The sequence below is a fragment of the Miniopterus natalensis genome, chromosome 19, assembly GCF_054644295.1.
Source record: "Miniopterus natalensis isolate mMinNat1 chromosome 19, mMinNat1.hap1, whole genome shotgun sequence".
Taxonomy (NCBI): domain Eukaryota; kingdom Metazoa; phylum Chordata; class Mammalia; order Chiroptera; family Miniopteridae; genus Miniopterus; species Miniopterus natalensis.
In genome coordinates, this window is record NC_142099.1 from 39,586,230 (window position 1) to 39,716,095 (window position 129,866).

Consider the following 129,866-nt stretch of genomic DNA (forward strand, 5'->3'; position numbering starts at 1 on the left):
ACTCATCTTTTTGCCCCTAGTCTCACACACAGCAGGTCCTAAGTCAGTACCTGTTGATTGAGTGAATTAGCGTGAATTCTAACAGAATCTCACTCAAGCAAAGATACCAACAGTGATACACATAAATAGGCTCACTACCTCGCGGGACCAGATCCAAGCCCCTGCACTCTGAAACTCAGCCTGTTTCAAATGCAGTAAGTTATGCATCGTTGGATGTGGTCTTTGAGAGATAGGGTTCTGCCTACTCATCCTCAAGACCTTTAAACTTAGTCTCTTCCCTCTCTCTTTCCCCCTCCCTCTTGCTCTCTCTCTCCCTCCCTCCCTCTTCCTCTCTCCCTCCTCCCTCTCTCTCCCTTTCCCTTTTTCTCTCTCTCCCTCTCCCTCCCTCTTTCCCCCTCCCTCTCCCTCTCTCTATGACTCTAGCCTGCACTTTGGTTTTTGACTCATCCGTAGGGCAAAACTACTTATAATTTAATTCTTAGCTGAGGAAACAGAAGGCACGACAGCTTATCTCCAGTGGGAGAAACTGCCGGTGCAGAAACAACAAACACCCAGGGACAAGAAGCTTTCACATTGAAAGACCGAGACTTGGGCTTTATCCAGTGAGTGTGGGATCACATTTAACCAACATACATCCAAATACTTTAGAAATTACTTTTTCTAGCCCTGGCTGGTGTGGCTCAGTTGGTTGGAGCGTCTCCTGTACACCAGAGAGTCATGGGCTCAATTCCCAGTCAGGGCACATACCTTGGTTGTGGGTTTGATCCCAGTTGGGGTATGTATATGAGGCAACTTATCAATGTTCTCTCACTCTTACGCTCACTCTCTCCCTTTCTAAAATCAATAAAATACATATATATGGAAGTCACTTTCTGTTCATAGATGTTGGGAGAGTATATACTTCTTGCACTTGCAAAAATATTCTTCAGTGTCAACAAAACATGAGACAACCCCAGTGAAGACACCTACTTCTGATTCTTTTTTCTTATATGTTATCTTTATTGATTTCAGAGAGAGGAAGAGATAGAGAGATAGAAACATCAATGATGAGAGAGTCATTGATTGGCTGCCTCCTGCACGCCCCCCCACTGGGGATCTAGCCCACAACCCAGGCATGTGCCATGACTGGGAATCAAACCAAGATCTCCTGGATCCTAGGCCGATGCTCAACCGCTGAGCCACGCCCGGCTAGGCTACTTCTGATTCTTAAGCTTATTAATTGGACAGGAACAGGTATGTAATTTGCAGGGCTCCGTGAAAAACAAAAATGCAGAGCCCCTTCTTCAAAAATCACTAAGAATTTCAAGACAGCAACATCAGAGCATTAAACTGAGCACAAGAGCCCTCTCAGAGCAGGGTTGTGACTGCACAGGTCATACACCCATGAAGTCTGCTCTGGCATGAGTCCCCAAGTCAATCCCACTGCCTCTAATTTATCAGCAACCATGCAAGTCTTTGGCCCTCCCTAGTTAGGAAGCAGGACCTCTCTAGCCCTGTGTGGGCTCTTAACTAGACTGCAGTCTCTAAGAGCCTTCCTTTAGGGAGTCTCATGCACTTGTTACACCTGTCCTTTTACTGTTGACATTCTGTATGTGAAAAGCTTGCTGTCTTTCCCTCTCTGCCCAGTGGGCCCAGGATCCACACAGAGGCTGCTGATCTAGCCTGAAGCTCAGCAGTAGGGAAAATCTTCGTGGTCTGGTTAGGAGCAATTTCCAATGACTCATGAGATCCCCACCCACCAGGGTCCCTCCCCATGTGCCAGCAACCAGTGCCATGGGCATGCTCAGAAAACCTCCCCCAGGCCTTTGCCCAGGGTCCAGAGTCTGTCCCCTACCTACACAGTCTCTGAGAACTGGAGCTCACACACAACAGAAGATCCTTGTTTTCCAGGTACCGAGGCCGTAACCCCTAACACGGGGAGCTCCTGAGATCAAGAGGAGAGGAGGGCGGAGTGGGAGTTTGGGGAGACACATCCCACACTAGATTTTGTGGCCTGCAGGTGGCATGCTGCCTAAGAGAGCAGGTAGGAAATCTGGGGGCCATAAACTAAAAACAATAAAATACCGGTAATGCAGGGGGTCAGGCCCAGGGTATGTCCAGGAAGGAGCTCTGCGGAAGAGGCTGTGACAGCCACCCCAACCCCAGAAGCCATGGCCAGTGGGGATGCTGAGCCGAGGAACTGTGTGGTCTGTGGGGACCGGGCCATGGGCTATCACTTCCATGCCCTGACTTATGAGGGCTGCAAGGGTTTCTTCAGGTGAGAGTCTTCTCCCAGTAGAAACAAGCCCCCACTTCCTTCCAGGCAGCTTCCAGCCTGCCCCGAGCTGGGAGTGTGCAGATGCCTCACTCCTGTGTCCTGGAGCCTAATGCCCTGAGGCTAGCTCGCTGCTCTCACCATGCTCCACACTATAGCTGGTGTAATAATGGAGGGGAGGGCAATGTTTGTCCCAGGGACACAACCCCTTAGTCAAGAGCACGTATTCTGCTCACTTACTGCAAAGCGCCAGGCTTCCCCAGGCGACCTTGGGCCTCCACGAAGATGCTAGGTGTGTTTGTGCCTGAGCTGCCCTCATGGCCCTGTGGGCACAGCTCGGAGTAGCCTGTGTCACCAGATGCTTTCAGGCCATGTCCTCTCCGCCCCTCACCTACCACCCGTTCACTGCCATCCCCAACCCTCACCTCTGTCTCTCACAGACGGACAGTTGGCAAAAGCACAGTCTCACCTACCTTTCCACTGGGAGCTGTAAGGTCAACAAGGCCCAGAGGCACCACTGCCTGGCCTGCAGGCTGCAGAAGTGCCTGGGTGCTGGCATGAGGAAGGACGGAGTCAGCCCTTCCCATCCCAGGAACCCACAGACCACCTCTCTCTGCTTGTCCCTGTTCCCACAGAGTGCTCCCCACCTAGCAGGCCGAGTAAGCTCTTTAAAAGTCAGATAATGTTGCTATTCTGCTCATCTCTCTTTAGGGCAGTTGATGTGCCTCTCTCATATCCGTGTTTCTCTCTCCCCCCCCCTTCTACTCTCCCTGAAAAGCAATGATCTCACAGTCTAGCTCCCCCATGCCACCTCTCATGACTCTGTACCCCTTGCTCAATTCATCCCAGCCACACTGGCTCTGGTGCCATCCTCAGATACACCTGGCACCCTCCTCGGGACCTCTGCACTGGCTCTGGCCATTCCCTCTCCAGGAATGCTCTTGTGAAATGGCCCTGGCTTGCTTTTCTCACCTATCTCAGGGATAGTTCCTGTCACTTAGTAGGTACTTGATCATTGTTGACTTAATTACATAATGCTCTTTCTGTGTGCCAGGTAATGAGGCTAGGTTCCAAACAGATAATGTAACTTGTGTTCACACAAGTCAGCTTGCCTAGGGTTCACTCAGTGTAAAAGCTGCAGCTGAGATTCAGACTCTCCTGTCTGACTCCCAATCCTTGCTGTTGCCATTATGTCTCATTGTGAGCCATGAAAACTGCAGAAGTCAAACAATCTTGATTTTAATTCAATCTACATCACTTAAGTATTTTGTGACCTTGGCCCTGTCAGTGGAATCTCAGCCTGTTTTACATTTCTGAAAAATATGGATAAAAATACCTATGGTCCTGGCCAGTGTTGCTCAGTGGTTAGAGCATCAACCTGTGCACCAAAGGGTCATGTTCGATTCCCAGTCAAGGGCACCTGCCTCTGTTGGGGGTTCATTCCCTGCCCCCAGTCACGTTTTCAGGAAGCAAGCAGTCAACGTGCCTCTCTCACATCCATGTTTCGCTCTCTCTCCCGCCCTCCCTTCTGCTCTTCGTTAAAAGCAATGGAAAAAATATCCTCAGGTGAGAATTAACAAAAAAATTAAAAACAAAACACCTATAGGTAACAAATCCTATGTTTCAGCCCGTCAGATTTTACCTCGGAGCTTTTCAAATTGTGCTGTATAGACATAGGCGATGTCTTAGGTATCCAGAGCCCTCCCTCAACATTCCTGCAGAAGTCAGACCTCCTCACACTGTCCCCACCACAGTGCCTTGCTCTCTGCTGTTGTCCCACAGGCTGGGGAATGTGGACAAGACCCCCACTGGAGCCTCTAGGACTTAAGCTGTACCCAAGGAGGCCTCCAGACTCCCTTCCCATAGCCTTCGCTGTGCAAGGTGGCCAGGGTCCCAGACCAGGGGCTGGCAGAGAGAGGTGCTCTTTACTGATGTCAACAGCTTTGTCGTGTCTCTTGCCTGGGCACAGTGATCATGTCTGCAGAAGCCCTGGCGTCATGGTGAGCAAAGCAGGCCCAGCACCAAGCACAGCAAGCACCTGAGCAGCTGAGCAAGAAACAGAGCTAGCCCAGCCGGGCGCTGCTCAGCGGTTGAGCGTCGACCTAGGATCCAGGCAATCGGGGTTCAATTCCCGGTCAGGGCACATGCCGGGGTTGCGGGCTCCATCAGTGACTCTCTCATCATTGATGTTTCTCTCTCTCTCTCTCTCCCTCTCCTTTCCTCTCTCTGAAATCAATAAAGATATATTGAAAAAAAAGAAACAGAGCTAGCTTGTCCAGACCATCCTGGGGCCCACGCCCGCCACGTGGGTACCATGTTCGACCAGTTTGTGCAGTTCAGGGTGAGCACTCACAGGACTTGGGCTGGAGGATGGCCTGAGGGAGGGCTGTGTGTCATGCACCTATTCAGAGGACGGGACTCCTCTGGAACCCCAGCGAGGCAGGCTTCTCAGACCCAGACCCTTCCAAGGCTGGAGAGACCAAAAGGAGAGCCCTGGGCCTGGGCCTCACTCAGGCTCTGACCTTTGCAGCCTCCAGCCCATCGTTCACCCACCACTGGTGCTTGCCCACCCTGGCCCCTGCTGCCTCTGCTCACACACTTGGCAGACATCAGCACATCCATGGTGCAGCAGATCATCAAGTTCACCAAGGACCTGCCCCTCTTCTGGTGGGTGACCTCCCCTTACCTCTCAGGAAGAAAACACTGCAGTAAATTATAACATCCCCCAAAAGAAACAGAACAAAACAAAAAGCCACTGACCAAACTAACCCACCCCTCAGCCTTTCCGAGCACCAGGTCTTGAATTCCCAACTCTGTTTTTGTGTCTCAGTCAGAAGTGGGAGTTCCTCTCTCTGCACTTCAGGCTCGAGTCTAAAGTGCCCTGTGTCCTGCTCTCCACAGGGCCCTAACCATGGAGGACCAGATCTCCCTTCTCAAGGGAGCAGCTATCAAAATCTGTCACATCACACTCAGCACCACTTTCTGTCTCCAAACACAGAGCTTCCTCTGTGGGCCTCTTTGCTACACAATAGAAGATGGAGCTCATGGTGAGATGGTGCTAGGACAGTACAGGGCATGTGTCCTTGTGCGGTGGGTGAGGCAAGGGGACCTGAAGGCTCCTAAGCCTAGTCTCTCCCACAGTGGGGCTCCACAAAGTTTTTAGAGCTGCTCTTTTGCTTCCATGGGACACTGAGGTGACTGCGGCTCCAGAAGTCTGAGTATATGCTCATGGCTGCCATGGCCCTCTTCTCTCTTGGTGAGCATCCCCCAAAGCCCAGAAGCTTTCTCCCAACACCTCTAACTCCCAGCTCCTTGAATCCATCCCTCCCAGGCCTGTTAGTCCTCCAACCTGCAGAACGTGTCTCCCCCAGCCTCCACCCCCTGGGGCGCTGTGCAGGCCCACCCCACCCCCACCTGTCCTTCCTGCTCCCTCTTACAGACTGGCCTAGGGTTACCCAGAGGGAGGAGATGGCACTGGCTCTGCAGAGCTACATCAAAGGCCAGCGGCCAGGGCCCCGGGATTGGTACGGGGACTGGGGCTTGGAGGCTGCATCAGGGAAGGAAGGCATTAAGGGGACCCTGAGCATGAATGCTTTTTACTGGCCTTGCCTTTGGGAACCCAGGTCCCTTGAGGGTCTGCTCCTTCCCTCCCTTCTCATATGTTCTAGCACCCAAAGCTCCTACCACTGTTTCATCTCAGTTTTTCCAGATGTTTTATTCAGAAGAGATGCAAAGAGGTTGCTCACAGACTCTGTATCACAGCATTCCTGAGACTGGTGACACCCACACCTCACCATCCAGCCTCTCCAGATGCGCAGCCTTCCATGAAGGCCACTCACTCTCCCACCTTTCCCTCTGCGCAGAGCCCGCCCTTCCATTTTTCATCCCCCTCGGAATCATGCTCATTCACAGCCTCACGGCCAACACGCCTGGCTCAGCAGTCCCCTCCCCAGACCCAAAGGTGCGCTCCCTTCCCTCCCGGCTGGAAGAGGGGTGCCTTAGGCCACAGCACACACCCCTGCTGGAACCACTCTGGAAGGCTGGATCTTCAGATTCCACACAGCTGAAGTTCTCACCAAGTCTGGGGCTTTCTTCATTAGGGACCCTCAGAGCTCTGGGTTCAAAATGGCATGGTGAGAAGACAGTGTCAGCCAAAGGCCCTTGGGGACCTCTGGAACCTCTACTAAGTCTGTCATGGTTTCCTCTGGTGTTCAGACCTAGCTTCACTGAGGGGCTGTTTGGGGAATCGGGCCTCAGGACAGGACTCGGCTGCTATATTTCCCTTCTTTCCCCAGTGACCCCACTACCTCCGCCTCCAAAGATTTCTGTATGCGAAGCTGCTAGGCCTGCTGGCTGAGCTCTGGAGCATTAACAATGCGTACGGACCCCAAATCCAGCACATCCAGGGGCTGTCTGCCATGATGCCTCTGCTCCAGGAGATCTGCAGCTGAGCCAGCGCGCCTGCCCCGGCCCCCCGGACACACTGGACTGGAAAGGGCAAGCGCTGGGACCAGAAGGGAGCCATGTGGTTTTAATGAAAGCCTAAAGCACTAACTGCCTCTTCATGCAGTCGTGGGGGAGCGGGGGTGGCCACGGTGGTAAAAGTGTTCTCTGGAAGCACAGAAGGTGGGGAAGAAGGAAGCTCCTTCTGGGAATGGGTGGCCCCACTTTCTGAGGTCGAGATTCTTTCCCAGCCTTGGAAGGCTCTGGGATGGAAAACAGGATGGGTGCTCGTTCCATGTAGACTTTCCTGCTCTGAAGAGGAACAGGTGAGGAGCTTTAATCCACAGGGAGGTGAAGGGGGGCCATGAGGGAGACAACTCAGCCAGGCAGACCCCTAACCCTTCTTCCTCAGTCCAGAGCCACAGCACAGACAGACGACGCGCTGGCGGCGGAGGTGGGCCCTCAAGCCACCGACTCATCAGCGCCCTGTGGCAGCTCCAGTTCTGAGGAGGGCGTGATCCTGTCCCCCACTCTGCTCCTCAGGCCCAGAGGTCACCCAGCAAGGTGGGTTCTGGAGAGGGGCCTAGTCTCTGGCCCTGGGCACCTGACTCAGAGCTTGCAGCTGCTGGAGGGGCTCCGGAACAACCTCAGCCCACAGTGATGCTGAAGCCACAGTGGAATCTGTTGCGCCAGTGGTTGAGGAAGGCCCCGAGGGCGAGGGTGACGGGCAGCGGGGGCACCTTCTTTTCCAGCACTGCACCCACACACCAGTTACTGTCCACCCAGCCTGTGGGGAGGAGAACAACTTGGTTACTTAGCTGGACTTGGAGAAAGGGGTCAGGAGAAGTACGGCGGAGCTTCCCACCCTCTTCCCATCCCCCAATCTCAATCATCCTCACCTCTAAACACCATGTTGGCCTGGGCCAGGGTCAGGTGGTAACCAAAGGAGAAGGTTGTGTCTTGTAGCCTCGTGTTTGCCTCAAACTCCACTCCAACCTGAACCTGAGGACCATGGGCAAGGATGAGAGAGGGGTCTGTCTCTGTGAAGACTGCAGGGGTCCTGACGGAGGTCAGCAGGATGAAGGCATGCATGAAATGTATGTGAAATGCGGGCAGGAAGAACAGTATGTCAGCAGTATGGAGCTCCAGGGTGGGCACAAGTTCAGGACTGACATGCTGGGTGGGGGATGGGATCAGTCATCTCACCTGTTCATTCGCTCTGTGATAATAACTTGCATGGGCCCCACCTGATCCCACATTCAACGTAGCTACCCAGTGTACAGCTGTGAAAATCAAGGGCAGGAGGACAGGAGCATCACAGGCCAGGAAACCCAGCCGAGCCCAGAATTTCCCCTCCCCATCATACCCCTCTCACCCCGTACCCGAATACTTCCCCGCCAGTGTCAAGATGGCCCCCTCTTCGCCTGGCCGCCGGTGATAAACCAACTCTCCTCCCAACACCAACCGATGAGTGAGGCTCTGCAGGAAGTGAGCGACCACGATCACTGGGAGTGGGAGACACAGAGTCAGGCCTGGAGACAACACTCAGGCCTGCCTCTTCCCCCTAGAAGCCCCACCCCAGCCTGCCTGCATGCTTTCTTCTCTTAATCCCTGAAATGTACAGATGATGAAAAGGCATAGCCAACATCAGCAGTAGGCAGCCAAGATAGAAAGAACCCTGTCCCAATTTCTCACCCGATTCCCCAATCAAGTCAGGATTTCCGAGGGTCAGAGTGGCTGTGTAGTCATCTCCCCGGTACTCGCCATCAAATTGCCATGTCAGGAACTTGGACTGCTGTGTCTGGGTAGTGAGAGAGGGAAATAAGAGCTCCCTCTCTCTCTGCCATCACCGTTCCCTCTGCTCCTCCCCCTGGAGCCTCCAGAGCAGGACATTCATGGAGGAAAGAAACCCTTGGATGGAGGCAGGAATCATGGGTCACCTGGAAGACGGCCTTGGCTCGGAGCCGTTCTGCCAAGAGGAGCAGGACCTGGGCGTTAAGGCTGCCACTGCTGTCCAAGTCCCCTACCACAGTGGGGAAAACCTGTTGAAGAGCTAGACAGTCAGACTAAGCTGGGCTAAGGTTCCACTCTGCATAAATCCAAACACCATGTGCTTTCTTTCACAGCACCCAGCGCCCCCTAGTGGAGCACAAAGAAAAACTCCAGCTCAATCACACAGAAAGTGTCGGTACCCTCCACCATTCAGAAGAAACCCAGAGAAGCTAGTAGGTGCCCTGCCCATTCTTCCCCATAACATACACATTTCCTCCTCCTATAGGTGGCTTTTCAGGGAGATGACCCAGGTGTGTGGAGCCCTCACCTCAGTGGGGCTAAGTTGCCAGTCCCCTGCGTAGGCTGCATGGAGGTGATAGCCGGGCAGGCCAAGAGCACTCATGTGCACGGTGTGAGCCACCTGAGGGAAGAGAAGCCAGTGGAGGAGAGCATTCTTGCTGCATCGATCCCCCATCTCACCCTGCATCCTCTCCCCATCCAGGCCTTTTAAGAATACCAAATATTCCAACATATACAGCGGGCCACCTGATTAAAGGCAACAAGTCCCACAAGCAAAGGAGTTAAGGAGCCCCGCTTCCTCCCTCCTCTATCACATGGGGCCTGGCCAAGGCAGGGGTACAAAGGACAGAAGAGAGAATGGGGGACAGGCAGGAGGAACAGTGAGGAGGGAATCAAGAAGTGGGAGCACCTGGAAATGGCTGCTCAGAACCTTGTTGACAACCAGCTTCACACCCTCCATCTGTCCTGGGAATACATCTGAAGGTGGGGAGGGGAGGGAAGGGAAGGAATAAGCAGACAAGGAACCCCTGCTCCAAGAAGTAGACCCCACCCGTCCCACAGAAAGCGCTTTGGAGGAAACGGCCTCCTTTCAGGTCCACTCCATTCGGGCACCTGGCTCTTCCTGAGGATGGAAGCCCCATCTGTGATCTCCCCTTTTGTGCTCGCACCTCTGCACACCCAGCATTCAAGACCACCCCCCTCCTCTAAACCTTCAGCCTGAGACACCCAAATGCCAAGTTCTCACCTTTGCACAGGCGGTGCAGCTCATCGAAGCTCCCGGGGTTGGGCAGAGGTTCCTCTCGACGGGGGCTCCGGCGGGGCAAAGCCCCCATCGGTGCCAGGCCCAACGTGTTCCCCATTTGAGTCCAGGAGGCGGGGAGGGGCCGGGGCTGGCCCAGGGAAGATGCTATTCCTCCCTCTACCCCCCACGGGCCGCACCCCCCATCAGCCGACTCCCCAGCCCCCGAAACTCCCACATGGTCCGACACTAGCCCTGGAACGAGAAGAGTGTGGGGAGAGGGCACCGATGGGGAGACTGAATCCCGGACGCAGCCCCATCCCGTCTTTGCTCCCCCACCCCACCTGTCACCCCGTCCCTTCCCCCGCTGTCTAACCCGAGCCCCATCACAGACCTCACCCAGCTTTCTAGTCTTCATGCTCCTCATCCCTAGGCCCCAAGCGAGGCGTGCAGCGCTGCAGTCGCCCTTACCGTCTCAGACCCTCATGCCGCCCCTTCCCCCCCGCACACCGCGGTCATCTTGATGGGGGCAGCCATCTTGAGTGATGGCAGAGCTGCGGCTTCACGCTGCTTTCTCTGCGTGGTCATGAGCGCCATCTTGGAACCGGGCAAAAAAAGCTTTTAAAGACCCGACCCTCCCTGGATTGGGCCCCGCCCAATCTATTAAAAATAGCGGCTTCGGTCTCCCAGGGGCCAATGGGAGAGGAGGAAGCGGCGGAGTGGCAGGCCCCGCGCGGAGACGGCCCGGGCGCGGCGGAGGCGGCGGGGCCGAGGGCGGTCCCGAGGCTGGTCGCGGGCCGGCCTCGGTCTGGGGCTCTCCGAGGTCGGCAGCCCGGGGGCGCGCAGGCTCCGGCGGGAGCCCCTTGGCGCTCGGGCCGCTGGAGCTCCCGCCGCCATACAGCTCGGAGACGCCTTTGGAGGAGAGCGGGGGGGGAGCGACGGGCTGACCTTCCGAGCCCGACTCCGCCCTCGGCGTCCCCCGGGAAGCCGCGCTCCCCCGGCCTCGCCCGCACGGCCGTCCCGGCGCCGCGCCCGCCCCGCGCCGCTGCCCCGCCGGAGCTCGGCCTCGCGGGAGGGGCCGGCGCGAGCGCTCGGGGCGGCGGCGCGGGGCTGCGCCCGCAGCTGACCCTCCGCCCTGCTCCCCGCGGAGCTGGCGTCGGAGCCCGGCGTGTGCGCCCCCGGCGCGCTCCGGGGCGGGGGGAGCCCGGCGTGTGCGCCCCCGGCGCGCTCCGGGGCGGGGGGAGCCCGGCGTGTGCGCCCCCGGCGCGCTCCGGGGCGGGGGGAGCCCGGCGTGTGCGCCCCCGGCGCGCTCCGGGGCGGGGGGAGCCCGGCGTGTGCGCCCCCGGCGCGCTCCGGGGCGGGGGGAGCGGGGAGGCCCCGCACGCGGCGCGCTGGGGAGAAAAGGCTGGAGGAAGTCGCGGGCTCCGGTCGCCTCCCTCACTAGCCTCGCGTCTCCGCCCCCGTCTCTCGGGAACGTCCTACTGGGAAAGATGCCAGTGCTTCTGATCTCCGTTCCGCTGACCCACCCAAATGCCTAGGGCTGGGGCATGAACCGCTGTGGCCCCTGTGGGCTCATATCGCCTGGCTACCGCCCAGAGCTGATAAGGGGATCCAGTGACCAGGACCCTCCACCTTTGTCCTTTAACCACCTCTTCCTACCGTAGCCTTCCGACGGGGTGGAGAGGGCAGAGGCTGCTTTCTGATTTTGTTTGGGGTTAGGGTGTGACGGTCAGCACACAGGAGGTCATTCTGGGCTCTCATGTTTTCAGCCTTGTCTCCTAATACATTAACTCAAAAAGGGACGGAATCCATCACCTGCCCTCTGACCCTCACCCCTGTCTCTATTTTCAACTCATCCTTTCTACTGTTTCCCAAAACCTCTGCCAAGTTGTAGTGAAGGGGGTAGGGTTGGGAGGTGAAATCCGCCCATAATGGGACAGAGTTATTGAGGGCTGAGGTTGATATGTCAGAATTTCCAGAGAAAGACTAGCACTCCTGCTTCCTGCAGCACCCAGAGCTAGGGGCTGCTGCCCCAGGCCCCAAAAGAATGAGCCTCCAGTGGGCCTAAAGGGAACCCCTTGGCCTCCACTAAGTCCTGCCTGCCTGCCTCCCACCCTCACTGTGCCCTACATGTACTTGCCCTCCCCCCCCATTTCTCCAACTTGTTTACTCCAACATGGCCCCTGTCCAAACACCCCTCCACAGTCCTTGTCGCCTGTCGGGGTGGGGAAGCAGGCAGGTATATGGCCCTTGCCTCTCCAGCCAGGCCAGGCACAGACTACAGGGACAGAGGCACTGACCAGGTAAGAGCAGCAGTTGTGGGAGCACCCAAAGAGGACCAGGTTTTAATTGTGGGGAGAGAAGGGACCAGGTTGGCGTGGGCACCTAGGGAGGGGTTGAAGCCGTTCAGCTTCAGTGTCCTCCCCCACATCCATCTGTTCCCAGGCCACCACCCCACTGTTACCACCATGAAGCTGCTTGTAGTGACGGTGCTGCTCCTCACCATCTGTAGACTCGAAGGTGGGTGGGATATGGAGTGGGGTCCCAAGGAGAAGGTGCCAGGGGTCCTGGCTGCCCGTCTGTCAGTTCTGTGCCCAGATCTGGCAACCACAGGGTTCAAAAAGAAGACTGTTCCCTCCCTAAAGCCCAGAAAGCCTGTCCAAAGGCCTGGAGTAGGAGACCTGTTTGGGGCTGGGTACTGGCAGTGGTGTAGTCGGAGGCCAGGACTCATTGTTGGGGACCAGCTGAGGATAGGTGTGTGTGTTTCCGTGTGTGTGCAGGAGCCTTGGTCCGGAGACAGAGGAGATAGATCTGCAGAGCCTGATCTCTCAGTTCTGGGAGACTGTGACTGATTATGGCAGCCACCTGGTGAAGGTCAAGGGCCCCGAGGTCTAGGCCCAGGCCAAGTAAGTTTCAACAAGGGGGGTTCAGGGCCCACAGAAAACTGAGCTTGGGGTGGGGAGAATGAATTTTGAATTGTAGAACAATTGCCTCATCCCCCTGTGCCCGTGTGGGCCACAGCAGCTGGGCTATGGATTTGTCTCCAGGGTGTATTACTCTGCCCAGCAGAGGGCTTGCCTCTCCTCCTACGAGGGGACTTGGGTCTCACCTCCCACCACCACCAAGGCCCTGCCAGTGCCTTTGGTCTCTCACACTGACCTTTAACCCTCATATGTCTTGGAGGAGACAAAGAAGCTGGTGAAGAAGGCTAGAAGTGATCTGATGAGCTTCTTCGATTACTCTGTGGTATTCCAATCACCGCCAGACGCCCATCCATTGCCAGCTGGCCCCTAGAACACCCTCTGGCCAGGCCTCTAACCCTTCTCCCTCCCCACTCCTTCATTCTACAATAAATAGTAAAGGAGTCCATGGTGAGCTTTTCTGAGGATGGGAGGAGAAAGAAGTCCAGCAGGAGGAGGCTTTGGGTGTGAAAAGGGTGGAGAAAGGGCCCAAGAGACAAATGTTGGAAATGACAGCATTGGGTGCCAAGGAGTCTTCTCCAGGCCTGGGACCAGCTCTGATGGAGAGGAGGAGCCTTTGCATGGACGCAGAACTGTGAAAAGGCACGAAATTGACTAACTGAATCCCTGCCCTGTGCAGGTCACAGGAAATGAGGGCTCCCTCAGGATGTCCTCTCAATCATTCTATGAAGACAAAGCCTCCAAAAACTGAACCCAGAGGCATCACCCAAGTCCCTCCCTTCCCTTCCGAGCCAGGGGAACATTGCTCACCCCCATTCCATGGTCTACGGTAAGAAGTGGGACGCACTTTCTCCAAACCACTCTCACCTGGACCCCTACCTAGAACACCTTTCCACACCCCTCCCCACTTTTATCTGGGTGCTGTCATAGCACTGGCCTGGTGGCCATCTGAGAGCCTGGAACCAGCCAACATGACAGCCAGTTCAAAGCCCTACAGGCCTCCAACTCGCTGGGCATGTGGGACTGGAGCTACTGGGAGCCACAATGCCTGGGTTCAATCAAAACAGAAAGGAAAGCGGGCTGGGTAGATGTGTGAGGCTCACGATCCCAAAATTAGGGCAAGGAAAACATTTTCCAGTAACTTATTCCCACTTTACTTCTAAAATAGTTGCCTCCCTTCCCTGACTCACTTCTCATATCCCATCTGAAATCGCCTTCAGACAAGACTGCAGTCTCCTGCATAATGAGTGACCTTGGGTCTGGCCTTCACGGCCCTCACCCCTCATGACCACCTTCCTCCCCTTCTTTCCCAGGATCTGTGGTTTTCTTGTGTGCTAAAGCATACAGGGACAGATCTCAGTCTGTTACTTGCAGAATGGTCTTGGACAGGTTAAACTTCAAAGAGCCCAAATCCTCACAGTGAGCAAATGGGACAAGGAGCTGGAAAAACATATTGACAAGTGTGAGTCACTGTGAGAGCAAAGTACTGCCCAGCATGGTGGCCGGGGGATGAACCGAGACCCATCTGAGAAGGCTTCTGAGTCCGATGCAGGACTGGCCACATCGGATGGGGGCCAAAGACTTCCAGCCCTGGCCAATGTGGCTCGGTTGGAGTGTAGTCCCATATGCCAGAAGGCAGAAGATTCAATTCCTAGTCAGGGCACATACCCAGGTCGCAGATTCTATCTCTGGGGTCAGGGCACATGCAAAAGGCATCCAATCGATGTTTCTCTTTCTCTCTCTAAAAAGAAAGAAAGAAGCCCTGGCCCGTGTTCTCAGTGGTTAGTGTCGGCCTGCACACTGAAGGGTTGCTGATTCAATTCCCAATGGAGGGCATGTACCTGGGTTGCAGGCTTGATTCCCGGGGTTGGGGCACATGTGGAAGGCAACTAATTGATGTTTCTCTTCCTCTCTCTCTCTAAAAAGCAAGCAAGCAAAAAAAAACTTCCAGGGAATCCCATCTCCTGCTGGAAATGACAGGTGCTGATGACTGGAGTTCCTTCTCTGCCCACCCATGTGCTCAAGGAGCTTGCCTCCCATCTGGACCTGACTTGTCCCCTGTGTCTTGCCCACATCCAATCCCTCCCTGGCCCGCTAAGGTCTGTCTGGTCCTGGGACCCACTGAAAACTCACTGTTCCCATACAGCCTTCCTTTAGGAGCGTCACAGGGGCCTTCATCACACTGTCCCTCCTGCATCCCTGACTTTTTGGCCAGGCTAATGCCCATGGACACTGAGCTGCCCCACACGACTCCCAGACTCCCACTGTGATAGATTGGAGGTTGGGCAGCCAGGTTTTCCCACAATCCAGAAGTCATTTCTCAGGTTCAAATGTCTCTGAATGTGCCCAGAGTCCCAACAGAAGTCCCTGCTCCAGGCCCATGCTAGAGACCCTGGGGAGTCAGGTCTCATCCATCCCCCTCACAGGTAGCATTCACCCCTCAACCAAGCAAAACAGCTTGCTGTTTGACACTGTGAGCTCTGTAGGTCAGGAATGGAAATCTGTCTTACTCCCAATGGCATCTTCAGTATCCAGTCTAGTGCCTTGCAGAGCTAAGGATGACGAAGGAATGAGTGAGTGAGCGGAGTCCAGTCTGTGGCGGCTTTATTGGTGCTACCCCCTTCCCATTTTTCAGTGAATGTTGGGAGTAGGGAGAAGGGTGCTGTCACGGGGAGACTAGAATACGAACATTAATGAGTAGGATCTGAGCATAAGCCTTTGGCAGGAAGGAGGAACCAGTGGGTCCATTCATGGGGGCACAGCATCATTACAGGCGTTGGTCTGTGGGCATTAATGGCAGGAGGCATATGTGGTGCCAACCACGGAACTGGGCAGGGAACCGGGAGCAGGAGGAGGGTGTGACCAAGGGCATCTGTCCTACGGTTACTCTGTTGGTTTCTGATGCTTCAAGGTCTCATAAGTCTCCTGGTTCCGGGGGCTCAGGCCCTGGAGGTGGAGGTCAGAAGACAGTGAGGAGCTTGAGGCCATCCCAGGGCTCCCATCCCCCCACACCCCCATAGACCCTGCCCTTCCAAAGGTCACTCAAAATCCACCCTCTTCTGCTGACTTCCTGGGATTGGGGGTGGGCGGGGCAGGCTCACTCACCGTATAAATGCCATCTGACTTCTGTGGAGGCAAAGGAGCAAGTTGTCAGAGACCCACACCTCCTTCAGGGCCTCCCAGCAACTTCTTTTGCACCCAGGGACATATCAGCCAGGAGTGGTGACTTGTCACCTGTGACTTGGCTGGGTGGCAGGGTGGGTAGGGTGAGGTGGAAAGCGGGTCTCTGAAGCTTATACAGGTCAGCACCTGAGCCTCATCCCCTCCCAGGGGCTGCAAACCTCAAGGCTATAGCCCCAGAAGGGCTGAGTCTACAAAATTCTTGACACCCAGGTGTGTGTGTAGGGGGTCCATACCTGATACGCTACAGCTGCCTTTCGCACCTGGATCTGGAGTAGAGGAGAGGTCACTAGTAAAAGCAAGGTTAGTGGTCCATCCCCCTTCTCTCCAAACTTCATGGGTTTCTCCTCAAAGCTACGCTGACACCACTGTTCCCCGTCCTCCCGCCTGCCCCTGCCCTCTTCCCTCCCCACACCTGCCCAGCCTCACCTTGAGTCGACAGTAGAGCAGGGTTAGGATAATCCCGTACAGAAACAGGATTGAATCCAGGATGTAGCAGATCTGAGGATCTCCCAGGGCCTCTGAGGGGAGAGAGGGTGCCCATGGGGACAGGGCGTCAGGGAAGGGGAGGGCCTCTGGGAGGTAGGACAGGCCTGAGGTGGCTCTCCGGGGAAGAAAGTTTACCTTTCTCTCTGATCCCATTCTCTCACCTCGCCCTTTCTCTCAGCCTCGCCTAGCTAGAGGCAGGACTGGGAGCTGCCAGTGGTGGGGTGCTGGAACTCAACGCACTAGCGTTGAGGACTCCCTCCTTCTAGCACTGTGGGTTCCTCAGGCTCCACTGAGCACTTCATAGCCCTCAAGGGACTCATCTGAGTTCACTGGGCAAAGACCAAAACCTCAGCCTGGAGGGTAGGGTGAGGGGAAGGCAGTGACAAATTTCAGTGAAGAAACCACAGGAGTGTCTCTGCTCAGTCCTGTGACCTGTGGCTGCGAGCTGGACAGGAAGGATGTGAGCTGGGGAAGGGAGGGAAGGCAATTACTCTATTATTGGTCATCTAGCCTCAGCGACATGGCATTCTGCCCCACTGGACACTTAAGATACGTAAAAACAAGGTGTCTGCTTTCCTGGGCCTTATGGGTGCCCAGGGCTCTGTACACAGGGCTCCAGGGAAGGATCACAGCTGTGCGATTCCACCTGGGGTCTCTGTGGTGTCTCTGTGGGACTCTACCCTGTTCCTCACACCCTGGGCCACTGAGAGGAAGTTTGTGCAATTAAACAAATTAAATAGTGTCTGAGCTCCTATCTGCGCCATCCGCCCTGGCCCCTATCACGTGGGCTCCAGGGCGAATGGCTTTTTATTCTGCGTCAGTCTTTCATACTTGATGTTGCATAAATCTCAAAACTACCCTGTGTGGGAAATGTCGCCGCCATCTTACGGATGACGAAAGGAGGCTCAAGGAAACTAAGTAACTCGTTCAGGGCCATGGAGTTAGGTGACAGCTGGAAGGCAGATCCAGGATTTCTGCCTTCGAAGTGTGTGCAGTGTGTGTGCTCTTTCTTCATGCCTCGGGCCGGCTCCCTCATCTCACGGCTGCTCTCTGATCCTTCCGCCTTCACAGCTGGGCTGGCGCAACCTCCCATCCATCTTTCAATTTCCCCAATTTCCCTTCAGTTTCACTCACCCCATCCTCCCCAAACCCCAGCTGCAACCATCCATCTTGTAAATATTCAGACAACCCTGAGAGCAAGAGGTGAGAGATCATAAACCAATTGCTGCAACCTTCCCATTTCTGCCTCAGTTTCCACAAAGATGTTCAGGTCTCTAGAACTGGGCAGTGCATGCTGCCCACCCTCCTGTCGGTGGCTGGCAGGAGGTGAATTTAATGACGATGTACAGAAGCAGCAATCACGTCTGCTTGACTGCCCTGCCTCACTCCCAAGCACAAGGACAGACCCCTGCCTACCTAAAGCAACTTTATAAATATCACTTAGCCAGCTAGAGGTCAGCTCCCAGTGGACAATGCCAAACGCACCCACAAGAAGCAGCCTTTCCCAGACCAGCTTATGTCACACACTCCCCTCCCTGCCAGCTGGAGCCTTGGGTACGTATCAATCCTAAAAAAGTAACACAGGGACAAGGAAGGAGGAAACTGACTCCTGTGCCCACACAGGCCCAGCCTCAGGGTCTCTGTGCCCAGCTGCCTGCTGCTGATATCCCCCCTAGGCCCATGCTCCCCCACCCACACATGCCCTTGACTCCCACCTGGAAGCCCAGCTCACTGTTCCTCACCAAGCCCTCTCACCTGCTTGTTCAACCAAAAGAAGTAAGAGCAGGACCACTGCTGGAATCATCTTGGGCAGGGCTGAGGGGCGGCAAGCGGGGATCGAAGCTCTGAGAGCAGGGCGGGCGTAGCTGTGCTGGGTGAGCAGCTCCCTGACCACAGAGTTCCCCCCTTCCTGCCACGCCTCCCCCAGCTCTGGCCCCTTCCCCTTCCTGCACTAGAGACCAGGCGGCTCCCGGAAGGGCCAACTAAGGGAGCTGAGCGGTCTGGGCCCTTCCGCCTCAGTCGTCCAGTGACCGAGGCTCTGCCACCACAGAAAGAGGGGACTCCCATGCTTGGGAAAGGCCATGTAACCCGCCTTCGCACACCAGCCCTGTTCAGAGACACATCGGTGATAAACTGCCCCGGGATTCCCTAGGACCCCATAAGAACCTTTTCCCTTCCACCTGGAACATCCCCCCGCTCTGATTTGAGAAGTGCACCAGTTTGTGTGGGCAGCAAGGTCTGGGTGGTGGGGACGCTGAGGGAAAAGAGGAAATGGGGAATGGAGAAGTGGAAAGGACAAGAGTCAGAGAAGGGGCGGAGAGGAACAGGAAAAACTGCTAAGAACTGAGTCTAACAGAGAAGTGCAGGGTTAACAAACACTCAAGTTTCCCATGAAAATGAAAGACAGTGAGATATTAAGAAAGATACCCCAGAGGCTTTGGCATGGGGGCTCAAAGGCAGCTAATTTATTATAATCTCTCCCTCTCTAGAACATGCACAGAAAGCCTGGCAGCTGAGTGTCACGTACACACACACACAGCCCCATTTCCAATGACGACAGGCTCCACACAGGAAGTCGAGAGGCAGGGAGATGAAATGTTGTCCTGCTCACCGGTCGACTTCTCCAAACACAATATCCTGGGTACCTAGGAGGCCGGGAAGGGGAAAAAAGTGCTGTCACCCAGGACCCAGAACTCTATGCCCAAGAGACTGAGGAACATGCCCAGAGTCTATGTGGAACAGGAAGTGTTCAGATTCTGTCCCCAAACAGAGTCCCAGCCCCCGTGTCTACACAACAGGCCTGTACCTATGATGGCAACAACATCCGCCAGCATGTGCCCCTTAGACATCTTGTCCAAACCCGCCTGCAGATGGAGAGCAACAGCGTCAGGTGAGGTTATCAGGGTAGGAGAGGGAGGTTTGCAGAAATCTCAACCAAGGTCAATCACTAGTGGATTCATTTACTGCAGTCAGACTCATCGGGACTGGTTCTTACCAGGTGGGCAAAACCAGGAGCCTTGATCTTGCATCGATAAGGGCGGCTGCTGCCATCAGACACCAGGTACACCCCAAACTCTCCCTGTCCGAGAAGGAAGGAAGACTGCTGCCATCAGCAGGAAGAAGCTTCCTCTCTGCCACCTGATCCTCTCATCACCCACGCCCCCCCCATCGACATCTGTCCCCAGCTGCCCACTCCACACTGTCGCTTCCTTCCCCTCCTCTCCTCACCTTAGGAGCCTCGATGGCCGTGTAGGTGGCCCCCGGAGGAACCTGGTAGCCCTCTGTATACAACTTAAAGTGATGGATCAGGGACTCCATAGACGTCTGGAGAAGGAAAGCGGAGCATCGACAAACCAGATCCATACCATCTCCCCCACCATCCCCAGCAGGAAATAGTCTCCCCTTAGGGAGACTAAGAAGTGAGCAGAGAAGACATGAAGAGAGGAGGCTACAGGAGCTGAAGACTCTCGGTGAGCTCTCTGCAAATGGACTGAATCCCAGGATCCTCCTCCCGGGCCGCTGCCCTTAGGAGACCTCCCCTCCCTGGCCCTGCAGCCACCTTCATCTCGGCTCGCTTGGGCGGGGACACTTTAGCATCATCCACCTTGACCTCCCCAGGAGGCATCTTGTTCAGACACTGTGAGATGATTCGAAGGGACTGGCGCATCTCCTCCACCCGGCACAGGTACCTGAGGGAGACAAGACAGGCTCGAGAGAGGCGCTGTCAGAGGGTCAGATGTGACGCCCTCGCCGACCTGAAAAACACTAAGAACTTCCCTCATTCATCTCCTGGCTGAGGACCTGGGTGTGGACTGGCTGCCCACAGAAAGCCTGCAATCTTGATTCTTGTATTGGGCCCGTCCCCAAGTCCTCTCCTAACTTTCTTAGACCCTGTCCTGTAGCACTTCCCTCAGTGATCATCCTCTTAAACACTTTCTGGAGTACGGAATGAGTAAGAGTCAAATAGACTCAAAAAGTAAACAACAAACCTCATTCAAAGTCAGTGAACAGGAAGGGGACCTGAAGCTGAGAATCCAGTGGAAAGAGCCTGGGTCAGGAGTCTAGTTTCAACTTTAATAAATAATCACAGACTAGTCTCTAACCTTTATGCCTCAGCTTCCTCAGCAGTAGAATGCAGCCCACACTAGTTCTAAGATATAAGGATACATGAAGGTAAAACAAGGTGTAACGTATATGAAAGTGCTTTGAAAAGCACCAGTTTAACACACAGGAAAGTAGCTGAGAGGAAAGTTGGGGGACACCAGCTGGACTGTGACCTAAGGGAGGATTTGGCCCTCACCTGTCATAGCAGTCCCCTCGGGAGCCAATCGGAACATCAAAGTCCACCTGGTCATAAACGTCATAGGGCTGGGTCTTCCGCAGGTCCCACTGGATGCCTGAGCCCCGGAGCATCACCCCACTGCAGAGACAAGATGGGAACACAGGTTGCTCTCCACAAACCAAGAAAGGCACCCTCCCTCCCTTAGTCTCCTCGACTCCTCCCCCTGCTCTGGGCGGGACACAAAGAGAGTGTGGCCAGGGAAGTCCAGGAAGCCCACCCCTAGGGAGAAGCCCACTCCTCCCACCTAAAACCGTAGTTAAGTGCATCTTCTGCAGTTACAACCCCAATGTCAACTGTCCGATTTCGCCAGATCCTATTGTTGGTCAGCATCTGTTGGTCAAGAAAACACCTTTCAAACTTAAAACACCTCTGTGTCTCTTTAGCACTGGGGACCAAAACCCCAAAAGTCATTCTTGGGGAGAAAAGAGGGATTTTTCCCACTGACTCCTATCTCACCTCCTCCACCTCATCAATCCGAAGAGAGAAGTTCTTCGAAAACTGATAAATGTCATCCATAAGCCCAAGGGGTAGGTCCTAGAAGCCAAACAGAGGGTGACAGTGAGCACAGCAGAACCTCCAGCCAGGGCCACAGGGTGGCTTTTCTATTAGCCAGCACTGCCCTCCAGTGGCCGCAAAGGACATGGCCCACTCACCTGGTGCACACCTCCAGGACGGACATAAGCAGCATGCATCCGAGCCCCAGACACTCGCTCATAGAACTCAAACATCTGGATAGGACACACAGGGAATTGGTGACCAAGTCCTGGGCCCCTAAGTCTGGCCACAGGGTGGTACACTCCCCTGATCTTAACAAAAGAGTACCTTAAAAACATACCCCAGGTTAGATAACCCTCCCCTCCTGCCAGTCTCATTTCTCTTCACACCTTCTCCACTTCCTCCCCCCTCCCCATTCCCACCCTTCCGTCCTTCGCAAACCTTCTCCCTTTCTTCAAACATCCAGAAGAAAGGGGTCATGGCCCCAATGTCCAGGGCATGTGTGGTCACAGCCATGATGTGGTTCAACAGCCGTGTGATTTCCCCAAACATCACTGCAGAAAGGGGAAGACAAGGAAGAGGCCAAGGATCCAGGCTGACAGTGGTCCTGGGCAGAGCCCAGGATCTGCACACTAGGCCTGGGCAGCGGGAGAGGGCCTGGCATACCTCGGATCCACTGTGCCCGTGGCGGAGGCTGGATGTTCAGCAGTTTCTCCACAGCCAGTGAGTAGGCCTGCTCATTACACATCATGGACACGTAGTCCAGCCGGTCGAAGTACGGCAGGGCCTGGGAAGAGGGAAGAACTAGGTCTCCCCTCAGGGCCAGGACCCCTTAGAGGGCAGGATGGATACCCAATCACCAGCAGTGTGTTGGGGAGGGGACCCTGAGTCCCCTTGGTGAAAACACTCTGACCGAGACAACTTTCAGCTCCCCTTGTCACATAACTGAACACAGCTCTGGGCAGCACAGCCATGGGCGGAGTTGGCAGCAGACACAGGAGCAAACACCCCAGAGCATGGCACCGAAAAACATGGTGAGTTCTGAGTACTTCTTACCTTGGTTTTTAACATAATGTAGTAAATCATGAACTAAGATAACTTAGTTTTTTTTATTAATAATGTGATTTTTAAAATTGATTTCAGAAAGATAGGAGGGGAGAGGGATAGAGAGATAGAAACATCGATGAGAAAGAATCATCAACCAGCTGCCTCCTGCGTGCCCCCTACCCAAGCATGTGCCCCTCCTGGGAACTGACTGGAATCCAGCAGGGGACCTCTTGGTTCATGGGTCGATGCTCAACCATGGAGCATCAGGCTATAATTTAATTTTAACAATGGCTGTTTTAACTACTAGCTCACAAAATTCCTGAAAATTTAACGATCTGTTCTGTGACCCAGGGTGACCTGGGTCTAGCACCCCACTGCCAACCATCCTGTAGATCGTAAGTCCTAGGGGTCCCTGTCCCTGGGAATGCGGACATAAGAGAGCTGGGATTTGCTTCTGGTAGGAATGGCTCATCCTCCAGAATGCCAGACAGGAAGTCGTGGTGGTAAGCTTCCAGGAAGGAGGCGGAGCTGAGATACCCCTCTTCAGGACAGCCAGTTCTTGTCCTGATGTCATTGTGACGTGGGATAATGCTACAGGGTTAACTCCATAGGCTCTGGGACCAGAAGCCAGCACAGCCTGGAATCTCTAGGGGAAACCACAAACAGTTGGCTATCTCCTATCCTAATCCATCATTCTCTATCAACACCTTTCTTCATGAAAGTAAGAAAAAACTTCAGGTTCCTACCCCAGATCCAAATTCCTTCAACTCTGACCCTCACCACTTGGGTCACACGGTTCTCCTAAAAATGGCAAACTCCGTCACAGACTCCCTCCCAGTCACTCTGACTCACTCAGTATTTTGAAAACAAACTTAAGAGAGCTGGAAGATACAAGAATGAGATGTGAATCCTGGGGAGCTGAAGTCTCTCTCCTCTGTCCCTGGCCCCAGGGACCCTGGCTTTGACATCTGAGTGTGATATAAGAGCAGAGAAACTGAGGCACTACAGGAAGGGCAAAGGGGCAGCCCGAGAAAACCTGGGAGTGCAGCTCTGGCTGCAAAGCCTTCCTGCCATGTGAATCAAGTCCAGATGGTCCAAGTCACGCATCCTCTGCCACAGCTCTCCCTCCTCCCAACCGAGGCTGTCCTCAGAACCTTAACAGGCTACTCTCCTCCGCCCCTGGAGTTTTGGGAGCAGCAAGCTGGCAACATCCCAGATCCCGTCCACAGGCCCCTGTGTGCCCACACCTGCAGGTAGGTCTTGTATTCAATGAGTTTCTCGGTGCCTCGGTGCAACAGCCCGATGTGAGGGTCGCACTTCCGCACCATCTCCCCGCTCAGCTCCATCACGAGGCGCAGCACACCGTGGGCTGCTGGGTGCTGGGGCCCAAAGTTCAGGGTCAGGTTCGACACCATTGTGTCCTTTGGAGGATCCACATCTGAGAAGTGGGAAAGAGTTCAGAGCCAAATGGCAATTCCCTTGAGAGCCCCCAAGAGGCAGCAAGGGTTAGCCTCCCCCTATACTCCATACCATGTGTGTTTCCTAATCCTCAGGAAACTACTGGGTGGGAAAAGCTTTCCGATGGAAGGGAACGTAAACCCAGTCTTCCCATGTCACCCAGAATACCTTTTTAATAATAATAATAGCTAACACCTATATGTACCTTATCATGTGCCCCACACTACTCTAAGCACCTTGCTTATTTTAATTAACTCTCACAACCACCACAGAGTATTAGGTACTATTGTTATCCCCATTTTATTGGTGAAACTGAAGCCAGAAAGGATAAGTGACTTCACACCGAGCTAGTGAGTGGCAGAGCCAGGACTGGACTCAGCCTGTTAGCTCCAGGGTCCACACTCTTAACCACCAGGATGCATTGCCCTCCAAATGCATCTGATGATGGCCACCAGGAAAGGGATAGTTCTTTTTTTTTTTTTTAAGTTTACTGATTTTAGAGAAAGAGGAAGAGAGAGGGAGAGAGAAACAATGATGTGAGAGCAAAACATTGATGGGCTGCCTCCTGTACACCTCCTACCAGGAATCCAGCCCACAACCCAGGCATGTGCCCTAACTGGGAATAGAACCAGCAACCTTTCAGTGCACAGAGGACACCCAGCCTACTGAGGCACACCAGCCAGGGCTGGATATTTAATTCTTACTACTATTAAATGACAAGGCTGACCCTCAAGATTACAATTTAATTTGGGAAATACATACATGTGAGAATCCAGTGACGCAGATCAAACTGACAAGCTACCAATTAAGTGGCTCAGCCATTAAGAGCTTAAAGGGAAGAAAGAACACTGTGAAGACTTGTAGGACCCAAGCTGGCTCTTAAATAGAAAATGATTCAGAGAGGCAGAGAGGAGACATCCCAGTTATGGAATCAACACAGGTCAAGTCTTACATACAAGGAAGTAAATACCTGGAACTCTTATGTGAGGCAGATTAGTGTTGGCAGGCAGTAGTATCAATAACAACACTTATGGAAGACCTGCCATGTGCCAATAACTACATTAAGTGGCTTATTATTACCTCATTAACTCCTAACAGTAATGCTATGAAGTAGGTACTTTATTAACTGGTAAATGGAGACTTGAGATTTGAAACCAGAGCCAAACTTTTCAACCACAACTCTTCATTGTGGGCTTTGGAGTCAGACAGACCTGAGTACAATTCCATCTGTGTGTCCTTGATCAAGTTTTAATGTCCCCGTACCATAATTTCCTCAAAACTGGGGTAATACTAGAATCAGTCTCAGAGAGTTGTTGTAAGGACTAAGTGAGATAATGCATATAAAACATGTAGTACATGGTAAGCACCAGCTATTTTTACTGTGAAGTTTGTGTTTGTTTTTTTAAAATATATCTTTATTGATTTTAGAGAGAGAAAGGGAGAGGGAGAAGGAGAGATAGAAACATCAATGATGAGAGAGTTGTCATTGATCAGCTGCCTCCTGCATTCCCCTGACTGGGGATGGAGCCCACAACCTGGGCATGTGCCCTGGCTGGGAATCAAACCAAAATCTCCTGGATCCTAGGCAGATGCTCAATGACTGAGCTGTGTCCAGCTGGGCAGTGTAGTTGTTTTTGTTAATTCTCACCCGAGTATATTTTTTCCATTGCTTTTCAGAGGGAGGGAGGGAGGGAGAGGGAAAGACAGGAGGAGAGAGAAATATTGATGGTTGCCTCCCATATGTGGCCCAACTGGGAAAGGGGAGAGAATTCACAACCAAGGTACATGCCTTTGACCAGGAACTGAACCCTCAAACTTTCAGTGTACAAGCCAACGCTCTAACCACTGAGCACACCAGCCAGGGCTACCTGAAGTTTTTGAAAAGTAACTGCAAGTGCCTTTGAAGGTTTCTGAGCATGAGAATGATTGACATGGTAAGCAACAGTATATAGGATTGCTGGCCGGGAAATAGGTCAGGGGCAGGAACCCAGTGAAGAGGCTCCTGGAACAATCAAGGTCTGATACAAGATAAATCTGAACGAGAGAGATGCCCAAATATAAAACATTATGAAAGAACTGCAGGGCTTCGTCACTCACTGGACACAGACATGGAAGGCAGGAGAGAACACGGAGCTAAAGCTGACTAAAAAGTGTCAATTCTGAAAGATTAGGAGAAAGGCAGTGCCACTGATCAGAATCAAAAAGTCAAAGTGAAAAACTGGTTTTGATGGGGAGAAAAAAATGTTCCTGTTCAGGAAGGTGTCATTTGTGTGACAAGGGAAAACCACCTTGTCCAGCCAGGGAGATGGAAGCACACTAACCTCTGGGAGAAACTGAAGCTGAAGATATAAATTCGGTAGGGACCTTCCAGGGTTGGCTGGGACCTACTCTTTCTTTTCTACTGCACACTCTTCCATTTCTTCTCTCCTTGACAATTACCTACTGTGATCACTATCATCAGGTTTGCTGAACACCCATGCAGGGTGAAAGAATCAAACACAAAGGGGGGGGCTACAACCTGCCTGAGACCGAGCTCAACAGCAAGTACAAATCAGGTTGACAGGGGCTCTGCGCACTCACCATTCCAAGGTGGAGGCTTCCAGTGGGCTGTTTCCTTGGTGGGGTACATGACCGCTCCCCCAAACTGCTCTGCCCATTGCACATCTGGCTGCCACTGCCGGGCACCTCTGAGGAGTTAAACACACAGGGCCGAACAGTGCTTGGTTCCTGTTCCCAGTCTCTCAGGGGTGCAGACCCAGGGAAGGTGTCCTGGATTCTTCACTGCCAAGTCCCCGACACGGGCTAGTACAGCTTTGGCAGAACCAGGTGCACCCCATCCCCCGGACAACTTATCCCCGAATCCCCCCATCCATCACCCCTGTGCACGGAGGCTGCGATCGGGCTCCTCCAGCGTCAGGCCTCACGCACTTTCCCGGCCTGATGAGTATGAACGCGAGGAAGCGGTTCATTCAAGGTCAGCCGGAGACTGACAGAGGGCGCCTGCTGGCTCCTTGGCTCGGCTCAGGTGTGACCAGAGCGACGCACCAGGCCAGCCCGGGGTCACCATTTGTGTTCCTCTTTTAATCTCCTCAAGCGTGTCACGAGTCGCACCCCACCCGTGACAGGGTTCAGGAGAAGCAGCAGAGATAAGGAGAAGGGGACACGATCTCCACGTCGAGGCGCAGGGTCTCCCCCCACTGATTTCACCGCTGGCCTAACAGCTCGAGACCCTCTTTCCTCGGCCAGGGCGGGCGCCGCGGCTCCTGGAGCCCAAGACACGGGCCTGGGCGAGGGGTCACAGGCCCGGGTCACCCTTTCCTAAGAGCCTCAGTGGCCGTGGAGTCCCCAGCCTTGGGGTCAGCACGTCGAGGGGCTGCCCTGGGTCTCACCTGCTGGGCTGCACCCGCAGCCGGCACCCAGCGCCGGGCCGCAGCACCAGGGCCGCAGCACCCCCGAAGCCGCGCAGAGCCCTCAGCGCCACCATCTTGCCCGCTGCGGCCGGCGGGGAAGGATTAAGCGGAAGTCCCGCCTGCGCACCTCCGGGCGGAAGTCCCGCCTGCACGCACCCGGGCGGCTTCGCGCTTATCGGCACAGCGCGGCCGCCATCTTGGGGGCTGGCGGGGTTGCAGACCCGAACCTGAAGAGATCCGGTTCTGCGCCTCGGCCGCGCTGTGGCTTGAATAACAGGGACTGAGGGCAGCCGTCCCCACGGCTCCAACCCGAGGGACCTTGCGCGCTCCCGCCTGCGCCGCCCCTGCCCTCCTGGGGTCGCCCCAGGCTTAGCCAGTTACCCCGCCCCGAAAGCCAGCTAGTTCTCGGATGGCGCCCGTGGCTTACGGAGAAGTGGCCCGAGTGGGGCTGGGCGCGCAGGGCGCCCGATGCCAAGGCCACCAGCACTGGCGCCCCGCGGGGGTGATGGAGGGGCGGTCCCCCAGAGTGGCCTCCTGTCGCCAGACCCAGCAAGGGCCCTCGGGATGCCCCACACCCACTGCCAGCCGGGGCCAGTCGCTGTCCCCTCGTGTCTTCCGGACACGAGGCTCAGTCCTGGCCAAAGCCACAGAAATGCGGTTACTGCCGGGCGTGCGGGCCCCGCTCTGTGTGGAGAAGAGGAGCCCGCAGCCCTGGCGGCGCTTCCGCTCGTCCCCGGCCCCCGGCGGCCCTGAGCCGCAGACAGGCCCCCCGGGGTGCTGCTCCCGGCCGGCGGCCGGGGACCGACGTCTAGCGGCGCAGAAACTCGGCCACGCGCGCTCAGCCTGGGAGTTGACCTACTGGGAACCGCACCAATGGGTGGGGTCACGTCCCTGACTGGGAGCGAGCGGGACCTGGCGGCCGGCAGCCCCGCGGAGCCGCCGCGCCCCGGGCTCCTCCGCCTCCGTGGCCCGCGCGGGTGCGGTGCGGCGGCGGGAGGCCCGCGCGCTTCGCCCTCAGCCAGCCTGGGAGAAGCGGGCCGGCGGCTGCTCGGCCTCGGGGACAGCTGGAGCTGGAGCTGGGGTCGGGGCTCCTGGGACACTGCGTCCTTTGTGCCTCCTCCCCGCGCGCCACCCCCACTGCTGCCGCGACTCTGACGCCCCTTTGTCTCTCGCTGCTTAGTCACCCCCGTCCTGTCTCGGATGGGGTGGGCAGGGGCAGTAGGAGCCGTCCGGCGATAGCGCCTCCAGCCCCTGCCCTTCTGGCCCCAGCCTTTGTCCGGCTCCTGCAGCCCCACCCCCTCCACTCAGGGTCACGGGTGGGCTCCGGGCAGGTGTTCCGGCCCTGAGCAGGAAGGGAGGGAAGGGGATGACGTGGGCACGCAGGAGCCGCGCCGAGCGAGCGGACGGGGCAGGTGGTCCCGGCGGCGCCTCCTTCCTGGGGATGTCCTGGGGAAGGGCGCGGCCGCAGCGAGGGCTGCGCAGGCGTTGCCCTACTTCCAGCCCCGTGCCCCGCGCCGGGAGAGCCCTCTCCCGAGACCGGTCTGCTGGGCTCCCCCAGTCCAGAACCGAGGGAGTGCTTTTGCTTCCTCTCCCCGATTCGCCTCTTCCTCCCCAGCCTCGGCGCTGGTTCCCGTGTCCGCTACCGCCCTCATTTCCCTGTGTGCAGTGCTGCCTCCACCCTGGCCCTGTCCCATGGGAACAAGAGAGAGAGGGCTAGATGTTCGAGGACCCACTGGGTGCTCAAGGCAAGGTGGGGCCAGGAGAGGGAGCCAGGTGGGGATTCCTTCAGAGGGGTGCCTAGGAGGGGTCTGTGCCGGGCGGCCCACGGGGCTGGGGCGGTTGAGGGCAGTTGGAGTGCGTAAGAGCAAGGCCCCAAGCCTGGGGAATCTGCTGGGAGCTGGGCCAGGGAATGGCGAGTCAGGAAGTGGGGAGAGGGAGCCTGGGGGGAATGGAGGCGGAATGACTGTTCCAGGCCTTGGAGGGGGTGGTAAGCCGTAACTCAGAAAGGGGGGAGCCTGAGGGAGAGGGGGGCATTAGAGGAGAGGGGGTGCCACCCTGGGTCCTCCTTCTGTAAAAGGAATAGTGGTAACCCTACTGCCTGGCCCTCTGCCCCTATGTGCCCATTCTAAGGCTCATCCTACCTTTGGGCCACAGATTCCCTGATCACTCTGTTCCCAAAGGCCCCACCTCCCGGCCTCCTGTACTCCCTCCAGCTGCTTGTCCTGTGCCTACAGCGTCAAGTCACCTCCTTCTTCCTTCGCCTCCCAATGCTTCCTTACCTCTTCCCCACCCTCTTTCCCGGCAGTTTACTCAGGGGCCTCCAGGGGCAGGGGGCAGCCAGGGGAGCCCTGAGAAAAGGAGTGACGCCAGCCTAGACAGTGGGAGTCAGGATCCTTCTGGGACCTTGGCCCTTTCTGTCTACCCGCCAGGCCCTTTCCCTGCCTCCCCAGCCCTCCTGGGGCTCTGTCCACCAAATAGGGAAAGATACAGCTGAGAGCTAGCTGTCGGGTTTGGGAAAAGGCGATGTCATCAGCTGGCCCAGTGCTGTGACCCATCCTCCATCCGGCTGCTAGGGATCCCCCTCCCCTGGGCAAGTCCCTTTTTTTTAAAAAAAAAAAAAAAGGAAAACAAAACCTAGGATTTTGGGGAAGGAATGAGACACCCTTCTGAGTCCTCCCAACAGAGCTGCTAGCTGAATGGCTTACAGCTCAGCCAATCGCAGAGGCTGGGGATGCTTAAAAGAGCTGGCGGGGAGAGAGTCTGGTAAGAACCCTCAGGGAGACCCACAGAGACAGGGACACTGGACAGAGACAAAGGCACAGAGGCAAGCCAGAGTCGGGGGTGGACAGAGAAAGGCCAGAGAAGCTGCGGAGACAGAGGCAGGGAGAGACAAAGACCCAGGAGAGGAGGGCTTGCCCGAGCGGGGGCACTAGGCACCTCTCCCTAGCCAAGAGGCAAGTTTTCTCCATCTGTCTGAAGGTCCCCAGCCCCTCCAAGACTCTGCCTCTGACCCCGGCCCTGGTCTAAGCCCCAGGCTGCAGAGAGGAGCTTTCCACAAAGCCAGGACGTGAAGGACTCAGGCCCCAACGGCCTCGGTCCCTCCCAGCTTCAGTACAGGGCTATGTCCTGGACGGACCCGCACTCCGGGAGGGGCTGGGCGGGCTGCTGGCTGTGGGGAGCCCAACCCTGTCTGCTGCTCCCCACGGTGCCCATCCCTAGGCTGGTGGGGCTGTTCCTGCTGCTGCTGGCCTCCCTCCAGCCCTCAGCCCGGCCGGCCAGCCCCCTCCCCCGGGAGGAGGAGATCGTGTTTCCAGAGAAGCTCAACGACAGCATCCTGCCTGGTTTGGGCACCCCTGCCAGGCTGTGGTACCGCTTGCCTGCCTTTGGGGAGACGCTGCTGTTAGAGCTGGAGCAAGACCCGGGTGTGAGGGTTGAAGGGCTGACGGTGCAATACCTGGGCCAGGCACCTGAGCTGCTGGACGAGGCAGAGCCGGGCACCTACCTCACTGGCACCATCAACGGAGATCCAGAATCGGTGGCATCTCTGCACTGGGACGAGGGAGCTCTGTTAGGGGTGCTGCAGTATCGGGGGACCGAACTCCACATCCAGCCCCTGGAGGGAGGCACCCCTAACTCTGCTGGAGGGGCTGCGGCTCATATCCTACGCCGGAAGAGTCCCACAAGCGGCCAGGGCCCCATGTGCAGCGTCAAGGTGCCTCCTGGGAACCCCAGGCCCAGGCCCCGAAGAGCCAAGGTAGGCTGCTCTGGAGTCCCTCCTGCAGTACCTCCACCATGCCTGTCCCACTGACCCGTGTCCCCTCTCTCCACCTATTTCCACTTCTGGTCATTGTGCTGCTTCCCTTGTTCGCCTGCTTTTTGTCTTTCCATGAGCCTTTCTTGGGAAGGTGCTGGCTTCTCCCTACCCTGATGCTTGTCCTGGCCAGACCCTGATCCCAAGTAGGGTTCCCAGAGGTGGGTGGGAGGCTCTGTGCTGGGAATGACCCTCCTCTCCCACCCAGCCCTGCCTGGCCTGCTGCTGCCACCGTCCCAGGTAGAAGGCTCTCCTCACAGTCCCTTGGCCTTGACTCTTTTCTGTGACCCAAATTTGATTTTCACCCCCCTGCCCCCACGAACATATAAGCTAAAGGAGTGAGATTTGAGGCCCAAGAGATTGGCTTCTGTCTTCTGATGCTCCCTTCAAAATTGTCCTGGCAAGCTACAGACTAGGGCAGGAGTGGATGGGAGGAAGGAAAGGGGTCCCCACCTCGTCCTGATCACTCCACACTGGCCTGACTGCAAGGCTGCCTGAGGCTCCATCCTGCCTCCCACTCCCGGTCTCCCCCCTCCCTCCCTACTTCCCTCTCTAGCTTTAATCCAGACCAGACTCTCCCTTCACACACGCCACGCTGAGATCTGGCCCCAACCCTAGCTGCTGACTGAACTGTTCCTCCAACCACACAAGGCAGACACGTTGCAGCCTAGCCCTCCAGCCCAGTCCTACAGGCCCAGCTGCTTTTCACCTCTGGGGACCAGGTGGCCCTGAGATGCAGACACCCCCCCCCCCCCAATCTCTGAACCAACAATTGATTTCTTAGAGTTAGCACAAAAGCTCTGGGATTTGGGGCTGGGGGAGGGACCAAGCGAGGCCTGCAGGAAGCTGGTGGGTGGGGGGCCCAGCCTGCTCTGCCCAGCTCCAGAGTCATGAAGCACTGGAGGGAAAGGGGTGGCATGTGGGAGGCTGTTTCAGGTCCCCCTCTCCTTCTCCCTAGCGCTTTGCTTCCCTGAGTAGATTTGTGGAGACCCTGGTGGTGGCAGATGACAAGATGGCAGCATTTCACGGCACAGGGCTGAAGCGCTACCTGCTCACAGTCATGGCAGCTGCGGCCAAAGCGTTTAAGCATCCGAGCATCCGCAACCCTGTCAGCTTGGTGGTGACTCGGCTGGTGATTCTGGGGCCCGGTGAGGAAGGGCCCAAGGTGGGGCCCAGTGCCTCCCAGACTCTGCACAGCTTCTGTACCTGGCAGCAAGGACTCAACACCCCCGAAGACTCAGACCCAGATCACTTTGACACAGCCATTCTGTTTACCCGGCAGGTGAGGCCCGGCCAGCACCACAGCCACGCAATGCAGACTTGAGGGGGATGTAAATGGCGCCTGCAGTTGTGTGAGGCGGTGCCTGTCTACATCCTAGTGCTACTGAGTCCCCACTAATCCGGGCCTTAGCCCATTGGACCCTGCTGCCTTGGTTCTTCAATCGTTTTCTGTGATCTCCTCCACAGGACCTGTGCGGGGTCTCTACCTGTGACACTCTGGGCATGGCCGACGTGGGCACTGTGTGTGACGCGGCTCGGAGCTGTGCTGTGGTCGAGGATGACGGACTCCAGTCGGCCTTCACTGCTGCTCATGAACTGGGTACAGTGAGGGGGGCCCTGTGACATCTGGGAGGAATGAGAGAGGTGTCAGAGGTGAGGCAAGGGGACAGTGAGCTCACTAGGGTGCAAATGGGTCTCAAGGTGTTTCTTCCTTCTCTCTGGGCTCAGGTCCAGGGCCATTGTCCTCTGTTCTGCGGGTAGACAAGCAGTTAGGTTTTCTAATAAGTGAGATAGTGTGTGGAAGCCCACTGCAACTCTGTGTGTGAGTGTGTGTGTGAGTGTGTGTGAATGTGTATAAGTGTGATGTTTGTATGTCTGTGTGTGTCTGTGTGGGATAGGATGGATGGGTGCTGGGTTGGAAATATTGGCTACAAGGGAAAGTGGGTGGGGAGAGGCCCTGAGTATAGTTTGCAGAAGGGGAGGCAGAGCTCTGGTGGAGCTGCACCCTGAGGAGCCCTCAGAGCACTAGAAGGGGGCTGAGGCAGGATGGGGCCATCCACAGCTGCAACCAGGTTTGGGATGGCCCTGCAGCTCCCTGAGGACACGGGGAGGGGACCCTCGGACTCCAGCAGGACCTCTGTTCTCACAGGCCACGTCTTCAACATGCTTCACGACAACTCCAAGCCATGCGTCGGTCTGAATGGTCCTGGAAGCACCTCCCGCCATGTCATGGCTCCTGTGATGGCTCATGTGGATCCCGAGGAGCCCTGGTCTCCCTGCAGTGCCCGCTTCGTCACGGACTTCCTGGACAATGGCTACGGTGGGCAGGCTCCCCTCCCTGGACAGGACGCGGTTCCTGCTCCATTGTACTCTCTCCTGCCTCCTTCTGCATGGGCCAAATGGACTCCCTCTGCAGAGGTGGGGGGAGGCTGCTGTCTTTGTGTGCTTCCCATTACCTCCCAGAATAAGTAGCTCAGCAAGGGGAGGCAAATTTTGGTTCAACAGAATTAGAACTGAGCTTCTAAGGGCCAGAGCTATCCAGTACTGGAATGGGCTGGCAGTGGAGGTGACTGCCTTGTCACTTGAGGTGTGTAAGCCAGCAGGGTGGCCATCCCCCGGGCAGGGCTGCTGGTGAGAAGCAAACTCAGCAGCTCTGCAGTTGGTTAGAGCAGGCAAGAAGCTGTGGTGCTTGATGGCTGTCCTGCTCCTGTTCTTGAGATGTGTGTGGCTGTGTGGCTGTGAGTTGCTTTGCCCCTGTGTCTGACCTATAACAGGCATGATGGTGGTAACTGCCTCTTAGGTGTTGGCTGTGATTCAATGAGACGGTGTTGGACAAGCAGCGAGCTGATGCCTGTCACTAGTAAGCATCCAGTAAATTGCAGCTGCTATTTAAAGCTTCTTGCAGGCCTAGGCTTTGGGTCCCAGGATCCATCAGGCCCCAGGAAGCCCAAGCTCTCCCAGAACAATCTTGAGTGGTGCCTTGTCCCACCTCTGACTCTAGCTTCTGCCTCCTCCCAGGGCACTGTCTCTTAGATGAGCCAAAGGCTCCCCTCCACCTGCCTGTGACTTTCCCTGGCAAAGACTATGATGCTGACCGCCAGTGCCAGCTGACCTTCGGGCCCGATTCACACCACTGTCCACAGCTGCCACCGCCCTGTGCTGCCCTCTGGTGCTCTGGCCACCTCAATGGTCACGCCATGTGCCAGACCAAGCATTCACCATGGGCCGATGGCACCCCGTGTGGGCCCTTACAGGCCTGCATGGGTGGCCGCTGTCTCCATGTGGACCAGCTCCAGGACTTCAAGGTGAAGTCCCAAGCAGGGGTGGGGCAGAGGGCCTGGGGGAGGAGGGGCTGGCCTGGAGCCCAGGAGAGAGTGTATTTACCGCCCTTCCGTTCTGTGCTGCTGCAGATCCCACAGGCTGGTGGCTGGGGCCCCTGGGGATCATGGGGCGACTGTTCTCGGAGCTGTGGGGGTGGTGTCCAGTTCTCCTCCCGGGACTGCACGCGGCCGGTTCCCCGGAATGGCGGCAAGTACTGTGAGGGCCGTCGCACCAGATTCCGCTCCTGCAGCACTCAGGACTGCCCAGCAGGCTCTGGTGAGGAATGGGAGGGACTAGAGCCCTGGGGGTGGTGAGTGCTTTGGGGACCAAGGAGGTGCTGTGTGTCCCTGCAGTGGAAGGCAGTGACTTTACCCTTCAGGATCCTCCCTGGCAGTCTGTGGGGAAGAGAGGTGCCAGTTGTAGGAGGTCTGAGGTACAAGGTGCAGGGGCTGGTGGGCAGTGTGAGGAGGGAGGGGCCCTGACTGTGCACATCACCCCTTACAGCACTGACCTTCCGGGAAGAGCAGTGTGCTGCCTACAACCACCGCACTGACCTCTTCAAGAGCTTCCCAGGGCCCATGGACTGGGTCCCCCGCTACACAGGCGTGGCCCCCCAAGACCAGTGCAAACTGACCTGCCAGGCCCGGGCACTGGGCTACTACTATGTGCTGGAGCCACGGGTAAGGGCCAGGATGCCTGGGCCTGTCTGTGCCCACACACTCCCAACAGTCCCTCTACTTTCTGAAAGCACAGTCCTCCACTGCTGGCTGTCCCACAGCCACTCCAGGCCAGCTCAAGGGTCCATGGGACCTATCTGTTTGCGGATGTTTGGAAAACAAACCCCATCGGGCAGTGCTAGCCTGTCCCTTCTTCCTCGGCTTCTCACTCCCCCACCCCCCTTCCCGTGCTTAGTGTTGTAAAAATGCAAGTATGTGGCCTTTGGCTCAAGTCTCTGACCCTGTTCCATGGGCTCCTCCACCAAATCACAAAAGTGCCTCAGTCAGCTCATGACCGACCGGTCCTCACTGGACAGGCCTCCTGGAGACAGTGATGCCCCTGGGCTCCTCTCTGTGGTAGGGCGACTGGTTGGAGGCTGCAGGAGAAAGAAAAGCCCCCCCAGTCCGCTCCCTCTGCCTTGCACTGAGTAGAATGCCTACAGGTGGCTGCCCTCTAGTGTTTGTCTGGGGCAGTACCATCAAGGTTCCGGCTTGGTGCTGGGACTCCCCAGTCCTGCAACCAGCCCTGCTTTTCCCAGCTTGTTCTCTGCCTGCCAGACGCCTATGTAGCCTTTGGACAATTTCCTAATCTTTTCGAACCTCAGTATCCCAGCTCTAGAACCCTCCAGCTGTGGTTGTGAGAATTATATATAAATGTTTGTAAAGCACTTGGCCTGGTGCCTGACTCCGAGGTGCTCGGACGGCGGTGGCTTTTGTTGTTGGCCTCGTGCTGGGCTCCTCCCCACTCCATCCACAGTCCCTCCCTCGTGGGATATGTGTCTTGTCTGGTTATCAGCCCCTTGGGCATGGGAAGAACCCTTCGAATGCCTCCTTCTCTTCTCCTCAGGTAGTAGATGGGACACCCTGTTCCCCGGACAGCTCCTCGGTCTGTGTCCAGGGCCGCTGCATCCATGCTGGCTGTGACCGCGTCATTGGCTCCAAAAAGAAGTTTGACAAATGCATGGTGTGTGGTGGAGATGGTTCTGGCTGCAGCAAGCAGTCTGGCTCCTTCAGAAAGTTCAGGTTCATCCACTATTTATTTCCTCCTCCTACCTTCCTGGACACTATTCTGGGCCTGGGGGGATAAGAGGTGAACTCAACACTGTCTCTCCTCTGATAGGCTAGTGGAGGAGACAGAAAGCAAGCCGTCAGCAGGTACAGCAGTAACCTACCTGTTCAACAGTCCCCAGGAGGTGGCCTCCCTCCTGGAGGGACAGTAGGAATTGGACAGGCACCAAGGAGGTTGGGCTTAGAAGGGTAGGCACCTCCGTGAAGGCAGAGCAGGTGTAAAGTCCAGAGGTCACAGGGTGAAGGCACATTTGCAGGTAGCTGAGACACCTCATAGACATCTGGAAAGATAGCCCTCTACCACATGCACACACACTCATGTACACTCACACACATGCACACTCACACATGTACACTCATGCACACATGCACTCACATATACACTCACACTCATATACATACACACACAGAGCTCAGAAGGCTGAGGGGATTCAGAAAGATGCTGAGTTCACCTTTATTCCTTTCACACAGGTACGGATACAACAATGTGGTCACTATACCAGCGGGGGCTACCCACATCCTGGTGCGGCATCAGGGGACCCCTGGTGTCAGGAGCCTCTACCTGGCCCTGAAGCTCCCAGATGGCTCCTATGCCCTCAATGGTGGATACACACTGGCACCCTCCTCCACCGACGTGGTGCTGCCTGGGGCAGTCAGCCTGCGCTACAGTGGGGCCACGGCAGCCTCTGAGACACTGGCGGGTCACGGGCCACTGGCCCAGCCCTTAACGCTGCAGGTCCTGGTGGCTGGCAGTGCCCAGAATGCGCGCATCCGGTACAGCTTCTTCGTGCCCCTGCCCGCCCCTCCGCCGCCACGCCCCGCTGCCCAGGACTGGCTGCACCGCAAGGCACAGATTCTGGAGGTCCTCCGGCGGCGCCCCTGGGCCGGCAGGAAGTAGCCTCACCATCCCGGCCCTCACATGCCCTTTCTGGCACTGGCCCAGACTTAGCTGGGAGAAAAGGGCTTTGCAGGAGCCTCACGCTGGACACACTGGGGAGAGCTAGCCCCCATAACAACGATGTACAGGCCGGCCCTGCCTGGTTCCTGCCCTGGAGGCAGCAACCGTGGATGGAAGGGGCTGGGAGACAGTCCCCTGTCTAAACTGCCCCTTTGCCCTGCTGGTCACAGGAGGGAGGGGAAGGCAGGATGGCCCTGTTGTATTTATTTAGTATTTATTCACCTTTATTTAGCACTGGGGAAGGGGTTCTGGGGAAACTGACCCCTGCTCCTCATGGCCCTCACCCTGGCTAGGAAACCCAGGGAGGTGGGTGAAAAGCCTACGTGGCCTGTGTGTGTCTGTGTAAGAAAATGTGGGTGCATTTGTGTGTGAGGTGCAGCCTGCCCTGCTTTCTTCTCCCTAAGATCTGTTTTCTGGGAAAGGAAGACTCAGGGTAGGGCAGGTCTTCAGGGAGTAAGGGATTATCATATTCTTAAATATAAATGGAATTCTGCTATTTATGTGCCCCTTTCAGAGTCGGACAGACATGGGCTGAATCCTGGCCCCACATTGCTGACCATCAGTTTCCTCAATTGGCAATAATAATACCTCCTTTAGAGATTTGTCTTGGAGATTAAAGTAATGTAAATAAACAACTAGAAACAACTAGCTAGCAGCATGCCCAGTGAATGGGAGCTGCCACTAGTGACTGTCATCACCTTTCTGTCTCTGCCGTGCTCACAGGGGTCGCACTGCACTTGAAGGTGGCCAACAGCCATGCCAGCAGAGCCTGCCCTGACCTGGCCCTGTTCCTCTGGTTGGCAGATCCCTGTCCTGAACTCTGAGGGACTGTCAGGGAAAGGATGCCCTTCCCTGATCTCTGGAGGCTCCCACCACAGGATATTGCGGTGCTGTGGTAGAAAGTGCTTTGGAGCAGGAGTTGGGGTCTGGCTTTGAGTTGGGGTTCACCTCTCTAGAGTTGGGGAACTCACTCATGATGCTGAGCCCGGGCTGTTCACATGTACAGCAGTTAGTAATACCAGTTCCCACAGGTGTTCTGGAAACAAATGCCAGAGGTGACCTTTATGGCGACGGAGTGGCAGGGTCCCCACAGTCAAGCAGTACAAGCACGGCCGGCTTCTCTGAAGATAGAAGGTGGGAGTGGATTTTAACGGGAACAGAATGTGGTTTGGGGGAGACAGGAGGGCAAAAAGAATAGTGTGGTGAAGGCCCTTGAGGTGGGGGAGCCAGGGGTCAGTGGTGGCAGGACACCAAGGGCAGTCGGGTACTAGAAAGAGCTCTGGGCAGGTGGCTTTGCTTAAGAGAGCGCTCGAGCAGCCCTGTGTGTGCCGTGGAGGGGACGGGGAGGTGGCAGGTGGGCCCTGCGAGAATTTGGAGTCTCGTGTGGCAGTGGCTGGACTGCTGGGGCGGGGGAAGGGACTGGAAGTGGAGGGGTGGGGTGGCCAGGGGAGGACGGCGAGGGTGGCCTCGCCTGGCTCTAGCAGCCCGGGGCGGGGGCGCCCACCTGCCTGCGGGCGCCCGGCAGCGCTGCCTCCTGCCCGCCGCCGCCGCGGGCCGAGCGGGGGTGGGACCTCGGCCGGGCGGTCTGGGGCGGGGGCCGGAGGAGGAGGAGCCCGGCCGCGGGATCGGACGGCGGGGCCGAGCGGGGGTGGGACCTCGGCCGGGCGGTCTGGGGCGGGGGCCGGAGGAGGAGGAGCCCGGCCGCCGAGGCCGTGGGCGCCCCGGGAGGGGCTCGGGCCGAGTCCGGAACCTCCTGGGCAGGCGAGAGTGCGCGTGAGGCGGCCGCGTCCTTGGCTCTTTCTCCCCGAGACGCTCGGCCCGCGGTCGGTCGGAGCGGGGCCTGCGCGTCCGTCCGGCCGCCTCCGCGCGGGGCGGCGCCGGCTCGGGGGCCGCGGCGTCGGCCTCTCGTTTTCTACGCCGCCAGGTTGACGGGAAGTGACAGGACCAGCGTCTCATTGGCCAGCGCTGGGGGGCGGGGAGGCAGAATTCAACATATTAAGGCCTCATTGGTTAAGAGGATGCTCCTGAACCAATCAAATACGTTTCCGATGGACTGTTGCTGGGGGGAAGCAAAGCCGCTGGCCGCGGGCCTCGCAGCCGGGAAACCCACCAGCTCCACGGGCAGCTTCCCTGCGCAGGGCCCTGCAGGGCGCAGGCTGGGAGGACTTCAGGAGCCTCGGGGAGGAAGGGCGGGGCAGGAAGTGGATTTAGGGCGTCCCGCAGTTTGGATGACCAGCCACAGGCCCCCGCAAACTGAAATACAAGCGCACACAACACACATGTCCAACTACACAGAGAGGCAATGCCACATTCTCTTGATAATGTAGATGCAAATAAGGATTGAGAGGCAGGAAATATGAGCATTTTAGCCTGAAAATGGGTCTGAGGAAAATATATTCATGACCTAATTTCCTAATTAGAATTGACTGTTTATCCCATTTATTTGTTCAACAAATAAGCCATTGGGTTACAAACTGGCATCAAATCACACGTACAGAGTCTGGGGAGCACGCAGATTTTTGGAGTCAAACCTAATTCAAGCTTTGATGTGATCTTAAATTAATCTCTGAGAGCTTCAGTTTCTTTATCTATAAAATGGGTATGTTGCCTGCCTATGGAGAGGTCAGAAGTTACAAATGATGTGAATGCTTGGCACTGTCTGGCTTCTAGTAAGTGTCCTACCTGCTGATTCCCTTCCCCTCAAATCTCTTCTTATGCCTGTCCCCTCCCACTCCTGCATGAGCATGAGAAAATTATACCAACAAACCGTCCAGGTCAGATCTAAGATGGGATATTTTGTAGAATGTGTGTCCAGAGGTCTGGGTTCCACTCAGGGGGTGATAAGAGGGAAGACACGACCCGTCCTCAGAGAGTTCGCAGCATGGCCACTGAGACGGTCAGGTGAGTGCCGTGATAGAGGAGGGGCACCTAGCACAGCGAGGGGACACAGCAGTGCTTTTGGGGGGGTCCCCTCCACTTCTAGAGTAGGCAGCACGCTGCAGGGGTTACTTGGAGAGCAGCCTCGGCAGGAGGAAGAGACCATTTCTGCTGACTCAGCTCTAGGGCTGTTATGCAAAACCAAAGTAAAGGTTGAGCGTCCTCTGTCCTGTGCACCAGAAGGTTGCCAGTTAGGTTCCTGGTCAGGGCACATACCTGGGTTGCTTGCTTGGCTCAATCTCCAGTGGGGCACGTGCAGGAGGCAGCTAATGGATGCTCCTCTCTCACATTGATGTTTCGCTATCTCTTCCTCTGTTCCTTCCCCTCCCTCTAAAGTCAATAGAAACATTAAAAACACAATAAAAAACAACCAAGTGGCATAAAGAGAACAGACTTGAAGCTGGAAGGTCGCACTGTGAGGAGCTGAGCAGGGCCAGAAGGGGTGGTTTGGGGAGAAGCCACCGTCTAGGCGGGAAATGTTGAATGGGAGAGAAAGAATTTTAAAGGCATTTAAACGTGCATCGACACATGCCCTTTCTCCATTCCCCCCTCCCTCACCTCTGATGTTTCCTTGAGAAACTAAATAGATATTTAAATTATTTTAAATTAGTTTTTTTATTTCAAGGCTGGGTTTCTTCTACTGTGTTGGCGTCTGTCATGACTGGGCCACTAGGGGCACAGGATTTATTCAGAATATGGAAAGGCAGGAGGCTGTGGTGGAAACCAGCATATCGGAATATACATTTTCAGAAATGTAACTGTTCTAGGCAATGATGAAGTCCTGGGTGTGGCCAGGGTGGAGTGGGGGCGGATGTTCTTAGAAACAGGATGTAGGGCAGTTGTTGGAAGGTGGCAGGCAGAGAGGGGGGATCGAAGGTGAAAGTCAGTTTTACAGGAACCAAACACCATGGAGGAACAATTATCTGTCTAAATCCACCCTCCCTACCACAGAGAGCTCCTTAAAATCCAGGGCTTTTACTCGGCTCCTACATGGTGCTGAAAATTTAATTGTATTGAATATCTGCTGTCTGCCTGCACTTTTCTTTAGTTCTCACTAATTATTACAAACCCCTTAAGATGAGGCTCGTCTGTCAGGTGACGAGCCTGTTGCTCAGCATCACGCCAGCCCCGCTTCAGTGCTGGCCTTGCTGTTGAGCCCAGGGTCTTCTCATTTTGAGCCTCCACAGGAGCCTCAGTTTCACTGCGTCTAAACTTTAACTTGTCATCTCTACTGTTTTCCCCAAATGTGCCTATTCTAAGTTTTGTTTTTCATTAAATGGCACCACCACCCACCCAGTGATGCACACTAGGAATCCAGGTCATCTCGATGTCCTCTAACTTCTCGACTTGGCACAGCTGGTCAATCGCGGAGTCTTGTTTGCCTCCTAGAGTTCTTAACGGTATCCTATGTTGAGCAACCTCAAAAACAGTCAGGAGGCTTTGGCCAGAAATAAATGATAAAGATTTATTTAAGGGTATTAGGGTTTGCAAACTAGAAACACAACTAGGCAATACCCAGAATGTTCCAAAGAAGAAAGAAAAGCTCAGTGTTCTTATAGTAAAAAGTACACTTTCAAGAATCGTCCTGCATTCTTAGGCCCTGGACTGGTCCAAGACGGTGACCCTGTACATGACCAGTGGTCTGAGTGATGGTGCCTGGAAGCTTGGAGAAGGGAACGTTCTTGTTTTGTCCTTCAGGGAGGTTTGATGTATGTTTGGGCATCGATGCAGGACTGGAATTTCAGACACAGGCTGCTTAGAACAAGAACAGAATCATATCCACATGCCTCAATCTACCTGACTTTAGTAATTTAGCACATCTTTCCTCAGGTCTCACTAATATTATCTTATGTGCATGAGTTTTCATCTCACTTCTTAATTTTCTACAGTAACCTTTTAAATGGTGCCCCTGCTTCCAATTAATGCTTGACCAGAGTAAACTTCCTAAAGTTCTGACCTTAGGACTGTCTGATCACAGCACTTTAATGCCTTCCTCTTGCCCTCAGGATAAAACCCAACTCTTTTAATGTGGTTTATGGAGTCTTTCATTATCTGGCATCTATTTACTCTCCAGTCCCATATCTCAACATTCCTTCACCCTATTGTCCAGCTTTACTGATCCTTTTTTTTTTTTTTTTTTAAATGTCTTTATTGATTTTAGATAGAGGAAGAAGAGAGAGAGAGAGAGGAGAGAGAGAAACATCACTGATGGGACAGTCATTGATCAGCTGCCTCCTGCACTCCCTCTGCTGGGGATCGAGCCTGCAACCTGAGAATGTGCCCTGACTGGAAATCGAACCTCCATCTCCTGGATCCTAGGTGGATGCTCAACCACTGAGCCGTGCTGGCCAGGCACTGATCCATTTTTAATTTCCCAAGTTCTTTAATTTCTTCCTCATTTCCAGGCTTTTGCATTTATGGTTTCCTTGGAACACTATTCATCTGTTAGAAGGTAATTTTCAGAAAAAGGTAAAATTATGACTCACACACTATTAAAGAAAAAATTATTCTGACACTTGTTAAAATGGTAAAGAAGACTTTGTTCAGCATTATTGCAATAGGTGTCAAGGCTATCCCAATCTGAGAGAGATTGGGCTCAACTCTGAATACAGTGTGGACAAGTGGAAATATTTTTTTCTTTTTTTAAAATTCTCATCTGAGGATATTTTTTCCATTGCTTTTCAGAGAGAGTGGAAGGGAGGGAGAGAGAGAAGAGAGAGAAACACCAATGTGAGAGAGACACATTGATTGGTTGCCTCCTGCACGTGTCCCAACCCAAGCCGGGGATCAAGCCTGCAACCAAGGTATGTGCCCTTGGCCTAAATTGAACCCAAGACCTTTCAGTCCTTGGGCCAACGCAACACTCTAATCACTGAGCCAAACTGGCTAGGGCTGGACAAGTGGACATTAATAGCCAATGAGCAGAAGGAGAGGGTCAGTGGATGGAAAATTACATGAGGGTAGGGAGAGTCTTGCTAAACAGACATAACAAGATTTTTGCTAAAGGCAGGCCAGGGTGATCAGATATTAAGATTGGCAGGATTCTTAGGAAAGTAGCTAGTTGCCCAAGAATGAGCCTGTTTGAAAAGAAGGCTCAGGCAAGTGGGGGACCCAAGCCTGTCTAAAGTTTGGTCAAGGTTTTGTCAGTACACATATAAAAATGAACATGTTAAAGGTTTTAATTACTCATGAAGGAGTAGGAAGATGATACAACTGGTTCAAAAGGAAATCTAAGGAACAGACATATTTATAGTCAGGAAAACAGAAATGAATATGAAAATGGAGACAAAAACTGCTTTTTTCTACAATGTGTGTAGTACTGGGTTATTTGAACCTCCATCAGAGACGACAGGATTTGCTGTTGATCAGTGACCTGCCAGAGTTGTAGTTTCATGGGAACAGTCTTATAAAGCAGATGGATGTGCTGTGGACAAGTCCTCCAGGTTCCCCGCTAGCTATCACTTCTGGGAAGCCTTTCTGCAATCTCCACCGTGAAGGAGCTGCAATTTTTCCGACCGTGAACTTTTTTGAGGTAGAAACTGAGTTATTCAAGTGTCGTCGGTGTAAACATCTGCTCCTGAGAAACACAACATGCCAAGTGAGTAGTGGAGGCCACCAAACATACTGTGTATTAATGGAGCATCCATTTTACCCTAATATCTGGGGAAACATTTTTACATTAACCCAGTCGCAGGCAGCCCTTTTCCCACACTCAGTTTCCTTCTTTTATCAACAGTTTCTATTCCGAGGCCTGCGGGATCCAGGTGGATACAAAGTGCGACAGAGCAGTCAGCAACATTGTACCCGGAGCAAGGTTCAATATTGCTACTAAGTGGCACCAGGTTGCGGGGCGCCACGGATACACCAAGCAAGGGCTCAGCCTCTGGGTGGGTCGGGCCGGAGCAGGGCCAGCGCGGCCCGGCCGCTGCCCTCCGCGGCCGGGGGCGCCGCGGAACCCCGCGCGGCACCCTCGCCCGGGGACCCACCCGAGGCCCCGCCTGGAACGCGGCTCCGCGGGTGACGCGCGGCCCCGCCCGCCGGCCCGCATCCAAGATGGCTGCGGAGGCGCCTGCCCGGCTGTCAGGCCGGCGGTGATGGCCGGAAGCCGCAGACCCGGTACGAGGTCCGGGGATGGCGGGTGAGGGGCCCGGGCGAACGCGCGGGCCGTCGGGAGGACGGGAAGTTTGGAGCGAAGGCTGCAGAGCGCAGCGGGTCCGGGTGGAGAGCGGACCGAGGCGGGTGGGCCCCCAGCGGGCGGGGCGAGCGCGGGAGGAGGGGGTCGCGCGCGGGGCGCGCCCGAAGCCGCGGGGGTCCCCCGCCGCCGAGCGCGCCCCACCCTCCGGGCGCGCCGGCCGGTCCCGACAGGTGCCCCCCGGGGCTGGGGCAGGTGGGAGGGCGCCGCGCCGGGTGTGCCCGCGGCTCCCAGGTGGTCGCGCTCCCTGCGCCTGCGGAGCTCGCTCCAGGCGCGCGGGAGGCGTGGAAACGAGCCCGCTTCCCCCGCCGCGCTGGCTCTCCTGAGACCAGTCCGCAGGCCTGTCCGGACTGCCCCTCCCGTGGCCCAAACACTGTCTCCATTAGCTGCCCTGTCCCCAGCCCCCAGACAGGTTGGTCCTGCTGGGGGGGGGGTAGGTATGGAGTTAACCTGACACGCCAGGGTCGCCAGGGGGAGAGGCCAGGGACCTAGCGTGTCCCGCTCGTCCCCTTTTCTGTTTCCAGCACCTCCCCTCACTTCCCCCCTGGGAAGCCCGCTTCCCGGCCCTTCTGCGCCCCTCTGCGGGTGGTCAGTTGATCCCGGCCCACTTTCGTTCCAGCTGGTCCCAGGAGCTCCGCTGGAGTGCTGGGTGGAGGCGTTCTGTCCTCTGTGACATTTCCGATTTTAGATAATGCCTGCTACCCCGGGACCCCCTAGAGCCCCCATGATCTGGAAGAAGACAGCGTGAACCTAGGTGAGTCTCTCCCCCTCTAAATTGGAAGGGAGGTTCTCCAGAGGCTCCTCTGATGGATGAGGGGTTCTTCTGACTTGGGGGTGAGGACTGTGTACATGGCTGGAGTGTGTTGGGGAGGGTGGAGGAGAGGGAGGCTTGGACTGGAAGTGGCCGGTGGTGGGGCTGCTGGTGGTTCCTGCCTCTCTCCCCGGCTTGGGCACACCTGTGTGTTCCCTTCTGTGAGCCCGCCTTCCCTCTTCACCCCTGGCACCACCGTCGTCCCTACACGATGTCCTGCGCTGGCTCGGCTCCGCCTGCCTGCCCTCAGACCTCACACCAGGATGCTGCGGAGGCTGCTGGAGCGGCCCTGCACTCTGGCCCTGCTTGTGGGCTCCCAGCTGGCTGTCATGATGTACCTGTCACTGGGGGGCTTCCGAAGCCTCAGCGCCCTGTTTGGCCGAGAGCAGGGGCCCACATTTGACTATTCTCATCCCCACGACGTCTACAGTAACCTCAGCCACCTGTCTGGGGCCCCTGCTGTTGCCCCAGGCAGCCCTCTGGCTCCTCAAGGTCTGCCTTACTGTCCAGAACGGTCTCCTTTCTTAGGTGAGTGCAGAAGGTAGGTGAAGGTGAAGAAAAGGCCAGGAGGGTTGGGGGGCAGGAGTGGGCTCAGGACCGGAGGCTGATGTAACTGAAGGTGGGCAGAGGCTGAGGCTGAGTGGACTCTGAATTTGGAGTTTAAGTTGGGTCTGGGGTGGACCCTTCACAGGCTGCTTCCTGCCCAGGCTAGGAACTGCCTCCTCTGTGGGCGAGTCTTGGTTCAGTTCGTTAGCTGGAAGTCCATCTGCTCTCTCCATCCCCTAACTGTAGCTTCCAACCCTATAAAGCAGAAGACTTACGAAACATGAAGTACGCAGGTAGGCTAGGTAAGCGGTCCACACCTCTCAGACTCTGCAAAGCTGTCCCAGTGATGGGGACTCAAGGCCTGTGAGAGTCTGGAGTGAGCCCTTGGGGGCTGCTGAGCCACAAACCAGGAGTGCCAGGGCAGAGGTGGTCCCAGTCCCTGGTGGTCCTGTGCTCCTTGACCCTCTAATCCCCAACTTGCCATTCCCTCCAACAGTGGGTCCTGTGTCCGTGTCCTTTAGCCCAGTGCCATCGCTGGCAGAGATTGTGGAGAGGAATCCCCGGGTGGAAGCGGGGGGCCGGTACCGCCCTGCAGGGTGCGAGCCCCGCTCCCGGACGGCAGTCATTGTGCCACATCGAGCCCGGGAGCACCATCTGCGCCTACTGCTGTACCACCTGCACCCCTTCCTGCAGCGCCAGCAGCTCGCTTACGGCATCTATGTTGTCCACCAGGTACCTGCCCCCGCTCTCTTGTCAGGAAGTCTCCAGCAAATGCCACTCCTCCCTCGCAGGCGGTCCCTGGACTGATTTTAAGATGGTCCGGCTGTTGAATGTGGGGAAACCCTGGCTCGGCTGTGCCAACACTTCCCCTCATTCGAAACAGGGCACTCCCTCTGTCCAGCGAGCTTCCAAGTTTTTCCTTTGTTGAATTTTGAATTGTGTGAATATGAAATTGGACAGACTTGGGCTAAAATTGTAGTTCTGCTAATTGTCCCATGTGTGACCTTAAGCAAGATACTTGACCCCTACAATGAGGCAGGGTCCTGGCCGATACACACCTATTCATGTGGTTGGTTGTCAGGATTTCATGCTGAACGGCAGCATGGAAGTACCAGCCCCTGCTGCTGTGCAGAACGTCCTGGTGGATGAAGACGGTCAGGACAGCGCTCTTCGCTCTCCTTGCCCCCGCCTCCGTCTCACTTTGCTTTCCTCTTTCGCTCTTGCCCTCAGCCCCCTTCTCCATCCACCCACAGTGTCTGGTCCTCTGTTATCTTTCAGGCTGGAAATGGAACTTTTAACAGGGCAAAGCTGCTGAACGTCGGGGTCCGGGAGGCCCTGCGTGATGAGGAGTGGGACTGCCTCTTCCTGCACGACGTGGACCTCCTGCCGGAGAACGACCACAACCTGTATGTGTGTGACCCCCGGGGGCCCCGGCACGTGGCTGTCGCCATGAACAAGTTTGGATACAGGTAAAAGGCTTGCGAGGACGCTGGCGGCAGGGAGGAGGCCGGCTGAGGGGATTGTGGGTAGGGACGTATCCCAGACCTGTGGACCCAAGGGCCTCTCTCTCCCTAGCCTCCCATACCCCCAGTACTTTGGAGGGGTCTCGGCGCTCACTCCCGACCAGTACCTGAAGATGAATGGCTTTCCCAATGAATACTGGGGCTGGGGCGGCGAGGACGATGACATTGCTGCCAGGTCAGACTTCCTCCCCCCCCTCCGCCCCCCAGCCTGCAGCCCTGTCTTCCGAGGCCCCCGGCCATGCTCCTTTCGCACTCTCAGCTGCAGGTCCTGCACTTGCCATCCCTCCGCCTCAGTCCTTTCAGTCTACCCGGGTCAGGCTCTGCACACTGCTCCTCTTCCCCGTCACCCTTTGGTGCCTTAGGTCAACTGGGAGAGTATCACGGGACCCGAGCTGGAAAGGGGCCCACAGATGGTTTGGTGCTGCTTCTGCTGGGTATATCCTATGGGGCTAGAGGAGGAGGCACTCATAGAGCCCAGAATCACTTTTTTCCAAAGCCTCTGCCATTGGCATGATGCCAACTCATTTTTAGCATGTGTAACCTTTGACCTTCAGCCTTAGCTGACTCAATTTCCTATCTGTGGTTTGAATATTTGGGCTCAACATACTGGATCCATTGCCTCCTCTCCCCTTGTGTCCTCTGGGATGTTGCCTCTGAATTCTTGTCCTGAGTGTACCCTTCCCAGGCCGTCTTCACCTCTTGCTCCTGTGTCAGTTAGGGGCTGGTTCCTGTCTAGGACCCACCCTTCACATTGGATCGGGTGGTACAGGGCAAAGGAGGTGGGGCAGCTCAGCCACTCTGCTAAACAACAATGGCTGAGCTTGAGTCTGCAACTCCGACTTGTCAATGTGTCCTGCCTTTTGACAAAAAGGCTCCTCTCCCAGTCCTTCCCAGACTGCTAGGGTAGCTCCTGGGACCATTCAGGGAACGAAGGTGGGAGGTGCAGACACACCTCTGCCAATTGCTTCAAGGCCCCCAGCTTTCCTGTTCTCTTTGGCTGTTTCCTTCTTTCCATTTGCCCTTTCTCCCCTCCCAACATTTGGCACTAACTAGGAAAAGTTAACTTTTCTTCCTAACTGGTAGCAGTTCTCAGTGTAGAGAATCGTGCAGTCCCATCCTGGCTGGCCTCAGCTCTTCTTGTGCACCTGTCAGCAGCTTTCCTCTAGTCTGATCCTTCAAGGTTCCCCCACTTTTCCCACAGGGTACGGCTGGCTGGCATGAAGATCTCTCGCCCCCCCGCATCTGTGGGGCACTATAAGATGGTGAAGCACCGAGGAGACAAGGGCAACGAGGAAAATCCGCACAGGTAGGCAGGGAGGACTGCCTGGGTAGTGTGACTGGATCCTCGGGGTTCTGCATTCCAGCCAGAAAACTCCTACAGATCCCTAGATTCCTGGCTGTTCCTAGATCTTAGTCTCTAACCTCTAACCCTCAGATTTGACCTCCTGGTCCGTACTCAGAATTCCTGGACACAAGATGGAATGAACTCACTGACATACCGATTGCTGGCTCGAGAGTTGGGCCCTCTCTATACCAACATCACAGTAGACATCGGAACTGACCCCCGGGGTCCCCGGATTCCCTCTGGTCCCCGTTATCCACCTGGCTCCTCCCAGGCCTTCCGCCAAGAGATGCTGCAGCGCCGGCCCCCAGCCAGGCCTGGCCCTCTGCCTACTGCCAACCAGACAGCCCCACAAGGTTCACACTGACTCCTTCCTGCCTACTTTAATCATGAAACTGAATCAGAGGGGTTGTGTTCTCCCACCCTCAGCTCCTCGCTGCTCTTAGAGGGATGTGGGGCAACCACTAGTGCTGTGCTGGGGGCAGGGGCTTCTCCTCACTGCTGGACTGGAGCTGGGCTCCTCTAGACCTGGTGGTCTTTGTTTATAGGGGCATTTGCCAGGGCTTATGACTGTGAATCCTTGACGTCATGATTTTATGTGATGACTCCTGGGAGTTCCCTGCCCCTGGAGCAGGAGCAGGGCTGGACCCCAAGTCCCTTCCTCTTCCACGGAGAGGAGAGTGATCTGGCCTCTCCCGGGACCTCTGTGAATATTTATTCTATTTATGGTTCCCAGGATGTGTATTGGTGAAGTAAGCCTCTCCCTGGGTACTTTCTGCCAGTACCAGACCTGGCTCATGGGCCTGGGATTTTGATATATTTTCTAATAAAGGACTCTGTCGCACCTTTGCTCCTGCTTTTGCACCCCTTCCTCCCCAATGCCAGTGATAGGACAGCCAGATCAAGCCAATCCAGAGCAACTTTTATTTTCACGGTGAGAGTCCTGGCCAGCAGGGGGAGCAAGAGGTGGGTATGGACATCAGCTGTCACGTTCTGAGCCCAGGACCCGGGCTGCTGCCTTGCGCCCGCTCTCTATACAGTCATTGACAGCAACCCCCTCGTAGGAGGCTCCAGCCAGAGTCAGGGGAAGCCTGCCAGTGGCCAGGAAATGGGTAGCTGACTCTGGAGAAGACAAAGGAAGCCACAGCTGGGGTCTGATTTCCTTGGTTCTCCTCAGCCCAGCTGCTTTCCCAACTTACCCAGTTTTTTCCAGTGGCCTAGTGTGTACTGGGGGATGCAGTTCTGAAGAGAGAAGAGATAAAAGGAAAAGTTTATACTAATGTCACAGGCGTTGGTGGACAATAACAAAAATACCAGTCCCTGCCTTCAAGGCCTACAGTGGGGAGCTGAGGTCATTCATCCCAGCTGACCCTGTGTAGATGGACCAAGCAGTGACTTGGTGGCTCCTTTAGTCCTAACTGTGTGGCAGCTGCTTCCTGTGCCCGCTGTTGGAACAGTTCCTGAGATAAGACACAGCCTCTGGCTTCCAGCGTCTGTAACCAGGAACCTCCTAGCATCACCTAGGGAAAGAAGATGGCACTGACCTACACTGGGCACACAGGAGCCCTTTGGAAACCCCCATTAAGCAAAGCTGCCCCCTCTCACAGTCACTCTGAGGCCAGGGGGGCTCCCATCCTGCTCAGGGAAAGCAACTGAGTCGTACACGATTCCCAGGATGCCTGGGTCTTCTGAAGATGGCACCAAATGTCCAAATCCCTGAGAGTAAGAGAGGACAGTCAAGGAGGAAGGATTCCATTTGGGCCCTTGTCTCCCCTTCCTGTGTCACACCTGGACAGGCAGACGGGCTCCTTGGTACTGCAGATTCACCACAGCCACAGACACAGCAGTGATGGTGCTCAAGACACGAGCCAGAGGTGCAGCCTCAGCAGGGAGCAGCTTGCTGAGCACTGGAGGGAGCAGGCAGAGGCCTTCTTAGGAGGCAATCCCACTACAACTTCATCTACCCTTCTTGGGATTAGCCTTCCATCGAATGAACAATCCAGGGGCATGGTATGGTCCTCCTGGCCCAGAAACCTATAACTTGCCTCACCCTGGTTGGGGAAGGGGAGGGCGGCTACCCCGTTACCTGAAGCTGGAAGAGCACTAATAACATGGTCAGCCTCCAAGCAGCTGTCCCCTAGAGACACCTGAGAGATGAAAACATTTGAAACATACAGAGGGAGTTTTGCCTCAGCTTCTGGGGCACCCAGGTGACAGGAGAGCCTGGTAGTGAGCATGAAAATTACCCATTACTCCAGTTAAGTGGGTCAGACAGGCTAGGGTGTCCTCTGAGCTGTTTAGTGGACCTGGGTTGTTCCTGCCCCGACCTCTCAGCCACTTAAACACACTCTATGCACAGACTTGGGTCAAGTGGGTCTTGGAGGAAGGTCCACAAATAAGGCTCATATTTAAATAGCTTCTAGGCCAGGAAAACAATAAGCAACTCCAGTTGGGCCAGCCCTGGCCTGGTTAAAACATTGGGCACTCCTGGCCGGGTTGCTCAGTTGTCAGAGCATCGTCCCCATATGTCAAAGTTGTGGGTTTGACCCAGGTCACGGCACATATAAGACTTAACCAATGAATGCAAGAATAAGGGGAATAATAAATCGATATTTCCCTCTCTCTCTACAGTCAATAAAAATAATTAAAAAAAAACAAACAGGCAAAAGACGGAAACTCTTAACACAGGTTCATTACACTCCAGGGGGTTCTCCTACCTTCCAGCGTCCTGCCTGGAGGCTGAGCCCACAGACCGGCTGGCCTCTGAGAACAGTGACCTCCCTACTGGTCAGGTGAGTGTTAAGCGCCTGGGGCAACATCTCCAGGCCTCCTCGGAGTGACCACTGACTCCAGCGTTCAGCTCGGGCCTGCCGAATGAGAGCTGAGTCTGGCCATGAGGTCCGCCCTGCAGAGGAGGAATACAGAAGAATCCAAGTAGCTCTCAGGCCTCCAGTCTCGCCCTGGCAGTCCCTAATGTCTTGACCCCTGAACCATGTTCCCCTCACCTGCCCCCAGGAGCAGCCCCAGTAATATGGAACGATGGGTTTGCTCAGCTTGAAAGAGACTGGGAAAGCAGGACCGTACACTGAGCTCACGGCTGTTGCCTGCAAACACTCCACGGCAGAGGCTGTCCATGGCTAGAGACGCCACCTTAGGGGCGAGATGGGGACTAAGAGGCCAAGAACTGTCACCGCCCTGCTGGTGGGGGTGAGGAGAAGTTGAGCAGGTAGGGTCTGGGTTGGGAAGCAGCCCCAGTCTTACAGAGGGAGGAGAAGGGAGAGAGGCATTTGCCCTCCGACACCGAGTTTTGGGAACTACTGAGTATGAAAAGAGAGGGGACACTCCCAAGTGACACAGAAGAGCTCCAGGTGGCCAGTGTGAGTGGGGGCTCTATGGCTGATTTAGGAGGAGAAGGATTTGGGGACTCTGGGCAGTGTCACCTCAGGTCCAAGGCGGCGCTCGGCAAAACTGTGCACAGTCTCGTCAGTGTCTTTGCCCTGGGGTGTGGTCAGGTCCCTCAGCCCAGCCCAAAACAGAGGTCTGGAGAAGGGAGGCGAAGGACGGAGTAGCCCGCTGCATGGAGGAGGGCGCAGTGAGGAGGGAGCTGATTCCATCCCAGCTCCAGGCTCACTTCCATTCATTTGGCCCCTTTGGCTTGGGAGGACAGACAGACTGGGCAGTGAGGACACGGCAGGGATGCGAGGATGGGGCAAAGCAGAAGGAGGTGCTGTAAGGAGGTGGTAGTGTCACCTGATGCCAGAGGGCAGGGCATGCAGGGCACCGTCTACATACAGGAACCTGTTCTGGGCAGCTGGATGGTCTCCGCGGACAGGTAACACTTCTGAGTCCAAGCCAAGTTCAGAAACCTGCTCCCCAAACGTCCCCGGGAAGGGGAGACACTAAGTAAAGAATTATATACTTCCTTTCCCCAGTCTGTCCTCTAACGAACCCCAACCTTCGGGGCGGTCCCCAGCCTCTCACCATGAGCAGGGTCCGGGCTCCCAGCGCTCCCGCAGGCCGAATTCCTCGAGGCCCAAGTTCGAAGACGGCACCACCAGGCCCCCGCACAGAGCGGATCCAGCCTCCCAGGCGCTCGCTGCCCTCCACCAGGACCACCTGGGGCAAGGGGGGTGGACGCTGCAGCCCGGCCTCGCGCGCCGCGCCGGGCGGAGGGTCCGGAGCGGCGGCGACACCCTCGGGCCGGCGGCGGGGTCAGAGCGTAAAGGAGGCTCCCTGCCGCCCGCGGCACTCACCTTGGGAGGGCTGGGGGCCCGGCTCAGGTGGTAACTGGCGGCCAAGCCGCTGATGCCTCCGCCCAGCACGACCACGGTCCGGCCCATGGGGAGTCCGAGGGAGGGGGCGGCGCGGGCAGGGCCGGGCACCCTCCCTGCAGAGCCCGCGGGCCCGCGCTCCCCCGCCACTCGCGCTTTCCGGGGCTAAGGCCGAGCGCGAGGCCCCCGCTCGGGGCGCAGGACTCACCCACGAGCGCGAGAAGAGAAAGGGAGGGGGAGCAGGTGCAGGTCCTCCTGCTCCCCGCCCACGCTCCGCGGGAAGATAAGCGCCACACCCGCGCTATCTGCGCGCGCGGCGCGGGGCGCACCCGGCGCCGCCCCTAAGCCTCAGCCTAGCGCCCCCGCGGCCCGCGCCGGCGCAGCGCTCCTTGCTTCTGATTGGTGGGCCCAGAATGTCCCGGCTGACGCTCGCCAATGAAAACACCGGGCGGGCTGCGCACGCGGGCGGACGGACGCGGGCGGTGGGAGGTGGTTCGCGGAGCGGGCGGTTAAGCAGCGCGGCGCCGGGGGCGGCGCCCGGCGCTGGCTCCAGGCCCAGCCAGGCGAGAGCCCAGGAGGACGGCTCCGCGCGCCGGGGCCCCGGAGGCTGGCCCGCGGGGACGCGGCTCCGTAAACAGCTCCTGGTGTTGGCAACAGCCTGGCTGCGGGAGCGAGGGCCGCCCGGCCGCGCGCGCCCGTCCGCAGGGCCCCGGGGTGCCCGCCCTCGAGAGCCAGCCCCCTTCGCCTCGAGTTTGCCTGCCCTCCTTCCGCTCGACGGGTCGGGGAAGATCCAATTCTTCCCACCCCGCCCCAAGCATAAGTACAAACAAGGACCAGTTTTTCTTAATAAATTTATTCACAAAAAGTGAGATTGTAGAGTCCGGGGGCTGTACACGGGCAGGGCCTGGGGAGCTTTGTACATGGGGCCGGGAGACAAGGGGACCTCCAGGTGGAAGGGTACTTTTTAATAAAAAAAATAATGGGAGCTACAATCACCCCACCCCCTCCCCAATGAAAAAGACACAAAAATAGACGTCTCTGAGGTAAATGGGGAGCCTGGGGCTTAAGGGTGTTGAAAGGGTTTCACGGTCCGGGGTGTGGGGGCGTCACAGGCCCCGGGGCGGCTCCTGCGTCAGCTGGTAGAACAGCACGTAGCCCTCGCTGGAGGCCACCTGGTTCTCACTGACCGGGGAGACCCTGGGGAGAAGGGGCGGGAGGGTGACGCTCCGGCCGGTCCCTCCCCGGCCGGCGCGCAGCGGGGTCAGGAGGCCCCGCCTCACCAGGCTCTGCCCTCCGGGGCTTCGCCTCGGGGCGGCGGGAGCCGGCGGGAGCCGGCGGGAGGCTGTTCTCACCGAGAGTCGTTGTAGACGTGCCAGCCGGTCTGGCACCGGCACAGGGCTGTGTAGTGGCCGTAGTGGACGCTGCCCGAGTGGTTGCAGAGGGCGTACAGCTGGTAGACCGGGCTTCCTGCGGAGCGGAGGCGCGGGTTCCAGCGGCGGTGCCCACGCCCTCCCCCCGGGCGCTCCGGGCTCCCGGCAGACTCACCGGCCTTGTCACTGGCAAAGTCCCCTAGGCTCAGTCGCTGCAGCGGGAAGTCTACACCTACGGAACTTTTCTTGATGGAGCCTCGGGATGCGGAAAACCGATTAAGATCTAAGCCCTGGTTAAGGAGCATAGAGAAGAGGCGGCGGCCTCGAGGGCCCGCGCCCTCCCGCGTGCGCTCCGCCCGGTGGACGGCAGGGGGAGCTGGAGCTTCCCTGAGGAAGTCACTTCCCAGAGGCCCAGCCCCGCAAACGCGGGGAATGAGAAGAATCGACAGGAGAGGCGGAATTTGGAGATCAGGATACGGAGCACGAGGATTCGGGGGAATCTCTGTACTGTCAACTTTTTGGTACTTCGTGTTTTCTGCCGACAGCGGTCACATACCTGAATAAATGTCACTTAATGTTAGGTTACTGTGCTCCTCATGTTGAATGGCTTTTCCGACACCCTGACACATACAAACTTCCCATGCTTCTCATTACTTCTGTATCCTCTGGGCCCCCTTTGCCCTACTAGTGCTAGGACTTACCGGAGACTCCAACACAAACCCCCACATAAAAGTATTCCCCATAGTAAGGCATCATGCAACCCCTTTTACGCATATGAAGCCCCCCAGGCTTGAGCCCCACGTACTGGGGCGTTTTCCGACTCGAGCTCTTCCTCCTTGGTGAAAAGGCTGAAACAGTCCCGCAGAGACACTTTGCCCCCAGCAAATCCTTTCTGGAGGGAAAGGGGAATGAAGATCAGCGTCTTCTGAATTTCCTTTTCCAACTCTTCTTAATCCAGGTTTCAATTCTCCAGAGACCCAAAGGGTTCCCTCCCACACCCTGGGGGTGGGTAGGGCTGGGTCACTGAACCCATGTCCCATCCACCCCTGGAATCCTCTGGAATCCCACCTTGGGGATGGGCAGGGACAGGTCACAAAAAACCTCGAAGGTCGTGGAGCGATACCCACAGGCCTGGCACTTGAGACAACTTTTCAACTGGCCCACAAATAGGTCTAGATAAAAGCAAAGAGCAGGAGAAAGTCACTGTGGGACGCTGAGACGTTTGTTCTGATTCCGTCTCTTCCCACACCCTTGCCTGACCTCCATCCCCACCACCAACACTCCTAACAAGCCTGTTCCACGTTTTCATCACCCGCCCTCTTCCCACACCTCTTGACAGTGTCATTTTCTCCCTCCCAAGCCTGAACCTCCACCCCCCACCCCCCACCCCCCTACCCCCCCACCCCAAGCTGATTTCCCCCATTGCTGTGCTCATTCCATACCCACAATCTTGCTGTCCTCTCGCTCCAGGTACCGCTTCCACATTAGGTTGGCCCGGTCATCATCACTACCACAGATGAAGGGACATGGGAGCACCCATGAGACAGCAGGAAAACTGGGCACACGAACACCACTGAAATGATTCACAGAGCCCTGTACCCCACCCATACCTCAGCTCCTTCTCTAAATTTCAAGGAAGAGTCAAAGGAGTAATGCTTCAGAGGGCTTTCTGGGGAAAGCCAAGGTAAGAGGAAAAGGAAGGGATGCAGACAAGAGGCGCATGCTCTCTTCCTCCCTCGGGCTTCAAGCCCTCTATGTACCTTGTTGTAATTAATTATCCCCTCCTCCTTCCACATGGCGACAACCCCAGCACTGCCTTCTGCTCCATCTGCCTCAGCCCTCCCATTCTGCACGGCTTCTCAGACCATTCTCTAGGCCATGCATTTCCTGGACCCTATACCCTCAGTCTTGACTAACTCTGCTCTGGGAAGGAAAATGTTACTGGTAAAGTGCTGGGAGAAGAGGGAGGGAGAGTAGCTTTACCTTAAGTCAGGTTCTTCCAGCAGAGCCCCTCCACAGCGGGGTGGACAGGGGGCTGGACTACTGGCCAGGATTGGCGGAGCCCGGCGGCCTCGTCGGTTGATTTCAAGGTGTAGCCGCTCCATGAGGAGCTTCAGGAACTCCTGGGCATCCTGCTGGCTACAGCCAAAGAGTATGGGCAACTGATCCCCCTAGTCCACAGACATAATCCCCTGCCAGACACTGGTCCCCACTTCCTGGATTAAGGATATCCCAAGGCTCAAAACAATGCTGCCAGGGCCCCTGCTTGGCCCTATCCCCAGATATGGCGAGAGAGAAATTCCATACCCTCCAGCTCTCCCACCTGTATCCAGAGAAGGAGGGAACGTATTTCTGGAAGACAGCTCGGAATCGAGTAGGATTCACAGCCTCACAGGAGTCAGGGTGCCACAGGGCACCAATCACATCTGCAAAGGCTATTAAGGTGGGAGCGAGAAAGGGAAACAAAGGTTAGTGACTAGAAGAGGCAAGCAAGAGGAGACTGAGGTGGAAAACAACCTTTACAAAGTAGGCGCCAGGAAAAAGATACAAATGCCAGATTTGAGGGCTGGGGCTGCCAACACTGGCAGTTGGACCTGCTAGGGGTTGGGGAGAAGAGGACTTGGGGGGGCAGGAGTTGTTGCCCCACCTTCAGTGAGCTCTTGGGCTCGGCCCCCTCCAGGCACCTCTTGCCGGAAGTCCCTTCGCAGACAGAAGTCCCGGAGAGGCCGAGTGCTGCTCAAACACTGTAGCACGGCATTCAGGAAGCACTGGGGAGCAGCAGAGACACTGCTGTTATCTCTCCAGACCAGGCCTAAGGAGCCTAGCAGAGCTTCAGAGCTCTCCTTCCCCAAGCCAGCAGGTTCCCAACCCCAGCACAGGTTCACATTCCTGTTAGACAGGAAGGACAGGAGAATGACTCTTACCGTGTTTCCCAGATTTCGGAGACCAACATGACCAGAGCCCAGAAGCAGCGTGTGATGAGCCTGGAAGGTCAGAGTGCAGTCAGCAGGTTCCCATATATCATGTGGCATTTTAACCTTTCAACAGCATGCTGCCCATTGCTTTGCCCACCCAATACTTCAACCCAAACTTTATCCTTTCTCTCACTGGGTATTGGGGTCTCCCTACCTCATTGGCCATGAGTAGTAAGCCCATCACAGCTGAATGTACCACGGATTCAGCCATGGCAGTCCCACCTGTTCCCCACTTACTCCTCTGCCCAGCTAGCCGGCAATGCAGCTCCTGGGGCAACTCCCCAAGCACTGGCATGGTTGCCCAGCTGCTCCCCACTCCCACCTTGCTGCTTCCAAGTCCCCCTCCTGCCCCCGTGGCTCCTTCCTGCCCCCTCTCCTGATAGCTCCAAATGCAACCAGCCTAGTTCATTTGGCTTGAGAAATGGGCAAGCACACTAGCTCACATTTTCTGAGCCCGCCCCTCCTCAGCTCCAGAGATTAATTAGGCCTAGGTAGTGTCCTAGGAGAGAAGGCTCTGCAAGGGAAAGTAAGGGCCTGGGGGACCCAAAAGAGAATTCCAAATGGTTGGGTTAATTTCCTAGGAACTGAAGTGGCGCAGCATGCTAGGGAGTGACAGACAACCTCAAAAGAGTACTTAAGTAAGGGAGAGAAGAGTCCAAATGCTGTAATGAGGGGCTAAAAAAGGAACTTGAGCCAGGCCGTGTGGATCCATGGCTGAACATCCACTGGAACCTGGAGGTCAGTTTCATCCCTGGTCAGAGTACATGCCTGGGTTGTGGGCTCAATCTCTAGCAGGGATTGTGCAGGAGGCAGCCAATCGATGATTCCCTTTCATCACTGATGTTTCTCTCTCTCTCCCCCTCTCCCTTCCTCTCTCTGAAATCAATAAAAAATAAAAAATAAAAAAAAAGGAACTTGGGAAAAGGGGCAAGGAAAGCCATACTATGGCAAGAAAGCTGGAGGAACATGAGAACGGAAGGCCACGTGTGCTGTAAGTCCTCACCGTCTTGTCATCAGAGTAGAAAGGCTCCGAGGGCCGGGCAGATAACACATGGAAAGTACCATGGGAAGCAGGGGGCTCCATCCGTATGCTGAGCAAGGTGGGGGGCCCAGGAAAGCCCCCGAGGCGGCGGAGGGAGGTGCTCCGTCTCAGAGTGGGTGGTTCCGGCCTGAGCGCCAGGCGGCTCAGCGCAGCCCCCAGCTCTCCAGCGCCTCGGTGCCCTCCCATTGGACGCAGGTCCCCACTGCTCACAGACTTGGATCGGGCTAGGTTGGTCCTGGATGGGAGAGGCAGAGCCACAGCTGGGGGTGGTGAGCCAGGCAGGGGAACTCCATGATCTGCCCGAAGGGGACCTCTGGTACGAGGGCCTGAGGTCCGTGCCCGTCCTAGCTCCAGTTTCTTGAGCCGTTCCTCAGGCGGACCTGGCCGGGGAGGCAGAGGCCGTAACATGGGGTTTGGCCCAGGGGCTGGGTTTCGGCGCTCCTTGCTGCGGGCCCGGGGGGCAAACGGTAGTTTGGATCCCACTCGAGGCTGGACATTAACAGGGGGCTCTCTGGTCCGGCCCAGGCGGTGCTCGGAGGCCTGGGGCATTGTGGACACCACAGGCTGGACCTGGGAGAAGAGGAGAGGTCGGCATGTGAGTATGCACGCAGGGGAAACCTAAGCCACCATACTAGCACCTGCATGCCCTGACGGCAGGAACCATGTTACCATATCAGTCACCGCACCCCCGGCACCTAGCACAATGTTCCACACCACGTAAATACTTAGTATCTGTTGAGTACAAATGAGTGAGCGCCAGCGGCCCACTGCTTGGACTCCTATATTCCTCACTACCTCCCTGCAGAAAACAGCTTTACCGAGAAGCCAATGATAGCCCCCATCTCAGCTGTCTTTACCATCTAAACGCTCGTGACAAGGGCCCCCATACCTGGGAAGTCAAGTGGGATGTACCCAGACTCCCTTAGGCCCCCTGGTCAATGGGGGTGTGGGTGCAAGGACGACAGCCCAGAAGACAGCATCCCACCCTCAACCCCTGGCCCTCCGGGCTGCAAAGGAAGCCGACCAAATGGGTGACTTGCGACTCCCTCCCCCACCCTGGACCTCCAACGCGGTGCTGGGGCTCAGGCCTCGGCGGGAGGGCGGGCACTCCCTGACCCCCACCTCTGCACCTCCCGCACCGCGGCAGGGCCTCGGCGGGTCCGCCCCCCTCGAGGGCAGAAAGGCCGAGACCGCTGATTGGCTCCGGAGCCCGGCGCTGTATTCCCCGCGGCCCCTGCAGCCCAGTTCCCCCGGGCCCGCCCGCCCCTGGCCTCGGCCTCGGGGGACCGCGTCCTCCCGGGTTCGGGGCATTCCCCCCCGCCGCCGGTAGTAACGCCGCGGCCCGTACCTGTCCCCTGGGGAGCGGCAGGGAAGCCCAGCCAGGGCCAGGCCCCAAGCTCAGGGCCGCCCCCCACTGCCCCCGTGCAGCATCCCCACGGGCCGGGCTGCAGCTTCAGCGGCAGCTGTCGCCCTGGTCGCTCCCGCCGCCGGGGCCGCCGCCATCTTTGTTGGTCCCGCCCGCCACCATCCGCCGGCTTCAGCGTCTCTTACAGCGCCTGCGCAACCGCGCTCGGACCGGCGGGCTTGCTTCCCTGGCGCTTGCGCGACCCCGCCCCTCGACTCCCCGGGCGACACCATGGAAACGCAGCCAACTTAAGAACCACCAGTTCTCAGACTTGCCCAGAATTGCAGCAAACGAAGACCCTGAGGTATAGGGTCCCGTCACCTCACTCTGTGGCCCAAAGGATGTGATCTGACCACTGGAGCGTGGCCCCCGGGCTTGCAGCGCAGGTCCTTCCGAGGGAGCTGCGGCCGTGGGTTCAGCAGCAGGGACAGGACTATCCCCGTGGTATGCTGGGAAAGCCGGCCTTGCAAAGCCTTTCCTCAAGCACCTTGCACCTGAGGCTCCCCTCGAAAAGGCAAAGGAAGACCTCAGCAGCAGGGAGAGCAGTCAAGCCTTTTCCATTCACTCCCCAGCTCCTGACCAGAGCATCCTCCATCTTCCCCTCTCCCAAACGACTGCAGTTGTACATGTGTCTTGGCCTCCTCATCCACTGTTAACAGCCGCCAATGAGAACCACGGGCCACCAGAGGAAGCAGCTTTTATTGATGAGTTATCTCCAGAAACCAAAAGGACTATGTACCCACTTTCCATCACCCCTGTCCCTCCAGGACCTCACACTGCTCCACCCCGGGAAGGAATATAAATGGCCTTTTGGTTTTCCAAAGCCCCAGGTTTTCCCCTCCTGGTGTAGCCTTAGAGATTCAGTAGCAACACTGTTTGTTGTTGTTCCAACAACCCCTGCTGCAGCTACTTAGTAACAATTGTGGGTGAAGGAGAGTGAGGGAAGCCATTAGATGAGTAAGGGACACACAGGAAAACGGAACATAGCCTATCAAAGGTTATCCAGCCTCAGTGTCTTGATCCTTCAGTTGCATTTCTCTTTATGCTGAATAACACCTTTCTGAATCAGATCGGGGATTTCCACTGCCAGCCACGGACCCAGCTGCAATACAAGAGAGATCCTGTAAGATTACTACCACCTAGGCAATGCATTTTGTTCCATCAGAAGCTCCTTCCTAGAGAGATTCTAGGGGAACACTTACCCAAGGGACAACACTGTTATTTCTTGTTTATTCTCAGTTACTTTTCTTTTTTATACTTACTGATTTTGGGGGGTGGTGGAGGAGGAAGGGAGAAGGACAGAGAAGCATCGATGTAAGAGTGGATCAGTTACTTTTTTTATAGTTCTCAGGGTCTAACCCTTTCCCCCTCTTATATACAAAATACCCCAAACTTACCCCCAGAGCCATGAGATGAGCTAGTCCAAACTTGGGCACATTCCTGGCCCACAAAGGCTTAAAGTGATCAGTCAGACAAATTTTGCCACCCCTGAAAGAGACAAGAGGGAAGAGGTGTTGACATGCAAGGTTTACCATGAAACACAGCATCCTCTTGGGAGCACAAGACTGTTAGTGATCCAAACTGAGAACAAGTCAGCTAAGTACACTGCCCAGGCTTGACAGAAGGAGGCCTGGGGCCCCTCTAGGTCAGCAGACTCTGGGAAAACTCCTGCCTCCCAGGGGTCTTCCCTAAGCCCTTTTTTGACCATTCCCATCTCCTATTCAGTCCTACCTGTACATCTTGGCTGTTTTTCCATCCAGTTCAGGGACTGCAATTTCTGGGGCAGTGGTAGGATATGTGATAGGAATCTGGAGGAATTATAAAACCTTAATAAAAGAGAATCAGGACAGAAAGGAACTAATGTGCCCAGCTGGTGTGGCTCAGCTGGTTCAGTGTCATGCCATGCACCAAGAGGTCACCGGTTCGATTCCCAGTCAGGGCACATGCCCAGGTTGCAGGCTTGATCCCCAGTAGTGGGTGGGCAAGAGGCAGCTGATCGATGTCTCTCTCTCATCAATGTTTCTATCCCTCTCTCACCCTTCCTCTCTCTCTAAAATCAAAAACATATTAAAAAAAAAAGGAAATAATGTAATTAGACCCACATTTCTTGGTTGAACTGAAATGTTTGGCAAATTCCATAAGCAGCATGTGCACACCATGATTCTGGACTTGGTAATCAGTAACTGTAACCTATGCTTGCTTCAAACCTCAGCTTTTACCTCCCATTTGAAAAGTTTTCTTTAGTCCTTTCAAGAAATCTTAGCTTGTTAACCTCCGTATTTCCCACTTTATCATACTCACATCAAACTCGATGTCAAACTCATATTTGAGGAGATCATGGATATACCAGCATTTTCCAAACCACCTAAAATAAAGACCAAACCTCAGTCCAATTTAACCACTCTGCTCATACTCAAATGACATCTTCTTGGCTTAAGTGACCAGCCTGGTAGACTCATGGGATTGGAACTGGGAAACACTGGAGCTGTGGGAGTGGACACAGCCAATATGAGGCAGGGATGACCTGGTAGTGAGCTTTGAGACACTAAATGCTAAAGCCATGTAAGATTCCCACCCCAATACCCCCAGAGGGTCTGCCTACCGAGTCCCTTCCTTGTTAGACTCCAGTCGGAACCAATCGGTGTCTGCGATCTTGTTGCTCTCCACATACTAAAAGCAGAGGATCCAGTCTTTGAAGGGGAAGCTGGAACCAAGGGCAGTCCCCCTCCCCTCAAAAGAAAATTATGTGATTACTTTCTCTCTTAGTATTTTTACCAAACTTTTCAGACTTAAGCAAAATTAAAAACAAAGTTACACTGGTAAGCAGAGGACTAGCAACTTGCCCAGAACAGAGAATAGATTGCTGATGACTTCCAAATCTTTATCTTTAATCCAGATGTTTTCTCAGAGCTTTAGCCTCCAGTATCCAACTATATATAGAAATTTCTATCTTTGTTTCACAGGTATCTCAAACTCAGCATTTCCCTCTGTTCCTTCAGACCTATTTCTCCAATGCATCAATCTCAGATTACCACTCAGATTACCACACCAGAAACCTGGAATCATTCTTGACCTTCCCTCTCCTTTACTCTAATCCATCAACCGTAACGATGTCCTGCTGATTTTACCTTCTGAATATTCTTGAAACCTACCTTTCCTCTCAGTTCTCACTATAACTAACTGCAGAGGTTAGATCACCTTTCTTTTGCTGGATTAATGGCAGCCTCCTAACTTGTTTCCTACTTTCAATCTTATCCCTGTCAATTCTATTTTCCTCTCTACTGCCACTGTGAATGATCTAAACCCAAATCTGACCATGTTATTCCTGAGTTAAAATCTTTAAAAGTACCCCAAAGCCTCCAAGATAAAATTCGAGTGCTCCAACCTACCTATCAAACCTTGCTCACCACCCCCTGCCACACATTTGATGCTGTAGCAACTCTTAATTATGTTTCTTCATACACATCACGGTGTTTCTATCATCTATGCCTTTGTTCATTCTGTCCCTTTTGCCATGAATGTCCTTCCTTTACCTTCATGTTTTATCTGGCTGGCTTATGTTTACAGGATAAGTCTCAGCTCAAGCACTGCCTCTTCCAGGAAGCCTTCCCTGACCAGACCCAAACTGGATTAGGCATCTCATCCCCTGCTTCAAAACATCCGAGCAGTTTCTCAGCCTCCCTGTCTCCACTTAAACAATGTGTTTTAATGATCGTTTCTGTACCTCAGTAGGCTCTACCTTATTCGGCTTTGGATCCCCTTCCTAGGTACTAGGTGTATAATAAAGATTATCTTTAGTGAATGTCAGCACGTGGCAGGAAACAAGAGACCACTGACCAAACTTTTTTCTTACAGAGAAGGGAGATTAACTGAGAGCATGGCTCCTTCGTGACGGCGAGCTCAGCTCCGCGATTCTGCAACTACCACCTGCTTGAGTTTTCGGCCCTAACGCGTGTTCCTCCCCCAGGAGTGAAGGGGGGCAGAGAGACCACCTCCTCACGTCCGGGGGAGCAAGCGCCCGAGCCAGCGGGACACGTCACCTTCCCAGGGGCGCATCCCTAAAGTCAGTGCTGCTTTCAGACAGAAAGCCTGGTCCGACTGTGGCTCCCCACGCGAGTCTCTTCTGCGCTCCCCACCCCCACCCCCGCATTTCTACAGTTTCTATGAATTTGGGAGTTCAACTTTAAGAGCGGAAAGGGCTTCCACACGGAGCCTATTCCTAAGCACACATTACCGGTAACGCTTTTGCGACGCGAAAGGTCGCAGTAGCACAACTGACCCGGATAAGAGACTGATACTCCTCCTTGAGGCGCTGCACCCACAACTCCCGATCTCGAGGTCCGGCGTTAGTCTTCAGCACCGGAATCTCCGACACTACACGCCGGGTGGCCTCGTCCGCCATCTTGGGTGAGGGCGCAGGAGAAACGCGGAAGTGGTTTTGCCTGTCGTTTACATTCTGGGCGCAGCCATCTTTACTACGGGAAAATGGAAAGTTGGGCTGCCTTAAGACTTCCTCCAATGTGACCTTTATTTTCTAGTAGCGAAGACAAATTTGTCACCTGTTCGCAGGTACAACGGGAAGAACAGAATGGAAACGGACCGCCCTGTCCTGAATATGGCGCTTATCAGTACCGCCCCCCTCCCAAACCAACCACCCACCGGGCCGACTGCTCAAAGCGTGGCTTCCGCTCATGCTCAGAGAGGTAATCCCCGAAACGCTTCCGGACACCTCCCCACACTCCGAGAGTTGTTAGAATTCCAGGCCTTTCTAGGCTCCGTTCCAGGCATTGTCTTCCTAAAACGCGCAATTCACGTTTTCGCGTCAAACGGCTTCCTTACTTTCCGAGTACTTACTCGGCCTGAGGGTCCAGGGCCAATGAAGTCATTCAAGAGGAAGGTATTGAACTCCTGGTAATTATTGCAAACCTTGGAGACTCAAAGTACAGTATGCGATCTGGGCCCCGAAGAATTAACACAGTTGAATTAGGGAATTATATTAACAAGTGCCAAGGAGCTGAGAGATCACAGGAAGTCTTGGTCCAGCGTAGACATTTTTTTGGGTCTGGAATTAGTCCACCTAGGAAGGAATCATGCCTCCATCTCTAGTGCATGGCACACAGTAGATATTCAGCAATTCTTTTGCATAATTTTGTAACTTCTAGTTGGTTTTTAAACCTAAATGTATTCATTTGGGTTTTAATTTACATCTCGTTTATGCTGTTAATCGTTCCAGCCTGTTGCAATAATTTTGGGTCATATCCTATTGATCATAACATTCTGTAGCCAATCTACAAATGTGATAAGCATACTATGTATTAATTTCTAATGGCTGAAACCTCCAGTACAATGTTGAATAGAGAGCAGACATCCTTGTCTTGTTCTGATTTTAGGGGGCAAGCGTTGCCTTTCTTCATTAAATATGTTAGCTATAGGCTTTTCCTAGATGCCCTTTATCAAGTTAAGGAAGTTCCCTTTTATTCCTAGTGGTGAAGGTTTTAACCATGGACTTTTTCCAAATGCTTTTTGTGTTCATTGAGATTATGTGTTTTTTGTCTTTTATAGTATGCTATACAGTTTTTTCTTTAACATATGGGATATTGGATAAGGGTAAGACAAAGCTTTTTAGTATCTCACTGGAGCTCTCTCCAGGGGAAATAAAGATCAATTTCCTCCTGGGTGTAGGCACTGTGGTGTGGTACAAAGTGCAGAAATTTGGAATAAGGCTTTGGAGATGGGGGAGGGGAAAATGGTGACATGTAGGTCAAACTTTGTTATAAGAATAAATTCTGAGGATCTAATATAAAGCATGGTGACTGCAGTTAATTTATTGTACATCTTAAAGTTGCCAAGAATATCTGTCATGGAATGAGAGGTATGTTAAACCTTGTGTTATGACTACAAATGTCTATTTTTTCTTGTACGTGTTATTAAATGCATACAAATTTAGAACTTCCTGGTAAATTGAACTTTTTGATATAGAGTGCTCTTATTTATTCCTCGTAATGCTTTTTGCCTTCAAGTCTACTATATGTTGTTATATGTTCATTTGGTTTATGTTTGCATATATATTTTACTCTTCTTTTACTTTCCACCTCTTTGTACCCTTATGTTTTAGGTGGCTCCCAGTGTCTTATATTAGTTATGAGTGGCTACTAAAACCCGTAAGGAATTAAAAAAATGTTTTTCATTTATTAGAGAGAAAAGGAAAGAAACATCGATTTGTTATTCCACTTGTTTATGCATTCATTGTTGCTTCTTGTATGGTTCCTGACTGGAGATCAAGCCCTGCAACCTTGGCTTATCAGAACGATGCTCTCATCAACTGAGCCACCTGGTGAGGGCCATAGGAATTGATTTTGGTGAAGAGTATGATGTAGGGGTCCAATATTCTTTCCCATTCAGTGTCCCAACAACATTTATTATATAATGCTATTTCCCCACTCATCTAAAGAGAGGTTTTTATCATACAAAATTTCCATATGAATTTGGGTCTATCACTGGACCTTCTATTCCGTTCCATCAATTTGTCTATTCACAGGGCATCATTCCACTGTTTTAATTATTGTAGCGTCATAATACAATGCATTTTTATATCTGGTTGGGTTAGCTTGCTCTGCTTTTTCAAAACTTTCAATTCTTATTTTAACACTTGAACTTTAAAATAAGCTTTATTTTTTAAAATCTTGCTGATATCTTAATCTAGATTATATTAAATTTATAGACAAATTTGGGAAATTGACATCCTTGTTTTCTCTATCCAAGAATACAATGTTACTTTTCATTTGTTCAACTTTCTTTTATGTGGGTAGCATTTTAAAATTTCATTCATACATATTGTGTACATTCTTGTTAAGGTTATTCCTAGTCATTTTATCTGTTTTGTTGCTGTTGGGTCTTTTCTTTGGTTATATCTTTAACTTACTGTTTGCATATATAAAGAAAAGTTATTTCTGCATGTTATCCCTCCATTGTAATAAATTCTATTATTTGTAATACATATTTTTAAATGTTTTTATTGCTTTCAGAGAGGAAGAGAGAGGGAGAAATAGAAACATCAGTGATGAGAATCTATCAGCTACCTCCTGCATGCCCCTGTTGGGGGATCCAGCCCACAACCCAGGCATACGCCTCGACCGGGAATCAAATTGTGACCTCCTGGTCTATGGGTCCACGCTCAACCACTGAGCAACACCAGCTGGGCAATTTGTAATATTTAGGTTGCTTCTTGAGTTATTTAGGTAAACAAACTGTTACACAATATTATTATTTTAGCTATATAAAAACACGTATGAATAGCTAAAACTTTGAAGAAACATGAAGAAATATGGTAATGTGAGGAGTTAAGTTCTTTTTGTTATTTATAAGTTCATTAAGTAAAATTTAATAGGATTCTTAGCATTTTAAACGAGTTCAGGTCCTAGATACATGGTGTTCTAGAAGTCAGAAGTATTTTGTGAGTGATAGTGTGTCCCCTGTAGGTAATCTGAGGAATTCACAATATGGCACATGTCCACATTTTCAAAGAGGGAAATTTTAGATGAAAACCTGGAAACTGAATGACTAAGACTAGTGATTTTTAGTAACATTATAGAAGAGTTATTAAAGAGTGATTTATGAGCAATGAAAAAAAAAGCAATAAACCTCAGAAGCCTACAGTGGTTCATCACAGTGATTCAGATTCCCAAGGGGCCGTGTTCTTTGCCTGCTGACCTTTTGCAGGTGTCTTCTCAGCCCAGAACACTTCCCAATATCTACAAGATGCCTGGCTTTTTCCTGTTCTTTAGGTTGCAGCTTCCATGCTGCTGCTGCTTCAAAGAGGGGCTTTCCCTGTTCATTCGTGTTTTTCTGTCACAGCACTGTTCTTTTCCTTCACAGCACTTTAAAAAAAATTGATTTTAGAAAGAGAGGAAGGGGGGAGAGAGACAAACAGACATCAATTGGCTGCCTCCCATTCTCACCCCGACTGGGGGATGGAACACACAATCTGGGTACATGCCCTAGTCGGGAATCAAACCTGCAACCCTCCCTCCCGTGCACAGGACAATGCTCCAACTGAGCCACACTAGCCAGGGCTCACAACACTTATCTCAATTTAAAATGATGTATTTCTTTTCTTAGCACCTGTCTACTCATGTAAACAGCGAGCTTCATGAAGTCATGTCTGCTTTGTTCACCAATGTGTATCCTTATCATATATGCCTGTCCCAGTCCCTGACATTAGGAAGTGCTTAACATATATTAAGTGAATGACTGAATGACTTTCCTTGTGTCACTCAATTAACTAGAACATCATAGAGGCAGTATATCTTAATTTCAAGAAAAAAAATGTTTCCTGATAGGTTCTTTGAAAAAGAGAACGGGCTAGAATATAGGAGCATTTTTATTTGATTGAACCACCAACCAAAGATGTGTTTAACCCTGGTCACGTAGCTCAGTTGGTTAAAGCATCGCCTGATACACCAAGGTTGTGGGTTCGATTCCCCAGTCAGGGCCATAAAAGGATCAATGAGTGCATGAGTAAGTGGAACAACAAACTGATGTTTCTCTCTAAAAAAACTTAAAAAAAAAAAAAAAGACTTGGTTTTCTAATTAGCTGGTTGTGATGGTAAGACAGGGCTGTATTTTGTCCTGGACTGTAGGATTACCAATGACTTAAAAAAGTCATTCCCATGGGGGCAGCAGAGAGCAGTTATAAAGAACTCCCTGAATTTCTGAAATCTGGTAAAACTTATATATCAATATTAGGTAACACTTATTGAGCACTCTACAATGACTTATGAGGTAGCTATATTTGCCCCTTTTACAAAGTAAGCTCAGAGACGTTAAGGAACTTGTCCAAAGTCCTATCAGTGAAGGCCAGAGCTAGTGAATGAAGAAAACGAAACAGGTTAGGGAGCATTTTGGAAAGATTAGTTTTCAGTGACTGATTGTGGCCCCTACTCTTCTAACCAGAAATCAGGAGACACTGGAGTTCTAGGTTGAAGTTCAACTGAAATTAGGAGCCAGTATGAGACCTGGGTGAAAATGAGTAACTGGGGCAGCTTGCAGTTAATGGGATAACTAAGAACTAGAGAGGACAGTCCAGTCAGTAAGCAAGTCACTGTAGGATAAAGTTCAGGAGTAAAGCCCAGGCTGGGACACAGGGCTCAGTGGGCATGGAAGAGTTAAGAGGATACTTGTGACAACTGGTTGCTAAAAGGGTACAGACTGCTTTAAGGGAAGGTCTGGTTTGAAAATATCTTAATTCTCGTAGAGCAGGGAACAGCATGGACTGGGACAAGCAGACTTTATTCAGATCAGGAAAGATAAGAGATCTGCTATACTTTGAATTGGTATCACCATTCACTTGAAGAAAATATTTAATAGGGACATGGTAGCTATCTGAAGGGCTGACAATGGGCTATAACTCAGAGAGGGGAAAAATAGGACCAATAAGTGGAAGTAACAAAGAGGTAGACTTTTCTAAGTACAGAAGGACTTTCTAATCACTGAGAACTACAGCAGGTTGAGAACTATTTCAGAGGACATAGTGGAAATAGGAGATATGAAAAGTAGCTGAAGGGTACCAGCTTAGAGTCTAGTGAAGGAAGAGGTAATTGTGGGAATAGTGTGTTGAGAAGCAGGAAATGGATGGCAATGAGGGTCCAGGGAAAGGAACCAGTCTTTGAAAGCTGGAGGGATTTTTTTTCTCAGCTGAGGCTCCCAGGAAGAGATGGAACTGATGTAAAGGAAGTTTTTAGTTGAAGCAAGGAGAGGGTAGAAAAAGAACATAAGGCAAGAGATGAGGTTTTTGCTTGAACTATAGAGATGATGTAGTTTAGCCAGGGGTGAGCAGCTGTTCGGCTATGGCTAACCAAAGCTCTTTGTGTTTGAAGTATCCTCTCTACACAGTTGTCCTTGGCTTAGCAGTATTCGCTCCACTTCCCCTCTGGAAATCTGCTCAGCTCTGCTTACACTACGACCTCCTTAGCACCTGTTAAATCTCAAGGCCTTGGGTTGAAAGAGTGAACACCCAGCTCCCCTACCCCCCGAACAAAAAACATTCCTACAGATGCAGCCATGAATGGACAGACTAGCTTAGGAACACACAATTGTCCCAATGTCTGGACTTTGTAAAAAAATTCTAAGGTTTGGTCCCAGGCAAAAGAATTGAGTCCTTCAAGTCCTGTTAAAGGAAGGGGGAACCGTTTCCCCCTACAGGCTACCATGAGTGGAGTGGCTGTCACACTGTTAGAGAACGCAGTTTTCAGCAAGGACTCCCCTCTCCAGGCCTTTAAATGGGGTTGCATTAGGTTTGGAGAAGTGGGCTCATGAAAGGAATTACTACCATGATGCCAAGATTGCTAGGTGTGAAACCACCTCAGGACAGGAACACGGAGAGGGTATGAATCTAGGTTAACTACTGCCTGTGTCTGCCCTTTTTGTGGGCTTATGTAGGTGGGACACACCACCTTTCCATACATCACAGCTACTTCTGTCCTAATGACTCTGCCTCTGAGAAGAGCTGGGGAGCAACTGGTGAAAATGAAGATACAGGAAAGCTTATTTACAAAGGAACAGAGTTCCAGTGAGTATTGTGGAAAAAAATGAGTGGGGTAGAAATTGTTTTGTTTTTCTAATGAACATCTCTTCCCTTCAACCTTCTAAAGTAGGAATGGGTGGCAGGTGTCACCCTCCTCCTTGCTGTCCATTGTTGCTCTCAAACAAGTGCACACCCGTTTTCTTCCAAAAACTCTCCCCTTTGAAGCTCATGCCATTTGGCTCTAATACCCTCGAACCTTCATGCCTACAGAGGACTTCAGCACCTATTAAATAACTTCTCTCTGCTAACTCTTCCTATCATTGTGCTGTTTTTAGGAAAATTCATGCAATCCCTAGTTAGTTTTTGACCTTCTCAACTTCAACTTTCAATTCCTTAACTTCAGCAGTTCTGGCAACACAGGTTTTTCTTGATGGCAGCTTTAGGGATTAGAGGGTATCACTCTCAAGTGTGAAAACACTGGTGGTACCTGAGCTGGCTGGGGTCGACTTCGAGACCCACCATGGTGGAACAGCATGGATGTAGGATTCCATGAAACGTGGGGTACGGTTTTGACCTTTGTGCCAAGCTTCCAGAAAACCTGGGTCTGAGGCCAAAAGCACCTTTCCTGTTAGCTGCCTCTGGGGACATCTGAAAACTTTTTGGAACAACTCCCATCCTCTTGAAACACTCCCTTCCTTTTGATTGTGACAATTATCAACCAGTTTTTATTCTTCCCCATTGGCTGTTGCTTTTCAAAGATCCTCCAAGGCCTCCTCTTCTATTTGTGCTTTAAATGATGGAATTCCCTAGAGCACTCTTCTTAGTCCTCTGCTGTTCTCTGGGGAGCTTACCCAAGTCTATGGCTTCAGTAAGCCCTTAAATGTTCGTGATTCAGAAATTCTGGCCTATACATCACTGGAGTGTTTAAAAAGGAGTTTTCTATAAGAGGAATATTTATATAGTAAAACAAGTTCAAGCAGTAAAGATAGATCTAAAAAGTATGTTTCATCCCTCCCAGGCCCACTTTCATGGTGACTTTTTAAATGCCCATGTAAATGTGCCATATGGATTGTTCTGCACTTCCTTTTTCCCCATTTAATATACTGTTCTCCTAAAGCTAGATATGTATATTAAACTGACATTAGGACATCTCCATCTGGTTATCCCAGTCCCCTAAGATTCCTCTTTCTTTGGAATTCTCCCTCATGCTACCCCCTACTGCTGGTCTCTTTTTACAGTCAACACCATAAAAAGTCTTTATATCTACACTGTACATTGTGCCTTTCCAGTCATTCAATTTACTTCAGTCTGATTTCTAACCCACCATGTCTCTGAAACAGATTTCTCCAAAATTACTAAATTACTTCCTTGTTGCAAAATCCAGCAGACATATTTTGGTCCCACCTTACCTGATCTGTTGTTAACCCTTTGATCGGCTTCCTTGATACTTCCTGTCTTTGCCCCTAGTCAGTGGTCCTCTTTTCGGATTCCTTTTCTCATCTCATCCTGAAGGGCGGGTATTCCTCTCTCGGCCATCTTACTTCCATGGCTTCAACAACCATTTCTATTCACACACACACACACACACACACACACACACGCTCACCCACTAGACCTTTCCTCTGGGTTCCTAGCCTACACTATCTGATATTCCATTATCTAAGATAACCCACAGGCACCTAAAACTCATTCCCCCTCCTAAACAAAAAACGTCACCATTCCCCAACTGTCGAAGTCAGAACACTGGGCAATCGCTTTGAATTCCTCCCTCTGCTGCACACCTATTTCCAATCTCTCTTTCCCATCCGCACGCTCCTTTCTATAGGACTGACAAGAGCTTCCCAATTGTCCTCTCCAGTCCACGATCCCCACTGCACTAGTGGTCTTCCTAAAATGCAAACATAATTATGCACACCTCTGCTCAGACTCTTCAACGTCTATCTGTGCTCTCAGGGTAAAACCAACCAAGTCAGCCAACTTACAAGGCCTTGTGTAATCGGGTCCCCCAGTCTCACAGGCCACACCAGGCTGACCAGGCCCCTCGCCCCCACTTCCCAGGAGTGCAGGCCTCAGCTCGGGCGACCCATCCGGAGCAGGTGGTCAAAAAAGCAGAGTGAAATCCGAGAGCGTTTGAAGAGCGCGCGGCGCCGCGGGCCCGGGTGTCCCGCGCGTCCGGGTTAACAGGAAGTTCAGAGCAAAGGTCATGTCCAGACCTCGAACCTTCCGCTCAGTTCGCGACAACCCGACCCGTCCTATTCCGCCCTCATGAGCCATGGCCGCCTGCCCGTCCGCCAGAGGGTCTTCGAGTCGACACTCGCCGGCTCTGGCGCCACCGACGTTCCCACACGCACGAGCGCGGCCCTTTCCCCGCTCCCGTGGCCCCGCCGCCGCGTCGCTCAGCGAACACTCGCGCTGTCGGCTGCCCCAAAGCAAGATGGCCGCCAGCCCATTCCGGCCGCGCAGTGAAGCCGGGCCCGCCCCGCGCACGGCCGCCGCCAGGCTGCCCTCACCTGGCATGGCCACTCCGCTCCTGCCCGGCCGCGGTCCTGAAGCCGCCGCGGGCCGGCCCGCAGCCGGCCGGGTTCCGGAGGCGCCGCTCTGGACGCAGCCTCTCCCCGCCCCCGCCCGCCTCGCGCCTCCGCTCCCCTCCCCCGGCCCCACGCCCGCGGCGGCGGCGGCAGGGGCAGGAGCCCGGATGCGGCGCCGGGAGGCGGCGGGGGGAGCGGCGCGGATGGATCCAACATGGCGGCGCCGAGCCTGAGCTCGGGGTGAGGCGGCGGGGCGGCCGGGCGGCCGGCGTGGGGAGGGGGCGCGAACGGGCCGGGGCGGGGCCGGGCGGGCCGCGAAGGGCCGCGGGAAGGAAAGTGCGGGGAGGCGGTGGCGACGTCCTGCCCGGGGCCCTGGGAGGGAGGTGGCGGCCGCGGCCAGGTGGGGGAGGGGCGAGGCCGGGGGGCGTGCGGGAGGCCGGCGGGGCGGGGGCGGGGGCGAGGCGTCCGCGGGGCCGCGGGCGGGACGCGTGGGAGGCCGGGCGGAGCGGGGCTGCGGCCCCGCCGGGACGCGGGGTGGGGGCGGAGGGGCGGCCGGGGTGCGGAGGGAAGGGCTGTGGCGTGTGGTCGGAAGGAGGGCGGGTTCCTGGGAGGGGTGTTGTGAGACGTGGGAAAGGGAGGGTCGGACTTACGACGTTCGGGGGAGGGTTTGAAAGTGTTAAATTGGCTGTGGAGGGGGCAGGGCCTACGGCAGAATTTGGGTGGAATGGGAGAGAACGGAGGTTTGGGGAGTGGAGAGCCTGTTGGTGTGACGAGGTAATGGGGAAAGTTTGGGAGGGAGCGGAACGAGCTGGGGGACAGGACAGTGGGGCTGCGTGGTAATAAAGGTTTGGGGGTTACCTTCCCCTGCGGAAAGGAAGACGGAGCAGACTTTAGCAGCATCAGTTGCAGTCAGTTCTGATCGCCAGGCCTTCAGCTTTTAATAAAGTGAGAAGAGCGTAGGGAACGGTCAGGTGGGTTTGGAGAATTGGGGTTGGCTGAGGGTTAACTGGGTTTTATCTCAAAGGCTCCCTAGCTTACCTCTTGTTTTTCTGGTTTTGAAACGACGGGAAAAGGGGGAAGCTGGTGTGACGCGAGAGCAGTAGGAGTAAAGGAGTTTTCTAGTTTTTAGCAGCGCGAGAATAAGGAAATAGTCTAAGGAGATAGTCGTGCTGTGTGGGAGCCCTGTATCTAAAGTGGAGACTCTGGAAGTCTGAAAAAGGGAACAGGAAACACAGGATGGCATCTAGAAAGTCAAGCTTATTAAATGACTGCTTTAGTTTCCAGACCTTTCTTTTGCTGTTTGGGTGCTAGGAAGGCGGGGTCAATATTTACATTGAAAATGACCCTGGTGAAATGTAGATGTCTGAGTGGATGCTGCCCTAGTGGATATTTTGTTTTCACTGTGTGCTAGGTATAAGAGAGGGCTAAGATAGAATTTGGAGGGTAGTTCTGGTCTGATAAGTGAAGTAATTGATGGAAAGTTCCTCCTTTGGCTGTAACACTTTCCCCAGTTCTCCCTAAAGATGAAAGTTAACATTAATATTGTAACAAAGTTATGTGGATTTCATAAGAAATTGAGGATTCAGGTGAGAATGTGTCAGAGGATAATTGGTTTTCCCACAAGTTGTTGAATTTGGGACCTTTTTTTTTTTTTTGAAAAAAATGTTTTTATTGATTTCAGAGAGAGGAAGGGAGAGGGAGAGAAACCTCAATGCAATGGGAGTCATTGATCAGCTGCCTCCTGCATGCCCCCTACTGGGAATGGAGCCCACAACCCAGGCATGTGCCCTGAGGGAATGAAAGCATGATCTCCTGGTTCATAGGTTGATGCTCAACTACTGAGCCACTTGGGCGGGGCAAATTTGGGACCTTTCTTGCTATGAGCCATTGAGTCTGGAAGTTTTTGGAGTTATTTTTTGGTGTGAATTGGCTGGTGGAGAGTTAGTGAAGCATGGTGACTTTGTTGGGGGTGAGTTCTCTTACTTAACTTGGAGGGGATCATTTCCATAAAAATGGCTTTAGGCTTGTCTATGTATTTTTGTAACTAAGATTGACAAAGACTTTGGGCCTTTGAGGATTCCAAAAAAAGCTTAAAAATTGACTCCCCCCGTATTTGTTTTTGTTTTGTTTTGTTGATGGCTTCGAACCTTCTGCTAGGAAGAGACCTGGGAAATTAAGTTTCTGGCAGAGGTAAGTCTGGAACTTTTTTATTGTTTTCAAACAATGGAAAGGAATGGAAATGGCATGAGAAATGTATTGGGGTTGAGCTTGGTAATGGGGTAGATGGCAGGAAAAATGAGCTTTCACCTACCAAACTGAGTGCATATGGTTTGTTTCGGTAACTGGATATAAATAGGAGGGAAAGGAGAGCAGAAATTAGGTGTGTTGGGGTAAGTCCCCAGCTTTGTTTTGTTATATAGTCTTGTTGGTTAGCTCTAAGAGAAACATTTTTTAACGTGCGGAACATTGCACTAAGTACAGTGTCTACTAAATGTTGTCCTTGGAAGTTTGCTGATGCACTTTCCACGCTTACTTTTTTTTAATATGTTTTTATTGATTGAAGGGAGAGAGAGCGAAACATCAATGATGAGTCATTGATCAGCTGCCTTCTGCACTCCCCCTGCTGAGGAACGAGCCCACAACCCAGGAATGTGCCCTGACAGGAAATCGAACCTCGATCTCCTGGATCCTAGGTGGATGCTCAACTGCTGAGCCGTGCCCGCCTGGCTCACTCTTTCTTCTAGTTGTTTAGGGCATCACTTCATTTGTTCTTCCACATAAGGGCTTCTGGGAGAGTCACATACCTCTAGTTTTGTAAAAATAGGGATATCATTCCTTACTGGGATGAGGCTCGACTGCTTGGAAGTAGAAACCTAATAGAATGACCAGTCAAGTAAATCCAGTAGATACACAGACTGTCCGTCAGTTCTTGGCTGCTTTGACCTCCCTAAAGAGAACAAACAAACTACAACTCTTAAGAAATGCAGCAGTTCATCAGAATAAAGGATTATTTGGGGGAAACTATAGGGAGGACTCATGTTAGGATCTCAGTTGGACTCAAACCAGCCAGCAGGCTTAGGACTCGCATTTACGGGAATGTGTCTCATGGTATCTGACGTTATTTCAGACGCCAAGCAGTTCTTGTTCACCTTCTGTTTGTTCTCCTCACTCCTCTGGTACCTTCATCCAGGTTCTCTGTACAAGTTAAGCTAAGTTTCCTTGCTTCATCGCCACAGAAGGTGGAGTGTATTTTGGTTTAAGAGGAGGTTGTCCATTTTCTTTTCATGTTGAAGTTAGATTCTTGGAACTCCTGTCTGGATTGCTGAGTGAATGAACTCACCATCCTAGATGATACGTAAGTGGGGAGGGCTGCTTATTACCTAGCCTTCTGACATTTCTCCCAAGGACATGGCCTTGGGAAACTTAGGCCTCTTCTCCATTTTGCTTCATTGAATGAGTCTCATCAGCAGCTTAACAAGGAAAGGTTGGCTACTGGTCTAGTTTTAGGACTTTCAAGATGGCTGTGAGGGTTAATTGTGAGATCCTTTGTATCTGTCTTGCACAGGATGGCATTTCTCTTATCTTCACAGAGGTCCAGATTGAACTAGGTCAAATTAGACCTCCCAGGATGGGGCAGAGCAAGTGTTGCCCTGCCACCTGCTATTTACCTGAATGGCAACAGCAGGTGGTAGAGACCGAGGTTGGAGTGGGATGGAACTCTGTGTGCCAGTTGGACTGAGGAGTTAAGTGAGTCTGTGTGACTGGCTTTTCTTTTCTTTCGGAATACTGCTTGATGGGCTTGTGTTAGAGCGACCAAGTGGCTTTATTCTCCAATCTAAGGTGGAAAGTGACATGTTTTCTCTACTATGCTAGACCTTTATCATGCTCCATATAGAGTAGGGTCTCATTCTCAGCACTCTTGACATTTTGGGATGGATAATTCTTTGTTATGGGGGACTATCCTGTGCATTGTAGATGCTTAGTAGTGTCCCTGACCTCTATTCACTGCTTGCCAGTAACACCCTCCCTTATATCACCATATGACAGTCTAAAACGTCTCCATACATTTCTGAATGTCCCCATGGAGGGCAAAGTTGCCCCTGGTTTAGAACCACTGACCTTAAAGCTCTGATAATTTCAGGCACCTTAAATGATCCGGCCTGGGAATCTAGGACTGAAAAGTGGCTGTTTTTCCCCTCAAATGCAAGAAGTTAACCCTCAGAGAATTGAGGCCTGTTATAGAATTTTGTCCATTGATGAATAATTAGGACCACAGTGCTCTCTTGTATTTCTGTCCAATTCTCCAATGGCCTATTATATGGGGCAATATTTCATTTCTTGGGGTTTAAGTCAGGACACTTTGAATTAAGGAGCTCTGAAGCAACCTGGCTTTCTGATTGGTTGAATGTGAAACCTGTCAGTCTGCTTTTCTGGGATCCTCATAATCAACAGCTGGCCAAAGGGAACAGGTGGGATAGGAACAACACGTTGTAGGGGCTCTGAGGAGGCTTGGTTTTCCCATGTTGCCTGATATAAGCAAGAAGTTATTTTCCTTCTGTCTCCTGTACCTGGAAACTGCATTAGATGAAACAAGAGGAAGAGACATGAAAATCCAGTCTATAGTTGAATAGCTGTTTTCCCAGCTGTTTTGTGAGAGAGACATATTGGTTGCCTCCTGCACCTGCCCTGACCAGGGCTGGGTGTGGAGCCTGCAACCCAGGTACATACCCTTGACTGGGAATCAATCCCGAGACCCTTCAGTGAGTGGGCTGACGTGCTAACCACCGAGTACGCCGGCAAGGGCTAGGCTTTATTTTTAAATAAACACTTATTAAGCACTGCACTGCGCTAGGCATTGTGTTAGCACTGACAGGCTCACAGGTTCTTTTTGCATCCTTACAGTGTGGTGGGGATTGCAGCTGCTGAGCAGGGACTCTGGAAAGTATTGTGCACCTGAGCCCCCACCATGGCGGGCCTGAAGCGGCGGGTGAGCCATGTGTGGCCGGAAGAGCATGGGGAGCAGGAGCATGGACTGTATAGCCTGCATCGCATGTTTGACATCGTGGGCACCCACCTGACACACAGAGACGTGCGCGTTCTTTCCTTCCTCTTTGTTGACGTTATTGATGACCACGAGCGTGGCCTCATCCGAAATGGACGTGACTTCTTATTGGCGCTGGAGCGCCAGGGCCGCTGTGATGAGAGTAACTTCCGCCAGGTGCTGCAGCTGCTGCGCATCATTACTCGCCATGACCTGCTGCCCTATGTCACCCTCAAGAGGAGGCGGGCCGGTGAGGGGCACGGGGCTGGGGACTTGGGCATTGGGCTGGAGTCCCAGCGGGAGGTAGCACTGACCCTGGGGGGTACCAAGACTGTTATAAGGCCTGTTGGAGGGTTGGACCAGATGAGAGGGGTGCATTTTCCCGAATGACTCCCTCTCCCCCTACAGTGTGCCCTGATCTTGTAGACAAGTATCTGGAGGAGACATCAATTCGCTATGTGACCCCCAGAGCCCTCAGCGATCCAGAACCAAGGTCTCCTCAACCCCCTAAAACAGGTGAGAGGACATTAACACTCCTAATTTCCATCAAGAAAGAGGACGTGGAACCTGTCATAGTCCCACCTTAAATGAAAGGACCCTGCCCCCTACACGGCCCCCTAAAAATCAGTGACGCTCTATTGCGTCCCCTAGGTCCTGTGATTGTTGCCACCTTGTGTCCTCCTCCTAGGTCACATTGTGGATACTGCATTTCTAGCTACGTCTAAATGATTCCTTCCTCGTTCCAAGAGAAGTGTTTGAGCATTTACCCCACTGTCTTCTCCCCTGGTCAGTGCCTCCCCACTATCCTGTGGTGTGCTGCCCCACTTCGGGCTCTCAGATGTGTAGCAAGAGGTCAGCTCGAGGGAGAGCCACACTTGGGAGCCAGCGAAAACGCCGGAAGTCAGTGACACCGGATCCCAAGGAAAAACAGACATGTGGTAAGAAGTTCAACGGTCCCAAAGGGATGCTCATCAGTGTGAGGCCCGCTTTGAGTGCTGTTACAGAGTGAGGTTGAGTGGTGGTCTCTGGGGGTAGAATTCCTCTATCTTTGTGACAGACTACTTTTCAACTCTTTTTAGTTAACACTAGATTAGAGGGACGCCATCATGACATCCTTACCGTAGGATGAACCCATCACGGTGGAGTATGAAAACAACTGCCTGTTAACTAGGAAACTATCTCCCAGAAGCAAGGTGCTGCTTGAGTGATGGGCTAATATGACCTGGGCATGGCCTATTTAAGGGAACCTCCTGTATTCTGGGAGATTCAGAAATACCTAGAAAAGTAGTCCTGGGTAAGAGTAGGGGAGCTAACAGGTGTTGTCCAACGTTGCTGTGCTCTTTCAGCCTTTCTTGTACTCATCCCTCATGGCAACCTCTTCTGTCTCTTCTCTTTCCTGCAGACATCAGACTGCGGGTTCGGGCTGAATACTGCCAGCATGAGACTGCTCTGCAGGGCAACGTCTTCTCTAACAAGCAGGACCCACTTGAGCGCCAGTTTGAGCGCTTTAACCAGGCCAACACCATCCTCAAGTCCCGGGACCTGGGCTCCATCATCTGTGACATCAAGTTCTCTGAGCTCACCTACCTCGATGCATTCTGGCGCGACTACATCAATGGCTCGTTACTAGAGGCACTGAAAGGTGTCTTCATCACAGACTCCCTCAAGCAGGCTGTGGGCCATGAAGCCATCAAGCTGCTGGTGAATGTGGACGAGGAGGACTATGAGCTGGGCCGACAGAAACTCCTGAGGAACTTAATGCTGCAGGCCTTGCCCTGACCTTCCCTCATGGGACTGGACCCACCACTCACCTCTGGAGCATATGTACTGTTCTGGGGTTTGTTCTCTCCCCTTCCACCTGATCACACCCCTGCTTTTTTTTTTTTTTTTTTTTTTTTAAGGAAAAGACAAAGGAAAACGGAAGTGGTGTTTCCCACCCCTCCCTGCACCCATGTGCCTGGATTCCCGTTTCCCTTTCCACTCACCCCCTATGTGTCTGCAGCTACCTTACCACTGAGCCGCAAGACAGATGTATAGGGAGAAGCAAAGTTTGGAGGACAGACTGAAGTGAACACTGCATCTGGGTGCATTGAGGGGCTGTCGGTACTTCTGGCTTTAAGAGGGCTCTTACATTTTGTCTGAAAAACCAAAGGGCTGTGAGTAAGGGAGCTGTGTTGTGTGGGAGGTGAGACTCTGAAGTGTATTTTGGAAATTCACCACCACCCTCTCCCAAATTATAGAATTTTTAAAAAAGAAGCTGTGGCCCTTTCCACTCTCTCCTGGCCTCTGGTGGTGCTGCTCTGCCTTGTTTCTTCTGTTTACGGCTGAAACCTGCCTTGTGGGCTCCTCCTTTTCCTCTCATCCAGCCCTCTTCAAGGAAAAAGAGGTGCGAGGACTAGGTCAGTCTAGCCAGTCTTCCCAGCTGCAGTGTGCGTGCACATGCATGGGGTGGTGCAGAGATTAAAACACCCCCCAAAAAGGGGAGGAGGGAGTGTTCCACTTTCCTTCCATGTGCAAGTAAAAATAAATGAGGTACCCTGCAGCCCTTTCCCCTTTGCTTTTTTCTGGCTTGAGCAAAAGGCATTACAGGTGAAAGTGAAGTAATTCAGTATCAACTCCCTTCTTTTTCCTTCCCCATCCCCCCCGCCTGGGGCTGGGATGTGCACTGAGTGTTGCACTTTTATTTGGGTAGGAGTCACGTTAAATGAGCCAGGAGGCCTAGAACCAGAGCCGAGTCCAGCTGGTACACAACCACCTCCTCTTTCAGCTCCCAAAGGAGATGTCCAGACACACTTTATGATGATTATATTTTTTTCAATGCCAGTGCTGCTCAGTCCTCAGCATAATTTTAGTTTTCATGAAATAAGCAATGACTATATAAAATTCCACATTTTTGAAATCTGAGCTCAGGTGAGTTTCTTTTTTTCCAAGAAGCTGAGCCTGTGTTCCTTCAAGAGAGTCAAGATTCTCCAAGTGAGTGGAGGTGCACCTGGGTCCCGCTTCTAAGTAACAGCAACCCCAGCTCACAGTGGGGTCTCAACTCAGAGAAGTTGAAAGTCTTAAGACAGTGGGTGACCCAGATTACCATAGAGGTCAGGCCTGCGGTGCTGGAACACAGGCAGATGTTGGCGCAACTGTCGCAGGTAACTGAGGTCAATTCGAGCAAGGCAGAGGCCCGGACCCTCAGAGCAGCGGGCCACCACTGTTCCCCAAGGGTCTACCACCATGCTGTGGCCATAACTCGCTCTCTTCTCGTGGTGGCGTCCACACTGTGCTGCTGCCACTACATAGCACTGGGTTTCGATGGCACGTGCCCGCAGCAACACCTGGGGAGGAGATGTGTAGTAGCTGGCAGGGAAGTGATTGGCCAGCCTACCCATTCTGACCATTCTGTAATTACCTGAAAATGATTTAGGATGTTAACTATTCCTTAACACCCTGCTGACCAGCTATTTTGAGCCAGAACTTGCTCACGCAACTGGCTACTTTTCTGCTCTCTTAAAACTCTACATTTCTTTCAGACCTTAAAATTACTTAATGTAAGTGCAGACACGGGTTATCTTGTGACTAGTAAGCAAGGTGTTTTAACGTATGAGAATTAAGCAACAATCTGGGGAATGAGTTTTCCTACTAGGTGGGAAGGGGGAGAAAATCTAACCAGTAGGGCCGAGGCAAGAGAATGAGGTTAAGAGAAGGCCCTCATGTACTGAAGAGGTCCTCTTACCTCCCAGTGGGCTGGGCCTGTTACAGACCCAAAAGCTGAAGGATAGGTAAGTATTTCTGCTCCAGCCTGTGCCAGTGCCAGAGAAAGTTCAGGGAACCGCATGTCATAGCAGATAGCCAGACCAACCTGGAATGAAAACAGTGTCCTGTTTGTCACAGCATCTAGCCACGCCCCTTACCCTACTCCTTAGGGCTATCTACTACTGAATCTCAGTATTCCTTTCCCTCTCTCTTGTTCCCTCCCTCCCTCCCTCCTTTCACAACTCCCACCTTGCCTGCTGGTGTGCTGACAGGTGACTCCAGATTGGGCCCAGGCATGGTAGAGTTGCTTTCATGCATAGGCCCCTGCCCTGGAATCTCTACATCACACAGATGTGTCTTCCTGTAAGTGGCCACTACTGACCCTAGAGCAAGAGGGAGAAGGAATATTTGGTGCTGGCTCTCTAGAAGCCCACCTTAGCTCCTCTCCTCCCAAGAGGAGCCCTTGGCCAAGGAAACAGAGTTGAGAAGACACAATTCTGGAGAATCTTGGTTTAGGTAGAAGAACCTGGGAACAGGCAGGCTAAAGAGTTGTGAAGTCTCACCCTTGCTGTTCAGAAGCACATGACAATTGTAGATTTTCTGAGTCTGCTCCCAGTCTTGGCCACGCTCGTGGAAACCACCCAAGGACAGCCAGAGTCCACATTCCCTGGGGAGAGTGGACACTGGCACTCTTCCCAAAGTTCCACCCTCACACCTGGCAATCCAGAGACAATGCCCAACAAAGAAATGACCTCTCCCTCCCCCTTTTCCTGATACCTGGCAAGCTGGGTGTATTCTCCCAAAATGTTTCCTCCCAGTGGCTCAGAGAGGTGAAGAGTCTCTGCAGGGTCCCGTGCAATGAAGTCAAATGCCTCTGGCAGGAAAGCCAGGCAAGCACCCAGTCTAGCAGCCTCTCGAATCAGCTCAGCACAAGCTTTAAAGTTCTGCTGCTTGTCTGGCGTTGATGTTATCTGGCACACTGCCACCAGGGGCAGTTCCCAGGAGGAAGAGGAGACAGCCATGGCTCTGGGCCTGTGAATGGTGGTGCAGGCAAGGACTGAGATTTCCCAGCATAGGGAAACCCAAGTTCAATGAGAAAGGGCTTGAATAGGGAGGCAGGAAGGCTGGACTTCCCTTTGGTTCTGCTCTCACAAGGTAAAATGACCTACCCATCAAATGTTCGGTGGATGGTTGGTACCCCACTGTTTCCCATCACCATGTCACAAACATTTACTGAGCATCTACTATGTACCAGGCACCAAGGATACATAACATGTTACCTGGGCTGAGCACAAAGTACTGAGAGTGGAGATATCCGCAGTCCAGGACACAGAAGAGACAGGAGGTGGTGAGGAGGCCTGACAACGAAACCGAGCCTGAGGAAGGTGAGAAATCAGGACACCAATCCCTCCCTCAAGCAATACACTTCCAGGATTCTCTGACTTCTCTTCACACTGTGAGGCTGAATCAGGGCCCTGCCGGTGAAAACCCCCACGTCTTCGAAACACTTTACTATAAGTATGGGCGACAGGAAGAGATCATAAGGTGGGAAGACGGAGGAAACCTCTACTTCCACCGACCTCGCATTAACCTAAGCCCTGTCCTCTGCCAAGCGCTTCCGTAGCTCAAAAGTCATCTCCCGGAAACTTCCTTGATTCCAGTCCCCCGGCCCCCACTGCCTTCTTTGACTGTGCACCTGCACCGCTTCATCCACACCCAGAGGGGGTCGCCCGCCCCGGTCCCACCACCGGCCGCACCCCGCGCCCCTCTCCACTCAGCCGGTCCTCCCCGCCTCTCCCAGGGTGGCGTGTCTGTTGCACAGGTGAAAGCACCGCAAGTGGAATTCACCGCGGCGGGCGGCGCAGGGAGTAGGTCCTACATGGAGACAGAGGCACGACCCAAACTGGAGAACCGCCTGGAGCCGCCAAGGAGAGTGAGCGGAAACCCGCGACCGGAAGTGACGCGAGGGCCGCGCTGCCCGCCGGAAGCCCCGCAGGCGCCAAAGATGGCGGAGAACAGCGGTCGGTCGGGCAGGAGCAGCGGGAGCGGCGTGGCGAAGGGGGCGGTGTCGGCCGAGCAGGTGAGGCGCGCAGAGGGCGCGGGAGGCAGCCCGCCGGGCCCAGAGGGGGCGCAGGCCTTCCCTCCGACCCCGCACTTGCGTGGCTACCCGCAGAGGGGCGGGTCCTGGAGAAGCCAGGGCAGCCGGGGGGCGGTTGGGAGGTGAACGCCACGCCCCAGGGCTGCTGGGCGCGCCTCCCGCTGGGAGCCCCGAGGTGCAGGGTCGGGGAGGGTGCCCCGGTCTGACGGGAGCCGGGCCCTCCCTTTCCCCACTTGTGCGCACCCCAGGCAGGCCGCGGCCCGCACGGCAGCGCCAGCGAGCCCGGGCCATTGGCTCGTGCGCGGGCTGCGGGCGCAGCCGGCTCCGCGACCCTGACTGAGCGCCGGGCGTCGCGGCCGCCGCGAGCCACGTGACGGGCTCGCACCTGATCCGTCCGGCGCTTCCGACTCTTGCGTCGGTTGAATTTCTTTGGAGACCAGAAACCCTTTCCTAATCGGAGTCTGAGTTTCCCCTCAGTGCCTGATACCGGGAAACATTTCGTAAATTAATCAGGAAACCCGTGTGGCTTGGGCGCCGTGGTTGCTAACCGTGGCTGCTGTTTAACAGGTGGGAAGAAGCCTACGCAAGAGAAAGGAAGACAGTGAAACAATAGCTCTTGTGATTACAGATTCACTTACCAGTTGTTTGTTGAACAATTACTCAGGCAAAAGTATTTTCATGACGACTTTTTAAACTGTCCTTTGCCATCAAAGAGTGCTAGTCTGGTTGGGGAAAATAAGTTATACAAAATGGTAATATGAGGCAGAAGAGGTATAAAGTGCTATAGGGTTTTGAGGAGGGAGGAAGAGAGTTTCAGACTTAGGGGGGAAAAGGGGAGGGAGAGGAACCTAATACTTTTTGAAGGTCTTCCGTGTGCCAGACACACTGCTGGGTAGCAGGAAACATATATAAAATAGACCTTGTTGTCAAGTTAGCTCACAGACTCATTTGAGAAAAGACAAACCAAGCCATAGGCTTTACAGTGTTCCACACAGGCTCTTCTTTATGGCAGGTAGAGGGGCAGGAGGTTATGGGATTGGGGTGGGAGAAGGTAGGAATGGGAAGCTGTGGTATAATAGGGAGGCTAAGACCATAAGAAGTGCACTGGGGTTGGACTTAGGTGTGTTTGAATTACATTTATACTACAAGGTGTCCCCTAAAAATGTATACACACTTTGAATGATTATAAAGTCAATGTTAATTAACATACAGTTCATTTTCAAAATTTAAAAGAAACTATAGAAATGAATAATTTTTTTTGTCAACGCCTGTTTTCAAACTGATAATGGTTCTGGTTCAGGAACTGCCGATAATGTGAAGCAATGGAATCACAAACATGGAGAATCATTTTGCCCTGGACAGTTTGGCTTAGTGGTTAGAGTGTTGACCTGCAGACTGAAGGGTCCTGGGTTCCATCCCAGTCAAGGGCACATACCTCTATTCCCAGCCATGGTCGGGGCGTATGCAGGAAGCAACTGATTGATGTGTCTCTCTCTCCCTTCCACTTTCTCTGAAAAGCAATGGGAAAAATATCCTCGGTGACGATTAAAAAAACAAAAAACTGAATCATTTCATTCAGTATTTATGTGCCCTCAATTTGTCAACCATTGCTGGTTTTGTACCATCAACTTTATCTCTTATGTATCCCCATAAAAAAAAGTCTAGTGGCTCTTTAGGGTAAATTTTCTTTGTTCAAAGCTTAGTCTGGCTTCACCCATTATTTCAAATCAGTTAAACTTGAAAAGGAGTGAAAATTGAGTTATCAGCTGTTAAAGTGTGTATGTATACATTTTTGGGGGATACCCTGTATTTGCTATCTATGACCACCCATGAATTCTACTCTTGGCCTTTCCTTCCTGTAGAAACATCATGGTACCTACTTCATCACTGTATTTTGGTTATTAGGCAAGTCAGTGCATGCAAAGTGTTTTGTATAGTAACTGGAATATAGTATGTGCTTAATAAATGCTAATTATTTTGTTTTCTAGAAGAGATAATCCTTTAGCTCATTTGTAAAGGATGAGAGAAGTTAGTTAAGCAAAGAAGGAAGTAGAGGGTTTTCTAGGTAGAGGGAACAGTGTGTGTAACTGCACTAAGGCAGGAGACTGCCTGATGTTTGGGATGCAGGTAGACCAGCATTTTGTAATGGACTGAAAGACTCGGCGTGGAGAGGAGGGTGAAAGCAACATAGAATGTTCTTAGGGTTCTGTCTTTGATGGATGCTGGTGCCATCGGGACTGTAGGAAGATGGACATGTTTATGGGGAGAAAATAAGTTTATTTTAGGTTTGGGTTTTTTGTGGGACATCCAGGTAAAGGCATTTATTAGGTGGTTAGATTTATAATCTTGAGTTACAGGAAGAAATCTGAGTTGGAGCTATAGGTTAGAGTTATGAGCTTATGGATGGTAGACAAAGCCATGGTGTGGTTTGTACAGAAAGTGAAAAAAAAGCAAACAGTGGTGGAGAAAGAGAATCCCTCGAAAGAGACTGAGGAGTAGTGCTAATTGAGTTTTGAGACTGTTCTTGCTTAACACTCTCTGGCCTTTGTGTTCCAGAGAGAACATGGGGTGAAAAATGTAAGATTTATCATTGCTGCAAATTTGAGTCACATATGTCCCTTACAAACAAGATGGAAGCAAGTAACGCATTGTGCTAGGCACTGTACTTGTTTTATTTTCTGTTACTTAATTACTGCTATTTGAAGTAGGTTGTATTGTCCTTTTATGGATAAGGACAATTGAGTTTCAAAGACTTTAGTTAACTTACCCAAAGTCAGTGACTGGAAGAGCAGGGCTTTTAATTGAGGGACTCGAGAATCAGACAGACCTATTTTTTTCACTTATACCATGATCATATGAGAGATACTTGAGCTGAGCCTGATAACTGAATAGATTTGACAGGGGGGTAATGGAAATAGGGTAAGAAGGGGAGAGATAGGGAAAGCATAGATCAACGTGAAGTGCAGTGACTGTTAGTTTAATTAAATCATGAGGTGTAAGTTAGAAAGATGTCCTGAAAGTAAGTTGAATCTTTGCATGGCAAAGAATTTGGGACTTTTTAATGTAAACAGGGAGTAACAGAAGGACATATTTATACTGTTGATCTTTTTTCTGTCCCGTAAAATATGTGCATTGTGGAAAATGTAGAAAACACAGGAAAAAGTCCAAAATAAGAAATTAAATACCCTTGATCTTGCTTTCGAGAGATAACTATTAATGTTTTGGAGTATATTCTTTGAGAGGTTTTTTCCCTCAATGGTTTTGTGTATGGATGTGTAGATGGCAAGGGAGGAAATGTGTATTTTATATATTTATCCTTACCCAAGGGTATGTTTTTATTGATTTTAGAGGGAGAGGGAGAGAGAGGGACATCGATCGGTCCCATACGTATCCCCATTGGGGATTGAAACCACAACTTAGGTATGTGCTCTGACTGGGAATCAAACCCACAACCTTGGTGCTTCGGGACAATGCTCTAACCAACTGAGCTATCTTGGGCCAGGGTTTTTGTGTGTTTTTTCAATCCTCACCCAAGGCTATTTTTTCCATTGCTTTTCAGAGAGAGGAGAAGTGAGAGGGGGGCGGTGGAGGGAAAGAGAAACAGAGAGAAACATTGATGTAATAGAGAGACATTGATAGCTGCCTTCTGCACATGCCCCGACTGGGGCCAGGGACCGAGGCTGCAACCAAGGCACATGCCCTTGGCTGGAATCAAACCTGGGACTCTTCAGTCTGTGGGCTGATGCTCTAACCACTGAGCCAAACTGGCCAGGGCGGTTTTTTTTAAAGGATTGCTTTAGAAGGATGGTGGGTAGTTCACAGAATTGAATACTGAAAAGAAAGGTCAGATAACTGTTTACAAGGATAACAAGGTGTCTCAGCTCCAGCTGATGTCTGTACCTGTTCCTCTCCCCCAGCATCGAATTCCTGTGGAGAGACTAGCATAGAATAGGTTCCTGCCCAGTGGTCAGGGAGCAAGGGTGCTGCGATTAGTAGCCCCCCAAGAACCCCACTGTGTTAAAGGAGGGGCAGTTCCCCAGTGGGAGGGATACTGGGCAGACCCATACAGGACTTGGTCATTATAGCACCTTTCCTTACCGCTCTTTACATGCAAAGCTAAACTCCTCTGTTGGTGACCCAGTAGCTTTGCACCCCATCCCTATATTACAGATGCCTACCTCTCACCAGCTGTCACTGCAAGGTGGACTCACACAGCAGGCACTCAGTAAGTGCTGAGTGAATGGAATTCTAGGCATACCTAAGTTAGAAATTGCAAACTTGTGTCCTCTCCTTTTCCAAGGTAGGTGTCCACCACTGCGTCTTTGTAAAGCCTGCGACCCTATATTGTATCTTGACCCTGTGCCTTTTCCAGTGTCTCTTCTCTCACTTCTTATGTCTCTCACCTCAGGTAATTGCTGGCTTCAACCGCCTTCGGCAGGAACAGCGTGGCCTGGCATCCAAGGCAGCTGAGCTGGAGATGGAGTTGAATGAGCACAGGTGAGGCAGTGGGGAGGTGCAGACAGTAGGGAAGTTGGATGGCCATTTTGTAGGGCAGGGCTGCAGTAGCGCAGGCCTGAATTTTGAGGCCCTGCCTTATTGTCCTGTCCCAGCCTGGTGATTGATACACTGAAGGAGGTAGATGAAACCCGCAAGTGCTTCCGCATGGTTGGAGGGGTGCTGGTGGAGCGCACTGTCAAAGAGGTGCTACCTGCCTTGGAGAACAACAAGGAGCAGGTGAGCAAGAATTCCTGAGGGGAGCTCTGGGCAACCAAGGGCTGGGAAGAGGAGGACAGGGATTTGGGGGTAGGTGGAGGAAAGTCTGAGTAGCCTCTTAGCCTCTGCTCTTCCATTGATTGATTGATTGATTGATTGATTGATTTCAGAGAGAGGAAGGAAGAGGGAGAGAGAAACATCAATGATGAGAGAGTCATTGATCGGCTGCTTCCTGCACGCCCCCTGCTGGGCATCAAGCCCGCAACCCCGGCATGTGCCCTGACTGGGAATCGAACCGTCATCTCTTAGATCATAGGTCTGTGCTCAACTGTTGAGCCATGCTGTTGTGTGCCTCTGCTGTTTGTTGTTGTTAATCCTCACCTGAGGATATTTTTTCCATTGATTTTTAGAAAAAGTGCAAGGGAAGGAGGGAGGGGGAGAGAGACACACAGAGAGAAACATCAGTGTGAGAGAGAGATGTCGATTGGTTGCCTCCCACATGAGCCCCAACCAGCTGGGGATTGAACCTGCAACCCAGGTACATGCCCTTGACTGGGAGTCAAACCCGTGACTCTAACCACTGAGAAATACCAGTCAGGGCATTAGCCTCTGCTCTTTATGCTGCACTAGGTCCAAGTCCTAGACAAGAGGACTTGGTGGCTCTGTGACCTGGCTGATTTGGGGAGGGGAGGTGGTGAGAGCAGTGTTTCTGTGGATACCTGCATTCAAATCACCTGGAGGACTAATTTAAAATGCAGTTTCCTAGACCCTGTCCTGGTTTAGAACCTTTGGAGATGGGGCCTATGAAGTGGCCTTTTAAAAATAAGCAGCCCACGGGATTCTTGTGTACACTAAGATTTGTGAAACATTGTGTTTGAGAAAGGAGTAATTTCAGTGTCTGGGCTCCTTTACTGCCTGGTTAAAGGTGAGGTTGGAGGTGTCCTATCTTCCTCACTTTCCTGCTCCATGCCAGGTGGGGGAAGGACATCCTGAAATCCTTATGCGGTGCCTGTTGCTTGCCTTCTAGATACAGAAGATCATTGAGACCCTGACACAGCAGCTGCAGGCAAAGGGAAAGGAACTAAATGAATTCCGGGAGAAGCACAACATTCGTCTAGTGGGGGAGGACGAGAGGCCTGCCAAAGAAAGCTCAGAGGGAGCTGGAGCCAAGGCCAGCTCAGCCGGAGTGCTGGTCTCCTAGGGACCAAGGCCTTCACATTTTTCCTGCCCTGACTCTCACTTCTAAGTTCTCTTTATTGTTGTTATTATTTTCTCTGCTATTGTAATATTTTTTTGTTAATTAAATGTTTTGGTCAGAATGCTTAGCTCTAGCCTAAAGCTTTCTCCCACTGTGAGGGGTGGAATTTGCATGGGGCAGGGAAAAGCATGTGATTTGTGGCTTTGGTTTCATCAGGTTAATGGCTCACAGTATCAGAGGCATCCCATATGTTATCCTTTGCCTTGCATACAAAGATGTATCTACTTTTTTGTTGTTTGTTAATCCTTACCCAAGGATATTTTTTCCATTGTTTTTTTTTTAGAGTGGAAGGGTGGGGGGAGAGAGAAACACCATTGTGAAAGAGACACATCAATTGGTTGCCTCCCTTGACTAGGAGGCAAATCTGAGACCCTTCAGTGCACAAGCCACAGGCTGATGCTCTTACCACAGAGCCACAGCTGTCAAAACAGATGTGTCTCCTTATTTACAGTCATCACCCCAAAAGTTTCAGACACAAATGTTGACTGTTAGATTGAAATTTAATAGTAAGCATTTGAAGGAGGCAGGTAGCTCTGGTGATAATGCTTTATGAGTTTACAACAAAACAGTGGCTTGGCAGTGTGTCTTGGCACCATTCTTTAGATAAAGAGGTCCAGGGTGCAAACCTGTGGGCTGGCCGTCCTGCCGTCCTCACCAAAACCCCCAACCAGGTAAAGCTGATCATTCCAAAGGCAGGTCTGATGGCCCACACGTTTCAGCGCAGGGTCCGCACAGGGGAAGTGGAACCACAGAGAAGGAGAGCTGCCTGTTGGGTAAGGTAGAGGGAGGATATTGGGGCAGTAGCACTTTGTCACCCATGGGGCTCTTAACAAGACCAATAGCTTGCCCTTTTTTTCCCCTCCTCACTTGATTGTTGGGCCTCTTCAAAATTTAATATTCTGTGTATTCCTTTAACTTGTCAGCTAATCCTTCCTACTGCACTCCACCTGCTTTCTATGGCTTTCAGGTTATCATATCTTCCCACCTTTTCCCCTCCTCAACCATGAAGCGGGCTCTCACGGGTATCATAGATGTAGAGGTCATTGCAAATGGTGTCTCTAGCTCTGCTCAAAGTTTCTCCACCAAACAGCACAGCAAAGGGCCCAACCACAGAACAGGAGTGATGCCGCAGTCCCCGAGGGCCCTGCCAGGACCCCTGCGCACTGCTCACAAGCTTTACAAGCTGTTCCATCAAACGAGGGGCAATAGGCGGTTCCTCCTTGGGGGAGAAAAAAGGGGCAGTCTGGAGGGATTTGAGCGTTACAATTTTAACTGCCTTCCACCCTAAGCAAGGTGTGAATAATACCTTAATCTTCCCATGACTCCAATGCCCAGCTACTTCTGGTTCAGCTGAGTTGCAGCCCCCAAAGAGCCACAGCTGGTGACCTGGGCGGGGCCCAGAAGCTGGGAGCAGGGCGGCACAGTGTCCGGAGCGGGAGACGGAGTGGTACCTTTCTTCCTTATAACTGAGGATAGACACAGGGTCAGGCCTGAGTTGGGGTTTCCGGAAACTAAGAGCTGTAGGGCCTTTTCCCCACCCCTTTGCCAAAGATCGAAAGGCGGCGCGGGATAGAGGAGTGGGCCGGGCGAGAGGGAGGTACTTTTGGCAGAGAGCTCGGCTAATAGCCGTCCCGGGGAGGCGGCTGCCAGGGTGAGGATGTGGATAAGCGGCTCGCGAAACAGCCTTGGCTTTTCTAGAGTGTAGATGGAGGGTGACAGGATTTGGGCCGTACCAATAGGTGCGGGCGCCGGGGTCCAGCCTTAACGTGTAGATGCTTCCATAGCGACGCTGGGTGCGGATCCCCCCTTCCCTGCCTGCCACCCGCAGCTCTCGGTCGGAGAGGCGGGTGCAGGTGTGACCGCTGAGGCCCGCAGGAGGGCAGCTGCCGGGGGCCGCGGCCCACGCCTCCCACTCTCCGCGCTCCGTGTCCAAGGCGGCCACCGTGGCCAGGCGGCGCGCCCCGTCCCAGCCGCCCACCACGCAGAGCCAGCGCCCGCCCAGCGCCACCGCATCGTGGTGGCTGCGCCTCGGGCCGCCCGGCGCCCCCACCCGCACGGCCTGGCCCCCCGCCGGGTCCAGGACCACCGTGTCGCTGCTCGGCTGTGTCGCCCCTCCAGTCAGGAGGCCCCCCACCAGGTAGAGCCGGCCCCGCAGCTCCGTGCACGAGTGGAAGGCCCGCGCCAGAAGCGCGTCCTGGACCACCGGCCGCCAGGCCCAGCGCGAGCCCCCCGCCCCGCCGGGGGCCGCTGCCATGGCCCGGGGCGGGGAGGGGTGCGGCCCCTCGGGGCGCCCTCCACGGGTTCCCGGAGCCGCCAGAGCTCCAGCCGTGGTTCAGCCCTCCGCCGTCGCCGGGCAACCACAGCGCGACCACGCCGCAAACCGAAGGTCAAGGTCGCAAAGCACCGGTACCGTGGCAACGGGAGACCCGGCGGATCCGGGACGACGGCGTTGTCTCCGTGGCGACAGGAGCTGCGCGAGGGGCAATAGAATTCTGGGAGATGGTCACCCTCCGACCGCGGGGGCCAGCGGCCCTCGGAAGGACCCCGTCCCTAAGCGCGAGCCGACTGGGGCGAAGCTTGCGGCGCAGGCCTTTTTCGGCGGGGCCGGCGGGGCGCCCGGCCGCGCGGTCCCCGGACTCGGAGGGCACCTCTTTCGCCGCCGCACTGCGGGCACAGGCTGGACGATTGCTCCTCTCGGCCGCTCGGGGGCAGCAGAGCCCACGAGGGCCTGGAGGCCTGGTCACGACACGGGGACGCGGTGCCGCGGGGGGCCGGGGTCAGGAGCCTCCCCCGACGAGATCCAGGCCGAGCTGCCGCCGGAGCTGCAGGGGGCGAGGCGGGCGGAGCCAGGGACCCGCACCCGCTCCCCTCTGCCCTCTGTTCAGGCAGGTCCCTGAGCTGTTCCTACCTGTCCCCCAGGACCCAGTGAAGAGCGACTGGGTTCAGCCGCAGCAGGAAACGCAGATTTCTCCTCCTGGAACAGCTGGGTGGGACAGAAACAGGACTCGTGTCCCCGGGGCTGGGCTGCTGCGCAGGTGCCTCTGGTTTCTGCCCATCAGCTTGGTCCCCCATCGTGCCGACGCGGTTGAGAACATACACCGTGGGCAGGGCTGCCCTGGGATCTGACGGCGCAGCAGGGCTTTGCCTCTCCTGACCCGAACTCTCCCTCAGAGGAGATAGCGTGGGGCAGGTATGGTCAGGAAGGCTCAGCTGGAGAGCCTGGGAGGCTGCAAGGGCCTATTCCCCACGTGCCCCTTAAAGCTGAGACACACTAAGAGCTTTGAAAGTCTCTGCCCACCCAACTGTTGCTTTCCCTGAGTCTGATATGGAGGATCCTGTTCATGGTAAAATTCTCTAATAGGTCACTAACTTCTACTGTCCTTGGCTGAAGTCTGAAAGCCAGTTTTCTCCCTCAGGCCTGTGACTGGGTAACCTCCAACAGCTGGACTCAGATCTGTCACAGTCCTAGGATTTAGGGGAGGAGCTGCCTGGGGTGTGGTCATTTTGCTTAAATTTTATTGGCCTATAATGCCTGTGTTGGGCTCTTGCTTTGGCTTAAGTCTTTGTCTGTTCTTTCTGCCACACTCCTTTTCTGTCTCTCCTGTACAGAACAGGGAGCTCCCCACCCAGGGGCCTTCCCAGCTCCTCTCTCCAAGCTTCCGCTCTGACTGTCCGTAGTGACTGGCCTCTCACTTGGACCAGGAGCCCAAACCTCACAGACTCTTAGGCTGCAGCCCCTCTAGTTCTGCCCCTCCTCTGTAGCGGCATCCAGCCATCGCAGCTCCTTCCCTGGTTAGTATCAAGTCGAGCTCGTGTTTTAGAGGAGGCAGGGGAAAAATCCAGGTTAAAAAACAACAACAAGGAAAGAGGGAATGGAAACCAGAGAGTCTGCACTTGTATGACCCATACGTTACAGCAGGGCAGCATCTATAACGTCCTGTCAGCGATATGACAGTGAAGGGCACTGAGATAATGGGAAAGAAAAGCGCTGTGAGATAGGGAGAGGGGCAGCCGGACTCCTCCTCTGGACCTGCTTTCATCTGCTAAGAATATCCAGGCAGGGGTGGGGCAGGTCATCTTGATGTGACCCTATCAGTTTGGTCTCAGTTGGTCTTTTCTGGCAAGAAAGGATCCCTACAGCCTAAGCTTCTCAGACAGTCTGGGTCTGTCCCAGCCCCAAATCTCCTGGTCTCAAACCTTCAGAAAACAGTGTTTTCTCCTTGTCTTAACCCCATTTTCTCACCAAACTGTCCCTGGTTCTTTCTCAGCATTGTTCAGTACATAGCCAATAATGGGACTCTAGGGGTCCGGGTCACACTCTGGAGATTCCCAGAAGTTCCCTTTGCCTTTGTCTCCCAAGCTTTTCCACCCTTCCCACCCTTTCTCTGGCTCTTCCTTTGTTGTCTTCTGACCCTTCTGCATTTTCCCCACAGCTCATTCCGGCCAGCTGACACCTGGCCCCACGCCTTCGTGCCCCCAATTCTGGCTCTCTGCTCTCAGCTCAGCCAGAATAAGGACACGGAGAAATGGACAGAGGGATGGTGGCAGGGGCCAGACCTTGAGCACTCCTCTGAGAGGTGAGCTGGAAGGAGCTAGACAGGTACGCAGACTTGGGGGGAGGAATCAGGTGAATTAGAGAGTGAGATGGGACAAGGATGGGAAAGAATGTGAGTTATTGAGGGACTTGGTGATGTTGAGTAGGAAAATATCACTAGGTCATTGTTGAGTGGTTGAAATTGAGGGCAGAAGAGGGGAGCCCCTGAGTGACCCCAGCAGTGGGCAAGTAGGCATCTGCAAACCCTCTTCAGGCCTTGCTGTCTCCGCTTTTATTTGTCGCGGCTTCCTCGCCTCTGCAGTAAGGCTGTGTGTGCACTTCTCTCTGAGTCTCTAGGCTCCCACTTGCCTTGAGATCTGTCTCTTATCATGTCTACATCTGTGTTTCTCTCTCTGAGCCAACCCTTCTCTCCTCATTCCCTCCACAATGCTGAACAGAACCGACCTTCGAACTTTACCACAGGAGCTTTGGAACTTCACAGGAGTGCCAGGCTTCTCCCCTTTGGCTGTGCTCTGGAACTGTGGAACCTGTTGGCCGTCCCTGGGCACAGGTATAAGGACTTGATTACTGATGAAGACCTGAGTGAGCTTCAACATATGGGCCCTTTTCAGGGAGTAGGATTTCCTCACAGAAGACTTAGAGCATGGAAGCCTGGGCCCAGGAGGGAAGCAGGCTGGCGAGGGGAGAGTGGACAGCAGGCTTTGTTCCTCTGCCCTTTCCTTAAGCTCCTGGGTCCGTGCTCCTGGACCTTGCTGATTACTGCAGGTGAGAGACTCTGCTATTTCTTGGTGTCAGACCTTTTATGCCACTTATAGAATTGCAGGGGAAACTGAGGTTCAGGACGGCTTCAAGGTGGCCTGGAGGGAGGTCCCTAGAGTTCCTGTGAGGAAAGTGTGATGTACATCTTGGGGGAGGACACTCTTCTGTCTTCCACCCTGCTTCTTCCACAGGCTGGGACTCTGGTGCTCTGTCCTCAGGTAAACAGCTCCTAGCTCACTGTCTCTGGGACTGAAAACAGCTGCAGGCCAGGGTCTGAGTCTCCAAAGCCAAGAACCACTCCTGCTACTTGGGGCCTTGTGGTGTCTTGGAACCAGAAGACCTGGCCCCAGCTTTCCAGGACCAGGTAGGGAACAAGCCTAAGAGCCTTGTGGGGAGAGCCTCTGGCCAGGGAAGCTGCACCTGCCTGCTGAGCACTAAGGTGGGAACAGGTGGAGCTGCAGGGCTGGGGTAACTTTGGGCCCTGGTGGGGAGAGAGAGGGAACTGGGGTTCACAAGGAGGAGAGGAGGCTTACACTAACAGGTTCAAAAGAAAATCTGCCCTCAAATGACAAGAATCCTCAGTTCCTGTCAGTTCCTCTAACGGCCACCTTCCCCTTGTGTCCTCTCCTGTAATGTCACCCCTAGGGTCTCCCCCTTTCTCTAAGCTCCCATCCCTCCAGTCTTCTCACAGCCCCTGGGTCTCCTGCACTCTTTCTTGATCTGCATTCCATTTTCTGCTCTGCAGCTGTCCCACCCCCAGTGCTGGTGCAGGGGTGATGCTTAACTGTGGGGCCTCAGGAGGCTTCCCCTGGGGAGGCCACATTGGGTGGTGGCAAGAGCTCAAGCTGATGGCCAGAGGCGAACCACACCCGCACACCAGCTGAGAGCTACTGAGGCCTGGTGCTACCTGGAGACAGCCCTGGGGTTGCAGGCTGGGCTGGTTCCTGGGGGCTGCTCCCATGTTCCTCAGCAACTGGGCTCCCTAGGCAGGTGTGTGGTTGGACAGAGACAGGAGGATGCAGGGGAGCACAGCTTGGGGTCCCTCACAGAATCCACTGTCACCAAATTTATAGGACCCCACCCCAACCTTTACTCTTACCTACTCCTCACTGCTATTTCTTCTGCTGCTGGCACCACTCTGATTCCACGAGGGCTCCTACTCTTGTCCTAGGTCAGCCAGGACTTATTTCTAGAGCCTTCTAAAAGTACTAGCCCAGTCCAGCTGGCATGGCTCAATGGTTGAGCATCGACCTATTAACCAGGAGGTCATGGTTCGATTCCCAGTCAGGGCACATGCCTGGGTTGCGGGTTTGATCCCCAGTAGGAGGCAGGCAGAAGGCAGCTGATCAATGACTCTCTCATTACTGATGTTTCTTTCTCTCTCTCCTTCTCCCTTCCTCTCTTTGAAATCAATAAAAAAATAAAAGGTACTAGCCCATCCAGACACACAGGGCCAAAGAATAAAAGCATCTTTCTCTTAAAGGATCTGGTCCCTGGTCCCTGACTTCATGGTCGTGTTTTTATAGAAGGTAGGGGTTTGTGGGCTGAGAGCGGGGGTGGTGCTGCACCCAACAGCCTACTGAGAAGCAAGGCCAAACGTGCGTGATGTTCAGCACCTGGTGCCCTGGTGTTCTCTCCAGCTTCAGGTCAGGATCCAGCAGACCCAACCCCCTGAGCTCTAAGGGATACTGTTAGGAGACCAGGAAGTGTGGTTGCCATGAAAGGATGGGGTTAGGTTCTGGGGATCAGTGGGCCTGCAGAACGGGCAGACAGGAACAACGCAGCACATGGCAATGTTAGATGGGATCCTGGGGCATAGTGACGCTGCAGGAGGGAGCTAGGTGTTTTCAGTGGAGGAAAAGGTGCTGGAGATCCTGTTTTCTGTGCGGGGTCCCTCCCCACCCTCCACAGGTGAGAAGTGTCCTAGGGAGGAGCAGGAGGCGTGACCTGGGGGGTGGAAGCAAGTCCCATATCCCTACCCTTCCACCACAATATCAGTCAGCACCCCAACACCTTTCTGTACACAGCACAGAAACCAAGGTGGCGAGCAGATGAGGAAAGCATCGACAGAGAAGCAGAGCTGGGCTGAAATTGGCTGCAGGCGTCTTGTCCGGCTGGTGTGGACAAGACGTCTGTGGCTAATTTATTACATACTCCTGTCTCTCCCAAAGCCAATGCCCCCCAGCCTCTGACTCTCCTCTGACCTCAAATCTCACCACAGACAAACAGGACGTTCCTCAGTTACTCACCGAGGAGCTCTCATCTGCCCCCAACCCACCCTCCCAACACCTTGGTCCCTCCCTCCTACCCGCCCACTCAGTCTGACCCTCACTCTCACTCTTCCTCTCCCCCACACCACCCCACCCATCCCTGGCCCTGCCTGACTCACCTCCAAGTCCCATGGACACAAACAAAAATTTCAGCACAACCCACTCCAACCGGTTTGGCTCAGGTGTGCAGCTGCCGTGGGGACAGACGGGCTACAGGTGGGTGCTGGGACACATGCAGGTAATGAGTACCCGGATCTGTCACACACGGCCTGAAGATGGGTGCGGGTGCTCACAGAGTCACGTGAAGACTGCACAGCGGAGGCACAGAGCGGTTCTAATTGTTCGTGTCTCTGTCTCTGCTGAGGGCTCACTGAAGGCAACGAACAGCTGTTAGGTGCCTCTGTCCCCTCCCTGGACTGGCACAAAGTGGTGATCACTACCTGTCAGTGGAATGAACTCAGGTGTGCAGGTGTCCAGGCGTGCACACAGGGAACCACTCAGACAGCTGTTCGTCACCTTGGCTTGAATTGCTCCTGTTCTCAGGACCCAGAATGTGGGTGGGAGGAGGGTAGTAAGGTATGAGGGGAATGGGGTTCAGTGAGGGAGAAAGAACAGACCTAGGAGACCAGGCACTGGTATGGAAAATCCTCCCCAACCAATATCTCCTTGCAGCCGGTACCCTAGAATCTGCCTTCTGCAGGCTTCATCCCAGACAGGGAAGCAAAGGCCCTAGCGGGAGGACGTGTTCCCCAAGAGCAAGGCCCCAATACACTGGGTTGCAGGATGAGGGGTGGGGGACTTGCAGGGAGGTGCTTGATAGATGAGGGAGAGAAAGACCCCTTCCTCAAGCAAGGCCACCTCTAGTGTTCATAGGACCTGAGCATTCCATGAAAAAATGTCCATCCGTCCTATCCTTATACCACCTGGAAAGTCCCGCCTTCATTCTGTGTTCCACGTGGAGTTGGGGGTGACTTCTCAACGATAAGCACTGTGTGTATGTGGGGGGGTGCATTGTGACTGGGGAAGCTGAAGGAGATACAGGAACTGGATACCCACCTGTGATCAAACTGCTCTCCCACCCATGCCTCAGTTTCTCTGTGGTTTCCTGGACTAGGAGGGGTGAGTCCGTGGGAAGGGAAGGAGCTCCTCTGAAACCATGCGATAGGATCCAAGCTGTGATAATTATAATTATAACACAGAATGCTCCCCTCCCATTCCCCCGGCCCTGTGCACCCTGCCACAGTGGATCTCAGAGCAGCATCAGGGTGGGGCTGCTCTCAGCCCAAACCTGAACCCTAACCTGTGTCTCGAGCAGGGGAAGGGGCTCACCAGGTGGAGGTGGAGAGAAACTGGGGAGTTTTGGCATCCAACCTGAGAGCTGGGATCTAGAGCCAGAGTGGGGTCATGGTCCAGACAGAGCCCCGGGCCTGCACCACAGCCCCGGTTTCATACTGACACCCCTTCATTCATGAATTCATGCCTTTAGTGAAAATGTACTCAGTCCCATCACATGCTGTGGACTGTCCCACCATGGATAACTGAGACGAGATTGTAAAACAAGCCTGACTTTCAAGGAGTTCACAAGCTACATCTCTTATCCTGTCCCTCAATTTACACATTTGCTGACTCCCTGGCATGCAGCAGGCTTCAATCAATGTCACTTGACTTGAAGCTAGCAATTTAGTTAAGGAGATAAGATGTTCACAAATTATGAGCACACAAAATAATAAAGGGCCTAGCAGAGGCTGAGGGAGAACAGGAGAACACAGCTTGAATCAAGACTGTCCTTGCAAAGTCCAGACATGCGATCTTGTCCAATATCATGAGATAAATGGGTAAAATGACCATGGAGATAGTGGGAAGGGGCCTCATGCACTTTTGGGACTCCTGGCCAGGTAACAAGAAGGTGTGATGTTGAGAGGGCCCTGCTGGGGAGGCCAGGAATCTGAGGGGCTAATTCCTTGGTCATGGCATCTCCTACATATGCCATGAACTAACTCCCTGCCTCCGGGATGAGGCCTCTTCTCATCTGAGGAATGAGGAATGGGGCCGGCACTGTCCTTGGTTCTGCCCTTCCCTTGACACTGTGGCTCCAAGGCTTGAGCCCCTCCAGGAGACTGGGGGACTTGCCTGGCCGAGAGGCTGGCAGGGTGTGGGGTGCTTAGGTTCCTTTCCATCCACAGGGCCTTGCCCTATTCCTCCTGGCCTGGTGCCTCCCTCCTTGAGCCACCTGGGCCTTCTCCTGCCTGCCTTGCCCGCCCTCTGCCATGCCTCTCTCTTCACAGCCCCTTCCACACACTGCCAGGTGAAGCCTAGAGCTGAGGACAGGATCCCACCCCTCAGGTCCTTCCCTCCCTCCCCAGCGCCCATTAGCTAGCCCAGGCCGTGGGGGCGGTGGCTGCATGTCTCTGTGCCAGGCCCAGCCCCCAGAGACGCACCTGTTCTGACCTGCTGAGCAGGTTCCCAGTTTCTGCCGTAGTTGTTGGCCACGGCGTGGGAAGCCGCTCTGGGGGAGCTTGGAACTCCTGATCACGGCTTCTTGGGGGTAGCTGCAGCTGGGTGGGTAGAACGGGGCCAGGTCCCCCAGCAGGAACCCCAGTGGGACACGCAGGTGCGTCGGGTGCCTGAGGACTCCGTGACCCTCCTGCCCTGGGTCGGTGCCCTCCCAGCTCTACAGACGGCTCCCAGGGAGAACTTGGTGGAACTTCAGAAACAGTGGGCAGCACTGGACTTGGACCAATGCCCCTGTCCCTGGGAGCCGGCATGTGGGGGCTTGAGGCCTGGCTGCTGCTGCTGCTCCTGGCGTCACTCACAGGTAGGCCGCCCTGAACCATCAGGACCCCTGCTGCTGAGCCCCAGCCGTGTGCTCCCCCTGCCCCCAGGAGGCTGCAGTGAGGACTCACTCTCCCTCCCACCCTATCTGCCAGTTGTATCACCAGAAGAATCAGAGTAGCTTTTCCCCTTCGTGTCTCCTGCCCTGGGCCAGTTCCCATGTCTGGGGACCCTGACTGCTACTGCCAGAGCCTTGCTGAGGCCAGAGCTGCCTCTGGGAGATGAAATGAAGTGATCAATGCAGGGGGCAGGGAGGTGGGCCTGGAGGGGACCCTTCTACCAGTTTCCTGGGAGGAGCTCTTGCTTCTCTGCTGAGCTCGGAACTGCTGACTGGTGCTGAGCTGACTCAGGGCTGAGCTGCTTTCTGAGATCATCGATCATCCGGGTGTGGAAGCCTGATGCCCAGAGAGTGGACAGGGGGTTTCTTTCTCCCCTCTCCATGATGTCCTAGAGTCCTAGGTCCAGACACCTGTTGGGGGGCTATGGCCCCTCTGTTTCCCTGGACACACTATTAGATGCCAGGGTGGTAATAAGGTGATGACTCAGATGAGTTGGGGTCTAGGGCAGAGTACCTTCTAGCTAGGTGTGGTTCTCTTTTGTTCATCTCTTGTCCCTCATTTTCTCTTAGATGCCTTATATTTCTGCAGTCTAATGTATATAAAGCAGATATAAGTTATAGGAATTTCTAATCTTCAAATGGGGGATAGAGTGCGTGTGCACACCTGCAGAATGAGGCCACAGTGGGGTTGGGTGGCTGTGCCCAGGGTGAGGAGTAACTGAGACATCCTTCCCTTTGGAACTTGGGGACCTGCCTGCGTAGGACGGTTTGAGTCCCAGTCCCAGGAGCAGTGATGGGAGCCTGGGTGTCCAGCAGGGCCTAGCAGGGCCCTGCCTGGTCCCCAGCTGCCAGCTGCAGCAAGGCCTGGATGTGTGGATGGTGGGGCTGCTCTCCTTTGATCTTAACATGGAAGGGTCATTGGCCCAGCCTCCAGTCACGTCTTGATTCCCATTTTCCAGACAGCCCCTCTCACTCACCTAGGCCAAGGGGGTGGGGCCTGGGTGCTGGGCCAGGCAACCTGGCAGCCACTCTCCCGCAGGATCTACCCACACCCGAAGGATGGAGTCAGTGTGTCTCAGGACTTGGACAGGATCAAAGAGATCACAGCTCCAACTCCTCACTGTACCAAAGGGAAACTGAGAAGCAGAAAGAAGCACACCTGGGGCTCATGTCTGGTCACAGGTGTCTGAGTGCCACAATCTGAACAAGACATGGTCCCTGCACCTTTCTTACGACACAGAGCTGTTCTTTCTAAGAGAAGCTCAAGGAGGGAGAGCAGGCTCCTTCTAGTTTGGGAATCACCTGACCTTGCCCAAGACCTACGGACTGATGGGGGCTGTGGACAGCGAAGCACCCTGGCTCCAGGATGCCCCGGAGGCTGGTGCTCAGTGAGCCACCACATTGCAGTTGCTGCTGCTGTCACCTGCATAGGGATAGAGGGTGCTCCCGAGGGTTCCCAGCCTGAGGATCAGCTGGGCCACGCCCTTCCGAATGCTCTGTGTTTAGGCTCCTCAACAGCTCCCCGGAAGCTAGAGTATTTCTTTACTGAAAAAGCCTTGGATTGAGAGAAGCCAGCAGCCTTGGGTTCTGTCCCCATCTCTGCTATTAATTTGTCAGGTGACCTTGGGCAACTAAGAAACTATACTCAGTAGACCGAGAGGTGGGGCCCAGTGATCTCTGTGGCCTTCAGCTGAGATTCCATGGCTGTGTGAGTGTCTAGGCCCGACCCAAGGGGGAGCTGGGTGCTGGGTACTGGATGCTGGGAGAAGCAGTTGGTCTGGCTGTGGTAATGAAAGGGGATAGTCCTGGCTGCATCTCTGGGTAGGGACCAAGATTGGCTTTACCCTGGACACTGCCTTCTGTCCCTGCACCTAGTGCCCCCCATCTTCGGGGCCGTGACAGCTCTGAGCCCCAGGGCCCTGCCCCACCCGATGGGGAGAGGAGCTGGGCTTGGGAGGCGGCTTGGGAGGCGCCTGCACCACAGCTCTTTGTTTCTCTTTAATGGGATGAGTTTCCGGGTGAGGTCCCCTCCCTTCCCCCTCCCCCACCTCCTGCCCCGGGCATGAGAGGCCCAAGTCTATCGACACCCCTCCAGTAGGATTCTCTTCCCAGCTCTTTGGCCCAGCTGGGCCCTGCAGGGTCTGAGGGTGAGGGGTTCTCTGAATTCTGAGGTCTGTCCTCTGAGGGTAGGGATCAGCTTTTTTGTCTGAGGTTGGTTTCCTAGAAAGGGAGGGGTCCATCCCTGCTATTCTACTCCTGTTTAAGGGGGGGGGAGGCTTTCCTGTAGGATCTACCCAAACCCAGGGAAGCCAGAAAGGGAGGCTGCTTCCCCACACACAGTGAGGGGCAACTAGGGGACCCCGGGAAGTCCTGTGGCCCCATTGACCTCCGTCCTACCCGGGGTGTGCTAAGGGGACCCTAGCCACAGAGATGGCAGTGAAGGGCTTATACCAGAGTTCATGGCCCTGGGCCTCTAGACTGCAGCCTTGGGATTCTGGGGTCCCCCAGGCAAAGTGGAGGGGGTTAAGCCTCATGAGGAGAGAATGCCTGGGCTTTCAGGCCTCTAAAACATGCCCTTTCTGAGCAAGGTCTAGGAAAAGAGGAGGGATGGGGTGGGTAGGAGCTGAGTCAGGAGGGAAGGAGAGGAGCCCAGTAGCTGGATCTGGGAATAGAATCAAGACTAAGGTGAAGTTCAGAATTGGGGGCCACCAGCCCCTGGAGGAGGGTGTGAAGCTGGGATCATTCTCACTGGGTCAGGAACCTATGTCCCCTGGCCTTTCCCATAGTTCTCTGCCCCCACCCCTACTTGCCTTTAAATTGGTGTGTGCTGAGAGCTGAGTTGAGGCTGTGATTTGGGGTGGGGCAGAACTGGCCACACTTGGAGGGGGTTGGCTGGCAGGATTGGGGGGCTGGCTAGGATCTCAGGAGTTTGGGAGAAGCTGAATTCTGGGTCTCCCACCCACAGTGTGGCTGTTGTGGTGACTCAGCCTGGCTCAGACTGGCTCCGGGGGGTTTAGGGGACTTATCCGTGCTGGGAGCTGTGTCTGGGCCAGAGCGGGGCTGCCTGCAGGCCTGCCCTGCCCCATTGTTCTCACCTCCCTCTGCTCTGGGGTGGCCCCCCTCAGACACTAATGGGTGGGTGGGAGCTTTGCCCAGGTTGGGAAGCTCTTGGTAAGCTGGGGGGCTTAGGACAATGGGGGGGTAAGTGAGGGAGGTAGATGAAGCCAGAGAGAAGAATCTCCTGGTTTTCAGTCCCTTGTATTCCAAGGCCAAGGCCATTCGGGAGGAAGGAAAAGGGCTGGTTTATGTCACAGTCCTGAATGGGGGCTTCAGAGTTCCCCTTCCAGGTCCTTCCCCACCCTAATCTCACCTTGTGGAGACTGTGGTGAGGGAGGTGGGTTAACAGATGAGCAGAGATCCTGAATGGCTGGGACCCTCCCTCAGCCCCAGGCAGGATCCCCTCCCACCAACCAACACCAAACAACCCTCACAGGGCTGATTTTTCTGGTGGTGACAGCAGCAGAGGCTAACAGATATTACTAGGGACAGGCCTCCTCCAGGCCAGAGGCCTTAAGAGTGTGGTTGGGGGTGAGAAGGGCGAGTCCTAGTAGGAACCTGAGAAGCAAGAGGAGAGAGAGCTCTTGTTGTGTTCGTTGGGGAGCCCTTGATGGCAACTTTCTATTACCTGGAGGGACAGTGACCTCATCTGTGGGTCCCTCCACATGAGATGACTCTGCCCTCCTGTCTGTGGTGAGGTGGGAGGACAGCCTGGGCGACACTCCAGACGGATACAGAGCCACACACCACTGATCACAGGCAGCTGAGACAGGGAGACATGTAGACACCACAGAGAACCACATCCAAATATTTACCACATACACAGCATCTGTGGGACAGGAGTGCGAGATGTACAGGCATGGAGCAGTGTGCACACACATCCACACACACACTGCAGCACTCCTCTCTGGGTGCAGACAAGCACATACACTCACCCGAAAGTAAGGCATGAACACCAACTGTGCAACACCCCCCCTTCATGCTAAGAGACAGCCTCACATGCGTGTGAACCGGCAACAAGAACAGTCAGGCCCTCACCCAAAGCTGCACGTCCAGACACACAGGACTCGCACTTCCTCCCCTCTTCCTCACAGGCCCTGCATGTACTCCCAGGGGATGCTGATGGGGAGACGCCCCTCACAAGGAAGAGCCTCATTCCCCAGACACACACTCTGTGGCTGCCAGGCTCAGTTTCCTCTCCTGAGATCACAGGCCAGGCCTCACACACATAGGAAAGTTGGGACCCAAGCTCAGGGTGGGGAGCAGCCAGCCAGCCCCAGCCAGGAATGGAGGACCTGTCTGGGAGCTGGTGGCATGGGGGCCTGGCCAGGGGTGGGGGAGGCCAAGGGCAGGGATCCTGTCTGGCCAGTTGTGCCTGTTCCTTCCCTTGCGCAAGGTGGTGGCTGGTGGTGACTGTGGCTCAGCAGCAGGTCTGAATCACCAAAGCTCCTGACCAGAGTCCTGGGGCTCCAGGAGGAGGGTTGGGAGGGTCCAAGAGAGGAGTGCCAGCCGGCAGAGTCCACCAGCCTCAGCAAACAATTTGCAGCAGAAGGGTCGTGGGCTTGGCCTGGCCTGGCGGCTACACGCCCACACGGTGACCTCACCAGGCAGCAGGGTGTTTCCTGTGCTCTGGTGACATCACCGTGCCAACACCGGGTAGGCACTGGGTGGGGAGAAGAACAGGAGGCCGGGAGTCCAGGCTTCGGTCCAGTTAAGCTCAAGCTCTCTTCCGCTGACTGGTGGACTTAGGACAGTAGGGGCTGTGGGAGAGATCCAGAGGGACTTTCCTGTGTTACTGGGGCCTCACCGTGAGGAGCTTGGGCTTGTCGCTTGAGAGTGTGGGTCTTGGACTCATAAGTAGGGATGACAGTATTCAGCTCAGGCATGTGCTGGCACTCGATGCCTGTTGTGCCCTAAGGAGTTATTTTGGGGGGAAATGTGGGTGATTACTGGGGTGAGGGGCAGATGGTTGGCAAGTGTAAGGATGTGAATAAAAAATATGCCTCTGACATTGTCCCAGAAATAGTCTTTAGAAGGGTTTCGTTGTCCAGCTAGAGCAGGGCTTCGGCCCCTGTGGCCTGCAGACAGTGGTCTTGGAAGTAGAGGGCGTGCTGGGAAGCCCCTATCTGAAGCCCACCTCCAGGCCTTGCTTGGCAGCCCTGCCCCTCCAGTGTCAAGAGGATGTGCCTGGGAGGGGCGCAGGTGGTTAGCTGGACTCCCCAGGCTGGGCTGGGTGGGACCAACATCAGCTGAGGCAGCTCACGGCCCTGGCATCTGGCCCTGCAGGTCTGTCTAGTCCCTTTTAGGCCCTTCAAGCTCTCAACAGCATCCTCCCTCCCCCCCTCCACCCCTCCCCCCGGAAGCTGGGCTGCGGGACCCCATCCCTCTGCCCCAGGCTCTGCCTCACTGGAACCCTCTGATCCACTGTAGTGGCACTTCTTGGTCTCCCCTGTGCTTGCCCTCTCCACCCCCTTCTTTTTCCCTTTGCAATGAACCCAGCTAACCAGTCTGTCCTGCCTGTACCCCGAGGTTGGCAATGTCGTGGCCACCCCTCCTTCCCTAGCCCAGCCAAAGACTGCTCATTTCTCTCTGGTCCACCCTTTCCATCTTCTGCCTGTCTCTCCTCCATTTACTCATTCACTCCCTCCCCCATTCATCCTGTCATCAGTAAACACTATCAATTATGTGCCAAGGATGCAGCTACGGGCTCCCAGAGGAAGCGCTGAGTCAGAAGCCATGTGCCCATATGGGATGTGAGACCCAGTTTCTACTCTGAGATGTCTGGTGGGAGAGGCAGCTACAGTCCATAGGATGAAGTGTGTGATCGGGTAAAAGCAGGCTGCTGGGCCAGCACAGCGCTCCCTGAGGTGGGGGTCGGGGAGGGAGGACTCCAGGAGGAAGTCTAAGCCAGTGAGTAGGAACCATCAGACAGGGAGGAGGGCATCCTGGCAGGTATGTGGAGTGTCTTTGAGTCTCTGTCATCTCTCTTTCTGTTCAGTGACCAAATCCTGCAAAGTTTGGAAACTTTGTCCCCTCCTCTCCGCCCAGCAGCCCCATGTGAGGCTGCAGCTGCAAGGCTCCTGGTTCAGTCTCCCTGCTTTCCAGTGGGAGGGCACAGCACCCTGCCTCCTGCATTTGGGACTCCCATTTCTTCTTGACCAAATCTGAACCCCTCTGCCTTGTGAGGAAGGTCCCGGGTGACCACAGGCTCCACTCCTGCTCTGGACACATCTGCCTCGGCTGCCCTCCACTCTGCTTCCCTAACCAGCCGGCCTCTCCACCTACCTGGTCCCTCCTCACAACTGGCCTGCAGCACTGCACTGCCCGGAGTCAGAAATCATCCCAAGGGGCCCGCATCTGTCTCCACATGGACTGACCATGTTTCTCAAGGGCAGGAAGTGGCTCCTCCTTTGCAGATAAGGCCATAGGACAGGTCCTCCAAGGGCTTCACTGGTCCTTTCGAGGCACTAACCAGCCTTCTGTTGCTGGTCCCAAGCCCTGGTCCTCTGACCCTGGCTCACTGTGCTGATCCTGTCACTGTGTCTGCTCTGACCTCATCTCTCTAAGCCTCTGACCTTCAGCCTTTCTGCCTTCAGTCACTTGCTTGTTCCTGGCCGGGAGCCTTGCTGGCGCCTTCCTCCCACATAGAACACCTTCCCCTCTCTGGGAATCCAGGTCCCTCATCTTCAAGCCACGAAAAGAATGTTCTGAAGGGCCTCCCCGGATGGACCCCTCCCACTCAACCAGTGCTCCCCACCCTTGCCATGGCCCCTCACAGTGCCTTTCCCTGGGGGGTGAGTAGGCTTGTCTAGGGCTTCCCTGCTTTTCTGCACACAGAACCCTGAGCCCCCTGAGGGCAGAGGCCGGGTCCCCCCTCAGCTGTCCACCCTGCCGATGCTCAGGACACAATCCTGGGCCGGGGAGGGTGTGACCCCCCCTTCCAGGGGGGTCGCTTCCTCCCTGGGTCTCAGGTTCCTCTCGGAAATGGAGGTGACACGCCGACCTCTGGGCGGCTCTGAGAGTAACGAGGTGATGGCCCCAGGTGCTCTGCCAGCATCATGGTCCGAGTTCCCTTTGCTGTTATCATAGGAGCGTGTCCCCCCTCCAGCAGCGCCCCTCTGTCTGCCCCTCGCCCCGCCGCTGCCCCCTCGCCCCGCCGCTGCCCCCTCGCCCCCTCATCCCGCCTCTGTCGCCCTGCAGGCCGCTGCCCCCCTCGCCCCGCCGCTGCCCCCTCGCCCCGCCGCTGCCCCCTCGCCCCCTCATCCCGCCTCTGTCGCCCTGCAGGCCGCTGCCCCGCGGGTGAACTGGAGACGGCGGACCTGGTGACCGTGGTGCTGGGTCAGGACGCGAGGCTGCCCTGCTTCTACCGCGGGGACCCCGACGAGCAGGTGGCGCAGGTGGCCTGGGCGCGCGTGGACGCGGGCGAGGGCGCCGGGGAGCTGGCGCTGCTGCACGCCCAGTACGGGCTGCACGTGGGCGCCGCCTACGAGGGCCGCGTGCAGCTGCCGCGGGGCCGGCGGAGCGCCCTGGACGGCGCGGTGCTGCTGCGCAACGCGGTGCAGGCGGACGAGGGCGAGTACGAGTGTCGGGTCAGCACCTTCCCCGCCGGCAGCTTCCAGGCGCGCCTGCGGCTCCGCGTGCTGGGTAGGCGGGGGCGGGGGGGGGGGGGAGAGTGGGGGCGGGGAGAGTGGGGGCGGGGGCGGGGGGAGTGGGGGCGGGGGCGGGGGGAGTGGGGGCGGGGGGAGTGGGGGCGGGGGGAGTGGGGGGGCGGGGAGAGTGGGGGGGCGGGGGAGTGGGGGGAGTGGGGGGGAGTGGGGAGTGGGGGCGGGGAGAGTGGGGGCGGGGGCGGGGGGAGTGGGGGCGGGGAGAGTGGGGGCGGGGGCGGGGGGAGTGGGGGCGGGGAGAGTGGGGGCGGGGAGAGTGGGGGCGAGTGGGGAGTGGGGGCGGGGAGAGTGGGGGCGGGGGGAGTGGGGGCGGGAGGAGTGGGGGCGGGAGGAGTGGGGGCGGGGGGAGTGGGGGCGGGGGGCGGGGGGAGTGGGGGGGCGGGGCTCCTGCGGCGGCGAGCGGCCGTGCCCGCGGTCAGAGGGTCCCCGCGCGTGGCCGCCGCGCCTCGGTGCAGCCGGCGCCGCGTGGGGCAGAGCCGTTCAGCACGAGCCTCCCCGCTGGACCCGAAACCTCCCTGTGGGTTTCCCCGCCCGCTGGGACGGCGCCCCGCCCTGCCTCCTGCGCGAGCCGGCGCCCCTCCTCTTGCCTGCCCCTGGCCCCGCCGGGATACCGTCCCGGCCTCCCCCACGCCGCCCAGCCCACGCACGAGGCCTCCCTCACGACCTGGGTCCGCGTGACCCCGTCCAGCCGCCACATTTCAAAGCTGGGGACCGCCCTGGCCGGTGGCTCCGTGGTTAGAGCGCCTGCCCTCGGACTGAAGGGTCTCAGTTGGGTCCTGGCCAAGGGCACGCACCTGGGTTGCACGTTGGATCCTTGGCCCCGATTGGGGTGCGTGGGGAAGGCAACCCATGGAAATGTCGCTTTCCCGTTGCTGTTTTCTCCTCTCTCCCTTCCACTCTCTCTGTAAAGCAGTGGAGAAAATATCCTCGGGTGAGGTAAAACAAACAAAACAAACAGAAATACAACAATAAGGAGCTGAGGACCTTCCCCCTTTCCCACTCAACTCTCTCTTCTCCCGGCTGCACTTACTGGTTTTTTAACAGTTCTACCAAAAACACTCACTCAAAGCCCCCGAACCGGGGCTCCACATGGGGCCTAGATGTGGACGTGCAGCCCAGGTATGGCCAGCTGGCCGTGCAGGTCCATGGAGGATACGCTCTCTTGATCTGGGCCTTCAGTGAATGTGGTCAGAGGCCACGATTGCCCTTTAGATCACTGTGGGCACTTGCGGTCAGCAGAAGCCCCAGACCTGTGGTCAGCTTAAGTCTTTTCCATTCTGTGCTTGGGCCGTTAATGCTCTGGAGATAAAAAAGGTCCTTATCATTTCCCTTTATCCACCAGCCTGTTAGAAAACGAGAGTGTGAACTAGGCTTGAGTGCCTAATAGCTGATGATCTGGGGCAAATCATTTAACCTCCCTGAGCCTCAGTTTTCTTACCTGTGAAACAGGGGTAACAGCATCTGTGTACCTCAGGGGTCTGCTGACAGGTCTGAACAAGATAACGTGTGAAGTGTTTAGCATAATACTTGGCACATAGTAAGTGCTTAATAAATGGTACCTATTATTATATATATGTTATCTGGTTAGTTTTATAATTACTTTATTCCTTTCATTTAAAAATGACCCTTGTTCACTGTAGAAAATACTAACAATGGACAAAGGTATAAAGTCAGATGAGAGTCTGCCACTAGCCTGGTGTCTTTCTTGGTGAAATAAGAGAAGAAAAAGGGGCTGGAAGTTGGCACCTGTATGGGGCTGAGCTGAGATGGGGCCTTCTGACAGGTTGTGCAGATCGTGATCTCACCTCTCCCGTCTGCAGTGCCTCCCCTGCCCTCACTGAATCCTGGTCCAGCGCTCGAAGAGGGCCAGGGCCTGACTCTGGCTGCCTCCTGCACAGCCGAGGGCAGCCCAGCCCCCAACGTTACCTGGGACACAGAGGTCAAGGGCACCATGTCCAGCCGCTCCTTTAAGCACTCCCGCTCTGCGGCTGTCACTTCTGAGTTCCATCTGGTGCCCAGCCGCAGCATGAATGGGCAGCCACTCACCTGTGTGGTTTCCCACCCAGGCCTGCTCCAGGACCAGAGGATCACCCACATCCTCCAAGTGGCCTGTGAGTACTGGGATCTCAGGTGGGAGCCCCATGGGCTTCAAGAGGATGGATGAGATGCTGAGAAACCCTGAGCCACACCAGTAGGCCAGCCTGGGTTCTGTGGCGACAACATGGGGCTGAGAGAGCACCAGGCAGAGAGGTAGAAGACCTGGATGGAGCCCGCCCCAGATGACCTTAGGCCTCTGACCTTCAGTGCCCTGCTCTTTACAAAGGGCTTCTGGGAGGATTACATGTAAACTTGGAATCGACCACTTTGTGAAATGCACAGGCGAGGGTTTGTAGACAGATGTGGGACAAGCTTGAGGGCTGATGTTCACCAGCTGTCATCCAGCCTCATAGGCTTCATTTTCCTCCTCAGCAGGAGTGTAATGGTACCACCTTCAGGGCTCCGATGGGAGGTGGGAGGTAGGAGCTGGAGTGCAGAGCATCTCACAGGGCGCTCAGTGCAGTGAAGGTGCTTGGAGAACAGCAGGTGTTTCCCGCCATTAGGTTTTGAGCCTCTGGGAAGAGAGACTGTTTTCTACTTGTACTGACCCAGCATATGGCACAAACTTGGTCCTCAACAAATGTTGGTTAAAGATATGAATGAAGTAGTAGGACTGTTTAGCTTTCCAAGAATCAGGGAGCATTTACCAAGTACCAGCTCTGCTGGGCATCATGGGGGTGGGTAGGGAGCCCAGGAGTGACATGTGGGTACAGTGAGGCACTTAGGGGCTCCTTGCACCAGTAACCACTGTGGACCTTCTGAGCTCAGAGAGGGGAGGGAGCCATGTGGTGAGGCACCATCAACCAGGTGTGGCTGGGCTGGGCTGGCATTGAGGGGTGGGAAGGAGATGGCAGTGGGGGCTCTTCCAGGTAGGTGGAGTCTGGGTGGGGGCCTTGGAGGAACAGCAAAATCAAAGCCACCATTCCCATTTTTTCTCTTCCCATCTTCCATCCCAGTCCTTGCTGAGGCCTCTGTGAGGGGCCTTGAAGACCAGAAACTGTGGCAGGTTGGCAGAGAAGGTGCTATGCTCAAGTGCCTGAGTGAGGGGCAGCCCCCTCCCTCCTACAACTGGACACGGTAAGGGCCTAGGTCTGGGGAGAGCCTCACTTGGGACCAGGGTCCTCTCCTCTAAGGCCAGCATGTACTCATTATGGGCTGGGACAACATATTTTGAGCCCCAGGTAAGTTGGGGCACAGGTTCAGACTGACACAAGAACATCCATGGTCACCAAATGTTACTGGCTTGCACCATGAATCTCGGATATGTGATCATTTTAGGGAACAAAGTAATAAAGACCTTGTTTTTTTTTCTAACTTTTACATGGTGAAGTGTAATACAGTACTTAAATATTAATATTTTATATATTTATGTAAATTCCTACAGTGGATAAGACAAAACAATACAGCTGATTGTAACTGCTGTTAAACCCACGCTCCTGTGACCACTTGGTGGTGTCAGGGCCCTACCCAGGAGCACCCACTACCTCTGCAGGTTCCCTCGAGGAGGGCTTGGCTTTTTACAGGGTCTGAAGTCCAGGGGCTCAGGGAGGGTCCGCTCACGTGTGTGAGCCCAGGACGGGCACACGGCCTTGTGCCTGGGCTCTGCTCCTGGACACTGTGTGCAGCGCATGGGTGTGGGGGCACCAGTCACTTTTTCCAAGTACATCTGAGCCCAGACAGGAATGAAGTGTTCTGTTGTGCAGACTTCATGCCATGTGTGCATGGTGCCCAGTGCTAGTGATGGGATGCCCGTGGGAGCATGTGTGATGGCATGCATGTGTGTAGGGGTACCTGGGTCAGGCTGGGCTGCAGGGAGAAGGGGGCCTCTGCCTAGACCTGCCTGGGGGTGGGAGGGGCACCGTGGGAACAGCCTGCGGCTCTGGGTGACGGTAGAGGAAGGAGGTGGAGCGTGGTCTGGGCATGTTGGGTGGTGGCAGCCTCAGCCTGCCCAGCCAGCACCCATCAGCTTCCCTGTCCTCCAGGCTGGACGGGCCTCTGCCAAGTGGGATGCGTGTGGAAGGGGACACCCTGGGCTTCCCCCCGCTGACCTCGGAACACAGTGGTGTCTATGTCTGCCACGTCAGCAATGAGCTGGCCTCCCGGGATTCTCAGGTCACTGTGGAGGTTCTTGGTAAGTCTGGGCAGAAGCAGGGACCTGGGCTGAGGGTCTGGGGGCCACAGAGCAAGACAGAGGGAACTGGAGGGGGCTGGGCTGCATGTGTTCTGCAGAGGGTCAGGCTCAGGGGCTGGTTTGGATGTCCTCTGTGAAAGGGCAGGGGGAGTGCGCGTCGGGGACCTGGGCACCTGGGCACCTGCCTCAGGCAGCAGCCTGTCTCCAGCAGACCCAGAGGAGGCCTCGGTGAAGCAGGTGGACCTGGTGTCAGCCTCTGTGGTGGTGGTGGGTGTCATTGCCGCCCTCCTGTTCTGCCTGCTGGTGGTGGTGGTGCTGCTGATGTCGCGATACCATCGGCGCAAGGCGCAGCAGATGACCCAGAAATAGTGAGTACTGGCTGCCCTGGGACAGGGAGAACTGGGCTGGGGACAGAGAGGAGGCAAGCAGCAGGTGGGCCAAGACCAAGGAGAGAGAGGAGACTGGGTGGTTCACATCTGGGGGCAGCCTTTCGGGAGGTGGGAAGGAGCTCGGAGCCTGGACCACAGTTGGATGAGGAGAACCATGTTGCCTGCGTGAGGGTCAGATCCACACAACCAGGTGTCACCACATGCATACACGCTTTGCAGCCACACCGCCACCAGCAGCCACCCAGTCACACTTGCAGGGACAGCACAGCAGCCATGGCCCATCTCACAGAGGCTCAGCCAGGCTGAGCTTACCGTGGAGGCCACCACTGCCCTGCGCTTCTGACAAAGGGTGTCTTTCCCAGTGAGGAGGAGCTGACCCTGACCAGGGAGAACTCCATCCGGAGGCTGCATTCCCACCACTCCGACCCCAGGAACCAGGTGTGTGCCCCTCTGCTGACCAGGAGCACAGCCCTCCCCTGGGTCTGGCCACTGATTCACAGCTGGGGCTGGGCTGGGGCACTGTTGGGAGTATGGCTGCTTCGGGTCTCCTGGGTTCCTTGGGAAGCCACCATCAGTACCTGGGGGCAGGGGGGGACTTGGGGGTGGGCATGAAGCTGTTTGTACCTGGGAGAGAATGACATGTGGGTTTGGAGGAGTGGTGATCAGGGAGGAGGCTGATGGAAGACAAAGGTGAAGAGGCCGAGCCCTGTCCTGATTCCTCCCCATGTCCGGGCCCTGCAGCCGGAGGAGAGTGTAGGGCTGAGAGCCGAGGGCCACCCTGATAGTCTCAAGGACAACAGTAGCTGCTCTGTGATGGTGAGGCCCCCGGCCCCACCGGTGTCCCCACTGCTCTTCCCAGGCTCCTGTCCTGTTCCCAACATGGTGGGTCAGCAGCCTCCTCTCCTGTCCCTCATGTCTCATCTCAGCCTGGCTCAGGCTGCCCAGCCCCTCACCCCTGCTCTGCCTTTGTCTCCATCTCCGTCCCCACATCCAACATTTGCTCCCAGCTCCTTCTCTGACCCCTGTGTCTCTGAGACAGATATGACCCCCGACCCCCTGTTTATGCCTGACCTCTGGCCCCACCTGGCCCCACTGGCCCCCCAGGGTATAACTGCCCTGTCTTGGTTCCTCACATGCCCTCCACCCTTCGTCTCCAGAGTGAAGAGCCGGAGGGCCGCAGTTACTCCACGCTGACCACTGTGCGAGAGATAGAGACGCAGACTGAGCTGCTGTCTCCAGGCTCCGAGCGGGCAGAGGAGGAGCAGGACTGCGACGAAGGCATCAAGCAGGCCATGAACCACTTTGTGCAGGAGAACGGGACGCTGCGGGCCAAGCCCACGGGCAATGGCATCTACATCAATGGGCGGGGGCACCTGGTCTGACCCAGGCCCACCTCCCCGAAGCCTGGCTCCCTCTGCTGACATGGGGGCTTTCAGCTCATCTCAGGGGCCCCCCCAAACAGCCCACTGATGACTGCTCCACCTTTTCCTCCAGCCCTTGTGTCTGACACCCAGATGGCTCTATTGGTTGAGTCCCTGTCCATGTGTGCAGGTCAGTGTGTGTGTGTGTGTGTGTGTGTGTGTGTGTTGGCCAAGTGTGTGTGTGGAGAATGACTGTGCCCATGTGTCGTGCTGTTTCTCAGAGTCCAGTGCCTGTTGCTGCTGTGCCCCAGGTCTCAGGCAGCTGTGTGGGGAGTGTTGTGTAGCTGTGTGGCCTCTGCCTGCAAATGCAGGCGTTTTCTTCACACCCCAGAGCAGTATTATAATGATGCAGAGGTTGGAGGCAAGAGGTGGAGACTGTGGGTCATTTCCAGGTGTGCAGGCACAGCTGGAGCTGGAATCTGGCCTCCTGAGTGGGGGAGCTGGATTCCCACCCCTGGGAGCCCTGGGGTGAGTGTGAAGCCAGCCTGGGTCCGCCAGAGGCTCCAGCGAGCGGTTAGAGAGGAGCCCTCTGCCCTCTGGTGGCTGCGGGGCCTGCTGCAGGCACATACTTTCTTTGAGGACTAGTGCTATGAACCATTTAATAAGAGAAAAATCTTTAAACAAATTTTTCATTTATGTGAATGTTTCTCCATCATTCCTTAAAACGAGGCCCGTTCATCCAGGAGTTCAGCACAGCCCAGACCATCCCAGGGACTCACTTCCTGTACTCCTTTTGAGGACTCTTAGCCCGGGTGGCCTTGTGGGAGGGAGCTTGGAGCCAGTGGGGTCTGAGGTGTATGCCCTGGTCATGGCTTCCGAGGGCACGATCTGTCCTTGGTCCCCTGGGCCCCTGTTTTCTTTGCTGTGTCCATAGTTGCCTGTGGTCCCTTGGGGGGTTGTTGGGACTTGGTGTCGAAGGTTCCTAGTTCAGTTGTTGCAGAGAGAGGGTGGGGTTTCAGGGGACTCAAAGGAGCTGCTGGGGGCCAGACTGTCTCCTTCCCCGGGGGTCTTGATGCCACCACCTCAGGGCTTTCCTGGCCATTTCTGTGGGTGGAAGCTGCAGTTAGATAAGGCCCATTTCTGCCTGGTTCACCCAGACACACTCAGTACAAGTACCGAGATTGAGTGCCCAAACCCTGCAGGGCCTGGAATGTTCTGGACTCTTGGACCAAAGAAGAGACTCCCAGCCCTGCTCCCCAACCAGCCCGGGACTTTGGATCTGGGATCCTAGTGTGTACATTCTATGTAAATATGTCCATATTTGTACATAAAACCACATTCTGTTTTTAAATAAACAGATGATACCTGTTCTGCCTGGTCCTTGTCGGGCTCCCTGAGCTGTGTAAACCCTGAACACCTGCGTCTGTCTCAGCACCTCCCCCTGTGGTCCAGGAGGATGGAGTCAGATGCCTGTGGCTGGGAGGGGGTAGCAAAGAAATGACCTCCCAAGACCAGCAGCGACCTCTGAGTCCCCAGTGGGACAGGCAGCCCCGCTGGGCATCCCTGTGTGCGGGGGTTGCAGCAGCTCCGGCGGGGGAGGCGGGCAGAGACCAAACTGCAAAGGAGCTCCCCAGCATGTTCGAGTTGGAAGGACTTGAAGATCCTATGTGTGAAAACAGGCCCAGGGAGGACCTGTTGGGCCAGGCCCGGGTCCTCTCTCCTCTGTGTGCTTTGCGCAGCTCTGAGCTGCCTTGCTCTGGGGCCAGCCTTGGGTCTCCACAGTGGGACCCCGGAATTCTGGTTTCCAAGCGTAACAGTCACCTGCTCACGCCCCAGGCGCCAGCACCCACCCCAGGGCTCTGACATCACCTCCCCTTGACCAATGAGCAAGGCCCAGCAATGGGTGAGGATGTGAATGTCAGCTACCTCCCCCACCCCAGGCCCTGTGGTTGCAAAGATGCTCTAACAGGAAGCGGGTTTGGGGCGCTGCACTGCTTCCTGCCCTCGCAGGGCTAAGCAGGCGAGAGGGGCAAGTGCCAGGTCGGCCACGAGACAGAGCTCCGTGCCAGGGTCCCGGCAGCTTCCTCTTCCACGGCCCCCCCACCCCCACCCCCGGCCAAGCCCCAGAAGCAGGAGCTGTTGCCTGTTGCCTGTTGCCCAGGCCACCCTCCACCCCCAGTTTGGAGCCCTGCCCCCTGGGGCTGGGCCAAGCCCAGAAGCTGGCTTGGGATTTCATGGGGGACTGGTAGGCCAAAGGTTTTGGGGGACGGAGGTGGCTGGGCCAGAGGCCTGGGGCTCCAGCCATGAAGTCTCGGCAGAAAGGAAAGAAGAAGGGTGGCTCGAAGGAGCGGGTGTTCGGGTGTGACCTGCAGGACCACCTGCAGCACTCGGGCCAGGAGGGTAAGGGGGCCCCTTGCAGCTGCTGGGCCAGTGGGAGGCAGGGAGCTTCTCCAGCCCAAGCGGAGCTGAGGTGCTCACAGAGAGCAGCGGCTTAGGTCCACTCAGGAGACTGATGAGCAGGAGAGGCAGGATGGCAGCTCTGTCGACGGGGGACGGGAGAGGGAAGCTGAGGGGCGATGGCGGGCGCTTGGGTCTGAATGAAAGGGCCTCGGAGAGTCTGAGGAAGCACTAGGAGCGGGTGGGGTTCCTGGGGGAGGGGAGTGCCAGGGACAAGGTATGGGTTCAGGTCCCTTTGTGACTTTTATGGGCCTCAGGTAAGGATTCCAAGTGGGGATGGCCCCTCCCTGTTCCCTGTGATTCTTCTGTTCTACTGTGCAGGGGAGAAACCAGTTCAAAGTGGAGGGAAGGGAGAGGCTGTTGACATGCGAAGGCCAGAGAGTAAGAGGCGGCTTGAGGCCTTGTTTGAAGATGGGGTGAAGGGCACAAAGGAGGGTGTTGTGGGGACTGTCCAAGTGTTCACCAGCCAGCTTCCTCCCTGAGTGACCTTGGAGGGGGCTTGGGAACAGGAGGAGCGGGGACATTACCCCCTCCGGGGACATCACTGGCTCCACTCCCTCTGTGCTTGGTTGGCATGGAGCAGCCACTCAACCGCATTTCTCAATTTGATTTGAAGTTGAACACAGGTATCCTGGCTGCCCAGCCCAGCTTGTTTTAGGCACATCCAGCTCCTCCCAGAGAAGGGCCCATTCCCCCCGCCCCCCAATCTGTCATTTCCTCTTTGTCCTCTGCTCTGCTCTGGGTTGTGGCCCCTGCAGTGCAGGGAGGTGCTGGTGGTTCCTGCTGGTTTCCTGCTTAGGGCCCGCCCGCATCCCCAGACACCTTCTTCCCCTTTTCTCTTTTCTCCCCCCCAGAGGCCTCCATCCCCACTGGGCTCGACTAAGGGAAAGTCCAGGCCCCAAGGAAGAGTGTGGAACAGCTGAAGCGGCTTTCTGGGCCTTTCTCCTCTCAATGGGCAAAGCCCAGCTGCCAGGGCAGGGAGAGCCCTTTATAAGGGATTCTCTGGACAACAGGGCTCTGGGCCAAGGGCACAGATTGAATGGGGCTGACGTCCCTCCTCCAGTTCCCCGCAGACCCATGCTCCCTCTTCAGCCTGGTGCTGCCCCTCCCTGGGGCTCCTGCCAGCCCCACTTTGAAACACTGACCCATAGCCACAGAGACCCCTCTCCTGTGAGCCTCTATCTGCATTTGCAGCAGGTGAGGGGTGAGGAGCATGTTCTCCAGAAGGACAGACATCTGGTTGTTGGGTCCTGATCTCACTGCATCCCAGAGGGTGAGAGAAGCATCCCTCACCTGAACCCACGGGTGAAGCGACCCTGGGCACCAGAGTGACAGTGACGGCCTCCTTGCCCCCAGCCCTCCTGCACCCACAGGTGGAAGTGGAAGGGCAGAGACAGGCTGGGGATGGCTTCTCTCTAACCTAAGACCCAGCAAAAATGAAAGTACTGGCCAGTGGAGACCTGTGTTTCTGGTTCATTTATCCTCTGGTAACTATCTTGGTCCCCCCTTCAGTACACCCATCTCAGCACCTTCTCCTAGCTCTGCCCCAGGAAGGTCTCTTCCTTTCCCCAAGCCCTACAGGTATTGAGCCCTTTCTTTCCCTGATCTTCATCTCCTTTAACACCTTGTTCAGATTTCTGATTCTCCAGGCCCTCTTCCATGACCTGCCCCCATATATCTTTGACTCTGCCACCCCTACCTGGTCTGTATTTGTTCCTCTGACCCCACCTCTCTAATCTCTAGCTCCATGGCTCCTCCATCTCTCTGACCGTGCTCTCTCTTCCCCCACCTCCTTGGCCCGTTTCCTCTGTGGCTCTGATGCCCTAGGCTCCCGAATGCCTTCTTCAATGGCCTCCTCTGGAGGGTCAAAATCAACAGAGCACAGGGGATGGGGAAGGTCTCCTGCTTGGTTGCAGTTCATGTGGAAAGGACCTAGGGTTTGGGTGACAGCAGGCTATTTGTGAGTCATGTGATAGCCAAAAATGTTGGTGTAGCATTAGGCCCCTGAGAGGAGAGCAGTAGTTCTAACAAGGAGAACCCACCCCCTCCTCTCTGCATTCGGTGCTGGGGACCCCAGGTCAGGGGACCCTTGCCAGTGGGCACAAGTCCTGAAGGGATATTGGTGGACCAAGGCCAGGACTAAGTCCAGGCAAGAGAAGTGCCTGGGGTGTAATATTTAAGGAAGCCCTCACCTTCAAGGTCATGCATGTGCACAGCTGACATTCTCACAACCCGAAGAGCGAATGCTTCCTTAGCCTTTGCACCCTCAATACCTTTCTTGTCTCACTCAAGTCCTGGCTTTGGGGTGCAGGAGGGCAAAGGGTGTGGACACCAGGTCATATATGGAGGGCTTAAAATCCTAGTTGATGGATTTATTGTTTCCTTCATTCTGTATTTCTATCTTACTTAATTCCACAAGGAACTTAGAATGGATGACTTCCAAAATCCAAAACTTTAGAAAAAGAGTAGATGACTGAAGGAATTGTGTTGAAGGGAAAAGAAGAGGAAAGGTAAGCTCAGTGCCCAGAAACGCGTATCAGCTTCTATACGGCTCCTGGAGGCAGGCGGCTCTGAGCTTCCTGGAGATTAAAGGAGAAGGAAACACCATCAGGTGTAAGACCCATAAAGCCGATAACAAAAGAAAAGCAGGTGGCTTAGGGGAAACATAGCGCTTGCTGACACTGGCACATGAGCTCTGGTGGGTCTCAGTTAGTAGGACTCCATGTTTTATCTTTGGCAATATTCTGTGTTAAGTCTCCAAGAGATGTCACCAATTCTCATAATTGATTGGTAATTAATTGAGTCATTCAATAAACATTTACTGAACATATGCTATGTTTCAACACTGTGATAGACTATTTGTCAAAAGGATGTTACTATTTGTCCAAAGGTATAGATGTGAAAGAAACTAACCATTACAAGGCGCAATAAGTACTATAGTCAGGTATAAAGAAAGGACTCTGGGAGCTATAATACAGATACAGTGGTACCTCGGTTTTCGAATGTACTCCATTCCGGAAGACCATTTGAGTTCCAAAATGTTCAAAAACTGAGGGATCCACAGCTGACAGCCCGGCCTCAGGATCTTGCCCTCAGCAGAAGCCATGTGGCATGTTTGACTTCCAAGGCGTGTTCGAAACCCGAAGCATTTGCTTTTGGATTTATAGCGTCCATGATCCAAAATGTTAGTCAACAGAAACATTTGAAAAACGAGGTACCACTGTACATGCAAAGGGTTCAGAATTGGAGGTGATGTTTGAGTTGTGTTTTGAAGAATGCATAGGAGTTTACCAGGCAGAATCAGAGGGGAGGACGTTTCCAGACAAGGGAATAACATGAGTGGAATGACAAGGGAAGGACATGGTACCAAGCCTTGTTCAGGAAGCAGCAAAGGGCTGAGTCCTAGGATTTGCTGGGGAATGGGCTGCCACTGAGGCTGAAATGGCACCTTGCGCCTGACCTGTGAAGGTTTTATATACCATGCTGAGGAGTTTATATTTTATTCCGTATCTGTAAGGTAAGCAATGACGTTTGGGGTGCAGCAGGGTATGGATATAACAAAGGATTTAAAGCAGGGGGTTGTGGAGTTGGGATTCATCATGTGGGCTTTGAGGTTTTCCCACGTATGAGACACCAAGTCAGATATGAGGAATATCGAGGTGGGTCCCACTTGGATCGTGTCCTTAAGGAGCTTGCAGCCTAGTAACAGAGGAGGGGCCAGATTAGGGAGACATAATGCAGCTTTTTGAGCTTTTGGAATTCAATCTTGGCTCTAACTGGGTGATACTGGGCACTCATTAGCCCTTTGATCCTCAGTTTTCCTATCTGTAAAATGGGGACTAGACTATGTAATGCACAGTGCTTGGCACATAGGAGCTTCTCTTCTGAACTGACATGTTTGAAGGTCTGTCACTATTTTGTGTACTTTCCTGTGACAGAACTAATATCCACGCACTTGCTTATGAGAGGGGGTGTTTCACAGCAGTCCCCATCAGCCCTGTTCCATTTTGGTTGGGACTCAGGGTAAAGGCTGGTGTTGGAAGTGCGTTTATATAAATTTATATAACACTTCCAACCAGATTGCTGCCCCTTTAAAAATTCCAGAGTAGCAAGTAGTAATTACAGAGAGAGAAACTTCAGTTCCATAAAGACAGACCCTTCTACCAGGGGTGGGCAGTCTGCAGAGACCATCAGCTCTCCTTCCTGGGGTTATGCTGAGGCTCTAACCCAGTGGGCAGAGAGGTTGTAGAGGGATTGGAAGGTTGGAGCTGATGTCCTGTGAGAATCTTTCTGGCAAGTTTTATTCCATGGGCACTGCCCTCAGTCTCCCCAAACCCCCTTCCCTGATGCTTCCATGTAACCCCCTGAGATGTTCTGATTTCTCTGTGTCTGTGTCCCCAGTGCCCCAGGTGCTGAGGAGCTGTGCAGAGTTTGTGGAGGAGTATGGAGTGGTGGATGGGATCTACCGCCTCTCAGGGGTCTCCTCCAACATCCAGAAGCTCCGGTGAGTCAGGCAGTTTTGGGAGGGCTCTGGGGCCAGGAGGCCAGGGGGTCAGATGGGTGAGGGGAGGTCAGGAGAAGGAAACACAGATGCCAGGGACTGTGTAAGGGAGGAGCTCCAGAGTCTGGTTAGGAGAGGTTGAGACCAGGCACCCCCCCTCCGAGGGTAGCATGCACACATGGACACGCGCACACACACACACATGCACAGACACACATGCACACACTCATACACATGCTTGTGCACGCACAGACACATGCACACTCACAGTGCACTCATTGCACACACACGTGCACTCCACACGTGCACGCAGAACACACATGCACGCTGTGCTCACACATGCATACACACCCCTCCACTCACACATACACACCCAGCTTTTTTAAAAATGTAGATATTATTCTCATATCATAAAATTCTCCATTTAAAAAGGTACATTTCAATGTTTTTTAGTATATTCATGGGTTGTGCAACCATCACCACTAATTTCAGAACATTTTATCACCTCCAAAAGCAACCCACATCCATAGCAGCAACTCCACATCCCCTCCCAGGACCTGGCCACCGCTGGTCTGCTTTTGTCTGAATGGATTTTTCTATTCTGCCCATTTCACATAAACAGATCATATCATTGTAACCTTTTGTGTCTGTTTTTTTCCACTTGGCATGTTTTCAAGGTCCATGCGTGTTGTTGCATGTATCAGCACTTCATTCCTTTTTTATGGCTGAATGATAGTCCGTCTTGTGTCTCGACCACATTTAGTTTACTCCTCAGTTAATGCCGCTTGGGCTGCTTCCACCTGTCGGCTGCTATGAATAACGGTGCTGTAAACATTCGCATACAAGTGCTTGTGTTGACACGTGCTTGCACCTCTCCAGAGTGTGTGGGAGCGGGGACTGCTGGGTCACGTGCTGATTCTATGTCGAACTTTGAAAGGAACCGCTAAACTGTTCTCCACGGCAGTTGCATCGTTTCACATCCCCGCCGGCGTGTGCCAGCGCCCCCCTTTCTCCACCTCCCTGCCAGCCCTCGTCACTCTGTCTTTTTTACGACAGCCACCCTAGTGGGTGCGAAGTGGTATTTCATCTTTATACCATTTGCATTTCTCTAATAGCTAATGGTATTAAACATCTTCTTGTGTGCTTATTGGCCACTTGCATATCTTCTTTGGAGAAATGTCTATTCAAATCCTTTGTTCATTTTTGAATTGGGTTATTTGTCTCTTTTGAATTGTAAGAGTTCTTTATATTCTGGATATTAGACACTTATCAAATCTGATTTGCAAATACTTTCTCCCATTCTGTGGGTTTTCTTCACTTTCTTGATAGTGTCCTTTGACACACAAAAGTTTGTAATTTTTTTTTTTAATCTTCACTTTAGGAATGAGGATATTTTTTCCATTGATTTTTAGAGTAGAAGTGCGGGGATGAGGGGGAGAGAAACATTGACGTGAGACACATCAATTGGTTGCCTCCTACACCCACCCTGACCAGGAGGGGAAGGGATTGAACTTGTGTTGCAGGTTAGATGCCCCTGACCAGGAACTGAACCTGAGACCCTCCGGTGTGCAAGCCTATGCTCTAACCACTGAACCATACCAACCAGGGCTCACAAGTTTGTAATTTTGACATTCAATTTATTTCTTTGGTTGCCTGTGCTTTTGGTGTCATATCCAAGGTTATGAAGATTTACACTTACCTTTCCTTCTAAGGTTACACTCCCCCATTTTTACATGTACCCAGAAACACATTCAGGCTCATCTCCCACTTCTGTTGGCCCCTACACCCCCCCTACATTGCTACACCTGCAGCTGCATCCCCGATGGGGAGCCCTGTCTATGCCCTGACCCACTTACCCTCCTCATATCTGCCCTGTGCATTGACATACATGCCCCAATGCCCTCCTCCCAAGTCCCACACATGTTGACCTCCACCTTGCCTGGAGCCCATCTCTACACGCCCACATTTCTCCTGAGCCCCCGCACTCCTGACCACTCTTCACCTCCCCAGGCAGGAGTTTGAGGCAGAGCGGAAGCCAGACCTGCGGAGAGATGTTTACCTCCAGGACATCCACTGTGTGTCCTCCCTGTGCAAGGCCTATTTCAGAGAACTGCCAGACCCCCTGCTCACTTACCGGCTCTACGACAAGTTTGCTGTGAGTTGGGAGGCTAGGGGTGGCAGGGAGGGCTGAGGGATAGCTGTTCTGATTTTGTTTATTGAGCACAACAGTACTTGGAGACCCTGAGCCCACACCATCTGGATGGGTGGGTGAGGCCTTCCCAGACACCTTGGAACAAGTCCAGGGACCCTGGGCCCCCCACGGGCGGGTATATTACAGCATCTGAGTGTTACCGGCAGCGACGCTAAAGCTGAGAGTGACAGCGAGTTGTTCAAGGTCACAAAGCTATATTTGGCATAGTCAAGATTCGGCGCAGGGCTGTGGGTCCCAGATCCTGAGCGCTCCTTGCATCACTGTGTGCCTTAGACCTGGGTAGGAACAGTGCGGGGCAGCACAGTTGTTGCTCGGAGTTTGCCTCAGAGCTCTGTGGAGGAAGCCGAGCAGGCTGTCACTGACTCCTGCTTCTTGAATCCCCCCAATCAGGAGGCCGTGGCGGTGCAACTGGAGCCTGAGCGCTTGGTGAAGATCCTAGAGGTGCTTCGGGAGCTCCCTGTCCCAAACTACAGGTGTGTGGGGCTCCTATCCACCCCCAGCCCAGGCTCCTGCCCCCCCCCAGGCTCCCTCCACCTGGGGCCTTGATCTCTCCCCCAGTTCCCAGCCCCAGTCCTACTCCTGCCCTGTGACCCCACGTGACCGTGTCCCCTGGTGCCCCTCCCTGCAGGACTCTGGAGTTCCTCATGCGCCACTTGGTGCGCATGGCTTCACTCAGTGCCCAGACCAACATGCACGCCCGCAACCTGGCCATCGTGTGGGCCCCCAACCTGCTGAGGTGGGCATGTGTGCGGGCAGCCTGTGGGCGTCCTGGCAGGGCCTCGGCCCCGGCAGGCGCCTGCAGGAGGGGCGGCTGTGTGGGTGCATTGGAGAGGGGGCTGAGGGGGGCTCACGGACCCCAGTGAGACACAGGAAGGTTCAGGATTACACCGAGTGTGATGGGGTTCACCCCTTTAACGCCTTCTCTGAGCTTGAGTGAAGTCCCCAAGGGCAGGGCCTTTGTTTCCTCACTGAGCTCAGGGACCGGCAGAGGATGCGTCCTTGTCAAGTGCTGTTGAGCAAATGTTTCTCAGTCTATTGGAAAACTGGCCTGTTAGTCACTCCTTGTGGAAGGCAGACTATGAGAAATCCTGACATTCATTATAAGCAGGCTCTCTGTTGTACAAAGGAAGCTGAGATTAATTCTGAGGAGGGTGTCCAAGAAGGCTTCCTGGAGGAAGTGGCATTTGAGACTTGAATCATGCGTATGGTTTAAGAGGTGGAGATGGGGTTAAGGGCATGAAGGGGAAAGGGTGTAAGGTACTTTTAGGGAGAATTCACATAAGGAAGTGTGGTAGGACTGGGCGAGAATAACTCCCCCTCCACACAGGTCTAAGGACATAGAGGCTTCAGGCTTCAACGGGACAGCAGCCTTCATGGAGGTGCGTGTGCAGTCCATCGTGGTTGAGTTCATCCTCACACACGTGGACCGGCTCTTCGGGGGCGCCGCCCTCTCTGGTGAGTGTCTTTCCTGCCCAGCATGTCACCACTCTGTCTGGGGAGTCACATCAGACTTATAGAGGGCCTCAAAGATCATTTAGTTCAGTCTCCTCATTTTGCGGATGAGAAAGCTGAATCTCACTGGGCAATGTTTCTGAGACATTATGGCACAGCCAGGGCTGGCACAAGCCTCCCCTGCTCTTGGCACAGGGCATAGCTCCATCTCGTAACCACCATCCCAGCTTTCAACACCAGTGACTACTTGCTGTCACTGCTGCCCATGAGGCCAATGTCCTGGGATCTCCTGGCCCTCTCTGTCCCTAAGGACTCAGCCCCTCTTGAGGAGCTAGACAAGGGGCCTCTGGGTACACCCTTAGTTGGTGAGTGGGCAGGTGCGACAAGGAGCTGGGTGCCTGGAGCCTTCTCTTTTCTGTTCTCGGCTGGTGACTCCTCTCTTTTTCATAGGTGGAGAGCTGGAGAGTGGATGGCGATCACTTCCAGGGGTCAGGGCGTCAGGTAGCCCCGAGGACCTTATGCCCAGGTCCCTGCCCTACCACCTGCCTAGCATCCTGCAGGCTGGCGATGGACCCCCCCAGATTCGTCCTTATCACACTATCATTGAGATTGCAGAGCACAAGTAAGACTGCTTTCCTGGGTTCTCCTCCCCTGCACTGACCTCCAGGCCCCAACCCCAGTGATTTCTCCATTCTCCCCAGGAGGAAAGGGTCTTTGAAGGTCAGGAAATGGAGATCTATCTTCAACCTGGGCCGCTCTGGCCATGAGACCAAGCGTAAATTCCCACGGGGGGCAGAGGACAGGGGTAAGTTTGGGGCGATATAGGGGGAGCTCTGGTGTGGGAGTCCCAGGCCTGGCCCTACACACACCCCTGTCTTGCAGAGGACAAATCTGATAAGGAGACTCTGCGGCCAGCCAAGAGCATGGATTCCCTGAGTGCTGCGGCTGGGGCCAGTGATGGTGAGTGCAGGCGTGCACTCTGGTGTGTGTGCGTGTGCATGCGCTGTGGTATTAACAACATGGGCCTGCGAGCCACATCTGTGTCTGTCTGTAAGGGAATCACAGTATTATGAACAAGACCATTGTGTGTGCATTTGTGTGTGTGTACATGTGGCCAACTATACTCATTAATTTCAAAACCATGTGATGAGTGCCTATTCTATACCTGCCATAATGCTGGATGCCAGCCTCACAGTGGTGAGCTTGTCATTTAACCTATGGGTGTGTTCATGTGAGTACATGCAGGGACACAGTGGTGTGTGTGTGCGATGGGGGGGAGTGATGGCCAGTGACAGCACCTGCAGGGAGGGAGGGGGCTCCTGGGTATGTGTAGGTGGGGCACCTGTGACCTGCTGGCTGTGGAAGGTTCGCTGTACTGGCCAAGGGAAGCTGGGCTTGCTACCTTCTAGGCTGCCCTCTCAGGCTCAAGGGAGCAGGGAGCATTCTGTCCTGTTCCGCAGCAATCCTGAAGTGTCCAGGTCCCTTGCAACTGAGCCTGATGCCTACCTCTCTCTCATCCACAGAACCAGAGGGGTTGCTGGCACCCAGCAGTCCCCGGCCAAGCCTGCTGATGCCTGAGAGCTTAGAGAATGAGTCTGTGGAGGCAGCAGAGGGTGAACCAGAGCCCGAGGCAGGCACGCCGGGCAACACAAACTCCGAGCCAGGAACACCGCGAGCTGGGCGGTCAGCAATCCGAGCTGGGAGTGGCAGCCGTGCCGAGCGCTGTGCTGGTGTCCACATCTCAGACCCGTACAATGTCAACCTCCCACTACACATCACCTCTATCCTCAACGTGCCTCCAAACATCATCTCTAACGTCTCCCTGGCCAGGCTTACCCGTGGCCTGGAGTGCCCTGCCCTACAGCCCCGGCCAAGCCCTGCCTCTGGCCCTGGCCCCCCAGGTGAGGACCCAGGGATTTTTCAGGGCTGGGAGTGGGGACTAGAGCTCTAGGCTGAAGCTCTGATGCTTGGGAGAGCAGAGGACTCAGCCTTTGGGTTTTGGGTGGTTACCTTCAGCTGCCTCCCTGGTTCAAGGTTGGGGGAATCCAGTAATATTACCAACTTGTATGAAATCCAAGGATGGGGTATATGTCAGACATATATGGCAGGGGTTACTCAGTATGAAGTGGGAATGTGTAACAGATGATAGTAATGAGTCATAACACTTACAATGATTAATAGCTAACACTTATCAATGGGTTATGATAGGCCAAGTACGGTGTTAAGGACTTTGCAGGAGTTAGCTTATTTCATTTCCTCATAATCTTATGACACAGGCACTGTTGTGCTTACATGGCAGCAGTCGAGCCTCAGCTTACGTAAGCAAGGTGTCACGGACTCAGGCAAAAGGCGGCAGCGCTGGGGTCTGAGGCTGCTCTGCACTCACCTGTGACCAGAAGTGCTGAGCACACAAGGCTGGTGTTAAGAATGTGGCAGTGGTGTGCATGTGGGACCGACCCTCGTCTGTGCCACTTGTTGGGACCTCGGAGAAACTGTTTAATTTCTCAGACTCTCAGTTTCCTCATATGTAAAATGGAGACAAATACTCTGTATTATAGGGTGCTTTATGGGGAAATAAGATAATGCATTATAAACTGTAGAGCATGGTGCTCAGCACCTGGTAGGAACTCAATAAAGGCAGCTATAAGTCAACAGTTCAGAATATTGCTCTGAAAGGATCAGCCACGTGGGGGTCTTTGCTGGGAGTACTGGGCCCCTGATGTAGCAATGCTGGGAAGGCCCACATTGGAAAGGGCCAGGGTTGGCCTGGGCCTTCATATTCCTGGGATTCTCTCTCTTCCAACAGAGGAGAAGTTGGAGGCAAATCCAGTCCCAGGTGCTCTGGCTGACTCAGGCCCAGCGGGAGCTGCCCCGGCCCTGGAGGACTGTCTGTCCCAGGAGGTGCAGGACTCCTTCTCCTTCCTAGAGGACTCCAGCAGCTCAGAGCCCGAGTGGCTGGGGGCCGAGGATGGGGAGGTGGCTGAGGCAGGAGCCACAGGAGCAGCCTCCTCCCCTGGGGAGGACGACCCTGGGATTGGCTATCTGGAGGAACTCCTGGGAGCTGGGCCTCAGGTAAGGAGGAGCTGTGCTGGGTTTGGGGGAGGTAAGGAATCCAGAGGGGAAACAGGACCACCTGGTCCTGAGCACAGTGCTGTGCCTACAGGTGGAGGAGTTCTCTGTGGAGCCGCCCCTGGATGACCTGTCTCTGGATGAGGCCCCGTTTGTCCTGGCCCCCAGCTGCTGTTCTCCGCACGCGACTGGCCCCAGGCCCGAGGCAGAGGAGGAAAATGGGGAAGATGTCTTCCTGAGTGCCCACGATGACCTGAGTCCTCTCTTGGGGCCCAGAGCCCTGGCCTGGGATGGCCTGGGGGGTCTGGAGGAAGAGGCAGCGGGGTGTGGAAGAGAGGAGTCTCCAGAACAGGCTGAGTGGGTGCAGGCGTGCTGGGAAGTTGACGGGGGCAAGGAGGCTGAGCCTGGTGGCAGACGGGACACCAGGGGGGAGGCTGAGGGGAGTGCAGAGAGCAAGGTGCAGGCTGGAGAGGCAGGTGAGGAAGACGGAGCGGCTGGGGGAAGCCAAGAGGTGGTGGTCAGTTTGGGAGAAGGGAGTAGGGAAGAGACAGAGGCCAAGGAAGAGGCGGCCCAAAGTCAGCAGGAGGATGAGAGTATGAAGGAAGATGCGGCCCAAAGTCAGCAGGAGGATGAGAGTATGGAGGAAGCTAAGGGTGTGGAGAGAGAAGAACAGGGAGAAGACGAGGAGGAGATAAAGACTGAAAGACAGGGAGAGGCTGCGGAAGGAGAGGAAGCCCAAGCAGAAGCTGGACGGGCCCAGGAAAAGCGAGCTGCCGAGGAGAGCAGGGAGGCTGAACCCACACGAGAGGCTGGGGGGGGCCGAGGGGCTGAGGGTGAAGCCAGTGGGTCGAGGGGGAGCCCACACCAAGGCGCAAGAGAAGGGCAAGGAGAGCCTGAGGGCACAAGCGCAGAAGCAGCAGCTGGAGGAGGGGCAGGGCAGGGCGGCAAGGAAGGGGAGAGCGGGGAAGCAGAGGCGGAGGGAGAGCAGAGAGCTGGGGGTGACCACTTAGAACGGGCCTTTCTCCCAGAAGGGTCATATGGAGTGTCCTTGGACGATGATGATGCCAGAGAGGGTGATGACCAGTCCTCTGAGACAGAACAGGGAGTCCCACAGCCACCCAGGCCAGAAGAGATGGAGCCTGAGGGGCAACCCCGTCTAGAGGGCTGCAGTCTGTGCCCTTGTCCCCTTAGCTCAGCTGGCAGTGTGGGCATGCGCCTGGCCTCCACCCTGGTTCAGGTCCAACAGGTCCGCTCTGTGCCGGTGGTGCCCCCTAAGCCACAGTTTGCCAAGATGCCCAGTGCAATGTGTAGCAAGATCCACGTGGCACCTGCAAACCCATGCCTGCGGCCTGGCCGGCTTGATGGGACTCCTGGGGAAAGGGCTTGGGGGTCCCGAGCCTCCCGCTCTTCTTGGAGGAATGGGGGCAGTCTTTCCTTTGATGCTGCTGTGGCCCTGGCCAGGGACCGCCAGAGAACAGAGGCTCAGGGAGTTCGGCGTACCCAGACCTGTACTGGGGGTGAGGACTACAGCCTCACACCCAGAACCTCTCCCTGTAGCATGATCCCTGCCCATTCCCTTCGGCCCCTCAGCTGCCTAGAACTCCCACCTGAAGGCACAGAAGGGTCTGAACCCCGGAGTCGGTTTAGTCTTCCCCCCAGAGAACCCCAGCCCCTTCACCCCCTTATGTCCCCACAGCGCCGATCATATGCATTTGAAACACAGGCTAACTCTGGGAAAGGTGAGGGACTATGATTAGGACCAGAGCATTGGGCAAGGGGGAAAGTAAGTTGTCTTCAATCTCTGGGGTCCCGGACCAGCTGCGTCTCCCGCAGCCTGAGCAGCTGCAGTGCCCAAGTCTATAGGCTTTGGTCCTCCAGCTTCTCTGTGACAGTGGGAAGCGCTGTCTTGGTTGGTTTATCTGAACTTGTCTTAGGCACAAAGCACTCATCCCTTTGGAGATTCCCAAGAAAGTCACCAAGAGCCTAGGGAGTGAGGTCATTGGCCAAAGGGAAACAAGAGTAGGCAGAAGCCATAGCGGCTTCTCGAGGGGACTCCGGCGGAGCTCCTGCTCCTGGAGGCTGTGACCTCCTTGCAGGAGCCCCAGGTGGAGGACAGGTCCGAGCCTGCCACACGCAAGCTTCCGGAGCTGCTGGGCCTCCTGTTCTGGACCTTTGCTTACCTCCTGGCCCTCTCTGCTCCAGACCAGGAAGCCCTGTGGAGACCTCGCTGTGTGTTGGGGGGACTGGCTCCCTCTGCAGCTCCTCCATCTGCCTCCTGTCACCGTAAGGAAGGGGGTCCCGTACAGAGCTCTCTGGCCTCCTTTCCCTTCGAAACAACTCCTCCTATTTCAGGGAAGGGGGATGGCTCCCTCGGCCTCCGCACTGACTCTCCAGACAGGCTGCGGCCGCAGGCCCCATTCTCCTAAGGGCCCATGTCTCAGAATAAAAGTATTTTTACACTTAAGCAGTGTGCAGCTTCATTACTTATTAAAGCCTCGGGTGACAGGCATCACAATGGCACGTCGCTCCCGGCTCGGTGCGCGTCTCGGGGTTGTCATGGAGACCTGCGGCTGGAAACTAGAGCTGGGTTCGGGCGCTGCGGCCGCGGGGCAGGGAAACTCACTCGCGCCATGTGCCGCATTACCAGGAGGACCTAGGTTTCCACGTGCCCTTTATTTTATTTCGTTCCCCTAACAATTCTGAGAGGCTGGCGCGGGTCGCTGCCTCTTACAGTTGAGGA

General features: G+C 54.4%; 16 protein-coding genes and 1 long non-coding RNA gene across 36 annotated transcripts; 9 read left to right on the top strand and 8 right to left on the bottom strand.

Moving 5' to 3' along the window:
- Nucleotides 1-2,150: 2,150 nt before the first annotated feature.
- NR1I3 (nuclear receptor subfamily 1 group I member 3) lies at nucleotides 2,151-6,705 on the top strand. Its single transcript, XM_016210430.2, is given in 9 exon segments — nucleotides 2,151-2,257; nucleotides 2,695-2,732; nucleotides 2,735-2,830; nucleotides 4,224-4,343; nucleotides 4,534-4,595; nucleotides 4,785-4,921; nucleotides 5,156-5,301; nucleotides 5,694-5,778; nucleotides 6,576-6,705. Coding segments are annotated over 9 exon segments (921 nt in total).
- On the bottom strand, nucleotides 5,955-10,458 carry TOMM40L (translocase of outer mitochondrial membrane 40 like). Of its 3 annotated transcripts, XM_016210429.2 has the most exons (10): nucleotides 10,200-10,458; nucleotides 9,735-9,983; nucleotides 9,399-9,466; nucleotides 9,018-9,110; nucleotides 8,638-8,739; nucleotides 8,393-8,498; nucleotides 8,080-8,202; nucleotides 7,904-7,980; nucleotides 7,597-7,699; nucleotides 5,955-7,484 (listed from the first exon to the last, which is right to left on the bottom strand). In XM_016210429.2, exons 2-10 carry the CDS (start codon nucleotides 9,847-9,849, stop codon nucleotides 7,345-7,347), a joined length of 927 nt encoding a protein of 308 aa, XP_016065915.1. In that variant the 5' UTR covers nucleotides 9,850-9,983; nucleotides 10,200-10,458; the 3' UTR covers nucleotides 5,955-7,344. The 3 variants fall into 3 exon arrangements, with proteins under 3 accessions (XP_016065915.1, XP_016065913.1, XP_016065914.1); XM_016210427.2 differs by lacking the exon at nucleotides 10,200-10,458 and having other exon boundaries at nucleotides 9,735-10,168; XM_016210428.2 differs by lacking the exons at nucleotides 5,955-7,484; nucleotides 10,200-10,458 and having other exon boundaries at nucleotides 7,613-7,699; nucleotides 8,080-8,176; nucleotides 9,735-10,165.
- Nucleotides 10,459-12,007: 1,549 nt separating this feature from the next.
- APOA2 (apolipoprotein A2) lies at nucleotides 12,008-12,638 on the top strand. Its single transcript, XM_087828226.1, is given in 3 exon segments — nucleotides 12,008-12,031; nucleotides 12,174-12,252; nucleotides 12,509-12,638. Coding segments are annotated over 2 exon segments (186 nt in total). The 5' UTR covers nucleotides 12,008-12,031; nucleotides 12,174-12,196.
- A 2,178-nt stretch (nucleotides 12,639-14,816) lies between these two features.
- Nucleotides 14,817-18,661, bottom strand: FCER1G (Fc epsilon receptor Ig). The gene is made up of 5 exons (XM_016210426.2): nucleotides 18,074-18,661; nucleotides 16,259-16,350; nucleotides 16,066-16,098; nucleotides 15,755-15,775; nucleotides 14,817-15,595 (listed from the first exon to the last, which is right to left on the bottom strand). The coding sequence occupies exons 1-5, from the start codon at nucleotides 18,120-18,122 to the stop codon at nucleotides 15,533-15,535; spliced, it is 258 nt and encodes an 85-aa protein (XP_016065912.2). The 5' UTR covers nucleotides 18,123-18,661; the 3' UTR covers nucleotides 14,817-15,532.
- Nucleotides 18,662-18,754: 93 nt separating this feature from the next.
- Nucleotides 18,755-30,601, bottom strand: NDUFS2 (NADH:ubiquinone oxidoreductase core subunit S2). 2 transcript variants are annotated; one of them, XM_087828029.1, is made up of 14 exons: nucleotides 30,573-30,601; nucleotides 26,241-26,347; nucleotides 23,450-23,640; nucleotides 21,822-21,942; nucleotides 21,597-21,709; nucleotides 21,314-21,388; nucleotides 21,117-21,194; nucleotides 20,905-20,990; nucleotides 20,619-20,738; nucleotides 19,878-20,007; nucleotides 19,547-19,642; nucleotides 19,314-19,397; nucleotides 19,125-19,182; nucleotides 18,755-18,963 (listed from the first exon to the last, which is right to left on the bottom strand). In XM_087828029.1, exons 1-14 carry the CDS (start codon nucleotides 30,584-30,586, stop codon nucleotides 18,926-18,928), a joined length of 1,311 nt encoding a protein of 436 aa, XP_087684155.1. In that variant the 5' UTR covers nucleotides 30,587-30,601; the 3' UTR covers nucleotides 18,755-18,925. The 2 variants fall into 2 exon arrangements, with proteins under 2 accessions (XP_087684155.1, XP_016065910.2); XM_016210424.2 differs by lacking the exon at nucleotides 30,573-30,601 and adding an exon at nucleotides 27,050-27,170.
- ADAMTS4 (ADAM metallopeptidase with thrombospondin type 1 motif 4) lies at nucleotides 29,174-37,812 on the top strand. Its single transcript, XM_016210423.2, has 9 exons — nucleotides 29,174-30,824; nucleotides 31,840-32,163; nucleotides 32,349-32,481; nucleotides 33,031-33,201; nucleotides 33,900-34,186; nucleotides 34,292-34,478; nucleotides 34,707-34,882; nucleotides 35,766-35,941; nucleotides 36,458-37,812. Exons 1-9 carry the CDS (start codon nucleotides 30,192-30,194, stop codon nucleotides 36,882-36,884), a joined length of 2,514 nt encoding a protein of 837 aa, XP_016065909.2. The 5' UTR covers nucleotides 29,174-30,191; the 3' UTR covers nucleotides 36,885-37,812.
- A 6,512-nt stretch (nucleotides 37,813-44,324) lies between these two features.
- Nucleotides 44,325-49,144, top strand: B4GALT3 (beta-1,4-galactosyltransferase 3). Of its 2 annotated transcripts, XM_016210422.2 has the most exons (7): nucleotides 44,325-44,827; nucleotides 45,135-45,412; nucleotides 45,927-46,162; nucleotides 46,709-46,899; nucleotides 47,006-47,128; nucleotides 48,155-48,259; nucleotides 48,389-49,144. In XM_016210422.2, the coding sequence occupies exons 2-7, from the start codon at nucleotides 45,148-45,150 to the stop codon at nucleotides 48,660-48,662; spliced, it is 1,194 nt and encodes a 397-aa protein (XP_016065908.2). In that variant the 5' UTR covers nucleotides 44,325-44,827; nucleotides 45,135-45,147; the 3' UTR covers nucleotides 48,663-49,144. The 2 variants fall into 2 exon arrangements, with proteins under 2 accessions (XP_016065908.2, XP_087684327.1); XM_087828201.1 differs by lacking the exon at nucleotides 47,006-47,128.
- Nucleotides 49,145-49,198: 54 nt separating this feature from the next.
- On the bottom strand, nucleotides 49,199-52,856 carry PPOX (protoporphyrinogen oxidase). Of its 5 annotated transcripts, none has more exons than XM_087828198.1 (12): nucleotides 52,549-52,856; nucleotides 52,277-52,411; nucleotides 52,088-52,194; nucleotides 51,736-51,868; nucleotides 51,301-51,445; nucleotides 51,013-51,200; nucleotides 50,382-50,442; nucleotides 50,084-50,202; nucleotides 49,901-50,011; nucleotides 49,666-49,815; nucleotides 49,495-49,537; nucleotides 49,199-49,417 (listed from the first exon to the last, which is right to left on the bottom strand). In XM_087828198.1, the coding sequence occupies exons 1-12, from the start codon at nucleotides 52,633-52,635 to the stop codon at nucleotides 49,275-49,277; spliced, it is 1,422 nt and encodes a 473-aa protein (XP_087684324.1). In that variant the 5' UTR covers nucleotides 52,636-52,856; the 3' UTR covers nucleotides 49,199-49,274. The 5 variants fall into 5 exon arrangements, with proteins under 5 accessions (XP_087684324.1, XP_087684325.1, XP_087684322.1 ...); XM_087828199.1 differs by having other exon boundaries at nucleotides 52,088-52,161; nucleotides 52,549-52,855; XM_087828196.1 differs by having other exon boundaries at nucleotides 52,046-52,194; nucleotides 52,549-52,854.
- A 547-nt stretch (nucleotides 52,857-53,403) lies between these two features.
- On the bottom strand, nucleotides 53,404-59,350 carry USP21 (ubiquitin specific peptidase 21). 2 transcript variants are annotated; one of them, XM_016210469.2, is made up of 13 exons: nucleotides 59,302-59,350; nucleotides 57,915-58,523; nucleotides 56,861-56,920; nucleotides 56,584-56,704; nucleotides 56,260-56,371; nucleotides 55,920-56,075; nucleotides 55,379-55,443; nucleotides 55,005-55,108; nucleotides 54,742-54,828; nucleotides 54,414-54,492; nucleotides 54,112-54,219; nucleotides 53,919-54,033; nucleotides 53,404-53,763 (listed from the first exon to the last, which is right to left on the bottom strand). In XM_016210469.2, exons 2-13 carry the CDS (start codon nucleotides 58,500-58,502, stop codon nucleotides 53,673-53,675), a joined length of 1,686 nt encoding a protein of 561 aa, XP_016065955.2. In that variant the 5' UTR covers nucleotides 58,503-58,523; nucleotides 59,302-59,350; the 3' UTR covers nucleotides 53,404-53,672. The 2 variants fall into 2 exon arrangements, with proteins under 2 accessions (XP_016065955.2, XP_016065954.2); XM_016210468.2 differs by having other exon boundaries at nucleotides 55,379-55,509.
- Nucleotides 59,351-60,040: 690 nt separating this feature from the next.
- On the bottom strand, nucleotides 60,041-72,484 carry UFC1 (ubiquitin-fold modifier conjugating enzyme 1). 5 transcript variants are annotated; one of them, XM_087827779.1, is made up of 7 exons: nucleotides 72,391-72,484; nucleotides 63,638-63,833; nucleotides 61,961-62,028; nucleotides 61,660-61,723; nucleotides 61,090-61,166; nucleotides 60,756-60,846; nucleotides 60,041-60,460 (listed from the first exon to the last, which is right to left on the bottom strand). In XM_087827779.1, exons 2-7 carry the CDS (start codon nucleotides 63,758-63,760, stop codon nucleotides 60,383-60,385), a joined length of 501 nt encoding a protein of 166 aa, XP_087683905.1. In that variant the 5' UTR covers nucleotides 63,761-63,833; nucleotides 72,391-72,484; the 3' UTR covers nucleotides 60,041-60,382. The 5 variants fall into 5 exon arrangements, with proteins under 5 accessions (XP_087683905.1, XP_087683904.1, XP_016065907.1 ...); XM_087827778.1 differs by having other exon boundaries at nucleotides 63,638-63,828; nucleotides 72,391-72,458; XM_016210421.2 differs by lacking the exon at nucleotides 72,391-72,484 and adding an exon at nucleotides 71,863-72,137.
- A 1,696-nt stretch (nucleotides 72,485-74,180) lies between these two features.
- Nucleotides 74,181-79,705, top strand: DEDD (death effector domain containing). The gene is made up of 5 exons (XM_016210418.2): nucleotides 74,181-74,598; nucleotides 77,311-77,699; nucleotides 77,858-77,965; nucleotides 78,241-78,387; nucleotides 78,852-79,705. The coding sequence occupies exons 2-5, from the start codon at nucleotides 77,375-77,377 to the stop codon at nucleotides 79,226-79,228; spliced, it is 957 nt and encodes a 318-aa protein (XP_016065904.1). The 5' UTR covers nucleotides 74,181-74,598; nucleotides 77,311-77,374; the 3' UTR covers nucleotides 79,229-79,705.
- A 413-nt stretch (nucleotides 79,706-80,118) lies between these two features.
- NIT1 (nitrilase 1) lies at nucleotides 80,119-83,147 on the bottom strand. 3 transcript variants are annotated; one of them, XM_016210412.2, is made up of 7 exons: nucleotides 83,073-83,147; nucleotides 82,474-82,569; nucleotides 81,971-82,225; nucleotides 81,757-81,860; nucleotides 81,443-81,576; nucleotides 81,174-81,299; nucleotides 80,119-80,775 (listed from the first exon to the last, which is right to left on the bottom strand). In XM_016210412.2, coding segments are annotated over exons 1-7 (984 nt in total). In that variant the 5' UTR covers nucleotides 83,075-83,147; the 3' UTR covers nucleotides 80,119-80,508. The 3 variants fall into 3 exon arrangements, with proteins under 3 accessions (XP_016065898.1, XP_016065899.1, XP_016065900.1); XM_016210413.2 differs by having other exon boundaries at nucleotides 82,474-82,551; nucleotides 83,073-83,129; XM_016210414.2 differs by having other exon boundaries at nucleotides 83,042-83,089.
- A 33-nt stretch (nucleotides 83,148-83,180) lies between these two features.
- Nucleotides 83,181-89,323, top strand: PFDN2 (prefoldin subunit 2). Its single transcript, XM_016210419.2, has 4 exons — nucleotides 83,181-83,273; nucleotides 87,700-87,788; nucleotides 87,902-88,025; nucleotides 89,032-89,323. Exons 1-4 carry the CDS (start codon nucleotides 83,199-83,201, stop codon nucleotides 89,203-89,205), a joined length of 462 nt encoding a protein of 153 aa, XP_016065905.1. The 5' UTR covers nucleotides 83,181-83,198; the 3' UTR covers nucleotides 89,206-89,323.
- Nucleotides 89,324-89,698: 375 nt separating this feature from the next.
- KLHDC9 (kelch domain containing 9) lies at nucleotides 89,699-91,516 on the bottom strand. The gene is made up of 4 exons (XM_016210453.2): nucleotides 90,996-91,516; nucleotides 90,569-90,728; nucleotides 90,283-90,481; nucleotides 89,699-90,028 (listed from the first exon to the last, which is right to left on the bottom strand). Exons 1-4 carry the CDS (start codon nucleotides 91,514-91,516, stop codon nucleotides 89,862-89,864), a joined length of 1,047 nt encoding a protein of 348 aa, XP_016065939.2. The 3' UTR covers nucleotides 89,699-89,861.
- Nucleotides 91,517-92,154: 638 nt separating this feature from the next.
- Nucleotides 92,155-94,918, top strand: LOC107535126 (uncharacterized). Its single transcript, XR_001603001.2, has 3 exons — nucleotides 92,155-92,452; nucleotides 93,696-93,839; nucleotides 94,255-94,918. It is a non-coding gene; the product is annotated as an uncharacterized LOC107535126 (long non-coding RNA).
- Nucleotides 94,919-99,328: 4,410 nt separating this feature from the next.
- On the top strand, nucleotides 99,329-114,804 carry NECTIN4 (nectin cell adhesion molecule 4). Of its 2 annotated transcripts, none has more exons than XM_087827743.1 (9): nucleotides 99,329-99,661; nucleotides 107,078-107,437; nucleotides 109,278-109,568; nucleotides 110,511-110,631; nucleotides 111,537-111,685; nucleotides 111,894-112,053; nucleotides 112,437-112,512; nucleotides 112,816-112,890; nucleotides 113,232-114,804. In XM_087827743.1, the coding sequence occupies exons 1-9, from the start codon at nucleotides 99,586-99,588 to the stop codon at nucleotides 113,454-113,456; spliced, it is 1,533 nt and encodes a 510-aa protein (XP_087683869.1). In that variant the 5' UTR covers nucleotides 99,329-99,585; the 3' UTR covers nucleotides 113,457-114,804. The 2 variants fall into 2 exon arrangements, with proteins under 2 accessions (XP_087683869.1, XP_087683870.1); XM_087827744.1 differs by having other exon boundaries at nucleotides 111,897-112,053.
- Nucleotides 114,805-115,738: 934 nt separating this feature from the next.
- ARHGAP30 (Rho GTPase activating protein 30) lies at nucleotides 115,739-129,325 on the top strand. 4 transcript variants are annotated; one of them, XM_087828278.1, is made up of 13 exons: nucleotides 115,739-115,835; nucleotides 120,294-120,396; nucleotides 122,404-122,548; nucleotides 122,996-123,078; nucleotides 123,234-123,341; nucleotides 123,933-124,060; nucleotides 124,508-124,679; nucleotides 124,759-124,862; nucleotides 124,940-125,017; nucleotides 125,581-125,971; nucleotides 126,856-127,129; nucleotides 127,221-127,643; nucleotides 127,692-129,325. In XM_087828278.1, the coding sequence occupies exons 1-13, from the start codon at nucleotides 115,739-115,741 to the stop codon at nucleotides 128,877-128,879; spliced, it is 3,294 nt and encodes a 1,097-aa protein (XP_087684404.1). In that variant the 3' UTR covers nucleotides 128,880-129,325. The 4 variants fall into 4 exon arrangements, with proteins under 4 accessions (XP_087684404.1, XP_016065953.2, XP_016065952.2 ...); XM_016210467.2 differs by having other exon boundaries at nucleotides 127,221-127,569; nucleotides 128,233-129,325; XM_016210466.2 differs by having other exon boundaries at nucleotides 127,221-129,325.
- Nucleotides 129,326-129,866: the final 541 nt, after the last annotated feature.

Excerpts from the sequence above, each read along its gene's own strand:
- B4GALT3 (XM_016210422.2), top strand. The coding sequence starts at position 45,148 with ATGCTGCGGAGGCTGCTGGAGCGGCCCTGCACTCTGGCCCTGCTTGTG. Across the intron at positions 45,413-45,926 it reads AGAACGGTCTCCTTTCTTAG|TGGGTCCTGTGTCCGTGTCC; the intron begins GTGAGTGCAGAA and ends TCCCTCCAACAG. Across the intron at positions 47,129-48,154 it reads GACGATGACATTGCTGCCAG|GGTACGGCTGGCTGGCATGA; the intron begins GTCAGACTTCCT and ends CTTTTCCCACAG.
- USP21 (XM_016210468.2), bottom strand. The coding sequence starts at position 58,502 with ATGCCCCAGGCCTCCGAGCACCGCCTGGGCCGGACCAGAGAGCCCCCT. Across the intron at positions 54,829-55,004 it reads TGTCCCTGCCCATCCCCAAG|AAAGGATTTGCTGGGGGCAA; the intron begins GTGGGATTCCAG and ends CTTTCCCTCCAG. Across the intron at positions 54,220-54,413 it reads CCCCCGAATCCTCGTGCTCC|ATCTTAATCGGTTTTCCGCA; the intron begins GTATCCTGATCT and ends ACCAGGGCTTAG.
- NECTIN4 (XM_087827743.1), top strand. The coding sequence starts at position 99,586 with ATGCCCCTGTCCCTGGGAGCCGGCATGTGGGGGCTTGAGGCCTGGCTG. Across the intron at positions 110,632-111,536 it reads CCCTCCTACAACTGGACACG|GCTGGACGGGCCTCTGCCAA; the intron begins GTAAGGGCCTAG and ends CCTGTCCTCCAG. Across the intron at positions 112,513-112,815 it reads ACTCCGACCCCAGGAACCAG|CCGGAGGAGAGTGTAGGGCT; the intron begins GTGTGTGCCCCT and ends CGGGCCCTGCAG.
- PFDN2 (XM_016210419.2), top strand. The coding sequence starts at position 83,199 with ATGGCGGAGAACAGCGGTCGGTCGGGCAGGAGCAGCGGGAGCGGCGTG. Across the intron at positions 83,274-87,699 it reads GGGCGGTGTCGGCCGAGCAG|GTAATTGCTGGCTTCAACCG; the intron begins GTGAGGCGCGCA and ends CTCTCACCTCAG. Across the intron at positions 88,026-89,031 it reads TGGAGAACAACAAGGAGCAG|ATACAGAAGATCATTGAGAC; the intron begins GTGAGCAAGAAT and ends CTTGCCTTCTAG.
- DEDD (XM_016210418.2), top strand. The coding sequence starts at position 77,375 with ATGGCGGGCCTGAAGCGGCGGGTGAGCCATGTGTGGCCGGAAGAGCAT. Across the intron at positions 77,700-77,857 it reads CCTCAAGAGGAGGCGGGCCG|TGTGCCCTGATCTTGTAGAC; the intron begins GTGAGGGGCACG and ends CTCCCCCTACAG. Across the intron at positions 78,388-78,851 it reads CAAGGAAAAACAGACATGTG|ACATCAGACTGCGGGTTCGG; the intron begins GTAAGAAGTTCA and ends TCTTTCCTGCAG.
- KLHDC9 (XM_016210453.2), bottom strand. The coding sequence starts at position 91,516 with ATGGCAGCGGCCCCCGGCGGGGCGGGGGGCTCGCGCTGGGCCTGGCGG. Across the intron at positions 90,729-90,995 it reads CCCGGCGCCCGCACCTATTG|TTATAAGGAAGAAAGGTACC; the intron begins GTACGGCCCAAA and ends GTCTATCCTCAG. Across the intron at positions 90,482-90,568 it reads GGAGTCATGGGAAGATTAAG|GAGGAACCGCCTATTGCCCC; the intron begins GTATTATTCACA and ends TTCTCCCCCAAG.
- ARHGAP30 (XM_016210466.2), top strand. The coding sequence starts at position 115,739 with ATGAAGTCTCGGCAGAAAGGAAAGAAGAAGGGTGGCTCGAAGGAGCGG. Across the intron at positions 120,397-122,403 it reads TCCAACATCCAGAAGCTCCG|GCAGGAGTTTGAGGCAGAGC; the intron begins GTGAGTCAGGCA and ends TCACCTCCCCAG. Across the intron at positions 125,018-125,580 it reads TGCGGCTGGGGCCAGTGATG|AACCAGAGGGGTTGCTGGCA; the intron begins GTGAGTGCAGGC and ends TCTCATCCACAG.
- TOMM40L (XM_016210427.2), bottom strand. The coding sequence starts at position 10,155 with ATGAGGAGCATGAAGACTAGAAAGCTGGGTGAGGTCTGTGATGGGGCT. Across the intron at positions 7,981-8,079 it reads ACTGGCGGGGAAGTATTCGG|CTGTACACTGGGTAGCTACG; the intron begins GTACGGGGTGAG and ends TGATTTTCACAG. Across the intron at positions 7,485-7,596 it reads GGCCAACATGGTGTTTAGAG|GCTGGGTGGACAGTAACTGG; the intron begins GTGAGGATGATT and ends TCCTCCCCACAG.
- NDUFS2 (XM_016210424.2), bottom strand. The coding sequence starts at position 27,144 with ATGGTGGCGCTGAGGGCTCTGCGCGGCTTCGGGGGTGCTGCGGCCCTG. Across the intron at positions 21,389-21,596 it reads TGTTTGAAGAAAGGGAGAAG|ATGTTTGAGTTCTATGAGCG; the intron begins GTTTGCGAAGGA and ends TGTCCTATCCAG. Across the intron at positions 19,643-19,877 it reads CCAAGCGAGCCGAGATGAAG|ACGTCTATGGAGTCCCTGAT; the intron begins GTGGCTGCAGGG and ends TTCCTTCTCCAG.
- NIT1 (XM_016210412.2), bottom strand. Across the intron at positions 82,226-82,473 it reads GTACTTTGTGCTCAGCCCAG|GCCCAGAGCCATGGCTGTCT; the intron begins GTAACATGTTAT and ends CACCATTCACAG. Across the intron at positions 81,861-81,970 it reads GAATACACCCAGCTTGCCAG|GGAATGTGGACTCTGGCTGT; the intron begins GTATCAGGAAAA and ends CACTCTCCCCAG.
- ADAMTS4 (XM_016210423.2), top strand. The coding sequence starts at position 30,192 with ATGTCCTGGACGGACCCGCACTCCGGGAGGGGCTGGGCGGGCTGCTGG. Across the intron at positions 32,482-33,030 it reads CACTGCTGCTCATGAACTGG|GCCACGTCTTCAACATGCTT; the intron begins GTACAGTGAGGG and ends CTGTTCTCACAG. Across the intron at positions 33,202-33,899 it reads CTTCCTGGACAATGGCTACG|GGCACTGTCTCTTAGATGAG; the intron begins GTGGGCAGGCTC and ends GCCTCCTCCCAG.
- UFC1 (XM_087827778.1), bottom strand. Across the intron at positions 60,847-61,089 it reads AAAACAGCCAAGATGTACAG|GGGTGGCAAAATTTGTCTGA; the intron begins GTAGGACTGAAT and ends TGTCTCTTTCAG. Across the intron at positions 60,461-60,755 it reads CTCATCTCATGGCTCTGGGG|CTGGGTCCGTGGCTGGCAGT; the intron begins GTAAGTTTGGGG and ends CTTGTATTGCAG.
- PPOX (XM_087828196.1), bottom strand. The coding sequence starts at position 52,635 with ATGGGCCGGACCGTGGTCGTGCTGGGCGGAGGCATCAGCGGCTTGGCC. Across the intron at positions 50,203-50,381 it reads TAGTGCTCTTCCAGCTTCAG|TGCTCAGCAAGCTGCTCCCT; the intron begins GTAACGGGGTAG and ends TGCTCCCTCCAG. Across the intron at positions 49,538-49,665 it reads GCTTGGTCCATCTACACAGG|AACTGCATCCCCCAGTACAC; the intron begins GTCAGCTGGGAT and ends TTCTCTCTTCAG.
- FCER1G (XM_016210426.2), bottom strand. The coding sequence starts at position 18,122 with ATGATTCCAGCAGTGGTCCTGCTCTTACTTCTTTTGGTTGAACAAGCA. Across the intron at positions 16,351-18,073 it reads TCTTTTGGTTGAACAAGCAG|AGGCCCTGGGAGATCCTCAG; the intron begins GTGAGAGGGCTT and ends CTCTCCCCTCAG. Across the intron at positions 15,776-16,065 it reads AGGCAGCTGTAGCGTATCAG|AAGTCAGATGGCATTTATAC; the intron begins GTATGGACCCCC and ends TTGCCTCCACAG.